This window comes from Dryas octopetala, chromosome 2 (genome assembly GCF_963921425.1).
Source record: "Dryas octopetala chromosome 2, drDryOcto1.1, whole genome shotgun sequence".
NCBI classification, from domain to species: Eukaryota; Viridiplantae; Streptophyta; class Magnoliopsida; order Rosales; family Rosaceae; genus Dryas; species Dryas octopetala.
Genome location: NC_141367.1, coordinates 2,836,326 through 2,980,504, shown reverse-complemented (window position 1 = coordinate 2,980,504; position 144,179 = coordinate 2,836,326). Strand labels below are relative to the sequence as shown.

General features: G+C 36.0%; 8 protein-coding genes, 2 long non-coding RNA genes and 4 pseudogenes across 13 annotated transcripts in view; 7 read left to right on the top strand and 7 right to left on the bottom strand.

Moving 5' to 3' along the window:
• LOC147292511 (uncharacterized) overlaps positions 1-643 on the top strand; it is a 2,658-nt pseudogene extending 2,015 nt beyond the window's left edge.
• Positions 644-14,709: 14,066 nt separating this feature from the next.
• Positions 14,710-16,509, top strand: LOC147292510 (uncharacterized). Its single transcript, XM_086230871.1, has 2 exons — positions 14,710-15,685; positions 15,791-16,509. The coding sequence occupies exons 1-2, from the start codon at positions 14,710-14,712 to the stop codon at positions 16,507-16,509; spliced, it is 1,695 nt and encodes a 564-aa protein (XP_086086997.1).
• An 8,451-nt stretch (positions 16,510-24,960) lies between these two features.
• Positions 24,961-27,200, top strand: LOC147292509 (uncharacterized; annotated as a pseudogene).
• A 4,667-nt stretch (positions 27,201-31,867) lies between these two features.
• LOC147292508 (uncharacterized) lies at positions 31,868-33,643 on the top strand. Its single transcript, XM_086230870.1, has one exon. It carries the CDS (start codon positions 31,868-31,870, stop codon positions 33,641-33,643), a length of 1,776 nt encoding a protein of 591 aa, XP_086086996.1.
• An 18,789-nt stretch (positions 33,644-52,432) lies between these two features.
• On the top strand, positions 52,433-54,919 carry LOC147292507 (uncharacterized). Its single transcript, XM_086232513.1, has one exon. It carries the CDS (start codon positions 52,450-52,452, stop codon positions 54,562-54,564), a length of 2,115 nt encoding a protein of 704 aa, XP_086088639.1. The 5' UTR covers positions 52,433-52,449; the 3' UTR covers positions 54,565-54,919.
• Positions 54,920-58,265: 3,346 nt separating this feature from the next.
• Positions 58,266-60,913, bottom strand: LOC147292506 (uncharacterized). Of its 2 annotated transcripts, XR_015120724.1 has the most exons (6): positions 60,543-60,913; positions 60,241-60,360; positions 60,016-60,103; positions 59,852-59,913; positions 59,515-59,617; positions 58,266-58,392 (listed from the first exon to the last, which is right to left on the bottom strand). It is a non-coding gene; the product is annotated as an uncharacterized LOC147292506 (long non-coding RNA). The 2 variants fall into 2 exon arrangements; XR_015120725.1 differs by lacking the exon at positions 59,852-59,913.
• Positions 60,914-63,242: 2,329 nt separating this feature from the next.
• LOC147292505 (uncharacterized) lies at positions 63,243-65,945 on the bottom strand. Its single transcript, XR_015120737.1, has 6 exons — positions 65,520-65,945; positions 65,218-65,337; positions 64,993-65,080; positions 64,829-64,890; positions 64,492-64,594; positions 63,243-63,369 (listed from the first exon to the last, which is right to left on the bottom strand). It is a non-coding gene; the product is annotated as an uncharacterized LOC147292505 (long non-coding RNA).
• A 14,787-nt stretch (positions 65,946-80,732) lies between these two features.
• LOC147292504 (uncharacterized) lies at positions 80,733-84,500 on the top strand. Of its 2 annotated transcripts, none has more exons than XM_086232054.1 (4): positions 80,733-81,032; positions 81,235-81,376; positions 81,483-81,659; positions 83,307-84,500. In XM_086232054.1, the coding sequence occupies exons 1-4, from the start codon at positions 80,845-80,847 to the stop codon at positions 84,324-84,326; spliced, it is 1,527 nt and encodes a 508-aa protein (XP_086088180.1). In that variant the 5' UTR covers positions 80,733-80,844; the 3' UTR covers positions 84,327-84,500. The 2 variants fall into 2 exon arrangements, with proteins under 2 accessions (XP_086088180.1, XP_086088179.1); XM_086232053.1 differs by having other exon boundaries at positions 81,480-81,659.
• Positions 84,501-95,160: 10,660 nt separating this feature from the next.
• LOC147292503 (reverse transcriptase-like protein) lies at positions 95,161-102,000 on the bottom strand. Of its 2 annotated transcripts, none has more exons than XM_086232792.1 (12): positions 101,868-102,000; positions 101,669-101,780; positions 101,522-101,585; positions 101,156-101,257; positions 100,987-101,051; positions 99,369-99,464; positions 98,950-99,029; positions 98,570-98,786; positions 97,338-97,393; positions 96,980-97,072; positions 96,414-96,597; positions 95,161-95,543 (listed from the first exon to the last, which is right to left on the bottom strand). In XM_086232792.1, the coding sequence occupies exons 1-12, from the start codon at positions 101,921-101,923 to the stop codon at positions 95,421-95,423; spliced, it is 1,248 nt and encodes a 415-aa protein (XP_086088918.1). In that variant the 5' UTR covers positions 101,924-102,000; the 3' UTR covers positions 95,161-95,420. The 2 variants fall into 2 exon arrangements, with proteins under 2 accessions (XP_086088918.1, XP_086088919.1); XM_086232793.1 differs by having other exon boundaries at positions 99,390-99,464.
• A 5,686-nt stretch (positions 102,001-107,686) lies between these two features.
• On the top strand, positions 107,687-108,278 carry LOC147292502 (uncharacterized). Its single transcript, XM_086230869.1, has 2 exons — positions 107,687-108,032; positions 108,142-108,278. Exons 1-2 carry the CDS (start codon positions 107,687-107,689, stop codon positions 108,276-108,278), a joined length of 483 nt encoding a protein of 160 aa, XP_086086995.1.
• Positions 108,279-111,785: 3,507 nt separating this feature from the next.
• Positions 111,786-114,862, bottom strand: LOC147292501 (uncharacterized). Its single transcript, XM_086234377.1, has 4 exons — positions 114,644-114,862; positions 114,496-114,562; positions 113,879-113,970; positions 111,786-112,019 (listed from the first exon to the last, which is right to left on the bottom strand). The coding sequence occupies exons 1-4, from the start codon at positions 114,842-114,844 to the stop codon at positions 111,786-111,788; spliced, it is 594 nt and encodes a 197-aa protein (XP_086090503.1). The 5' UTR covers positions 114,845-114,862.
• Positions 114,863-130,791: 15,929 nt separating this feature from the next.
• On the bottom strand, positions 130,792-134,454 carry LOC147292500 (argininosuccinate lyase, chloroplastic-like; annotated as a pseudogene).
• Positions 134,455-140,222: 5,768 nt separating this feature from the next.
• LOC147292499 (uncharacterized) lies at positions 140,223-141,275 on the bottom strand (annotated as a pseudogene).
• Positions 141,276-143,488: 2,213 nt separating this feature from the next.
• The window catches only part of LOC147292498 (uncharacterized), a 5,106-nt gene continuing 4,415 nt past the window's right edge, over positions 143,489-144,179 (bottom strand). The window contains exon 6 of the mRNA XM_086234320.1: positions 143,489-143,932. The gene's annotated coding sequence lies outside the window, so the exon portion shown is untranslated. The remainder of the gene's footprint in view (positions 143,933-144,179) is intronic.

Genomic DNA, 144,179 nt, shown 5'->3' with positions numbered 1-144,179 from the left:
GGAGAAGCCACAAGGTTGTTTGATAGAATGGTGGATGAAGGAATCCCTCCAGATGTTGTGACCTTTAACACTCTAATAGATGCTCTTTGCAAGGAGAGTAGGACCAAGCAAGCCCTGGCCACGTTTGAGCTAATGGCTCAAAGAGGTCTAAGACCTGATGTTGTCACTTACAATCGTTTAATCTATGCCATGTGCCATACAGCTCAATGGGGAGAAGCCACGAGATTGTTTGATGAGATGGTAGGTCAGGGAACATTTCCTGATACCATAACTCTGACAATACTTTTGGATGCTGTCTGCAAAGAAGCAATGCCAAATGAGGCTCACAAAGTATTTGAGGCAAAGATTGAATACGGTATGGAGCTTAGCACGATAACTTATAGTATGCTGATTAATAGATATTGTTTGCATGGAAAAATAGATAAGGCAAAGAAGGTCTTTAATTTAATGGAGGCTAAGGGACACGTGCCTGATATTTCTTCCTATAGAACCTTGGTCAATGGATATGTAAAAGACTAGAGGAATCATTAAAACTTGTTAAGGAAATGATCCACAATGGATTGATGCCTGATCTGGAAATGAGAGAAACTTTGTGAGGTTTCCGTCCTAAAAGGCATGTTGCATCTACAGGATAAATCTCTAAGAGAGTGGGTGATGAACTAATGTAAAATTAAGTCTCCTTTAAGGTTTTGAAATGTTAGTTTCTGATGCTGTGGATCAATGTTATCAATGATTTATAATAAATGTATGCTGTTGTCATGGTACTCACTTTTGCATGGAATACAATAATTGTGAAGATTATTATTTCACCGTAGTTTCTGTAAGAAAGTGGCCGGGTGATGAACTAATGTAAAATTAAGTCATGGTTCAATGTTATCAATGATTATAATAAATGTGTGCTGTTGTCATGGTAATCTCTTTGCATTTGACAGTGAAATCCTCAAGGATTCCAAAAGTCTTAAGAATTTAGTGGTACAGGTGGCTATTTTCATGGCAATCTCCTTGCCTTTGACAGTGAAATCCTCAAGGATTCCAAAAATCTTATTGTTCCCATTTGCCTTCTAAAAATTCTGTTGTTTCGTTCAGTCTGAACTATGCGAAAAATTGACCCCAACACATAAATAGGCGCATCAACCTTCCATGGCAATTCAGAGGGCTCAAAAGTGGGATTGGATTGATGAATCCTGGAATGTAAAAAGGATTTGCAGGTGAAAGCCTAGAAGTGCATGAATACATCCACGGCTTTCCACCTCACCTACTAAAAACGTGGCACTGATCACATAATTATTACATTTATTATCCCTAAAATTATAGTTGTTAGTACTTTGTTTTATTTAATTTGAATTATTAGGAGGTTTTTCTCTGACTACGCATGCCAATTTGAAATGGTTCTCCTGGATCAACTTCAACAACATTTGGCAGAGGCGAAAACCAACTATCAACACAAGAAAGGAGGCTGTCACACCATTCACACCATTGGTGGAAAGTCTTACTGCTGCAGAGACGAAAAGCATGCTTTTGAGGGAGCAGGTTGCAAAGCTTCAAGCAGAATTGACCATCGCCCAAGCCAACCTTGTTGCTGCTGATGAGAAGGTTGCCCAACTGGTCGTGAAGGTGCATGCCAACACACAGTCTTTGCAGGCTGATGTTCAAGCCATATCGTGCCCACGGTCTTTGGAGGCTGATGTTCAAGCCATCAAAGATATAAAACTTGAGAACAAAGCTGCACCTCAGAAAAAGAGAAAATGTGAGAGGATTCGCCAGGAGTGCCTTCAGTGCCGTTCTTGAATTTTTGGAGGCTTGGGGCGAAAATATGAAATGGGCCTCTTTGTACACAATTTTAGTTTTACAAAAAAAATATTATAAATTTCTGTAGAGATGTTTTTCATTTACATATTCTTGAAAAATAATAATTTCATACAAAATGAAATAATATCGCAGTTTGTACAAACTTTGAACAATTAATAGTTAAAGTTGCAAGGCCTTTGGTCATACAAGTTTTAAACAAAACTAATTAAAGTTGCAAGGTCCTTGGCCAAAAAAAAAAAAAAAGGTTGCAGGGCCTTTGGAGTCTGGACATACAAGCTTTAAAGAGGGAATGAACACTAAAAAAGACAAACCCCAAACTAATTAAACTAATTACAGTAAACTCTAATTTTTTTGGAGAAGGAATGAGGACTAAAGAAGAGAACCCCAAATTGAAATAGAATCAAAGAAGAGCTCTCGGGCTGAAGCTTATAGAATTTAAGATCCGATCCGTTGCAAGGAATGGAGGAAGAGAAAGTGAGAGAGAGAGAGAGAGAGAGAGAGAGAGAGAGAGAGAGAGAGAGAGAGAGAACTCGTTTTTTAACAAAAAGAAACTTTAATGTTTAAATTTTCCAATAAAGAATTAAAAGTTTAAAACATAAATTGATTTACTAGTTAGTTATAAAAAAATCAGTTTGTGCTTTTTACAAATTTGGGCCTTTTAGAAATAAGGTATTATACACTTTTATAGGAATTGTACAAATCACATATTTTTAATTATAGTTTATATTTTTATTGTATAGTGTGTATATATATATATACATAAATTTGGGGCCCCCCTTGAAGATGGGCCTTGGGCGGTCGCCCCTTCAGCCCATGCTCAGGGACGGCTCTGAGTGCCTTGACAAGTGGGATATTTTCGTGGCTTCTTTGAAACCCTTCTTTAGAAATTAGGTTTTATTTCTTTTGTATTTTCTTTCGCCCATATGCTTCATATTGTAAATATTCCCAACTTTTGGTACGAATAGAAAATAGACGAAATTTTTTATTTATTTGCTGAGAACAACTTTTGATTTGTATTTTTGTCACAATGTTTGGTGGCTGCCATAAAGCTTCATAATATTTCACTACAAATTGCGTACGGGTCTCAATCATAAACTAAAAATAAACTAAACAAGCAAGAAATGACGTAACACGAAACAAAACTACAAAATCGCACAAAGGAGAAAAGGAAAACAAAATAAAAGCAAATCAACACTTAGATACTAAAAATCTTTTAGCACGAGTCCGACCGGGCGTGCCAATTTATGTTATGGTCAAAAATGTCTCGGCTATATGTAAGGCTGAGATTTGATCCATATCATTGATTGATCTGAGTGAAAGGCGTGCCACCAAGTAAAGGTCGTACTAGGACGACTGCAAAGCAACTAAAAGAGTAAAAATAAAATAAAATAAAATAAAGATGAAAGGAATCAGATGTTTGTGCTTGATTCTTTTCTATGCATGGGCACTCCAGGACTTAAATGCTAAAAGTTCTAAAGTACATGCTAAGCTTATCTGTTTTAGGATGTGTTCATGTTGTTCTTGGCAAGTAATCAAACAAGATAAATAAGAAAACAAATCAAAAGTATAGAAATTAACTATCTCAGGATCCAGATCTGACAAAAATGCCCATTGGAATCGCATGTCACAGATAGAGAATGTAAAGTTCAAGAAAAGAAATGAAAGGGACTAGTAATAGACACTCAATGATTGAGAAAGTAAATGCTTCTTTGATTAATTCTCACTGAGGAAATACATTAAATTTCAGAAATAAATATAAAGAGAGGAAGTAGTAAATAAGGCTATTAAATATGCAAGAACAAACAAAGTTTCAATAAATGAAATGAGATCAACGCATTAACACAAGCGTAAAGAGTAGACAAAATGAATGATCAAGTCATTTGGCAGAGAATTTTCATAAACAAATTTGAGTATTTGTGTGATCAAGTTGTTTGGAGAGAGTTCAATTTTCTTCTAAAATTGTATTTATAGTGAGACAAGGCTCCAAAAACCTAGCTGATCCTCCTTTGGATTCCTGGCACGTGTACGACTCAGGAATCTTGAAATCAGTGACTTGATAGCTGCAGCCAGCTTTTGGGCAGCTTTTCGTCAACGCTCACTGTCCTAACGGCCCCATCTCCTTATAATTTTCTCGGCTTAGTATAGTCGAGCGTTTCTTTTGCCAAGGCATTTCTATTGGCCAGAGTCATCCTGCATGGGCCTTGAACTTGGGCTGGCATCACCTTTGGGCTAATTTTATGCCACCTGAAAATCATGGTACAAACATTAACTGAGACTGCTGAGTCACATGGTACTAGTGATTAAGTTAAGGGGGCGGCTATTCCAACCACCCTATTGTGCTTAGTTGACCACCCTAGATTTAATTTAGTAAAAGACATATATACCCTATAGCAAATTGACCATAAAGGACATCTAATATTTGGGATAAATCTCTAAGAGAGTGGGTGATGAACTAATGTAAAATTTATATACTTATAATGTTCTAATCAGTACTCTTTGCAAGGAAGAAAGAATTCAAGAAGCACTTGCTCTGTTCGAAAATATGATTACAAAAGGCATAAATCCTAATGTTTTCACTTTTAATTCCTTAATTTCTGCTTTGTGCAAGTCTGGTAGGTGGGAAGAAGCTGTGCAGTTATTTCAAAACATGATTGCTGGTGGAGCCTTGCCCAATATTGTGACATTCAATGCTATAGTGGATGCTTTATGCAAAGAAGGGAAGACATCAGAGGCACTTAATCTTGTGGAAGAAATGATCCATGGTGGTCTAAGGCCAAATCTTTTCGCCTACAACTCCTTAATTGATGGTTTGTGCCATTCCCGCCAATGGGGAGAAGCCACAAGGTTGTTTGATAGAATGTTGGATGAAGGAATCGCTACAAATAACGTGACCTTTAACACGCTAATAGATGCTCTTTGCAAGGAGAGAAGGACCAAGCAAGCCCTTGCCGCATTTGAGCTAATGGCTCAAAGAGGTCTAAGTCCTGATGTTGTCACTTACAGTTGTTTAATCTATGGCATGTGCCATACAGCTCAATGGGGAGAAGCCACGAGGTTGTTTGATAGAATGTTGGATGAAGGAATCGCTCCAAATAACATGACCTTTAACACTCTAATAGATGCTCTTTGCAAGGAAAGAAGGACCAATCAAAGCCCTCGCCGAGTTTGAGCTAATGGATCAAAGAGCACATGGCTTTGATTCAAAAGATGGGATCTCCTTCAAACAATTAATATAAATAAGAGGAAATTACAGATTTAGTCAAGTTAATTTATATCTAGTTCAATTTTGGTTCACAATTTTTTTTAAGTTCTGTTTTGGTCCATTAATTGTTCCACTTGTTCAATAAAGGTCCAGATTTGTTTTTTCAAATTTGGTCTGCCTTTTACCCTATGAAATCTCATCCAAATTCAGCAAACATATACTTGTTTTAAGGCTATGCATTTCTTCTTTACAACCATATAAAGATCGTTCAAATTAGAGTTCTAAAACTCAAGATAATTGACCCCAAAGTAGTGTACAGAGAAGGTTTAGGTTTAGGGTTACAATATAATTTCTGCTTAATTCATTAAGACCACAAAGTGTGGTTTATATACATGGGCCTATAACTAAAATACAGGAATTAATAAAACACCTAATTACTTATAATAATTACACAATAATCACATGGGCTGACTCACGCCAACACTTCCCCTCAAGTTGGTGCATATATATCGCACATGCCCAACTTGTCTAGTGAGTCCAAAAACACCCTATTTGCTACGGCCTTGGTCAACACATCTGCAAGCTGATCTTCTGACTTCACAAATGGGAAGTTAATAATCTTAGCTTCAAGTTTCTCTTTAATGAAGTGTCGATCAATCTCAATGTGTTTTGTTCTATCATGCTGGACAGGATTATGTACTATATCAATAGCAGATTTGTTATCACAAAACAAGTTCATAGGTTTGGTAGGTGGACACCCTAAATCAGTCAACAAATGTCTCAACCACAAAAGTTCGACTACTCCAAGTGCCATACCTCTGTATTCAGCCTCTGCACTCGACCTAGATACAACTGATTGCTTCTTACTTCTCCAGGTCACCAAATTTCCTCCTACAAAGGTAAAGTAGCCTGAGGTAGACCTTCTATCATCTGCTGAACCACCCCAGTCTGCATCAGAAAAACCCTCAACATTCACATGACCATGCTTAGCAAACAACAATCCTTTACCAGGAGCAGATTTTAAATACTGCAAAATTCGCTCCACAGCATCCATATGGGGTTTACACGGGGCATGCATAAACTGACTTACTACACTAACCGCATAAGCAATGTCAGGTCTAGTGTGAGACAAATATATCAATCTTCCAACAAGTCTCTGATATCGCCCCTTATCTGCAGGCAAAGCCCCCAAACACTCGAAAAGTCTATGGTTTTGTTCCATAGGAGTGACAGCTGGCTTACACCCAAGCATACCAGTTTCAGACAACAAATCTAAAACATATTTCCTTTGAGATAGGAAAATGCCATGTTTAGACCGAGCAACTTCTATCCCAAGAAAGAACTTCAAGTCTCCCAGCTTTTTCATTTCAAACTCTCTAGACAAATACCTCTGCAAATTAGAGATTTCCTCATAATCATCTCCAGTCAGAACCATATCATCAACGTAAATGATAAGAGCAGTAATCTTCTTCCCTCTTTTCTTTAGGAACAAAGTATGATCAAAATTACTCTGCCGATAACCATAGTTCTTCATTGCACGGGTGAATCTCCCAAACCAGGCTCTCGGAGATTGTTTAAGACCATATAAAGACTTTCTCAGTCTACACACTAATCTTGTATTATCAAACTCTGGTATACCCGGAGGGGGATCCATGTATACTTCTTCAGTCAAATCACCATGAAGAAAGGCATTCTTTACATCAAACTGAAGGAGTGGCCAATCTTTGTTAGCAGCCAAAGACAACAGAACCCGTACTGTGTTTAACTTGGCCACTGGAGCAAACGTCTCTAAGTAGTTTATGCCATAGGACTGTGTATAACCCTTTGCTACCAACCTTGCCTTATACCTTTCAACTGATCCATCAGCTTTGTGTTTGACTGCAAACACCCATCTGCATCCAACTGTCTTCTTCCCCTTAGGTAAAGAAACCAACTCCCAGGTTGAATTCTTCTGTAATGCCGCCATTTCTTCAGCCATAGCTTTGGTCCATCTAGAATCTGTAAGAGCATCCTGCAATCTACTAGGAATAGAAACAGAAGATAATTGCAGAACATACGATTCATATGACTTTGAAAGCCTCACAGACGACACATGATTATTAATTGAGTACCTAACTTTGGCATTTGGATCTGGCTCATATTTAGCTGGTGGTTGTCCTCGGTTAGACCGAGGAGGAAGTGTAAATTTTGAAGCATTAGAAACAAGATCTGAACCAAAATGTGAATCAAGAGTATTGTTTGTTACCTCAATGGACGAAGAAGATTGATTCAATGGAGTAGGAGAGATGGCGGTACTATCATGGAGTGGTGATTCCTCAGGCTCAGAATTCGTGGGTTCAGTATTATCCTCAGTAATGTCCCTAGTCTCAGTCTCATCCGCAGTCCCAGTCTCATCGGGTTCAGTATCATCCTCAGTAATGGCCCTAGTCTCAGTCTCAGACACTGGGTGATCAGTAGTCTGTGCTGACCTTTCCTCACTTCCACTATCATAACCCAAGTGATCAAAGAACAACATATCATCTCGATTCTGCACTTCACTAGAAACCTCCCCCTGAAGGGTAGAATGCGGACGTGGAGAATAAAATAGTTGATGTTCATGAAAAGTGACATCCATAGAAACATAGAAGCGCTGAGTAGAAGGATGATAACACCGATACCCCTTCTGAGCCGGACCATAACCAACAAATACACACTCCAATGCCCGAGATGCGAGCTTAGATCGCTGATGAGAATGTAAATGCACAAACGCAACACACCCAAAAACCCGGGGTTCCAAATGAAGGATACCTGGTAAAGTGACAAAATCTGAGAGAACATCCAAAGGTCGCCGAAAGTCAAGGACACTAGATGGAGTCCGATTAATCAGATAGACGGCAGAACTCAAGGCATCACCCCAGAACGAGGATGACACGTGACCACCCAGAAGAAGGGACCGAGTGACCTCCAGTAAATGTCGATTTTTGCGTTCAGCAACCCCATTCTGTTGTGGAGAATGAGCGCAAGAAGTCTGATGAAGGATCCCCGCAGAAGCAAAATACTGAGTCAACTCTGTATTAACAAACTCACCGCCATTATCAGAGCGCAACACTTTAATAGGACATGCAAATTGCGTGAGAACCATTGTATGAAAAAGGCGAAAAACAGCACACACATCACTTTTATGCTTCAGGAGATAAACCCAAGTCATTCGAGTACAATCATCAATAAATGTCACAAACCATTTCATTCCTTTATGTGTAACACACGGGGCAGGACCCCAAACATCCGAGTGTACCAAAGCAAAAGGAACATCCATACGTTTATCACAAGAAGGAAATACGGAACGATGGCTTTTGGCCAACACACAAACTTCACAATTAAAATGAGAAATGTTTAAACCAAGAAATAACGAGGGAAATAAACGCCGAAGATAACTAAAGGAAGAATGACCAAGTCGGCGATGCCACAACCAGATCTTCTTCTTATTTTCTGAGGAACCATCACGAACTAGACGCACAATGCCACTACTGTCTGAAGCGGAAACTCCACTATCCAGATAGTACAAACCACCACTCTTCCTACCACTGCCAATCTTCTCCTTGGTATGAATGTCCTGGAAAACACAATGAGTAGGAAAGAATGTGGCCACACAATTATGAGTTTTGGTTAGTTGACTAACAGAAATAAGGTTACAATTTAAGGAAGGAACAAACAGCACATTATGCAAAGACAAATCTGAGGAGAAAGACACCGTGCCGCCTCCTAAAACAGGAGATGACACACCATTGGCATTGACAATAAATGGCTTAGGACAGATAGATGAAAGATGACTAAAAACATAACGATCAGAAGTCATATGATCCGTAGCACCTGTATCAATTATCCATGCACCATTACTAGTACAAGCAGAAGTACGCAAAACAGAGTTAGAGATACCTGACTTGGCAACAAAGCTGGATGAACTAACAGAGTTCACCCTGGAACCTGAGTTATCAACCTTCGGAGAAGAAGAAGAAGGAGCCTTCACACCCTTTGGATGCCACTCTGGATAGCCATGAGCTTAAAGCATTTTTCGACCATATGTGTCGTACCCCCACAGTGAGTACACTTCCGGTCAGTTTTCTTAGCATCTTTAAGTGAGAATTTGCGGGATGCCATAGCTATTGCCCCATCAGCACCCCCCATCATAGCTTCCTGCCGATTAGCCTCGGAGCACACAATGGCATAGGCCGCCTGTAATTTAGGCAAAGGAGACATGGCAAGAATACGGCCTCTAACGCCATCTAGATGAGAATCCAAACCAGCTAGAAACATGTATAATCTCTGAGAGTTAATCAGAGTGGTATATTTTTCAACATCACTCGCATAATCCATAATGCAAGGTTCAATTGCATCAATATCCTGCCAAAGTTTTTGTAGCTTACCAAAATAAGAAATAATAGATCCACCATTTTGACGGACAGAGATTACCTCGCAATGGAGTTGATATGCCTTGGAAGCATCTTGGCTCACTGTATAAGTTTGTTTGGCTGCATCCCAGATGTCCTTCGCTGTCGGTAATCAAATAAAGAGAGATCGGACTTCTTTAGTCATAGCATCAAGAAGCCAAGACTTGACCATGCAATTCTCATCCTCCCATGTTTCAAACTCATCAGAATTCACATCTTCTGGAGCTGCCCTTGCTCCGGTGATAAAACCCCACCGTTTGCGACCTCTAATTTTATTCTGCACGATGAGAGCCCAATCAATATAATTCGAGCCATCAAGTTTCTCGAGTGAGATTAGTGATGACACATCCTGGGAACTTAACGGAGGGAGAGCAGGCAGCGGTGGTTTTGGGTTAACAACATCTTTGTTCGTGTTCCTGTTCGAGCCTCCAGGACTAGAGGGAGGTGTCTGAGACATGACGATTGACAAAACAGAGAGAACACAACACTTAGACTAGCACGCAGCCAATCAATCACGAAGAGGGATGGGTCGGCTTCACTGCTACAGCAAATGGAGAATTGGTGCAACAGTGATCGGTGTACCAGCAAACCACTGCAAACGGTGTTACGGCATGCGCACGAAGGTGGAAGACAGTGCACTCAGGCAGGCTGACGATGTGCGGACGAGCAGCGGTCGCTGGGATGGATCAGCGTCGCTGGCGGACGAGCAGCGGTCGTCGGCGCACAAGGAAGGTGGGAACGGAGGCACCCACAGGAGAAGCGGTCGACGGCGCACGGAGAAGGCAGACACGGTCAGAGCAGACGGTGCCGTTGTCGATCCCACAGGCTGGCAGAGACGGCGCACAGGCTGGCAGTGATGGCGTCGGCGTCACTGGCGCACAGACAGTCGACGTGAAACGGAGGCGCGCAGCAGAGGTGGAGGCGAGCACAGTCGCCGGCGTACGAGGGAGACAGCGGCGAAGTCGGCGTCGCTGGTGGTGGACGCGAGCGACGGGGCCAGGCCGCTGGTCAACGGTGGCCGGTGTCCGGCGTCGGTGCTGGTGGGTGGCTGGTGTTTCAGCAAGTGAAGGTGAAGCAGTGGAAAAAAAAAAAAAATCCTAAGGTGAAGATGAACAGTAAGAGTTCTGACCAATAGAATTTTTCTGGAAAAAATTCTTCAAAAACCAGTAGGATAGGAAAAAACCATGCTCTGATACCATGTACAGAGAAGGTTTAGGTTTAGGGTTACAATATAATTTCTGCTTAATTCATTAAGACCACAAAGTGTAGTTTATATACATGGGCCTATAACTAAAATACAGGAATTAATAAAACACCTAATTACTTCTAATAATTACACAATAATCACATGGGCTGACTCACGCCAACAAGTAGGGTACCCGAAACTACCAATTTTTCAAACTTCACCCAATCTCAATTCTTTTAGATTTTAATACTCCAAATTTGTTTTTATGACTAAGAAATAATGAAAGATAACTTATACTTCAATTATAATTGAAAAAAACACAACCCAAAAGATTTAAAGTCACAAATCTGAACCTTTATTGAACAAATGAAACAATTAATGGATCAAAACAAAACTTAAAAAAGATCGTAGACCAAAATTGAACTTGGTATAAAATAAGTGGACCAAATCTGTAATTTTCTCATTAATATAAATACTAGTAAACTTGAGAATGCAAGTCATTTCGAAGATGATTGCATCAGATAGTTGCGGCTTAATGTATAAAATTCATCAAGTTTACCTATTGTGAAGGTTAATAAGAATACCAAGTTTACAAATATATATAAAATTCACTAAAAATAAAAATATTATATTATTGCAAGAATATACATAATTGATTCTTTGTTAAGTGTGTTTTTAATTAAGATTATTTTATGAGGCAAAATTAATATATCTCAGTTGTCATACTTACTGGGTAAGTGTAACTCATAATACCACACATTTGTTATTTTCAAGTAATAAGTAGATTCATGGGGAATGAGATGAACGTTGTCTTTGTATACAACAAAGCATGTCTGAATATTTTATTTTTATTTCTTTAAAAATGTAAGTGTACTTTTATTTTCATTATGAAAATCTTACACTTGTGTTTAAATAAACATCTCTTGATGAATAAAATTTTGTATTTTAAAAATACTATTATATTTATTTGATTTTAAAGGGAAAATTTAATTTCTCGAACTTGCACCGCAAATTCACGTGCTATATTTTAGTATAATATTGACACTGAATTTGGGGGCGTGACATCGGTGGTCGTCCCACGTATCGAGGATATCTGTCTACTCACTCGATGGTCGCCATGTATCTAGGATGTTAGATATGCTCGGTGGTTGTCTCACGTATTGAGACATATCCGTATCTAGAGCAGCTCGATCGATAGTCTTCCCATGTATTGAGAATGAATAAAAGTTTTTTTCTCCCCTTAATAATGTTTTGGCACTATGAGTGTGAGATCAGATCTTTCTTGAGTGTATATTAAGGTTTAGGTTTTTGATATGGTACTGTAATTTCTACCTTTCATATGAAGTTCTTTTTGGCTGGGCGTATTTGATCTATTTCTATTTAAAGAAGAAATTATCTTAGCTCTCACGCTCCTTTATGCTATATTAGTTTTCGTACAAGTATGTAAGTCCAAAGGCATTAGTCAACAGAGACTGCTCCAATTTGAATTTTTCGTAGATGCCATGTGGGCATGTTTTCTTAATTTCAGTAGAATACTTTGATGTAGTAATCCTTGCATTTCCCCTGGCTTTAGTGTGATTGTGTGTGCTTGCTTGTGAATGTCCATGCATGGACACTCATGTTTGTCTTTTCTCATGTGAGAAAAGTGGAGATTAGCATTACTATAATATGCTTGGCACCCTTCTTGTTTCAGGTATTCAACCAACAGATAGAGTCATTATGGTTCATAGTATGTAAGAAGAAAATTTATTTCATAAATCTTTTTGGTTTCTTTGTGTAGGACAGGCATCCTGGCTTACTTCGAATGTAGAGATATTGATGGGGCAAAACGGTTGTGTCTATGCAGTTAATGTCAAAAAATAATATGATGGATTTAGTTTGTGTTTGGCTTCTCGAAATTGAGATAAAATTTTGATAATTCCAAATGAGGTAGCATCCCAACTGAGCCTTAGCCCCAAAAAATAGGTTGGCTACATGACTACTTGGTTTCTTCCACATGAATGCCACTAGTCCTGTTGAAATATATCTTTGATAATTGTATCTTTTCTTGCTACTTATCATGTGAGGTACTGTCCTTCGAATCACATTAATGTAGTTTTATTCTTGTTCTGGGGGTGTCAAATTATTCTTTGCATTTAAGGTAATCAGCAATGAAGCTAAGCAACTAAGAGATAAGGGATTTCAGTAGTGCTCTCAGGAAAATAGACAGTCATATGTGATATTGTATATCCATGAAAAAATTAAACTCAAGTCATATACAGGTTCTTTGTTGCACAAACTTGTCTTTTGACTATTGTAAACCAATATGATTAATAGCAACAGTGTGCTACTTTTTTTTTTTGTAACTATTAAGGTATGGAAATTTGTTTTTTCTTATGCTCACCAACTAAGCAAAGTATTTATCAATATTTGTTGTTTCATCTTTGGTTGAAAAATAAATTTCTATAAGAAGCCTGCAAGAATATACATTAATATATAACATATACACTCATAGTATACCTATGTCCATATCTGTATCTTTTTTCAGATTGCATTGCAGGAACTGTGCTTTTGGATATATGCATCTAATTTTTATCTGCAAATCAGGTTGTTTTTACGGGGGTGAGTTGTAGTTGTAGATCTATCAGATAGGATTGCTGCTTTAGGTGTAGGATATTTGAGTGTACTTTTTTCCCAGTTTGTCTATAGCAGAGTAGGTCTCCAACAACTGATACATTCTGAAATCTGGACTACTATTTCAATTTCAGATGAATGAAGATAAAAGCAAAACTAAATACTTTTGGGGTATTATTTCACGATTTGTTGTTAATTGTAGTGGTGTATGACAGCCGAAAAGAAAGAAATATAATTTTTACAAGTTTAGAATCAAATTTTCGTTTGTGCTAATTCACTTGGGCAATGCTATACAAATTTACTTGGACAATGTTATTCCCACTCATTTGTTAGTTTTTGACGTTCTCTCTTGAGTTGTGTGTGCTTTAAAAATAATAAAAGATTAAATTTACAAGAGGAGGAGGGGGAGAGTGAACCAGAGAAACAGTCCAGTTCCTGCTCATAAACTCACTGAATAGGAACTACTCCATTTTGATTATGGTTTTTGTTCGACATGCAATCCAGATCAATAGTTGGCTTGACTTGTTTCTAAAATATATGTTTTCCTTTCTATAAAAAATAAAATTATCTAGCAGGTGATTATACATTTTTTAACTTTGGAGCTTATGCTCATAGGAAATTTTTCTGTCATTAATTCATTGGTTGCGTTGGACTGGGCCGGACTTTAATGAATGGGATTAATACCATTATGCTCCCCCGACTATTACACTTGTATCAGTTTGCTCCCCAGATTTCTAATTTGGAAAATTAAGGACTCTGACTTTTTCAATTTGGCCAATTGAGGTTCTTTTGTCAATTTACACATTTTTTATCCAAATCTTTGAGGGCAAAATGGTCCCTTCCAATTAGATTTTATCATTTTTTTCTCATGCATCATTTTTTCTTTTTTATTTCTTGCTAAATTTTGCTTGATCATCTCGACATTTTAGATGAAAAATGTATAAATTGACGGAATAACCTTAATTGGCAAAATTGAAAAAGTCAGGGTCTTTAATTTTCCAAATTAGAAGTTTGGGGAGCAAACTGATACATGTGTAATAGTCTGGGGAGCAAAATGACATTAATCCCTTAATGAATTGTACTTTACGTTTTTAAAGGACTTGCGTATCATTTAACATCTTTTGATCTAAAGGCTAGAAATAATTGCGTGAAACACTAACCAATTTATGACACGTGTCCAACTATTTCAATAAAGCAATCAAATCTCTCTAGTCTCTAATTCTCTATCCATTCCTTCTCCCTTCTACCCGAAACCCCAAAGTCAAAGTCAGACAACTGACAACTCTCTCTCCTTTCTCAATCAATACGACGCCGTATTCTGAGTTGTTGGGCCAGTTGCTGACTGTGGGGCGAGAAGGGTGGGCCCGAAACCATTGTGGCGTTTGTAAGTGTCCATTATCACTAGAGGCTAGACTGCTAGAGCTTCTGCTACCGCTTCTTTCTTCTTTATTGGAGTGAAGATGAAGCTGAGGATGAAGATGTTAACCCCAAGAGCTCCTTCTGGTAATTCTTCTAATTTTACTTCCTTTCTAAAGCAAATAAGTGGATTCCATTCTTTTCCTGTTGTTAAGCATGCTAGCGATACTGAATTCGGTAAAGGTAAACCCACCTATTTGGAAAATCTGATCCGAACACGATGCAAATCTGGAACTCTTGGGTTGGATGAAGCTTTGGGTTTCTTTAATTCCATGATTCAAATGAAACCCATTCCCTCTATTTGGGATTTTAATCGTTTATTTGGCGCACTCTCCAAGATGAAGCAATATGCCACTGTTGTTTCGATGTTTAAACAGTTGATGTTGATGGGTTGTGTTCATTTCCAACCTGATGTCTGTACAATGAATACTGTTATGAATTGCTTGTGCCGTCTGAATCGGGTGGATTTGGGTTTTTCTGTTTTAGCATTTACCCTTAAAAATGGTCTTCAACCTGATGCTTATTTCTTAAATACTTTGCTTCATGGGCTTTGCAACTCCAGCTCCCTGGATGAGGCAATGGACTTGTTCTGGAAAGTACAGGAGAAGGGATACGCATGTGATGAACTCACTTATGCTACTATGATTAATGGGTTATGCAGAGCGCAGAAAACTTGTAAGGCACTTGAGATGCTCAAGGAGATGTCTGAAAATGGAAGGTTTAAGCCCAACCCAGATTGCTACAATCCAATCATTGACAGCCTTTGCAAGGAAAAAAAAATTCAAGAAGCACTTGCTCTGTTCGAAAATATGACTACAAAAGACATAAAACCTGATGTTTTTACTTTTACATCCTTAATTTCTGCTTTGTGCAAGTCTGGTAAGTGGGAAGAAGCTGTGCGGTTATTTCAAAACATGATTGCTGGTGGAGCCTTGCCTAATGTTGTTACATTCAATGTTGTATTGGATGCTTTATGCAAAGAAGGGAAGACAGCAGAGGCACTTAATCTTGTGGAAGAAATGATCCATAGTGGTCTAAGGCCAAATCTTGTCACCTACAACTCCTTAATTAATGGTTTGTGCCATTCCCGCCAATGGGGAGAAGCCACAAGGTTGTTTGATAGAATGGTGGATGAAGGAATCCCTCCAGATGTTGTGACCTTTAACACACTAATAGATGCTCTTTGCAAGGAGAGTAGGACCAAGCAAGCCCTGGCCACGTTTGAGCTAATGGCTCAAAGAGGTCTAAGACCTGATGTTGTCACTTTTACATCCTTAATTTCTGCTTTGTGCAAGTCTGGTAAGTGGGAAGAAGCTGTGCAGTTATTTCAAAACATGATTGCTGGTGGAGCCTTGCCTGATATTGTTACATTCAGTGTTGTATTGGATGCTTTATGCAAAGAAGGGAAGACAGCAGAGGCACTTAATCTTGTGGAAGAAATGATCCATAGTGGTCTAAGGCCAAATCTTGTCACCTACAACTCCTTAATTAATGGTTTGTGCCATTCCCGCCAATGGGGAGAAGCCACAAGGTTGTTTGATAGAATGGTGGATGAAGGAATCCCTCCAGATGTTGTGACCTTTAACACACTAATAGATGCTCTTTGCAAGGAGAGAAGGACCAAGCAAGCCCTTGCCGCATTTGAGCTAATGGCTCAAAGAGGTCTAAGTCCTGATGTTGTCACTTACAGTTGTTTAATCTATGGCATGTGCCATACAGCTCAATGGGGAGAAGCCACGAGGTTGTTTGATAGAATGTTGGATGAAGGAATCGCTCCAAATAACATGACCTTTAACACTCTAATAGATGCTCTTTGCAAGGAAAGAAGGACCAATCAAAGCCCTCGCCGAGTTTGAGCTAATGGCTCAAAGAGCACATGGCTTTGATTCAAAAGATGGGATCTCCTTCAAACAATTAATATAAATAAGAGGAAATTACAGATTTAGTCAAGTTAATTTATATCTAGTTCAATTTTGGTTCACAATTTTTTTTAAGTTATGTTTTGGTCCATTAATTGTTCCACTTGTTCAATAAAGATCCAGATTTGTTTTTTCAAATTTGGTCTGCCTTTTACCCTATGAAATCTCATCCAAATTCAGCAAACATATACTTGTTTTAAGGCTATGCATTTCTTCTTTACAACCATATAAAGATCGTTCAAATTAGAGTTCTAAAACTCAAGATAATTGACCCCAAAGTAGGGTACCCGAAACTACCAATTTTTCAAACTTCACCCAATCTCAATTCTTTTAGATTTTAATATTCCAAATTTGTTTTTATGACTAAGAAATAATAAAAGATAACTTATACTTCAATTATAATTGAAGAAAACACAACCCAAAAGATTTAAAGTCACAAATCTGAACCTTTATTGAACAAATGAAACAATTAATGGATCAAAACAAAACTTAAAAAAGATCGTGGACCAAAATTGAACTTGGTATAAAATAAGTGGACCAAATCTGTAATTTTCTCATTAATATAAATACTAGTAAACTTGAGAATGCAAGTCATTTCGAAGATGATTGCATCAAATAGTTGCGGCTTAATGTATAAAATTCATCAAGTTTACCTATTGTGAAGGTTAATAAGAATACCAAGATTACAAATATATATAAAATTCACTAAAAATAAAAATATTATATTATTGCAAGAATATACATAATTGATTCTTTGTTAAGTGTGTTTTTAATTAAGATTATTTTTTGAGGCATACTTACTGGGTAAGTGTAACTCATAATACCACACATTTGTTATTTTCAAGTAATAAGTAGATTCATGGGGAATGAGATGAACGTTGTCTTTGTATACAACAAAGCATGTCTGAATATTTTATTTTTATTTCTTTCAAAATGTAAGTGTACTTTTATTTTCATTATGAAAATCTTACACTTGTGTTTAAATAAACATCTCTTGATGAATAAAATTTTGTATTTTAAAAATACTATTATATTTATTTGATTTTAAAGGGAGAATTTAATTTCTCGAACTTGCACCGCAAATTCACGTGCTATATTTTAGTATAATATTGACACTGAATTTGGGGGCGTGACATCGGTGGTCGTCCCCCATATCGAGGATATCTGTCTACTCACTCGATGGTCGCCATGTATCTAGGATGTTAGATATGCTCGGTGGTTGTCTCACGTATTGAGACATATCTGTATCTAGAGCAGCTCGATCGATAGTCTTCCCATGTATTAAGGCTGTCTGTCTACTCAGTGGTCGCCACGTATCGAGGATTTTAGATATGCTCAGTGGTCGTCCCATGTATCGAGGCATATCTATATCTAGAGCAGCTCGGGTCAATACTCAGAGTAAGCCAGGTTATGAGTCAAATTGTGTGTCGAGCCGTGAGTTTGGTCGTCAGTTGGGTCGTGAGTTCGATCGTGAGTCGAGTCGTGAGTTCGGTAGTGAGTTGGGTCGTGAATTTAGCCGTGATCTTCACGTTCGAGGTCATGGGGATTTGAATTCACGAGTAGACTGTACAGCTTGTACTTTAGTCTTTTTGCACCTTTTGCATGATTGGCCTTCGGTATAGGCGTTGTTTAAAGTTCCTAATAAAAAAGGATCTAATTCATATGGATCACTTATTTAATCAAATTTATGTAGGCAAATAAGGTGTTGCAACTTCCAATAATCAGTAAGATAATTAAAAGTATGGCAGCATGCTTTAAACAATTTGAATTCATTTCAATAGTAGATCACGAGGAAGCGACTTTTACAGTGGGCAACCAATTAATATTGTTTGAGCAAATTAATTTGTAATATTTCAAATATCTTTTTTTTTTTTTTGATGAAATTGCTAGACTTACTATTAAGGCTCTAGGCCAAGCTCACTGCTCTTCTCAATAAGAGCAGCTAGCAACCAAGAAGGGGAGTTCTCCTTCCAGAATACAATGTCATCACAAACAAGAGATAGAGTGCTGGGTAATAAGATGTGCCAAACAATACATTTCTCATACATGTGGATTGGGTATGCAATGATATCTCTTCACCAAGTGATGCAATTGGCATCTTTTAGGTATGTTATTCAAAAGAAACATACCCTTTCCTTTGAAATGAGATCATTGCAATTTTCTTATTCATATTAAATTTCATATATTAATATAAAATTTCCAACAATCCCCCACATGAATGGAAAATTGAAAAAAAATACACAAAGACAGAAACGTAAACACATGAGAGAGTTCAATTAAGGAAAGATACCGCGTCAGGATAGGTAGCTTTTGGCCTTGAACCTTCCATAGTGAAGTACAATCGGATTTACTTGGCTAATCAGTGAATGTAACTTCTTGAACTGTTCAGCCGTTGGTGTAAATCAAGACAATAATACTCACACAATACCCTTCCAAACACATCTGGTTCTAACAGTTGTGTTCATTTCGGCCCTGAACAAATCCTGGTTTCATGAGTGCTCTAGAGAATCAGCCCTTCAATAAAATTCTCATAGAAACGGCCACATTTCACACTCATATAGGTGACTGCCTATAAGGAGTATGATGTCATACCCCACTTAGATAATCCAAGATATAGGATCATTAAAAGCATAGCTTAGCCTAATCACATTTCAGGAAACACTGCTTCTTTTTACCATAAGAATGGGAAGGAGATTTTATCTCCGCAGTGCTAGCATAGAGTATACCATAATTTAGTTTTCCTTTTTGAACCTAGATCTTGGGATCTCCAGTCAACTAGGTTGGGTTTCCACTATGGCTCCTCTTTTCATAAGGGCTTTAACCCATTCCTCTCGATAATCAACTTACTCTCTAATCAAACCTTTCATTGTTGGATCCACACTAGGTTGACTATACACGCGCGCACAAGTATACAATTCACTTATGGAAATAAATTCCATTCGAGAGTAGTTGTTCTCCAATAAGTCCTTGACGTCACATATATGTTTAAAGATTTATCAATTGTGTCCACTTTGCTAGACACCCACACATTTTGAGATATTTGTAAGAAGGCTAAGAATTTCCCTATCTTCTTAAGAATGTTATAAACTGAGCCACCCCACAATATATTTTCCAACAGTGGGTGCTAAAACATTCTTCATAAAGAAGTAGGAATTGAAACTTCCATTCTTAGTCACCTCTTAGGCTTTGAGAAGCATTTCTTGGCATTGCCTTCGAACTTTCAGAGTTATTATGGTTGGCGCTATCCTCACTCAAAATGCTTTCTCTTTAAAAATTTATTATGCCTGTGATGACCTTCTATAATATATCAATTACATAACCTTGTAAATCATAGGCGAGATCGCTCATCAACAATGGCTAACACGACGTACCCTTTGTTTCCATAATTCGCTACAATGGCCAATATAAGTTCATTGAACTTTTTGGACTTCAATTCTTACAACGACTAACATGAATGGAGGCAAGACTCTTTATGGTTAATTGACAGTTCTACTCGCTCTCTTGTTGTGAAATAAGGCATTTCCGTCATATATGAGTGTATGACCAAAATCCATTAGTAAATACAATACAGATCTAATCATGCGGAATGTCTTCCATAACTTAGTATTAAACTCAACCCAAGAAAATGTTGGTTTTATATCTCATACATATTCCACAACATGTGAATATATATATCTTATTATATAAATTAAGAAATAAACATGTATATGAAATGCATCATTTACATGTTTCCACTTTCAAACATGATGATGTACACTTTGCATGTACATGAAGATCATGCCGTTTAAAGGACCTCGAAATTAGCCCTTTTTTTTTCCGTCAACTTGCAGAACTGCATGCATGCATTCAAATGGGCAGCAAACCATAAGTTTAATTAAAGGAAATTCAATCAATTTAATTAAATTGGTTAACCCTTTATTACACTGCAAGTGGTAAATCAAATTAATGGCCTCCTCAATCAATCCCACCAACATCGCCCAAGGGAACAACAACTAATTGTGTAATGTCTGAAACTATCAGACCCCAGTAGATACAAGATGTCCCATGGCCATATAGAGGGCGCGCAAATTGTACAAATAATTTCGGACAGAAACATAAATTTAAAAAATATTTGTAAACATGCAGTGCCCAAATTCAATTGGTTGTGCAAGCTAGAACATTAATAATTTGGTGTATGTGTTCATCATATGCAGTTATTCATGAAAACTGAAAAGTTACAATTAACCATGTGACCATTGTGAAACAAGAAACCAGCCAGAATTCACATATATATATATATATATATATAAGACTAAAGAAGATAATCCACAATCGCACTAGGCTTCATCATATATATGTATGAAAAAGGCATTGCAGAACACCAATACATACATATACATATATAAACATTACCCTCTTACTCAAATATAAAACAATGCCCATGTACCATGAAGCATATATAGCAAACATGAACTAATTAATATATCAATAAATCATCATCGCTAGGCAAGATGGAAAGAAATATATTACTACCACAAGAGCATCATTGTAGAATGTAAAATAGCTAGGCAAATAAAGAATAACAGTAAAACCTTCAAAAATTCAATTGCCAACAATGATTAAACTAACTTGCAGTTATATTTCTATACACAGATGCAGACAATGCCTCATTTGAAAATTAAAACAATCAAAACAGAAGTTTGGCTTGCTCACCTGGTTCCCAAATTCAAAAGATGAATGCAACGCACACTAGCCCATGAATTTGGTTCTTATATATAGACAAAGCAGTCCGCCACAAATACTAATAACCACATAAGAAATCAAACTTTCATAAAACATTATAACATAGTAAAGCAATTAAACCAGATAATTCGTCTTAGATTGTTGGAAAAATTGGGTTTGATTGCTATATTTATTTAATAATAAAATAGTACACATTAAATATAAAATTTAATGCAACTTAAGACCATAATCAAAAAAAATAAAAGAAGAAAAAGGTTAGAAGAACCTCCAAATTTGGTCGAGGCTAGTAGACACTATGTCCTCAAGACGAATTACGCCCGCCCACTAATGCTACGGTCAATCGGCGCTCGTCTCCCAGGATACAACGATCACGTTCTTGTGATAGTAGCACTTCAAATCACAAGACTCCAGCGAACCAAGATAGTGTTTGAACTCTCACTATAAATTGACTCTATAAAAAAAAAACATGGAAAGTGTACTAGAAACACTCTTAGATATAATGACGTACAATGACCTTGTGGCCTTTATATATAGAAGACAAAGTGCCACTTAAGAAAAGTTACACCTGTTAAATTATACTTTTTAAATTCAACATACACAACATTTACAAACAATGCATTTCTCATACATGTGGATTTGGTATGCAATGATATCTCTTCATCAAGTGATGCAATTGGCATCTTTTAGGTATGTTATTCAAAAGAAACATACCCTTTCCTTTGAAATGAGATCATTGCAATTTTCTTATTCATATTAAATTTCATATATTCATATAAAATTTCCAACAAGTCCCACAAGGAATGAACAACTGTCTCCAGCTCCTTATTGTACTCAATACACCCAAATACCTGTCAAATTGTGTGTCGAGCCGTGAGTTTGGTCGTCAGTTGGGTCGTGAGTTCGAACGTGAGTCGAGTCGTGAGTTCGGTAGTGAGTCGGGTCGTGAATTTAGCCGTGATCTTCACGTGACCTCGGGGATTTGAATTCACGAGTGACCGAGCACATTGATTGTCCTAGCTCAACGATTGTTTGAACTCAACGGATGTCCGAGCACACAAGGAGACTGTACAGCTTGTACTTTAGTCTTTTTGCACCTTTTGCATGATTGGCCTTCGGTATAGGCGTTGTTTAAAGTTCCTGATAAAAAAGGATCTAATTCATATGGATCACTTATTTAATCAAATTTATGTAGGCAAATAAGGTGTTGCAACTTCCAATAATCAGTAAGATAATTAAAAGTATGGCAGCATGCTTTAAACAATTTGAATTCATTTCAATAGTATATCACGAGGAAGCAAATTTTACAGTGGGCAACCAATTAATATTGTTTGAGCAAATTAATTTGTCATATTTCAAATATCTTTTTTTTTTTTTTTGATGAAATTGCTAGACTTACTATTAAGGCTCTAGGCCAAGCTCACTGCTCTTCTCAATAAGAGCAGCTAGCAACCAAGAAGGGGAGTTCTCCTTCCAGAATACAATGTCATCACAAGCAAGAGTGCTGAAGATGTGCCAGCTTATTAGCAGAACGAATACGAAATTGAAAAGAAATATCAGAAAAGAAATCTAAGAGAGACCGAGCCTCCTCAATGAAGGCCCATGCAGTAGGCAGTCCTTCTAAGCAAAAGAAACATCGCCACGTTTCAGTTGTACTGAAACGACACCGCAAGCGCTGCCAATAAAGACCCAATATGGTCACGTACAACCACCCCAGGTCCCCATCACCACTGACCTCACGGCTACTACATTGATTTTCACCATGTTCGAAGGGGGAGCTTCCCAAAGAGCAGCAGGCTTCATCTGCTTTGGTTCGCTGTCGTTAGTTGCACAGCGGGGAGTACGGGCAGGCCATGCAATGTGCAGTTTCGGTTATGCCAAATCAACCAAGCGCGCTCCCACACAAAACCATGCATGCTCTTGGTTCACTGCTGTATTGCAAACTGCAACGAACAAATCTGCAAAAGATTTTGGTTGCCATAAATAGATTATTGCACTGAGAAAAGAATTCGCCCAAACATCTTTTGCCTTACCACAGTCCCACAAGGAATGAACCCCTGTCTCCAGCTCCTTATTGCACTGAATACACCCAAATACCTGCCCAATTGGCGTTTACCTAATGAACTCCTGCAAGGGCGGATTTCATGCATAGTATTGAGAAAAAAAATCTCATATTGAAAATGTGAGACCTTGCATAGTAACTTATGACAACTAAGATATAGGAGTGAGAATGGGTCGGGTCGGTTGCATATCGGCCAAACAACCGACCCAACCCGACAAGGCAATTTTGACAACCAACAACCGATCCACCCATTGTGGGTCGGTTGCGAGTCGGTTGCTGATAAGCACGATAATGACCGATAAAGCTGATATGGGTGGATCGGTTGAAATTATTAGACCAACATTTAATTAATTTCAAAACCAACATCCGAACCAATTTTGATGGGTCGGTTGGTATTACCGGCTCGACTTGGTGGGTCGGTTGTTGGTAGAATTATCGACTGGCCGATAATGGATCGGTTGACCAATAATAGCCGGTAAAAACGACCCATTCTCACCCTACTAAGATATATTAATAATAAATGTGTACCTTCATGAGTTACACTAACCCATTAAGTATGATAACTGAGATATATTATTTTTGCCTCATAAAATGATTGCCCAATCATAATTAACTTCTCAATCATAATTAACTTTACAATTTAAATCTTTTATACAAACATTATATGAATTATAAATTTACATAATCATTATAAATATGTAAATATATATATATATATAATTTGCGCAAAACGTGTTGGAGTTTGTCCCAGTTTCAAAGAAATGGACTAACATCGCATTGTAAATTTGAGTCAAAATTTTTAAAAGGGGACCCCAAAGTTGAGGGGCAAAAGTGAACATTTCCCTTATTGCAAATATTAGTTTACAACTTTAAGAAAGGAACCACCACTTTCTCGCAGTTCACAATTCTCTTTCCATAGTTCAAGTGAAGCCACATACTACCAAACTTTTGGGGTTGGACTATGAGATTCAATATAAAAAAGGTCGTGACTTGTGATAACCAGAGAAACAGTCCAGTTCCTGCTCATAAACTCCCTGAATAGAAGTACTCCATTTTGATAATGGTTTTTGTTCCACATGCAATCCAGATCAATAGTTGGCTTGACTAGTTTCTAAAATATATGTTTTCCTTTCTTTAAAAAATAAAATTATCTAGCAGGTGATTATACATTTTTTAACTTTGGAGCTTATGCTAATAGGAAATTTTTCTGTCATTAATTCATTGGTTGCGTTGGACTGGGCCGGACTTTAATGAATTGTACTTTACGTTTTAAAGGACTTGCGTATCATTTAACATCTTTTGATCTAAAGGCTGGAAATAATTGCGTGAAACACTAACCAATTTATGACACGTGTCCAACTATTTCATTAAAGCAATCAAATCTCTCTAATCTCTATCCATTCCTTATCTCTTCTACCCGAAACCCCAAAGTCAAAGTCAGACAACTGACAACTCTCTCTCCTTTCTCAATTAATACGACGCCGTATTCTGAATTGTTGGGCCAGTTGCTGACTGTGGGGCGAGAAGGGTGGGCCCGAAACCATTGGGGCGTTTGTAAGTGTCCATTATCACTAGAGGCTAGATTGCTACAGCTCCTGCTGCCGCTTCTTTCTTCTTTATTGGAGTGAAGATGAAGCTGAGGATGAAGATGTTAACCCCAAGAGCTCCTTCTGGTAATTCTTCTAATTTTACTTCCTTTCTAAAGCAAATAAGTGGATTCCATTCTTTTCCTGTTGTTAATCATGCTAGCGATACTGAATGCGGTAAAGGTAAACCCACCCATTTGGAAAATCTGATCCGAACACGATGCAAATCTGGAACTCTTGGGTTGGATGAAGCGTTGGGTTTCTTTAATTCCATGATTCAAATGAAACCCATTCCCTCTATTTGGGATTTTAATCGTTTGTTTGGCGCACTCTCCAAGATGAAGCAATATGCCACTGTTGTTTCGATGTTTAAACAGTTGATGTTGATGGGTTGTGTTCATTTCCAACCTGATATTTCTACAATGAATACTGTTATGAATTGCTTGTGCCGTCTGAATCGGGTGGACTTGGGTTTTTCTGTTTTAGCATTTACCCTTAAAAATGGTCTTCAACCTGATGCTTATATCTTAAATACTTTGCTTCATGGGCTTTGCAACTCCAGCTCCCTGGATGAGACAATGGACTTGTTCTGGAAAATACAGGAGAAGGGATATGCATGTAATGAACTCACTTATGCTACTATGATTAATGGGTTATGCAGAGCGCAGAAAACTTGTAAGGCACTTGAGATGCTCAAGGAGATGTCTGAAAATGGAAGGTTTAAGCCCAACCCAGATTGCTGCAATCCAATCATTGACAGCCTTTGTAAAGCAAGACGAATGAATGACGCATTGACCATATTTCGAGATATGATAAAAGAAAGTGTTGTACCAGATATCTTCACCTACAATTCATTGATTCATGGATTATGCAACTTGGGTCGTTGGGAAGAAGCCAAAAGATTCTTGTTTTGTATGGTTGATAGTGGAATCTCGCCAGATGTATATACTTATAATGTTCTAATCAGCACTCTTTGAAAGGAAGAAAGAATTCAAGAAGCACTTGCTCTGTTCAAAAATATGACTACAAAAGGCATAAATCCTAATGTTTTCACTTTTACATCCTTAATTTCTGCTTTGTGCAAGTCTGGTAGGTGGGAAGAAGCTGTGCAGTTATTTCAAAACATGATTGCTGGTGGAGCCTTGCCTAATATTGTTACATTCAATGCTGTAGTGAATGCTTTATGCAAAGAAGGGAAGACATCAGAGGCACTTAATCTTGTGGAAGAAATGATCCATGGTGGTCTAAGGCCAAATCTTTTCACCTACAACTCCTTAATTGATGGTTTGTGCCATTCCCGCCAATGGGGAGAAGCCACAAGGTTGTTTGATAGAATGTTGGATGAAGGAATTGCTCCGAATAACGTGACCTTTAACACTCTAATAGATGCTCTTTGCAAGGAGAGAAGGACCAAACAAGCCCTTGCCGCATTTGAGCTAATGGCTCAAAGAGGTCTAAGTCCTGATGTTGTCACTTACAGTTGTTTAATCTATGGCATGTGCCATACAGCTCAATGGGGAGAAGCCACAAGGTTGTTTGATAGAATGTTGGATGAAGGAATCGCTCCGAATAACATGACCTTTAACACTCTAATAGATGCTCTTTGCAAGGAAAGAAGGACCAATCAAGCCCTCGCCGAGTTTGAGCTAATGGCTCAAAGAGGTCTAAGACCTGATGTTGTCACTTACAGCTCTTTAATTTATGGCATGTGCCGTACGGGTCAATGGGGAGAAGCCACAAGATTGTTTGATAAAATGGTAGGTCAGGGAATCTTACCTAATACCATAAATTTGAGAATGCTTTTGGATGCTCTCTGCAAAGAAGGGATGACAGAAGAGGCTCACAAAGTATTTGAGGCAGCAATTCAATACGGTGTGGAGCTTAGCACGATAACTTACGGTATGCTGATTAATAGATATTGTTTTCATGGAAAAATAGACATCGCAAAAGAGGTCGTTAATTTAATGGTGCTGAAGGGTCATGTGCCTGATATTGCTTGCTATAAAACATTGATCACTGGCTATGTAAAAGTTAAAAGAATAGATGAAGCATTGAGGCTTGTTAAGGAAATGATCCAAAATGGATTGATGCCTGATATGGAAGTACGAAAAGCTTTGAGTGGCTTCCGTCCTAAAAGGCATGTTGCTTCTGCAGAATGACTATGAGATTGGGTGAAAACATAGTTTCAGTTCTGACATCTTTAAATTAAGTCTCCTTACAAGGTTTTGGTATTTTATAATGATGAGGACCAGCCAGGTGTCATAAATTTCACAATTTTTTTTAAGTTATGTTTTGGTCCATTAATTGTTCCACTTGTTCAATAAAGATCCAGATTTGTTTTTTCAAATTTGGTCTGCCTTTTACCCTATGAAATCTCATCTAAATTCAACAAACATATACTTGTTTTAAGGCTATGCATTTCTTCTTTACAACCATATAAAAATCGTTCAAATTATAGTTCTAAAACTCAAGATAATTGACCCCAAAGTAGGGTACCCGAAATTGCCAATTTTTCAAACTTCACCCAATCTCAATTCTTTTAGATTTTAATACTCCAAATTTGTTTTTATGACTAAGAAATAATGAAAGAGAACTTATACTTCAATTATAATTGAAGAAAACACAACCCAAAAGATTTAAAGTCACAAATCTGGACATTTATTGAACAAATGAAACAATTAGTGGATCAAAACAAAACTTAAAAAAGATCGTGGACCAAAATTGAATTTGGTATAAAATAAGTGGACCAAATCTGTAATTTTCTCATTAATATAAATACTAGTAAACTTGAGAATGCAAGTCATTTCGAAGATGATTGCATCAGATAGTTGCGGCTTAATGTATAAAATTCATCAAGTTTACCTATTGTGAAGGTTAATAAGAATACCAAGTTTACAAATATATATAAAATTCACTAAAAATAAAAATATTATATTATTGCAAGAATATACATGATTGATTCTTTGTTAAGTGTGTTTTTGATTAAGATTATTTTATGAGGCAAAATTAATAAATCTCAGTTGTCATACTTACTTACTGGGTTAGTGTAACTCATAATACCACACATTTGTTATTTTCAGGTAATAAGTAGACTCATGGGGAATGAGATGAACGTTGTCTTTATATACAACAAACCATGTCTAAATATTTTATTTTGATTTCTTTAAAAATGTAAGTGTACTTTTTATTTTCATTATGAATAAAATTTTGTATTTTAAAAATACTATTATATTTATTTGATTTTAAAGGGAGAATTTAATTTCTCAACTCACACCGCAAATTCACGTGCTATATTTTAGTATAATATTGACACTGGATTTGGAGGCGTGACATCGGTGGTCGTCCCACGTATCGAGGATGTCTATCTACTCACTCGATGGTTGCCATGTATCTAGGATGTTAGATATGCTCGGTGGTTGTCTCATGTATCGAGACATATCCGTATCTAGAGCAGCTCGATCGGTAGTCTTTCCCATGTATTGAGGCTGTCAGTCTACTCAGTGGTTTCCACGTATCGAGGATTTTAGATATGCTCAGTGATCGTCCCACGTATCGAGGCATATCTATATCTAGAGCAGCTCGAGTCAATACTCAGAGTAAGCCAGGTTATGAGTCAAATTGTGTGTCGAGCCGTGAGTTTGGTCGTCAGTTGGGTCGTGAGTTCGAACGTGAGTCGAGTCGTGAGTTCAGTAGTGAGTCGGGTCGTGAATTTAGCCGTGATCTTCACGTTTGAGGTCACGGGGATTTGAATTCAGGAGTGACCGAGCACATTGATTGTCCTAGCTCAACGATTGTTTGAACTCATCGGATGTCCGAGCACACAAGGAGACTGTACAGCTTGTACTTTAGTCTTTTTGCACCTTTTGCATGATTGGCCTTCGGAATAGGCGTTGTTTAAAGTTCCTGATAAAAAAGGATCTAATTCATATGGATCACTTATTTAATCAAATTTATGTAGGCAAATAAGGTGTTGCAACTTCCAATAATCAGTAAGATAATTAAAAGTATGGCAGCATGCTTTAAACAATTTGAATTCATTTCAATAGTATATCACGAGGAAGCCAATTTTATAGTGGGCAAACCAATTAATATTGTTTGAGCAAATTAATTTGTAATATTTCAAATATCTTTTTTTTTTTTTTGATGAAATTGCTAGACTTACTATTAAGGCTCTAGGCCAAGCTCACTGCTCTTCTCAATAAGAGCAGCTAGCAACCAAGAAGGGGAGTTCTCCTTCCAGAATACAATGTCATCACAAGCAAGAGTGCTGAAGATGTGCCAGCTTATTAGCAGAACGAATACGAAATTGAAAAGAAATATCAGAAAAGAAATCTAAGAGAGACCGAGCCTCCTCAATGAAGGCCCATGCAGTAGGCAGTCCTTCTAAGCAAAAGAAACATCGCCACGTTTCAATTGTACTGAAACGGCACCGCAAGCGCTGCCAATAAAGACCCAATATGGTCACGTACAACCACCCCAGGTCCCCATCACCACGGACCTCACGGCTACTACATTGATTTTCACCATGTTCGAAGGGGGAGCTTCCCAAAGAGCAGCAGGCTTCATCTGCTTTGGTTCGCTGTCGTTAGTTGCACAGCGGGGAGTACGGGCAGGCCATGCAATGTACAGTTTCGATTATGCCAAATCAACCAAGCGCACTCCCACACAAAACCATGCATGCTCTTGGTTCACTGCTGTATTGCAAACTGCAACGAACAAATCTGCAAAAGATTTTGGTTGCCATAAATAGATTATTGCACTGAGAAAAGAATTCGCCCAAACATCTTTTGCCTTACCACAGTCCCACAAGGAATGAACCCCTGTCTCCAGCTCCTTATTGCACTGAATACACCCAAATACCTGCCCAATTGGCGTTTACCTAATGAACTCCTGCAAGGGCGGATTTCATGCATAGTATTGAGAAAAAAAATCTAATATTGAAAATGTGAGGCCTTGCATAGTACTTATGACAACTAAGATGTAGGAGTGAGAATGGGTCGGGTCGGTTGCATATCGGCCAAACAACCGACCCAACCCGACAAGGCCGATAAGGCAATTTTGACAATCAACAACCGATCCACCCATTGTGGGTTGGTTGCGAGTCGGTTGCTGATAAGGACGATAATGACTGATAAAGCTGATATGGGTGGATCGGTTGAAATTATTAGACCAACATTTGATTAATTTCAAAACCAACATCCGAACCAACTTTGATGGGTCGGTTGGTATTACCGGCTCGACTTGGTGGGTCGGTTGTTGGTAGAATTATCGACTGGTCAATAATGGGTCGGTTGACCAATAATGGCCGGTAAAAATGACCCATTCCCACCCCTACTAAGATATATTAATAATAAATGTGTACCTTCATGAGTTACACTAACTCATTAAGTATGATAACTGAGATATATTAATTTTGCCTCATAAAATGATCTTAATCAAGAACACACTTAACAAATAATCAATCATGTATATTCTTGCAATAACATAATATTTTTCTTTTTAGTCAATTTTATATATATTCGGTAGTAAATTGTAAATTTTGTACTTTTCACAAAATAATTTCCACAACAAACTGTGGTCCATAATACCAAAGTTGTTCTAGTAATCAATCAAGTTATGTTCTCTTCACAAAATAACGGTCACTGCATGTCAAGATTCATAATACCAAAGCATGTATACTTAAAGGTCCATAATACCAATTAAGTATAATAGTACACTATATATAGGGACTTGAGCCCAAAGCCAACTTCTCAAATGTATATATATGTATATCAAAATTTTACTTAAGCATGGGGCAGTACTACACCCGACTTTTTAACTTCTCAATCATAATTAACTTTACAATTTAAATCTTTTATACAAACATTATACGAATTATAAATTTACATAATCATTATAAATATGTAAATATATATATATATAATTTGTGCAAAAAGTTTTGGAGTTTGTCCCAGTTTCAAAGAAATAGACTAACATTGCATTGTAAATTTGAGTCAATATTTTTAAAAGGGGACCCCAAAGTTGAGGGGCAAAAGTGTACATTTCCCTTATTGCTAATATTAGTTTACAACTTTAAGAAAGGAACCACCACTTCTCGCAGTTCACAATTCTCTTTCTATAGTTCAAGTGAAGCCACATACTACCAAACTTTTGGGGTTGGACTATGAGTTTCAATATAAAAAAGGTCGTGACTTGTGAGAACAAGAGAAACAGTCCAGTTCCTGCTCATAAACTCACTGAATAGGAACTACTCCATTTTTATTATGGTTTTTGTTCGACATGCAATCCAGATCAATAGTTGGCTTGACTTGTTTCTAAAATATATGTTTTCCTTTCTATAAAAAATAAAATTATCTAGCAGGTGATTATACATTTTTATACAGAAAATTTTTCTGTCATTAATTCATTGGTTGCGTTGGACTGGGCCGGACTTTAATGAATTGTACTTTACGTTTTTAAAGGACTTGCGTATCATTTAACATCTTTTGATCTAAAGGCTAGAAATAATTGCGTGAAACACTAACCAATTTATGACACGTGTCCAACTATTTCAATAAAGCAATCAAATCTCTCTAGTCTCTATCCATTCCTTCTCCCTTCTACCCGAAACCCCAAAGTCAAAGTCAGACAACTGACAACTCTCTCTCCTTTCTCAATCAATACGACGCCGTATTCTGAGTTGTTGGGCCAGTTGCTGACTGTGGGGCGAGAAGGGTGGGCCCGAAACCATTGTGGCGTTTGTAAGTGTCCATTATCACTAGAGGCTAGACTGCTAGAGCTTCTGCTACCGCTTCTTTCTTCTTTATTGGAGTGAAGATGAAGCTGAGGATGAAGATGTTAACCCCAAGAGCTCCTTCTGGTAATTCTTCTAATTTTACTTCCTTTCTAAAGCAAATAAGTGGATTCCATTCTTTTCCTGTTGTTAATCATGCTAGCGATACTGAATTCGGTAAAGGAAAATCTGATCCGAACACGATGCAAATCTGGAACTCTTGGGTTGGATGAAGCGTTGGGTTTCTTTAATTCCATGATTCAAATGAAACCCATTCCCTCTATTTGGGATTTTAATCGTTTGTTTGGCGCACTCTCCAAGATGAAGCAATATGCCACTGTTGTTTCGATGTTTAAACAGTTGATGTTGATGGGTTGTGTTCATTTCCAACCTGATGTCTGTACAATGAATACTGTTATGAATTGCTTGTGCCGTCTGAATCGGGTGGATTTGGGTTTTTCTGTTTTAGCATTTACCCTTAAAAATGGTCTTCAACCTGATGCTTATTTCTTAAATACTTTGCTTCATGGGCTTTGCAACTCCAGCTCCCTGGATGAGGCAATGGACTTGTTCTGGAAAGTACAGGAGAAGGGATACGCATGTGATGAACTCACTTATGCTACTATGATTAATGGGTTATGCAGAGCGCAGAAAACTTGTAAGGCACTTGAGATGCTCAAGGAGATGTCTGAAAATGGAAGGTTTAAGCCCAACCCAGATTGCTACAATCCAATCATTGACAGCCTTTGTAAAGCAAGACGAATGAATGAGGCATTGACCATATTTCGAGATATGATAAAAAAAAGTGTTGTACCAGATATCTTCACCTACAATTCATTGATTCATGGATTATGCAACTTGGGTCGTTGGGAAGAAGCCAAAAGATTCTTGTTTTGTATGGTTGATAGTGGAATCTCGCCAGATGTATATACTTATACTGTTCTAATCAGCACTCTTTGCAAGGAAGAAAGAATTGAAGAAGCACTTGCTCTGTTCGAAAATATGACTACAAAAGGCATAAATCCTAATGTTTTCACTTTTAATTCCTTAATTTCTGCTCTGTGCAAGTCTGGTAGGTGGGAAGAAGCTGTGCAGTTATTTCAAAACATGATTGCTGGTGGAGCCTTGCCTAATATTGTTACATTCAGTGCTGTAGTGGATGCTTTATGCAAAGAAGGGAAGACATCAGAGGCACTTAATCTTGTGGAAGAAATGATCCATGGTGGTCTAAGGCCAAATCTTTTCACCTACAACTCCTTAATTAATGGTTTGTGCCATTCCTGCCAATGGGGAGAAGCCACAAGGTTGTTTGATAGAATGTTGGATGAAGGAATCGCTCCAAATAACGTGACCTTTAACACTCTAATAGATGCTCTTTGCAAGGAGAGAAGGACCAAGCAAGCCCTTGCCGCGTTTGAGCTAATGGTTCAAAGAGGTCTAAGTCCTGATGTTGTCACTTACAGTTGTTTAATCTATGGCATGTGCCGTACGGGTCAATGGGGAGAAGCCACAAGATTGTTTGATAAAATGGTAGGTCAGGGAATCTTAGCTAATACCATAACTTTGAGAATGCTTTTGGATGCTCTCTGCAAAGAAGGGATGACAGAAGAGGCTCACAAAGTATTTGAGGCAGCAATTCAATACGGTGTGGAGCTTAGCACGATAACTTACGGTATGCTGATTAATAGATATTGTTTTCATGGAAAAATAGACATCGCAAAAGAGGTCGTTAATTTAATGGTGCTGAAGGGTCATGTGCCTGATATTGCTTGCTATAAAACATTGATCACTGGCTATGTAAAAGTTAAAAGAATAGATGAAGCATTGAGGCTTGTGAAGGAAATGATCCAAAATGGATTGATGCCTGATATGGAAGTACGAAAAGCTTTGAGTGGCTTCCATCCTAAAAGGCATGTTGCTTCTGCAGAATGACTATGAGATTGGGTGAAAACATAGTTTCAGTTCTGACATCTTTAAATTAAGTCTCCTTACAAGGTTTTGGTATTTTATAATGATGAGGACCAGCCAGGTGTCATAAATTTCTAAACTAATTTCTAAACTTCTAATCAGCCACTCCTAACCAAGTTGTTAAGTGAAAGGATAATGCATAAACACAGGCTTTGATTCAAAAGATGGGATCTCCTTCAAACAATTAATATAAATAAGAGGAAATTACAGATTTAGTCAAATTAATTTATATCTAGTTCAATTTTGGTTCATAATTTTTTTTAAGTTATGTTTTGGTCCATTAATTGTTCCACTTGTTCAATAAAGGTTCAGATTTGTTTTTTTAAATTTGGTCTGCCTTTTACCCTATGAAATCTCATCCAAATTCAACAAACATATACTTGTTTTAAGGCTATGCATTTCTTCTTTACAACCATATAAAAATCGTTCAAATTAGAGTTCTAAAACTCAAGATAATTGACCTCAAAGTAGGGTACCCGAAATTGCCAATTTTTCAAACTTCACCCAATCTCAATTCTTTTAGATTTTAATACTCCAAATTTGTTTTTATGACTAAGAAATAATGAAAGAGAACTTATACTTCAATTATAATTGAAGAAAACACAACCCAAAAGATTTAAAGTCACAAATCTGGACATTTATTGAACAAATGAAACAATTAGTGGATCGAAACAAAACTTAAAAAAGATCGTGGACCAAAATTGAATTTGGTATAAAATAAGTGGACCAAATCTGTAATTTTCTCATTAATATAAATACTAGTAAACTTGAGAATGCAAGTCATTTCGAAGATGATTGCATTAGATAGTTGCGGCTTAATGTATAAAATTCATCAAGTTTACCTATTGTGAAGGTTAATAAGAATACCAAGTTTACAAATATATATAAAATTCACTAAAAATAAAAATATTATATTATTGCAAGAATATACATAATTGATTCTTTGTTAAGTGTGTTTTTAATTAAGATTATTTTATGAGGCAAAATTAATATATCTCAGTTGTCATACTTACTCATAATACCACACATTTGTTATTTTCAAGTAATAAGTAGATTCATGGGGAATGAGATGAACGTTGTCTTTATATACAACAAAGCATGTCTGAATATTTTATTTTTATTTCTTTAAAAATGTAAGTGTACTTTTATTTTCATTATGAAAATCTTACACTTGTGTTTAAATAAACATCTCTTCATGAATAAAATTTTGTATTTTAAAAATACTATTATATTTATTTGATTTTAAAGGGAGAATTTAATTTCTCAAACTTGCACCGCAAATTCACGTGCTATATTTTAGTATAATATTGACACTGAATTTGGGGGCGTGACATCGGTGGTCGTCCCACGTATCGAGGATATCTGTCTACTCACTCGATGGTCGCCATGTATCTAGGATGTTAGATATGCTCGGTAGTTGTCTCACGTATTGAGACATATCCGTATCTAGAGCAGCTCGATCGATAGTCTTCCCATGTATTGAGGCTGTCTGTCTACTCAGTGGTCGCCACGTATCGAGGATTTTAGATATGCTCAGTGGTCGTCCCATGTATCGAGGCATATCTATATCTAGAGCAGCTCGGGTCAATACTCAGAGTAAGCCAGGTTATGAGTCAAATTGTGTGTCGAGCCGTGAGGTTGGTCGTCAGTTCGATCGTGAGTGGAGTCGTGAGTTCGGTAGTGAGTTGGGTCGTGAATTTAGCCGTGATCTTCACGTTCGAGGTCATGGGGATTTGAATTCACGAGTAGACTGTACAGCTTGTACTTTAGTCTTTTTGCACCTTTTGCATGATTGGCCTTCGGTATAGGCGTTGTTTAAAGTTCCTGATAAAAAAGGATTTAATACATATGGATCACTTATTTAATCAAATTTATGTAGGCAAATAAGGTGTTGCAACTTCCAATAATCAGTAAGATAATTAAAAGTATGGTAGCATGCTTTAAACAATTTGAATTCATTTCAATAGTAGATCACGAGGAAGCGACTTTTACAGTGGGCAACCAATTAATATTGTTTGAGCAAATTAATTTGTAATATTTCAAATATCTTTTTTTTTTTTTTGATGAAATTGCTAGACTTACTATTAAGGCTCTAGGCCAAGCTCACTGCTCTTCTCAATAAGAGCAGCTAGCAACCAAGAAGGGAAGTTCTCCTTCCAGAATACAATGTCATCACAAGCAAGAGATAGAGTGCTGGGTAATAAGATATGCCAAACAATACATTTCTCATACATGTGGATTGGGTATGCAATGATATCTATTCACCAAGTGATGCAATTGGCATCTTTTAGGTATGTTATTCAAAAGAAACATACCCTTTCCTTTGAAATGAGATCATTGCAATTTTCTTATTCATATTAAATTTCATATATTAATATAAAATTTCCAACAATCCCCCAGATGAATGGAAAATTAAAAAAAAATACACAAAGACAGAAACGTAAACACATGAGAGAGTTCAATTAAGGAAAGATACCGCGTCAGGATAGGTAGCTTTTGGCCTTGAACCTTCCATAGTGAAGTACAATCAGATTTACTTGGCTAATCAGTGAATGTAACTTCTTGAACTGTTCAGCCGTTGGTGTAAATCAAGACAATAATACTCACACAATATCCTTCCAAACACATCTGGTTCTAACAGTTGTGTTCATTTCGGCCCTGAACAAATCCTGGTTTCATGAGTGCTCTAGAGAATCAGCCCTTCAATAAAATTCTCATAGAAACGGCCACATTTCACACTCATATAGGTGACTACCTATAAGGAGTATGATGTCATACCCCACTTAGATAATCCAAGATATAGGATCATTAAAAGCATAGCTTAGCCTAATCACATTTCAGGTAACACTGCTTCTTTTTACCATAAGAATGGGAAGGAGATTTTATCTCCGCAGTGCTAGCACAGAGTATACCATAATTTAGTTTTCCCTTTTGAACCTAGATCTTGGGATCTCCAGTCAACTAGGTTGGGTTTCCACTATGGCTCCTCTTTTCATAAGGGCTTTAACCCATTCCTCTCGATAATCAACTTACTCTCTAATCAAACCTTTCATTGTTGGATCCACCACTAGGTTGACTATACACGCGCGCACAAGTATACAATTCATTTATGGAAATAAATTCCATTCGAGAGTAGTTGTTCTCCAATAAGTCCATGACGTCACATATATGTTTAAAGATTTATCAATTGTGTCCACTTTGCTAGACACCCCCACATTTTGAGATATTTGTGAGAAGGCTAAGAATTTCCCTATCTTCTTAAGAATGTTATAAACTGAGCCACCCCACAATATATTTTCTCACAGTGGGTGCTAAAACATTCTTCATAAAGAAGTAGGAATTGAAACTTCCATTCTTATCCACCTCTTAGGCTTTGAGAAGTATTTCTTGGCATTGCCTTCGAACTTCCAGAGTTATTATGGTTGGCGCTATCCTCACTCAAAATGCTTTCTCTTTAAAAATTTATTATGCCTGTGATGACCTTCTGTAATATATCAATTACATAACCTTGTAAATCATAGGCGAGATCGCTCATCAACAATGGCTAACACGACGTACCCTTTGTTTCCATAATTCGCTACCAATATAAGTTCATTGAACTTTTTGGACTTCAATTCTTACAACGACTAACATGAATGGAGGCAAGACTCTTTATGGTTAATTGACATAGTTCTACTCGCTCTCTTGTTGTGAAATAAGGCATTTCCGTCATATGAGTGTATGACCAAAATCCATTAGTAAATACAATACAGATCTAATCATGCGGAATGTCTTCCATAACTTAGTATTAAACTCAACCCAAGAAAATGTTGGTTTTATATCTCATACATTTTCCACAACATGTGAATATATATATCTTATTATATAAATTAAGAAATAAACATGTATATGAAATGCATCATTTACATGTTTCCACTTTCAAACATGATGATGTACACTTTGCATGTACATGAAGATCATGCCGTTCAAAGGACCTCGAAATTAGCCCTTTTTTTTTTTTCCGTCAACTTGCAGAACTGCATGCATGCATTCAAATGGGCAGCAAACCATAAGTTTAATTAAAGGAAATTCAATCAATTTAATTAAATTGGTTAACCCTTTATTACACTGCAAGTGGTAAATCAAATTAATGGCCTCCTCAATCAATCCCACCAACATCGCCCAAGGGAACAACAACTAATTGTGTAATGTCTGAAACTATCAGACCCCAGTAGATACAAGATGTCCCATGGCCATATAGAGGGCGCGCAAATTGTACAAATAATTTCGGACAGAAACATAAATTTAAAAAATATTTGTAAACATGCAGTGCCCAAATTCAATTGGTTGTGCAAGCTAGAACATTAATAATTTGGTGTATGTGTTCATCATATGCAGTTATTCATGAAAACTGAAAAGTTACAATTAACCATGTGACCATTGTGAAACAAGAAACCAGCCAGAATTCACATATATATATATATAAGACTAAAGAAGATAATCCACAATCGCACTAGGCTTCATCATATATATGTATGAAAAAGGCATTGCAGAACACCAATACATACATATACATATATAAACATTACCCTCTTACTCAAATATAAAACAATGCCCATGTACCATGAAGCATATATAGCAAACATGAACTAATTAATATATCAATAAATCATCATTGCTAGGCAAGATGGAAAGAAATATATTACTACCACAAGAGCATATATCATTGTAGAATGTAAAATAGGCAAATAAAGAATAACAGTAAAACCTTCAAAAATTCAATTGCCAACAATGATTAAACTAACTTGCAGTTATATTTCTATACACAGATGCAGACAATGCCTCATTTGAAAATTAAAACAATCAAAACAGAAGTTTGACTTACTCACCTGGTTCCCAAATTCAAAAGATGAATGCAACGCACACTAGCCCATGCATTTGGTTCTTATATATAGACAAAGCAGTCCGCCACAAATACTAATAACCACATAAGAAATCAAACTTTCATAAAACATTATAACATAGTAAAGCAATTAAACCAGATAATTCGTCTTAGATTGTTGGAAAAATTGGGTTTGATTGCTATATTTATTTAATAATAAAATAGTACACATTAAATATAAAATTTAATGCAACTTAAGACCACAATCAAAAAAAAATAAAAGAAGAAAAAGGTTAGAAGAACCTCCAAATTTGGTCGAGGCTAGTAGACACTATGTCCTCAAGACGAATTACGCCCGCCCACTAATGCTACGGTCAATCGGCGCTCGTCTCCCAGGATACAACGATCACGTTCTTGTGATAGTAGCACTTCAAATCACAAGACTCCAGCGAACCAAGATAGTGTTTGAACTCTCACTATAAATTGACTCTATAAAAAAAAAACATGGAAAGTGTATTAGAAACACTCTTAGATATAATGACAATGACCTTGTGGCCTTTATATATAGAAGACAAAGTGCCACTTAAGAAAAGTTACACCTGTTAAATTATACCTTTTAAATTCAACATACACAACATTTACAAACAATGCATTTCTCATACATGTGGATTTGGTATGCAATGATATCTCTTCACCAAGAGATGCAATTGGCATCTTTTAGGTATGTTATCAAAAGAAACATACCCTTTCCTTTGAAATGAGATCATTGCAATTTTCTTATTCATATTAAATTTCATATATTAATATAAAATTTCCAACAAATCCCACAAGGAATGAACAACTGTCTCCAGCTTCTTATTGCACTCAATACACCCAAATACCTGCCCCATATGGCGTTTACCTAATGAACTCCTGCAAGGGCGGATTTCATGTACAGTGTTGAGAAAAAGATCCCACATTGAAAATTTGAGGCCTGCATAGTAGCTATGACAACTAAGATAAATTAATAATAAATGTGTACCTTCATGAGTTACACTAACCCATTAAGTATGATAACGAGATATATTAATTTTGCCTCATAAAATAACGGCGCATGTTAAGATTCATAATACCAAAGCATGTATACTTAAAGGTCCATAATACCACCTAAGTATAATAGTACACTATATGTAGGGACTTGAGCCCAAAGCCAACTTCTCAAATGTATATATATGTATATCAAAATTTTACTTAAGCATGGGGCAGTACTACACTCGACTTTTTAACTTCTCAATCATAATTAACTTTACTATTTAAGTTTTTTATACAGACATTATATGAATTATAAATTTACATAATCATTATAAATATGTATATATATATTTGCGCAAAAAGTTTTGGAGTATGTCCTAGTTTCAAAGAAATGGACTAAGGCCCCGTTTGGAATTGCGATGGACGACCTATAGCAGTTTTGGTGTTTGGTAAAAAAATTAAAAATTGTTTTTTCTCACAATTCTCAACTCCCCACAGCAAAAACAGAAAGCAAGTTTCTAGGTGCTTTTGAAAGCTGCAGTGAATCACAACAACAATGAATATTTTATTTTACCCATAATACCCTCATTGATTTCTATAATTTTTGTTGTTAATTTTAAATTAAAAAATATTTTCATTTTTAGTTATATTTTATATTGTGATAATTAATTATGATATTTTTTTTGTATGATTAAAAATATAATATACCTAAAAAAATAATAGGCATACTTATTTAATAATGTTGTTCTTAGAAAAATTAATGCTAATAAAAATTTGTAGCAAAAAATTTCAAAAACAAGTAAAAAAAACATTTAATTTTTACCAAACAAATAAGTGAAAGACACTTTTAGCATCATGTCTATTTTAGTAATTATACACAGTCACGTACAACACTTTTACATTAACATTTATCAAACACTATGCTATTGTTTCTTGCACTCACAACATTTTTGAAAACATAGTTTACCAAACACTTAATTGTTTTACTTTACAGCTGACTTTATTTCACAGCTGTTTTTCCTCATAACAATATCATACTGGCCCTAAGAAGCATATGCTCTTTTACCAGCATGTTTTCAAGAGGTACATGATTCTTATGTCCACTCTCATTTCTCAATTGATGGTGTCCTCATCTTAGCACTCATCCCATAGAAAATGTTGATTTATTTGTTGATGAAAAACAATTGAAGCAACCCACAATTTATGTTCTACGTTCACTCTAAAAAGCCTGAAAGAAACAAAGAAAACAAATTGCAGCAAGAAGCCCTTGACTTAATTAGAAAGTGGTGAGGGATGGTGAGCTAATGATTTAGGATTAGAATAGGGTTGGAAACATTACTGTTTTCAATTGATAGCAACTGGGTAAGAATAAGCAACCAGAAAACAAAAAACAAATCAGAAAAACAAAAAAGGAATTTTCGGTCCTCCTCTTTCCTCTCTCTGCTTTTATTATGTTTGCACTTTACTCTTATAAAAAAATAATTTTTTTATATTGCCCCCTAGAATTGGTTTGTATATTAGGGTGCTTAGAGGATCCGAATCCTCTCTTAAGCACTATAATCTCCTAACCTTACTAACATTTTAATTATAGTATTACGTGTCTTTTATAACATTCTATGGTGTACACTCAAGCTATAATTATCAAATAATAAAAAATAAATTCAACCACATAAACCTTAAAAACTTTTAAAAAAATAGAAAAACAAGAAAACCATAAACCTAGCCCACCTTCCCTCCCCAACCTCCGACCCCTTTCTTTCTCGATCTCTACTCTCCCTCTCTTCTTGCGATATGAGTCCCTCTACAAATAGCAATAATACATCAAATGCATGCATTTGATCTATCTGGAGGTTTTGAATCAAGACTCCAAAAAACTGCAGATCAAAATAACAAAAAACTGCAATAGAAAAATGTCTCCATCATATCCCAAATGAGTTCAATCAAACATTACTGAGTTTGTCATACGACTCATACCCCAAATCCCAAATGTCCTATATCGAAAAAATAGAATTATGAATACTAATATTAGCTATATCATGAGCTCCACCAATCTAATTTTTGCAAGCACAAGTTTTATTTTTGGACCATTACATTACTGTTTTCATCATGGGCCAAAAAACTGCAGATTTTAATCTATTGCAGTTTCCTACTTTTTGTGGAGGGACTCCGATCGCAAGAAGAGAGGGAGAGTAGAGAGAGAGAAAGAAAGGGGTCAAAGGTTGGGGACGGACTAGGGAGGGTGGCCTAGGCTTATGGTTTTCTTGTTTTTGTATTTTTTATAAGTTATTTACGTTTATGTGGTTAGATTACACATGTTTCTTATTTTTAATTATTTTGATTTAATAATTATAGCTCTAAATGAGTGTGCACCATAAGATTTTATAAAAGACACGTGACACTATAATTAAAAGGTTAGCAAGGTTAGGAGAAATGAGTACTTAGAAGAGAATTCGGATCCTGTATATTAATGTTATTGTTGTAAACACTATTAACTATGTGGATGTCCATTATTCTATATAATATTTATCTTCTATATTTATATAGAGTAAATTATATAGATAATTGAGTGAAATCAAATTTGATGTAAAATAGAAGACTTTAGAGGCTCATACCTACTCATCTAAGAGCCTATAATATAGGTCTTATGTGAATGAATAATATGTTTCTAATTCTCCATACTTACAGTGTTCTTCTATCCATCTTTTCTTTCAGTTAATCAGAAGTAGGTCTAATTTTGGAGGGTCATTCGGACTAAAACCATATAGGAATTTAGATTTATACTTAAATCCAATTTTTTAGGCTAAGGTCCAAAAAATAGACTTTTTAAAAATTTTGACTCATATTATTTCTTAAAATTAAGATAATTAATATGAATTAATTTTAAAAATTATGAAAGATAATATTCGTTATGACATTTTTTATTTTTACATTTGTTAATTAAAACATTCAAGATTATCTAGTTTTTATGTTTTATAATTTAAAATAATAAAAGATAATATCCGTTTAAATTATACAAATATAAAAAAAAAAATGCATTAACCCACAAAATCGAAAATAATCAAACAAGTAAAAAAAAAAGTATGTATCGGTATATTTCAATTGTACTAATACCTAGGTTTATATTATCTATATAGGTACATTTCAATTGTACCAATACCTGAGTTGTTATATATACATATTCAATTAGGTGCGCACCAACGAACATGCGCACCTGATCTGAACGCTCTGTTTCAGTCGCCGATCGCTCGGCCGTACTACTTCCTTCCCCGAGTTTTAAGGGTAAATCCTCATCTTTTCACCTCATCCCATCCTTGGGTATAGAATGAACTTGGTGAGCTAAACCATAATATAAATACTGACAAACCATCGATCAATTGGTATAATTGAAATGTACCCATAAAGAATTTTTTTTCCTTCTTTGATTATTTTCTATTTTTTTGGCCGATGCATTTTTATTAGATTAATATAATTTAAAGGGAGACTTAGAGTACAGTCCATTTTATGAGCCTTTCTTACACTAAAACCGGTAGTGATTTAGGGTTTTTAATTAAGTCCTTTTATTTTTCATCTTTGACGGCTTTATGTTAGGTTTTAACTCCAAGATTTTAGGCTCCGCCCAAAATCTCGAAGTTAAAACCTAACATGCAGCCTCTACAAAGCCCACTCTACACCCTAGGAGGGGAAATACCCTTCAAATCGGGGAATGACTTTATTATGAATTAAAAGGATTTTATTATAAATTAAAAGAACTTTATTATGAATTAAAAGGATTTTCTTATAAATTATTATGAATTAAAATGATTTTCTTACAAATTTTAAAATACCCCCGATCTCCATCTAAAAACTGTTTTTCTAAAGGACCTAAGCATAATTATCTTTAATTTAAATCCCACAATTATTTTAAGATAATATGATAATATTAGAATATTTTAATATGATAATATTAGAATATTAGAATATTTTAATATGACAATATGCTAATATTTTAATATTAATATTAAAACTAGGATAATATTATGATAATACTAGGATAATATTAAGATTTAAATATTATTAATTTTAGGATAATATTAGACATTTTTTAAATTAAAAACATTTGGACAATATTTTTGGATCTTAGTCAAAAATTAAAAAGCATTAAGGTATTAATTTAAGAGAGGAGAGAAAATTGGACTGGCCTGTAAATGGCTCCTTTTTATTTAGGTCCTTTAATTAGAAGCCCAAAATGAGAAAGAAAGTTAAGTCAAACCAAGTAGAAATTCCCAAACTGTCCACCAAGAGCTCGGTGAAGCATCTGCTGAGCGCTCAGCAGCTTGCAGATGTGGATGCATCTGCTTGTGCATCTGCAAGAAAAGTTTTGCATCTGCTGTTAAGCATACCAATATATTAGGTTATTACAAGGTTGTACACGCGTCAATAGTTTAGTGGTTATGTTGTTAATTCATTTAGTTTGATTGTAGCCTATGATAAGCTGACATGTGGCTTAATTGTTTGAAGTTTGTTAGAGAAATGATTATCATCATTTCATAGTTAGCTGGGTTGCTTCTCTATGTGCTGTGTATAAAAGGATTTCTAATCCCTGTGTAATCATTAATACAAACAATTGCTTCTTCTTCTTCAATACTCTTTCTTTTCTTTCTTTCTCTTCAATCTATTAACATCCGCAAGCAAAAAGATGAATCTGCAAGCAACTGCATTTACAAGCACCGAGTAAGTTTTCCTATCCGCGTCCTCATATACAGATAGATTGGGCTGTAACTTAACTTTTTATTTGGCTGAGTTTCCAATTAAAAATCTTTCAAAAACTGGGTTTATGAATAATTTATTACTTTTCTTTTTGTATTGCTTTATTTATTTATTATTTTTCCGCTTCTTGTATTGCTTTATTTAATATCAAGTTATCAGCACAATAGTCTCACTACGATGATATACACAATTTGGATGATGTAATAGCATCATAAATGAACATGTGTTTATTACGGCCCTTACCAATCTCTAGAAGACTCCATTCTGCTTTTGTGTTTCTATATAAACAATATTATTTTTTATGCTTCTTAGTTCTTACGAATTCTTTTTTGCCCCAATTTATTTGTATTTTGCCTTAATATGGTTATTATAAATCTTATGGGATCGAAAAATTTTAGGTTCAAAGTTTGATTTAAAATTATGAATTTATATTATTTATTATTTAATTTAATGAGAACCTGAATTTCTCAATTTTTATAAATTCATATGAGGACTCGAAGAATCTTTTATCTTCGACCCTGATAAAATCAATTAAGGGCTCATAGTTCTTTGATATAGTTGGAACCTATAGTTCCTTTAGAAGTTAGAACCCGGCAAAATTACGATTTTCTTTTATATATAATAACTATTTATGATCCCTACAATTTACTTATTTTTATTAGCTGCTACAATTTCCTTCAATTATGTATTTCTTGCTCACAATTGGACTAACTTTTAAGCTATATCTATTTAGTTTTCAGTTATACTACTTCCATGAAGCTCTTCTAGTACACATTTTGAAATTGTAATGTTCTATAGCATGTATATGTTTGACCATTTATTTCTCTAAAAATCTTACGAGTATTTAATAGAGATAATTAGATATACACCCAAGAGGTATACATGCGGTAAAACCCAAGGGTTTTTCATTTTCAATAAAAACTCATTTTAATGATGTCACGTCAGATTACTTTCCTTTTATACTTTCTCCTGAGTCAACCTTATTACTTAGCATTCCTATATTACCTTTGTGTATTCAAATGGTAACTTTTCATGTGAAATTAATAAATGGGAAAATTTTAGGTAAAGTTTCAATTATACCCCATGTCACTATTTAGAATATGAATTTTAATTTGTGTCAACTGAAGACTACACTTCCATTTTGTGTCAAGTGTTAAGTAAGGACCTTTTGCCAACAGTGTTACATTTTTGTCGTCTAAAAATGATCACGTGCATGTCACGTGACCACTTTTCAAGGAAAAATCGTCACTTCACCCCATCTACCCTCCACCTAAAAAATATATATTCAAAAAAACCCCTCCCCCTCTTCGGCCACCGATCTCGTCCCTCCCCGCACCAACAACCCCTTCTCTCTCTCTCTCTCTCTCTCTCTCTCTCTCTCTCTCTCTCTCTCTCTCTCTCTCTCTCTCTCTCTCCCTTCTCTATCTCCCTCTTTTTCTCTATCACTCTCTTTCTCTCCTGAAGGTCTATTTTTATCTCTATTGGCGCGGTACCTCCGGACCCAAGGGGTGTCGACTACCACAAAATCAGAGGCCAGCGAAGCAGCCAGCGCCCCTTGGGTCTGGCGGTACTGCACCAATAAAGAGAGAAGAGAGTCACAGTGAGAGAAAGATAGGGAGAAAGGGAAAGAGAAGTAGAGATTTTTTTTTGGGGGGGGGGGGGGGGGCATCGCCCTGTGGCCAGAGATGGGGAGGGAGGTGGGTTGAGGGTGGGTGGGGAAGGTCTAGGGTGAGGCATGATCCTTACTTTTTGTTTGTTTCTCTATTTCTTCTTTTATTAATTTTTTTTTCCATTTAGCTTCATTCTTTATAATTTTTTGTTTTGTTTGTTATAATTTAAGTTCCTTATAATTATTTCTTTTATATGCATGGCATGTGACCAATTTTTAACAAAATTTGTAACATAACTGACGAAGAATCCTTACTTGACACAAAATCAAAGTTGGAGTCCTTAGTTGACAAAGTGAAATTCATATCCCTGAATAGAGACATAGGGTATAATTAGAGTTCTCTAGCTAAATGTTTTCCATAATAAATAGGGTACTTTAAGTAGAAACCCAAAATGAGAATGAAATTTAACCCACAGTCCAATTAACAATTATGATTATGACAATTAATTTATTTTTATTTCAGTTTTAATTTTAAATTTTAAATGTTTTGACATTTATGTTCATGTGTCGTCATTTTTGTTTGGATATGATTTTGCTTGGGTTGTGAATTAATTTTGGTAATCTGTTCTTATGTAACTTATGGAGTCAAGGTAAATAATTTCTTTTCTTCTTCGATCTTATGCTAATAGGAAATTTTTCTGTCATTAATTCATTGGTTGCATTGGACTGGGCTGGACTTTAATGAATTGTACTTTACATTTTTAAAGGACTGGCGTATCATTTAACATCTTGATACAACCCTGTGGTAAAAAACAGAAAAAAAAAGAAAACAAATAGGACAAGAAAGGATAGTTGAACTGCTACTTCGAGGGTAGCAACCTCCAGTAGACGTTAGTCTATTTGTGTTGAATTTTCCTTGAGTCTTATTATTCTCAGCAAACCTTTAAATACAAGGAAAGATAGAGTTTGTTGCTAAACAAACTCCTATCTTCAAGGAAACATACTCCACGTTAAAACTCAGTCAAAGATAGTTGGAAACTTATCCAAACTTATTCAGCAGAAAAAATAAATAATAAAAAACAACTAAATTGGTGGAGCCAACCCAAGAATCTCTCGCCCACATCAATGCCTCCCCGTCAAAAATTAACCTTGTCCCCAAGGTTAAGCTCTGGAAAACGACGCTTCATGTCCAACAAACGTTCCCAGGTAGCATGGTCTTTGGCTGCCCCCTCCCACTGCACCAAAATTTCAGTGATATTGCGCCTGCCTCGACGCACAACACGCTTCTCCAGAATTAGAGCTGGGTGTGGCTCGAGTACTCCATCTTCAGAGACGTCCGGAAGGCCAACCTGGGGTACTGCATGATCGCCCAATTTCTGTTTAAGCTGGGAGACATGGAACACATTGTGTATCCGTGCTGTAGGTGGCAAGTCCAGCTTGTAAGCCACTGCTCCAACCCGTTCCAAAACTTGAAATGGTCCATAATACCGAGGAGATAGCTTGAGAGATCGACGAACAGCAACAGAACATTGGCGATAAGGCTGGAGGCGCAAATAAACAAAGTCTCCGACCTCAAAAACACGATCTGTGCGCTTTTTATCAGCAAAACATTTCATACGGTTTTGAGCCTCCTGCAAATTTTGGCGCAGCAACTGTAAAATGGAATCACGATCTCGGAGACTATGGTCAAGCTCGGGTAAAAAACTAGACCCAGGAAGATAAGAAATAAGCCTTGGTGGCTTATACCCGTAAACTGCTTCAAAAGGAGAAAATCCAGTAGAAGAATTAACATTAGTGTTATGCCAGTATTCAGCCAAGGTAAGAAACTTGAACCAATCCTTTGGGCGAAGACTAGTGAAACAACGAAGATAAGTCTCTAAGCATCGATTGACCACTTCAGTTTGACCATCAGTCTGTGGATGGTAGGCAGAACTAAAGTGGAGGCTGGTCCCTTGGAGCTTAAAAAATTGCTTCCAAAAGTCACTGAGAAAAACGCGATCTCGGTCGCTGACAATTGTCTTGGGCACGCCATGAAACTTGAAAACATTGTCAAAGAAAGCTTGGGCAACAGAGGAAGCTGTATAGGGATGAGATAAAGCTATGAAGTGTGCATACTTGGACAGCCTGTCCACAACCACCATAATAACATCTTTGCCTCCTGACTTTGGTAGTCCGTCGATAAAATCCATTGAAATATCAGTCCAATTCTGATGTGGAATGGGCAGGGGTTGAAGAAGACCTGCAGGCAGAGAATTCTCAGTTTTGTTTCGTTGGCAAACTTCACATTCTTGAATGTATTTCCGAATGAAAGAACGCATGTGTGGCCAATAAAAATTTTGCCGAATACGATGTAATGTTTGATGGAAGCCAGAATGTCCACCAGTTGTGCTAGAGTGAAATTCCTGCAAAACAATATCTCTAAAAGTGGAGTTAGCACCAATATAAAGCCTGCCTCTGTACAAGAGTCGCCCATTTTGCAACGAATATTTAGAAACGTCAAGTTTGCCATCTTGATAAGATTGGAGCTTGGAAAGGACATCTGGATCAGTTTGACAAACACGCTCAAATTCTTGTGCCCAAGTGGGAACCACCTGAGAAAGAGAATGCAAACAAATCTCTTGTGAACGTCTAGACAAGGCATCAGCAACTGTGTTCAAGGATCCTCGTCTGAATTCGACCGTATAATCATAGCCCAACAATTTGGAGAGCCAACGTTGCTGAGATGGAGTGCCCACTCGTTGTTCCAATAAATATTTCAGGCTGTGATGATCCGTACGAACAACAAAGCGAGTGCCTAGTAAGTAAGGTCGCCATTTTTGGACTGCCAAGGTGAGTGCGAGTAGTTCTTTCTCATAAGTGGAAAGGTGGAGATGCTTTCCATGGAGAGCTTGACTAAAGAAAGCAAGCGGCTGACCAGATTGCATTAAGACAGCCCCAATACCCGTTCCAGAGGCATCACACTCTATCACAAAAGGCTTGGTGAAGTCGGGAAGAGCGAGTACCGGCGGGTGAGTCAAAGCATGTTTTAGCATCTCAAATGCCACCTTGGATTCTGTAGTCCAATGAAAAGCTCCCTTTTTGAGCATGTTCGTGAGCGGCGCTGCAATTTTTCCATAACCTTGGATGAATTTTCTGTAGTAGCCAGTGAGGCCAAGGAATCCACGAAGTGACTTTAATGTTGTAGGCAAAGGCCACTGGAGAACTACTTCAATCTTCTTTTGATCCACAGCAACACCATTAGAAGAGATAACATGCCCCAAGTAATCAACTTCCGGCACTCCAAAACAACATTTGGATAATTTTGCATGCAATTGGTGTTGACAAAGGAGCTCCAAGGTCTGCCTAAGATGTGTGACATGCAGTGCCTCGGAAGAGCTATAAACCAATATATCGTCAAAAAAGACTAAAATAAATTTTCTGAGAAATGGACGAAATACCTCATTCATAAGGCTTTGGAAAGTCGAAGGGGCATTTGTAAGACCGAATGGCATTACAAGGAACTCATAATGGCCGTCATGAGTCCAAAAGGCAGTCTTAGGAATGTCTTCTTCGGCTACTCGGATTTGATGGAACCCAGACCGGAGGTCCAATTTGGAAAATATGACTGCACCATGAAGCTCATCAAGGAGTTCGTCAACTACTGGAATTGGATAGCGATCTTTAACAGTGGTACTATTTAAAGCACGATAGTCAACACATAATCTCCAGCTACCATCATGCTTGCGAACTAGCAAAACAGGGGATGAGAATGGACTGCGACTTGGCCTGATTATTCCATCATGGAGCATTTCTTTAACTATGCGTTCAATTTCTGCTTTTTGGAGCAACGGATATCTGTAGGGGCAAACATTTGATGGTGAGGATCCAGGGTGAAGGGCGATGTGGTGGTCATGAGATCGAAGTGGTGGTAAGCCGGATGGAGGAGAGAAGACATCAGGAAAGTCTGCAAGGACAGCTTGAATGCTTGGTGGAGGTTTATGGACAACGCCTGAGTCACAAGCCTGTGAAATATGCAAAAAAAGTCCAGAGGGTGCAGATCTCAAAATATTCTCAATTTTATGACAAGAGATAAAAGAAAGTTCTTTGTTGGGCACACCAACAAGTTTAAAGGTATCTCCCTGAAAATTAAACTGCATGCTCATTTTGGAGAAGTCCCACAGAATAGGTCCCAACGTCTGAAGCCAATGTGCCCCGAGAACAGCATCATATCCTCCAAGAGACAAGAGGTAAAAATCTGTTGGTGATTGGAACTCCTTGTATATTAAGAGGAATATCAAGACACTTCCCTTCACTAGACAATCGATCACCATTAGCTACGGTAACATCGAATCTTGAATTGGAGCATATAGGGATATCAAGTGTTTGTGCAATGGATGGGTCCAAAAAGTTGTGAGTAGATCCAGAGTCAATGAGAATAAAAATAGGCCTCTTGCCAAGAATTCCAGTAACACGCATAGTCTGTGGAGTTTGAGTACCTGCAATGGCATGGAGAGAGATTGCTGGTTGAGTAGCTTCAGCATCATCAGTCGAACAATCCATGTCTTCATCATCAGGATGATTCCCATCAATAAGAAATAAAGTAAGAGACTTGCAGTTATGGCCGGGCTTGAACTTTTCATCGCAGTAATAGCAAAGCCCTTTCTCTCGCCGAGCTTTCATCTCTTCATATGAAATCTTTTTCACTTGAGGCTTCAGAGTTGTTGGAGTCGAGGTGGCAAGCTTGTTGGAGGGAAAATTTTTGCAATCTCTGGAAAAATTCTTCTCCTGGAGGCGCGCAAGCCCAATAGCATCTTTCAAGGAGGTGGGACGAAAAGATTTTACCATTGTCTTAATGTCCTCCCTAAGACCACTAACAAAGGTGCGACAAAGAAATTTATCAGGAAGTCCATCAACTCTTTGGGCTAAGTTCTCGAACTGGGCTTGGTAAGCTGTAACACTGGATGTTTGACGTAGCTTGGACAACTCGCCCTCTGGATCCTCATATTCCGTAGGACCAAACCTTTTCTCGAGAGCTTGGACAAAGGACTGCCAAGTTGAAAGCTCTCCTGCATGTTGAAGATACTTGAAATACTGGAGAGCAGCCCCTTTCAAGTGGAATGATGCATATAACAAGCGTTGATGATCTGGGATTTGGTGGAGTAGGAAGAACTGATCTGCTAGTAGAATCCAACCAGAGGGGTCTTCTAATCCGTCGTATTTGAAAAGATCGATCTTCGGTCCTTTGGTATGGATATCGCTGGTATCTCTTTGGAAAGAAGTAAATGATGGTTCTGCCTTCTCTTTTCCTTTTCCTGAATCCTTTGAGAGAGTCTCAACAGACATGGCAATAGATGCTAGCCTTTCTCGAACAGTCTCCATGAAAGCCGATGTGTTCTCTTCAAGCCGCTGTAACGTGGAACCTTGTTTTGCCACAGTTTCAGCCAAGTCTTTGAAATGTGTTTTTGCTCCGTCTGGGTCCGCCATAGGTCACAAGATCGTGGCTCTGATACCACTGATACAACCCTGTGGTAAAAAACAGAAAAAAAAAGAAAACAAATAGGACAAGAAAGGATAGTTGAAGTGCTGCTTCGAGGGTAGCAACCTCCAGTAGACGTTAGTCTATTTGTGTTGAATTTTCCTTGAGTCTTATTATTCTCAGCAAACCTTTAAATACAAGGAAAGATAGAGTTTGTTGCTAAACAAACTCCTATCTTCAAGGAAACATACTCCACGTTAAAACTCAGTCAAAGATAGTTGGAAACTTATCTAAACTTATTCAGCAGAAAAAATAAATAATAAAAAACAACTAAATTGGTGGAGCCAACCCAAGAATCTCTCGCCCACATCACATCTTTTGATCTAAAGGCTGGAAATAATTGCGTGAAACACTAACCAATTTATGACACGTGTCCAACTATTTCAATAAAGCAATCAAATCGAGTTAATTACAATTACACCCCTTAAGGTTTATCATCCTTTCACATACACTCTTTGAGGTTTCAATAATTACACATACATCCCCTGAGGTTTCAAAACTGTTGCATATAACCCCCTATAGTGAGATGAAAAATTATGCAAAATTATGCGAAAAGGCATGCTAAAGGGTGAAATTGCCTAATAAAATTACTTATGGTGTAAGGTCCAACCTCAATACAAATATTTTCTTTTTTGTTTATTTATTTATTTCTCTTGTAGAGGGTTATATGCAATAGTTTTGAAATCTCATGAAGTATATGTGTAAGTTTTGAAATCCCAAAGAGTTACGTGAAAAGACGATAAATTTCAGGAGGTGTAAGTATAATTAACTCCAATCAAATCTCTTTAGTCTCTATCCATTCCTTCTCTCTTCTAGCCGGACCCCAAAGTCAAAGTCAGACAACTGACAACTCTCTCTCCTTTCTCAATCAATACGACGCCGTATTCTGAGTTGTTGGGCCAGTTGCTGACTGTGGGGCGAGAAGGGTGGGCCCGAAACCATTGTGGCGTTTGTAAGTGTCCATTATCACTAGAGGCTAGACTGCTAGAGCTTCTGCTACCGCTTCTTTCTTCTTTATTGGAGTGAAGATGAAGCTGAGGATGAAGATGTTAACCCCAAGAGCTCCTTCTGGTAATTCTTCTAATTTTACTTCCTTTCTAAAGCAAATAAGTGGATTCCATTCTTTTCCTGTTGTTAATCATGCTAGCGATACTGAATTCGGTAAAGGAAAACCTACCCATTTGGAAAATCTGATCCGAACACGATGCAAATCTGGAACTCTTGGGTTGGATGAAGCTTTGGGTTTCTTTAATTCCATGATTCAAATGAAACCCATTCCCTCTATTTGGGATTTTAATCGTTTGTTTGGCGCACTCTCCAAGATGAAGCAATATGCCACTGTTGTTTCGATGTTTAAACAGTTGATGTTGATGGGTTGTGTTCATTTCCAACCTGATGTCTGTACAATGAATACTGTTATGAATTGCTTGTGCCGTCTGAATCGGGTGGACTTGGGTTTTTCTGTTTTAGCATTTACCCTTAAAAATGGTCTTCAACCTGATGCTTATTTCTTAAATACTTTGCTTCATGGGCTTTGCAACTCCAGCTCCCTGGATGAGGCAATGGACTTGTTCTGGAAAATACAGGAGAAGGGATACGCATGTAATGAACTCACTTATGCTACTATGATTAATGGGTTATGCAGAGCGCAGAAAACTTGTAAGGCACTTGAGATGCTCAAGGAGATGTCTGAAAATGGAAGGTTTAAGCCCAACCCAGATTGCTACAATCCAATCATTGACAGCCTTTGTAAAGCAAGACGAATGAATGAGGCATTGACCATATTTCGAGATATGATAAAAAAAAGTGTTGTACCAAATATCTTCACCTACAATTCATTGATTCATGGATTATGCAACTTGGGTCGTTGGGAAGAAGCCAAAAGATTCTTGTTTTGTATGGTTGATAGTGGAATCTCGCCAGATGTATATACTTATACTGTTCTAATCAGTACTCTTTGCAAGGAAGAAAGAATTGAAGAAGCACTTGCTCTGTTCGAAAATATGACTACAAAAGGCATAAATCCTAATGTTTTCACTTTTAATTCCTTAATTTCTGCTTTGTGCAAGTCTGGTAGGTGGGAAGAAGCTGTGCAGTTATTTCAAAACATGATTGCTGGTGGAGCCTTGCCTAATATTGTTACATTCAGTGCTGTAGTGGATGCTTTATGCAAAGAAGGGAAGACATCAGAGGCACTTAATCTTGTGGAAGAAATGATCCATGGTGGTCTAAGGCCAAATCTTTTCACCTACAACTCCTTAATTAATGGTTTGTGCCATTCCTGCCAATGGGGAGAAGCCACAAGGTTGTTTGATAGAATGTTGGATGAAGGAATCGCTCCAAATAACGTGACCTTTAACACTCTAATAGATGCTCTTTGCAAGGAGAGAAGGACCAAGCAAGCCCTTGCCGCGTTTGAGCTAATGGTTCAAAGAGGTCTAAGACCTGATGTTGTCACTTACAGTTGTTTAATCTATGGCATGTGCCATACAGCTCAATGGGGAGAAGCCATGAGGTTGTTTGATAGAATGTTGGATGAAGGAATCGCTCCGAATAACATGACCTTTAACACTCTAATAGATGCTCTTTGCAAGGAAAGAAGGACCAATCAAGCCCTCGCCGAGTTTGAGCTAATGGCTCAAAGAGGTCTAAGACCTGATGTTGTCACTTACAGCTCTTTAATTTATGGCATGTGCCGTACGGGTCAATGGGGAGAAGCCACAAGATTGTTTGATAAAATGGTAGGTCAGGGAATCTTACCTAATACCATCACTTTGAGAATGCTTTTGGATGCTCTCTGCAAAGAAGGGATGACAGAAGAGGCTCACAAAGTATTTGAGGCAGCAATTCAATACGGTGTGGAGCTTAGCACGATAACTTACGGTATGCTGATTAATAGATATTGTTTTCATGGAAAAATAGACATCGCAAAAGAGGTCGTTAATTTAATGGTGCTGAAGGGTCATGTGCCTGATATTGCTTGCTATAAAACATTGATCACTGGCTATGTAAAAGTTAAAAGAATAGATGAAGCATTGAGGCTTGTTAAGGAAATGATCCAAAATGGATTGATGCCTGATATGGAAGTACGAAAAGCTTTGAGTGGCTTCCGTCCTAAAAGGCATGTTGCTTCTGCAGAATGACTATGAGATTGGGTGAAAACATAGTTTCAGTTCTGACATCTTTAAATTAAGTCTCCTTACAAGGTTTTGGTATTTTATAATGATGAGGACCAGCCAGGTGTCATAAATTTCTAAACTAATTTCTAAACTTCTAATCAGCCACTCCTAACCAAGTTGTGAAGTGAAAGGATAATGCAGAAACACAGGACCAATACCCTCTGCCTCACTTTTGTGCACTTTAAGAAAACAGAGAAAGTGAAACTGCGGTGAAGAGAGTTGTGCAGTTGTGCTTGGGAATGGTTTTCTTTGACGGAAATCTTAAACCTCCAGTACACAGCACATGGCTTTGATTCAAAAGATGGGATCTCCTTCAAACAATTAATATAAATAAGAGGAAATTACAGATTTAGTCAAGTTAATTTATATCTAGTTCAATTTTGGTTCATAATTTTTTTTAAGTTATATTTTGGTCCATTAATTTTTCCACTTATTCAATAAAGATCCAGATTTGTTTTTTCAAATTTGGTCTGTCTTTTACCCTATGAAATCTCATCCAAATTCAACAAACATATACTTGTTTTAAGGCTATGCTTTTCTTCTTTACAACCATATAAAAATTGTTCAAATTAGAGTTCTAAAAGTCAAGATAATTGACCCCAAAGTAGGGTACCCGAAATTGCCAATTTTTCAAACTTCACCCAATCTCAATTCTTTTAGATTTTAATACTCCAAATTTGTTTTTATGACTAAGAAATAATGAAAGAGAACTTATACTTCAATTATAATTGAAGAAAACACAACCCAAAAGATTTAAAGTCACAAATCTGGACATTTATTGAACAAATGAAACAATTAGTGAATCAAAACAAAACTTAAAAAAGATCGTGGACCAAAATTGAATTTGGTATAAAATAAGTGGACCAAATCTGTAATTTTCTCATTAATATAAATACTAGTAAACTTGAGAATGCAAGTCATTTCGAAGATGATTGCATCAGATAGTTGCGGCTTAATGTATAAAATTCATCAAGTTTACCTATTGTGAAGGTTAATAAGAATACCAAGTTTACAAATATATATAAAATTCACTAAAAATAAAAATATTATATTATTGCAAGAATATACATAATTGATTCTTTGTTAAGTGTGTTTTTAATTAAGATTATTTTATGAGGCAAAATTAATATATCTCAGTTGTCATACTTACTGGGTAAGTGTAACTCATAATACCACACATTTGTTATTTTCAAGTAATAAGTAGATTCATGGGGAATGAGATGAACGTTGTCTTTGTATACAACAAAGCATGTCTGAATATTTTATTTTTATTTCTTTAAAAATGTAAGTGTACTTTTATTTTCATTATGAAAATCTTACACTTGTGTTTAAATAAACATCTCTTGATGAATAAAATTTTGTATTTTAAAAATACTATTATATTTATTTGATTTTAAAGGGAGAATTTAATTTCTCGAACTTGCACCGCAAATTCACGTGCTATATTTTAGTATAATATTGACACTGAATTTGGGGGCGTGACATCGGTGGTCGCCCCACGTATCGAGGATATCTGTCTACTCACTCGATGGTCGCCATGTATCTAGGATGTTAGATATGCTCGGTAGTTGTCTCACGTATTGAGACATATCCGTATCTAGAGCAGCTCGATCGATAGTCTTCCCATGTATTGAGGCTGTCTGTCTACTCAGTGGTCGCCACGTATCGAGGATTTTAGATATGCTCAGTGGTCGTCCCATGTATCGAGGCATATCTATATCTAGAGCAGCTCGGGTCAATACTCAGAGTAAGCCAGGTTATGAGTCAAATTGTGTGTCGAGCCGTGAGTTTGGTCGTGAGTTCGATCGTGAGTGGAGTCGTGAGTTCGGTAGTGAGTTGGGTCGTGAATTTAGCCGTGATCTTCACGTTCGAGGTCATGGGGATTTGAATTCACGAGTAGACTGTACAGCTTGTACTTTAGTCTTTTTGCACCTTTTGCATGATTGGCCTTCGGTATAGGCATTGTTTAAAGTTCCTGATAAAAAAGGATCTAATTCATATGGATCACTTATTTAATCAAATTTATGTAGGCAAATAAGGTGTTGCAACTTCCAATAATCAGTAAGATAATTAAAAGTATGGCAGCATGCTTTAAACAATTTGAATTCATTTCAATAGTAGATCACGAGGAAGCGACTTTTACAGTGGGCAACCAATTAATATTGTTTGAGCAAATTAATTTGTAATATCTCAAATATCTTTTTTTTTTTTTTGATGAAATTGCTAGACTTACTATTAAGGCTCTAGGCCAAGCTCACTGCTCTTCTCAATAAGAGCAGCTAGCAACCAAGAAGGGGAGTTCTCCTTCCAGAATACAATGTCATCACAAGCAAGAGATAGAGTGCTGGGTAATAAGATGTGCCAAACAATACATTTCTCATACATGTGGATTGGGTATGCAATGATATCTCTTCACCAAGTGATGCAATTGGCATCTTTTAGGTATGTTATTCAAAAGAAACATACCCTTTCCTTTGAAATGAGATCATTGCAATTTTCTTATTCATATTAAATTTCATATATTAATATAAAATTTCCAACAATCCCCCACATGAATGGAAAATTGAAAAAAAATACACAAAGACAGAAACGTAAACACATGAGAGAGTTCAATTAAGGAAAGATACCGCGTCAGGATAGGTAGCTTTTGGCCTTGAACCTTCCATAGTGAAGTACAATCAGATTTACTTGGCTAATCAGTGAATGTAACTTCTTGAACTGTTCAGCCGTTGGTGTAAATCAAGACAATAATACTCACACAATATCCTTCCAAACACATCTGGTTCTAACAGTTGTGTTCATTTCGGCCCTGAACAAATCCTGGTTTCATGAGTGCTCTAGAGAATCAGCCCTTCAATAAAATTCTCATAGAAACGGCCACATTTCACACTCATATAGGTGACTGCCTATAAGGAGTATGATGTCATACCCCACTTAGATAATCCAAGATATAGGATCATTAAAAGCATAGCTTAGCCTAATCACATTTCAGGTAACACTGCTTCTTTTTACCATAAGAATGGGAAGGAGATTTTATCTCCGCAGTGCTAGCACAGAGTATACCATAATTTAGTTTTCCCTTTTGAACCTAGATCTTGGGATCTCCAGTCAACTAGGTTGGGTTTCCACTATGGCTCCTCTTTTCATAAGGGCTTTAACCCATTCCTCTCGATAATCAACTTACTCTCTAATCAAACCTTTCATTGTTGGATCCACACTAGGTTGACTATACACGCGCACACAACTATACAATTCATTTATGGAAATAAATTCCATTCGAGAGTAGTTGTTCTCCAATAAGTCCTTGACGTCACATATATGTTTAAACATTTATCAATTGTGTCCACTTTGCTAGACACCCCCACGTTTTGAGATATTTGTGAGAAGGCTAAGAATTTCCCTATCTTCTTAAGAATGTTATAAGCTGAGCCACCCCACAATATATTTTCTCACAGTGGGTGTGACAGGACCGCCCCCGGATTCCACCCTGAAAACCCGGAGAGGTCCTGCGGGAATCCAAAATCAAGGAAAATCCTACCGAAAATTCGGCAGAACCTCCCCTGAAAATGGACTAACCCAGAAATTTCAAAACCTGTTAAAAGCACTTCTAAATCAGCAACCACCTCTACCACAACCAAAAAGTTCTTATTCACCAAGGCACATGATAATCAGAGCAAAACTAAACTTCCATTGCAAAATAAAAGTTATCTCCACAACTTAAGGGAAATGACGCCGAAGAACTGAAAGTCCTGCCTCGACGTGGTACGGCCCAACGTCAGCGATCTATAACACCTGGGGGGAAAAATGTTATAAACAAAATAAAGAAAACGTGAGATAACTCTCAGTGAGTGGACAGTTTAAATAAACGAAAACATAAGTAAAATTGCTGTTTCATAAAATCCTTCAAAAAAAACACGTTTAGCTTTAAAACCTCACTTCACTCTTTGAAATCCCCCAGTTTTAAAACCATTTCCAAGCTTTAAGAATGTTATAAAACTCATGGAACTCAAGGAAAAGATAACTCAAAACACATTTCTCAATAACCAGCCATCTAAATTAACAAAGTCGTAAAAATAATAATAAAATCGAAATCATTATAAAACTCGAAAGATATTTCTCACTTAAAATCCATACTTAAACTCTGAAGATACCAATTCCATTTTCCACCATGCTATATACCCTGAATAATCCTGGCCATACACCTGTGTGGAATTACAGGCAGGCAATATCCTGGCCATACACACGCGTGGAGTAAAATCCAACACGTGCAGGCAATATCCTGGCCATACACACGTGTGAATAAAATCAGCACGTGCAGGCAAACCTGGTCATACGTGCACGCAGAGCGGCCCCCAAAGGGCGAAGCATCCCGACACACGGCCCAAAGCCTATATGTGCATCGTGATGGGTCCCAAAGACCTATGTATCTGAAAATCTGAAGGGTACTGCAAAGGGTGGTTTGAAAACCATTTTTCCATAATCAACTCATAAAAACATTTTCTCACGGATAGAAAATATCTTTATCGTTCCCAGAAACTTTAAATCCTCAATCCACAAATGCATAAGCAAAACTAGTAAAATAGTCCTTAATAAATCTTATTCAAAACACATAAAACCAATCAAATATTTGACCATAAGCTAAAATATGAAATAGTCCATATGTATAAAAATAAGAAACTAATTTCCTTTCAAACTTCCAACAACAAAACTTATTTGAAATCCAACATTTAATGCCAATGATCAAATCCCAAGATAAAATTCCCAAAGTATTTAGTGTGAAATGATTGATGAAATTTTCATGAATTCTTTAAAAAATCAAAAGCCTATTCAAACTTCTATTTCACAATTAAAATTTATATTATAGAATAAATCACGAATTTCGTAAATCATTTAAAGAGACAAGAGTCCACTCACAGTTTAACCGATCAATGTCTAATCCTTTCCGGAAATACGTTCCCATTTCACGATCCCTTCTTGTTCGTCACTAGAAATAGCCAAAAGACGAGGCTCCATCCACCTAACACAAAAGTACCACTAACTTAAATAGTCAAGAATATGAGTGTCGATTGAAATCGAATGAAGAAAAATCTAAGTGCCCCCTATGACTTATCCGAAAGTCTAGAGTTTGTCCCGAGTTAACTAAATTTTATACCAAACAAACGCGATTACTAAGTCGCCCAATTATCAATACAACTCCAAGATCAACGTAAACGATATAAATAAATCATCACCAAGTAATTATCTAAACCACCTTGTTAATTCGATTCCAAGTTCGGCAACTGACCAATCACATAATCGAGCTTCCCAAACATCCTGAATTCACAAATAACCACCAATAGCAAACCATCAACCTAACTCCAATTCAATACACACCCAAAACGAAAACATTGCAAAATACTCATATACCAATTATACCTTTCTCACGTCTGATAACCACCATGACACGGCTTAAGGTTTCCTTAATAGATCGGCCACGGATTATTGTCCTTAGGATATGCATACTCTGTCCATAAAAACAATGCATTACAATCTAATTCCAGAGTTCACAAAGAATATTAATTTGGCCGTTGATCAATCGATTTGGGTGATAACCACCATGCACGGTGGCTGCCCGACTCCAACTAACACATCAAAACTCACCCAAAACACAACGGAGCCTGGATTTTGTCTCTAAGAGTCCCGGGGAGGCTGAATAGCAAGAGGAACCACCCAACCCGCCGCCACAAGTGGCGGTTTCGACGGGGGCAGCGGCGGCACAACCTAGAAAACACCCCAAAACAACTCCAATTAGTCCTAATTGCACGGTAGGACGTTCAATTGCACCAAAAACAACTCGATTTCATCTCCAATTTAAGAATTCGAAAAATAACAAAAACTCTTAAATCAAAATTTCAATTTCTCAAAATTGGGCGTGCCCACCTTAGGGGAAAGATTACCCATACCTCGAGGATCGTTTTTGACAACTGGACCGACGGCCAAAAGTCGCCGGAAATGGCCGAAATCGGTGGTGTGGCCGACGGTGGAGATTTGGTTTCCCAAGCTCATTGCTCCGTCGTGGAGCATCGTATGAACGAGTGGAGACCATGGCTAGACTCACCATGACGAGGGGAACAAAGCCCAGTAGGTCCGGCCATCCAATTTCTACCGGAACAGTGAAATCGCGGTGGTGCAGCCGCAACTTTGCTGGCTTGCTGTGCTGTCGTGAGTGGTCGGATGGTTGATCCGAGACAACCAATAGAAAGGTATCGTCGATAGCTTTCCAACGCCACCAAGAACGCCTGAATCGGAGGTCGGGAGCGAGAGTTATGGCCGGTCAAAGTTTGGTCAAAAGGAAAGGATGAGAGAGGAGAATTCGGGAAGAGAGAGAGAGAATGCACGGGAGGGGGAGAGAAATGAGGAGAGAGATGGGTTTCTGACTTTTTGGGTTTAAAAAACTCACTTTTGTATAAATTACAAGTTTGCCACTCACTTCAAAAGCCCGTATCTTTCAAACCGTAGCTCCGATTGACGCGTGCCGCGTGTCTACGAACTCGTGGACTCGAGACCTTTCCAACAGACCCAAAGTCAAAATTGAGAACCCACTAATTTTAAAAGTCAACTTTCGGGTCAAGCCCAGTTTAAAATAAAAATTAAAAATTAAACCAAAACCCTTTTTATTTTCCAAATAAATCCCAAAATCCTTAAAGTAAGTTATCGTTATATTTAAAATAAATCTTTGAAAAAAACATTTCCAAAGTCTTTCACATTTCGTTTCCTTATAAAATCTCTTAAAATGAACCAAGTAGAATAAAAATTTTAAATTCCCGAGAAATTTGGGTCGGGTTGTTACAACCTTCCCCCCTTACAAAAATTTCGTCCTCGAAATTTAGTATAAACATAAAAGATAGGTGACTCTCAAATTCAAAATCTTCTATCAAGTTTTGAAGCCGATTCCTCCAATGTATGATCCAACCAAGAGACTTGACCAAAGTTAATCTCTCCTTATATGTAGTATCTTGCTTCTCTGATCCAAACAAATTCGAGGTGGATTGTCGCTATGTCGATATCCAGAGGTGAGCCACAAGCTCCTGTCTTAAAATTATGGTGATGACGTGCCCTGAAATTCTTTAGGTGATCCATAAAAATTTCATCATTGTACCGCGGAAGTATACGTCACGAATAGGTAACGAGAGAGCGTCTTCTTGTCCATAAAGAAAATCAAGATGAGACGTCAAGATCGTTATCAGTGCATGATCGTGTATTATGCTGTCTGACCACAACAATATACAATCGAAGTGTTTGCTAACTTACTTGAGTTGACCCGCGAGTCCTCAACTTGCATGACTCATAGCTGTAGTCCATAATTCTGTTTTCATATCCGAAGAAAACTCGAGATCTTGCCCAAACTATCTCAATTCATATCGATCTCGCTAATCTCCTTGCTAACAACATGTCAGGGTGATCAGTCTAAGTCTCACCATGCTTCTGTTGCGCTACTCTAATTAACTTTGTAAGCTCTAACAATATCCAATACTATTAGAGATAAATCCAATGACAACCTCGAGCATCATTATTGTCATTTCGTCTATCGAGTAATCATTAACCTCCAGTCGTGAAAGTTTAGTGAGTTACTAAAATTTTCGGGTTCACCCCTAACTTAATTCACCACTTCACATGCTACTGACAAACAATGTACTTCTTCTCTCTTTTTCTTTTATCAATACCACTAGCATCCATTACCTTAGGGCTGTCACTTTCAAGATGCTTACTATCACCTAATTTTTATTATCGTTCCTCACCTACGGTCGTGTCACCTTACTCAGTTTCCTTAATTTCCTTCCATGAACTTCCGAAACAAAATCAATCCATAAAACCTTTAATCATACTTATGGTATACTTATTCCAATCCATACACATGAAATAAAGTCAATCAGGTGCCACCATATATCGTAACTTTTCCTCCACATAGACAATCCAATATGTCGACGTCTATCCTTGTTTATCTTTACTATAATCCTTCAATTCTCAACTCCAAATTATAAGTTCCATTCAATAACGAGACCTGACATCAATCCAACATAACTTATACATTTATCAATTCTTTGGACATTTATCCTCAGCACAAGACACCAAGCTTTACTTCCATCACATGATACTTAAGTCTCCAAAATAGTAAAACTCTTCCTTACTATCCATCAAGTCATTTTCTACCGTCTCAATTCCCCCTTTATTGATTATCTAAAAGTCCTCGAGTGTAAGAATCAAGACTACCGCTAATCACGTTAACGTCACGTCAATAAATAAACTATATCCCCCAAAACTTACTACAACTTCTATGAGGTCGGCCACGTCGAGGAGGCATATCCATACAAGCTGACGAGAACCTTTCCATAGACCGAAGGATGCACACAAGGTGCCGAGTCTACAGGAATTTTAAAACCTAATGCTCTGATACCAAGTTGACAGGACCGCCCCCGGATTCCACCCTGAAAACCCGGAGAGGTCCTGCGGGAATCCAAAATCAAGGAAAATCCTACCGAAAATTCGGCAAACCTCCCCTGAAAATGGACTAACCCAGAAATTTCAAAACCTGTTAAAAGCACTTCTAAATCAGCAACCACCTCTACCACAACCAAAAAGTTCTTATTCACCAAGGCACATGATAATCAGAGCAAAACTAAACTTCCATTGCAAAATAAAAGTTATCTCCACAACTTAAGGGAAATGACGCCGAAGAACTGAAAGTCCTGCCTCGACGTGGTACGGCCCAACGTCAGCGATCTATAACACCTGGGGGGAAAAATGTTATAAACAAAATAAAGAAAACGTGAGATAACTCTCAGTGAGTGGACAGTTTAAATAAACGAAAACATAAGTAAAATTGCTGTTTCATAAAATCCTTCAAAAAAAACACGTTTAGCTTTAAAACCTCACTTCACTCTTTGAAATCCCCCAGTTTTAAAACCATTTCCAAGCTTTAAGAATGTTATAAAACTCATGGAACTCAAGGAAAAGATAACTCAAAACACATTTCTCAATAACCAGCCATCTAAATTAACAAAGTCGTAAAAATAATAATAAAATCGAAATCATTATAAAACTCGAAAGATATTTCTCACTTAAAATCCATACTTAAACTCTGAAGATACCAATTCCATTTTCCACCATGCTATATACCCTGAATAATCCTGGCCATACACCTGTGTGGAATTACAGGCAGGCAATATCCTGGCCATACACACGCGTGGAGTAAAATCCAACACGTGCAGGCAATATCCTGGCCATACACACGTGTGAATAAAATCAGCACGTGCAGGCAAACCTGGTCATACGTGCACGCAGAGCGGCCCCCAAAGGGCGAAGCATCCCGACACACGGCCCAAAGCCTATATGTGCATCGTGATGGGTCCCAAAGACCTATGTATCTGAAAATCTGAAGGGTACTGCAAAGGGTGGTTTGAAAACCATTTTTCCATAATCAACTCATAAAAACATTTTCTCACGGATAGAAAATATCTTTATCGTTCCCAGAAACTTTAAATCCTCAATCCACAAATGCATAAGCAAAACTAGTAAAATAGTCCTTAATAAATCTTATTCAAAACACATAAAACCAATCAAATATTTGACCATAAGCTAAAATATGAAATAGTCCATATGTATAAAAATAAGAAACTAATTTCCTTTCAAACTTCCAACAACAAAACTTATTTGAAATCCAACATTTAATGCCAATGATCAAATCCCAAGATAAAATTCCCAAAGTATTTAGTGTGAAATGATTGATGAAATTTTCATGAATTCTTTAAAAAATCAAAAGCCTATTCAAACTTCTATTTCACAATTAAAATTTATATTATAGAATAAATCACGAATTTCGTAAATCATTTAAAGAGACAAGAGTCCACTCACAGTTTAACCGATCAATGTCTAATCCTTTCCGGAAATACGTTCCCATTTCACGATCCCTTCTTGTTCGTCACTAGAAATAGCCAAAAGACGAGGCTCCATCCACCTAACACAAAAGTACCACTAACTTAAATAGTCAAGAATATGAGTGTCGATTGAAATCGAATGAAGAAAAATCTAAGTGCCCCCTATGACTTATCCGAAAGTCTAGAGTTTGTCCCGAGTTAACTAAATTTTATACCAAACAAACGCGATTACTAAGTCGCCCAATTATCAATACAACTCCAAGATCAACGTAAACGATATAAATAAATCATCACCAAGTAATTATCTAAACCACCTTGTTAATTCGATTCCAAGTTCGGCAACTGACCAATCACATAATCGAGCTTCCCAAACATCCTGAATTCACAAATAACCACCAATAGCAAACCATCAACCTAACTCCAATTCAATACACACCCAAAACGAAAACATTGCAAAATACTCATATACCAATTATACCTTTCTCACGTCTGATAACCACCATGACACGGCTTAAGGTTTCCTTAATAGATCGGCCACGGATTATTGTCCTTAGGATATGCATACTCTGTCCATAAAAACAATGCATTACAATCTAATTCCAGAGTTCACAAAGAATATTAATTTGGCCGTTGATCAATCGATTTGGGTGATAACCACCATGCACGGTGGCTGCCCGACTCCAACTAACACATCAAAACTCACCCAAAACACAACGGAGCCTGGATTTTGTCTCTAAGAGTCCCGGGGAGGCTGAATAGCAAGAGGAACCACCCAACCCGCCGCCACAAGTGGCGGTTTCGACGGGGGCAGCGGCGGCACAACCTAGAAAACACCCCAAAACAACTCCAATTAGTCCTAATTGCACGGTAGGACGTTCAATTGCACCAAAAACAACTCGATTTCATCTCCAATTTAAGAATTCGAAAAATAACAAAAACTCTTAAATCAAAATTTCAATTTCTCAAAATTGGGCGTGCCCACCTTAGGGGAAAGATTACCCATACCTCGAGGATCGTTTTTGACAACTGGACCGACGGCCAAAAGTCGCCGGAAATGGCCGAAATCGGTGGTGTGGCCGACGGTGGAGATTTGGTTTCCCAAGCTCATTGCTCCGTCGTGGAGCATCGTATGAACGACTGGAGACCATGGCTAGACTCACCATGACGAGGGGAACAAAGCCCAGTAGGTCCGGCCATCCAATTTCTACCGGAACAGTGAAATCGCGGTGGTGCAGCCGCAACTTTGCTGGCTTGCTGTGCTGTCGTGAGTGGTCGGATGGTTGATCCGAGACAACCAATAGAAAGGTATCGTCGATAGCTTTCCAACGCCACCAAGAACGCCTGAATCGGAGGTCGGGAGCGAGAGTTATGGCCGGTCAAAGTTTGGTCAAGAGGAAAGGATGAGAGAGGAGAATTCGGGAAGAGAGAGAGAGAATGCACGGGAGGGGGAGAGAAATGAGGAGAGAGATGGGTTTCTGACTTTTTGGGTTTAAAAAACTCACTTTTGTATAAATTACAAGTTTGCCACTCACTTCAAAAGCCCGTATCTTTCAAACCGTAGCTCCGATTGACGCGTGCCGCGTGTCTACGAACTCGTGGACTCGAGACCTTTCCAACAGACCCAAAGTCAAAATTGAGAACCCACTAATTTTAAAAGTCAACTTTCGGGTCAAGCCCAGTTTAAAATAAAAATTAAAAATTAAACCAAAACCCTTTTTATTTTCCAAATAAATCCCAAGCTCATTGCTCCGTCGTGGAGCATCGTATGAACGAGTGGAGACCATGGCTAGACTCACCATGACGAGGGGAACAAAGCCCAGTAGGTCCGGCCATCCAATTTCTACCGGAACAGTGAAATCGCGGTGGTGCAGCCGCAACTTTGCTGGCTTGCTGTGCTGTCGTGAGTGGTCGGATGGTTGATCCGAGACAACCAATAGAAAGGTATCGTCGATAGCTTTCCAACGCCACCAAGAACGCCTGAATCGGAGGTCGGGAGCGAGAGTTATGGCCGGTCAAAGTTTGGTCAAGAGGAAAGGATGAGAGAGGAGAATTCGGGAAGAGAGAGAGAGAATGCACGGGAGGGGGAGAGAAATGAGGAGAGAGATGGGTTTCTGACTTTTTGGGTTTAAAAAACTCACTTTTGTATAAATTACAAGTTTGCCACTCACTTCAAAAGCCCGTATCTTTCAAACCGTAGCTCCGATTGACGCGTGCCGCGTGTCTACGAACTCGTGGACTCGAGACCTTTCCAACAGACCCAAAGTCAAAATTGAGAACCCACTAATTTTAAAAGTCAACTTTCGGGTCAAGCCCAGTTTAAAATAAAAATTAAAAATTAAACCAAAACCCTTTTTATTTTCCAAATAAATCCCAAAATCCTTAAAGTAAGTTATCGTTATATTTAAAATAAATCTTTGAAAAAAACATTTCCAAAATCTTTCACATTTCGTTTCCTTATAAAATCTCTTAAAATGAACCAAGTAGAATAAAAATTTTAAATTCCCGAGAAATTTGGGTCGGGTTGTTACAGGGTGCTAAAACATTCTTCATAAAGAAGTAGGAATTGAAACTTCCATTCTTAGTCACCTCTTAGGCTTTGAGAAGCATTTCTTGGCATTGCCTTCGAACTTTCAGAGTTATTATGGTTGGCGCTATCCTCACTCAAAATGCTTTCTCTTTAAAAATTTATTATGCCTGTGATGACCTTCTGTAATATATCAATTACATAACCTTGTAAATCATAGGCGAGATCACTCATCAACAATGGCTAACACGACGTACCCTTTGTTTCCATAATTCGCTACCAATATAAGTTCATTGAACTTTTTGGACTTCAATTCTTACAACGACTAACATGAATGGAGGCAAGACTCTTTATGGTTAATTGACATAGTTCTACTCGCTCTCTTGTTGTGAAATAAGGCATTTCCGTCATATGAGTGTATGACCAAAATCCATTAGTAAATACAATACAGATCTAATCATGCGGAATGTCTTCCATAACTTAGTATTAAACTCAACCCAAGAAAATGTTGGTTTTATATCTCATACATATTCCACAACATGTGAATATATATATCTTATTATATAAATTAAGAAATAAACATGTATATGAAATGCATCATTTACATGTTTCCACTTTCAAACATGATGATGTACACTTTGCATGTACATGAAGATCATGCCGTTCAAAGGACCTCGAAATTAGCCCTTTTTTTTTTTCCGTCAACTTGCAGAACTGCATGCATGCATTCAAATGTGCAGCAAACCATAAGTTTAATTAAAGGAAATTCAATCAATTTAATTAAATTGGTTAACCCTTTATTACACTGCAAGTGGTAAATCAAATTAATGGCCTCCTCAATCAATCCCACCAACATCGCCCAAGGGAACAACAACTAATTGTGTAATGTCTGAAACTATCAGACCCCAGTAGATACAAGATGTCCCATGGCCATATAGAGGGCGCGCAAATTGTACAAATAATTTCGGACAGAAACATAAATTTAAAAAATATTTGTAAACATGCAGTGCCCAAATTCAATTGGTTGTGCAAGCTAGAACATTAATAATTTGGTGTATGTGTTCATCATATGCAGTTATTCATGAAAACTGAAAAGTTACAATTAACCATGTGACCATTGTGAAACAAGAAACCAGCCAGAATTCACATATATATATATATATAAGACTAAAGAAGATAATCCACAATCGCACTAGGCTTCATCATATATATGTATGAAAAAGGCATTGCAGAACACCAATACATACATATACATATATAAACATTACCCTCTTACTCAAATATAAAACAATGCCCATGTACCATGAAGCATATATAGCAAACATGAACTAATTAATATATCAATAAATCATCATTGCTAGGCAAGATGGAAAGAAATATATTACTACCACAAGAGCATATATCATTGTAGAATGTAAAATAGGCAAATAAAGAATAACAGTAAAACCTTCAAAAATTCAATTGCCAACAATGATTAAACTAACTTGCAGTTATATTTCTATACACAGATGCAGACAATGCCTCATTTGAAAATTAAAACAATCAAAACAGAAGTTTGACTTACTCACCTGGTTCCCAAATTCAAAAGATGAATGCAACGCACACTAGCCCATGAATTTGGTTCTTATATATAGACAAAGCAGTCCGCCACAAATACTAATAACCACATAAGAAATCAAACTTTCATAAAACATTATAACATAGTAAAGCAATTAAACCAGATAATTCGTCTTAGATTGTTGGAAAAATTGGGTTTGATTGCTATATTTATTTAATAATAAAATAGTACACATTAAATATAAAATTTAATGCAACTTAAGACCACAATAAAAAAAAATAAAAGAAGAAAAAGGTTAGAAGAACCTCCAAATTTGGTCGAGGCTAGTAGACACTATGTCCTCAAGACGAATTACGCCCGCCCACTAATGCTACGGTCAATCGGCGCTCGTCTCCCAGGATACAACGATCACGTTCTTGTGATAGTAGCACTTCAAATCACAAGACTCCAGCGAACCAAGATAGTGTTTGAACTCTCACTATAAATTGACTCTATAAAAAAAAAACATGGAAAATGTACTAGAAACACTCTTAGATATAATGACAATGACCTTGTGGCCTTTATATATAGAAGACAAAGTGCCACTTAAGAAAAGTTACACCTGTTAAATTATACCTTTTAAATTCAACATACACAACATTTACAGACAATGCATTTCTCATACATGTGGATTTGGTATGCAATGATATCTCTTCACCAAGTGATGCAATTGGCATCTTTTAGGTATGTTATTCAAAAGAAACATACCCTTTCCTTTGGAATGAGATCATTGCAATTTTCTTATTCATATTAAATTTCATATATTAATATAAAATTTCCAACAAATCCTACAAGGAATGAACAACTGTCTCCAGCTCCTTATTGCACTCAATACACCCAAATACCTGCCCCATATGGCGTTTACCTAATGAACTCCTGCAAGGGCGGATTTCATGTACAGTGTTGAGAAAAAGATCCCACATTGAAAATCTGAGGCCTGCATAGTAGCTATGACAACTAAGATAAATTAATAATAAATGTGTACCTTCGTGAGTTACACTAACCCATTAAGTATGATAACGACATATATTAATTTTGCCTCATAAAATAACGGCGCATGTTAAGATTCATAATACCAAAGCATGTATACTTAAAGGTCCATAATACCACCTAAGTATAATAGTACACTATATGTAGGGACTTGAGCCCAAAGCCAACTTCTCAAATGTATATATATATGTATATCAAAATTTTACTTAAGCATGGGGCAGTACTACACTCGACTTTTTAACTTCTCAATAATAATTAACTTTACTATTTAAGTTTTTTATACAGACATTATATGAATTATAAATTTACATAATCATTATAAATATGTATATATATATATTTGCGCAAAAAGTTTTGGAGTATGTCCTAGTTTCAAAGAAATGGACTAAGGCCTCGTTTGGAATTGCGATGGACGACCTATAGCAGTTTTGGTGTTTGGTAAAAAAATTAAAAATTGTTTTTTCTCACAATTCTCAACTCCCCACAGCAAAAACAGAAAGCAAGTTTCTAGGTGCTTTTGAAAGCTGCAGTGAATCACAACAACAATGAATATTTTATTTTACCCATAATACCCTCATTGATTTCTATAATTTTTTTTGTTTATTTTAAATTAAAAAATATGTTCATTTTTAGTTATATTTTATATTGTGATAATTAATTATGATATTTTATTTGTATGATTAAAAATATAATATACCTAAAAAAATAATAGGCATACTTATTTAATAATGTTGTTCTTAGAAAAATTAATGCTAAGAAAAATTAATGCTAATAAAAATTTGTAGCAAAAAATTTCAAAAACAAGTAAAAAAAACATTTAATTTTTACCAAACAAATAAGTGAAAGACACTTTTAGCATCATGTCTATTTTAGTAATTATACACAGTCACGTACAACACTTTTACATTAACATTTATCAAACACTTTGATATTGTTTCTTGCACTCACAACATTTTTGAAAACATAGTTTACCAAACACTTAATTGTTTTACTTTACAGCTGACTTTACTTCACAGTTGTTTTTCCTCATAACAATATCATACTGGCCCTAAGAAGCAGATGCTCTTTTACCAGCATGTTTTCAAGAGGTACATGATTCTTATGTCCACTCTCATTTCTCAATTGATGGTGTCCTCATCTTAGCACTCATCCCATAGAAAATGTTGATTTATTTGTTGATGAAAAACAATTGAAGCAACCCACAATTTATGTTCTACGTTCACTCTAAAAAGCCTGAAAGAAACAAAGAAAACAAATTGCAGCAAGAAGCCCTTGACTTAATTAGAAAGTGGTGAGGGATGGTGAGCTAATGATTTAGGATTAGAATAGGGTTGGAAACATTACTGTTTTCAATTGATAGCAACTGGGTAAGAATAAGCAACCAGAAAACAAAAAACAAATCAGAAAAACAAAAAAGGAATTTTCGGTCCTCCTCTTTCCTCTCTCTGCTTTTATTATGTTTGCACTTTACTCTTATAAAAAAATAATTTTTTTATATTGCCCCCTAGAATTGGTTTGTATATTAGGGTGCTTAGAGGATCCGAATCCTCTCTTAAGCACTATAATCTCCTAACCTTACTAACATTTTAATTATAGTATCACGTGTCTTTTATAACATTCTATGGTGTACACTCAAGCTATAATTATCAAATAATAAAAAATAAATTCAACCACATAAACCTTAAAAACTTAAAAAAAAAATAGAAAAACAAGAAAACCATAAACCTAGCCCACCTTCCCTCCCCAACCTCCGACCCCTTTCTTTCTCTCTCTCTACTCTCCCTCTCTTCTTGCGATAAGAGTCCCTCTACAAATAGCAATAATACATCAAATGCATGCATTTGATCTATCTGGAGGTTTTGAATCAAGACTCCAAAAAACTGCAGATCAAAATAACAAAAAACTGCAATAGAAAAATGTCTCCATCATATCCCAAATGAGTCCAATCAAACATTACTGAGTTTGTCATACGACTCATACCCCAAATCCCAAAATGTCCTATATCGAAAAAATAGAATTATGAATACTAATATTAGCTATATCATGAGCTCCACCAATCTAATTTTTGCAAGCACAAGTTTTATTTTTGGACCATTACATTACTGTTTTCATCATGGGCCAAAAAACTGCAGATTTTAATCTATTGCAGTTTCCTACTTTTTGTGGAGGGACTCCGATCGCAAGAAGAGAGGGAGAGTAGAGAGAGAGAAAGAAAGGGGTCAAAGGTTGGGGACGGACTAGGGAGGGTGGCCTAGGCTTATGGTTTTCTTGTTTTTGTATTTTTTATAAGTTATTTACGTTTATGTGGTTAGATTACACATGTTTTTTATTTTTAATTATTTTGATTTAATAATTATAGCTCTAAATGAGTGTGCACCATAAGATTTTATAAAAGACACGTGACACTATAATTAAAAGGTTAGCAAGGTTAGGAGATTAGAGTACTTAGAAGAGAATTCGGATCCTGTATATTAATGTTATTGTTGTAAACACTATTAACTATGTGGATGTCCATTATTCTATATAATATTTATCTTCTATATTTATATAGAGTAAATTATATAGATAATTGAGTGAAATCAAATTTGATGTAAAATAGAAGACTTTAGAGGCTCATACCTACTCATCTAAGAGCCTATAAATATAGGTCTTATGTGAATGAATAATATGTTTCTAATTCTCCATACTTACAGTGTTCTTCTATCCATCTTTTCTTTCAGTTAATCAGAAGTAGGTCTAATTTTGGAGGGTCATTCGGACTAAAACCATATAGGAATTTAGATTTATATTTAAATCCAATTTTTTAGGCTAAGGTCCAAAAAATAGACTTTTTAAAAATTTTGACTCATATTATTTCTTAAAATTAAGATAATTAATATGAATTAATTTTAAAAATTATGAAAGATAATATTCGTTAGGACATTTTTTATTTTTACATTTGTTAATTAAAACATTCAAGATTATCTAGTTTTTATGTTTTATAATTTAAAATAATAAAAGATAATATCCGTTTAAATTATACAAATATAAAAAAAAAAAATGCATTAACCCACAAAATCGAAAATAATCAAACAAGTAAAAAAAAAAGTATGTATGGGTATATTTCAATTGTACTAATACCTAGGTTTATATTATCTATATAGGTACATTTCAATTGTACCAATACCTGAGTTGTTATATATACATATTCAATTAGGTGTGCACCAACGAACATGCGCACCTGATCTGAACGCTCTGTTTCAGTCGCCGATCGCTCGGCCATACTACTTCCTTCCCCGAGTTTTAAGGATAAATCCTCATCTTTTCACCTCATCCCATTCTTGGGTATAGAATGAACTTGGTGAGCTAAACCATAATATAAATACTGACAAACCATTGATCAATTGGTATAATTGAAATGTACCCATAAAGAATTTTTTTTCCTTCTTTGATTATTTTTTATTTTTTTGGCCGATGCATTTTTATTAGATTAATATAATTTAAAGGGAGACTTAGAGTACAGTCCATTTTATGAGCCTTTCTTAGACTAAAACCGGTAGTGATCGATTTAGGGTTTTAAATTAAGTCCTTTTATTTTTCATCTTTGACGGCTTTATGTTAGGTTTTAACTCCAAGATTTTAGGCTCCGCCCAAAATCTCGAAGTTAAAACCTAACATGCAGCCTCTACAAAGCCCACACTACACCCTGGGAGGGGAAATACCCTTCAAATCGGGGAATGACTTTATTATGAATTAAAAGGATTTTATTATAAAAAAAAAAAATTAAAAGAACTTTATTATGAATTAAAAGGATTTTCTTATAAATTATTATGAATTAAAATGATTTTCTTACAAATTTTAAAATACCCCCGATCTCCATCTAAAAACTGTTTTTCTAAAGGACCTAAGCATAATTATCTTTAATTTAAATCCCACAATTAATTTTAAGATAATATGATAATATTAGAATATTTTAATATGATAATATTAGAATATTAGAATATTTTAATATGATAATATGCTAATATTATAATATTAATATTAAAACTAGGATAATATTATGATAATACTAGGATAATATTAAGATTTAAATATTATTAATTTAAGGATAATATTAGACATTTTTTAAATTAAAAACATTTGGACAATATTTTTGGATCTTAGTGAAAAATTAAAAAGCATTAAGGTATTAATTTAAGAGAGGAGAGAAAATTGGACTGGCCTGTAAATGGCTCCTTTTTATTTAGGTCCTTTAATTAGAAGCCCAAAATGAGAAAGAAAGTTAAGTCAAACCAAGTATAAATTCTCAAACTGTCCACCAAGAGCTCAGTGAAGCATCTGCTGAGCGCTCGGCAGCTTGCAGATGTGGATGCATCTGCTTGTGCATCTGCAAGAAAAGCTTTGCATCTGCTGTTAAGCATACCAATATATTAGGTTATTACAAGGTTGTACACGTGTCAATAGTTTAGTGGTTATGTTGTTGATTCATTTAGTTTGATTGTAGCCTATGATAAGCTGACATGTGGCTTAATTGTTTGAAGTTTGTTAGAGAAATGATTATCATCATTTCATAGTTAGCTGGGTTGCTTCTCTATGTGCTGTGTATAAAAGGATTTCTAATCCCTGTGTAATCACAACTTGATCATTAATACAAACAATAGCTTCTTCTTCTTCAATACTCTTTCTTTTCTTTCTTTCTCTTCAATCTATTAACATCTGCAAGCAAAAAGATGCATCTGCAAGCAACTGCATTTACAAGCACCGAGTAAGTTTTCCTCTTCGCGTCCGCATATACGGATAGATTGGGCTGTAACTTAATTTTTTATTTGGTTAAGTTTCCAATTAAAAATCTTTCAAAAACTGGGTTTATGAATAATTTATTACTTTTCTTTTTGTATTGCTTTATTTATTTATTATTTTTCCACTTCTTGTATTGCTTTATTTAATATCAAGTTATCAGCACAATAGTCTCACTACGATGATATACACAATTTGGATGATGTAATAGCATCATAAATGAACATGTGTTTATTACGGCCCTTACTAATCTCTAGAAGATTCCATTCTGCTTTTGTGTTTCTATATAAACAATATTATTTTTTATGCTTCTTAGTTCTTACAAATTCTTTTTTGCCCCAATTTATTTGTATTTTGCCTTAATATGGTTATTATAAACCTTATGGGATCGAAAAATTTTAGGTTCAAAGTTTGATTTAAAATTATGAATTTATATTATTTATTATTTAATTTAATGAGAACTTGAATTTCTCAATTTTTATAAATTCATATGAGGACTCGAAGATTCTTTTATCTTCGACCCTGATAAAATCAATTAAGGGCTCGTAGTTCTTTGATATAGTTGGAACCTGTAGTTCCTTTAGAAGTTAGAACCCAGCAAAATTACGATTTTCTTTTATATATAATAACTATTTATGATCCCTACAATTTACTTATTTTTATTAGCTGCTACAATTTCCTTCAATTATGTATTTCTTGCTCACAATTGGACTAACTTTTAAGCTATATCTATTTAGTTTTTAGTTATACTACTTCCATGAAGATCTTCTAGTACACATTTTGAAATTGTAATGTTCTATAGCATGCATATGTTTGACCATTTATTTCTCTAAAAATCTTACGAGTATTTAATAGAGATAATTAGATATACACCCAAGAGGTATACATGCGGTAAAACCCAAGGGTTTTTCATTTTCAATAAAAACTCATTTTAATAATGTCACGTCAGATTACTTTCCTTTTATACGTTCTCCTGAGTCAACCTTATTACTTAGCATCCCTATATTACCTTTGTGTATTCAAATGATAACTTTTCATGTGAAATTAATAAATGGGAAAATTTTAGATAAAGTTTCAATTATACCCCATGTTGCTATTTAAAATATAAATTTTAATTTGTGTCAACTGAAGACTACAATTTCCATTTTGTGTCAAGTGTTAAGTAAGGACCTTTTGCCAACAGTGTTACATTTTTCGTCTAAAAATGATCACGTGCATGTCACGTGACCACTTTTCAAGGAAAAATCATCACTTCACCCCATCTACCCTCCACCTAAAAAAAATATATTCAAAAACACCCCTCCCCACACCCACCCAACTCCTCCCCCTCTTCGGCCACCGATCTCGTCCCTCCCCGCACCAACAACCCCTTCTCTCTCTCTCTCTCTCTCTCTCTCTCTCTCTCTCTCTCTCCCTCTTTTTCTCTATCACTCTCTTTCTCTCCTGAAGGTCTCTTTTTCTCTCTATTGGCGCGGTACCTCCGAACCCAAGGGGTGTCGACGACCACAAAATCAGAGGCCAGCGAAGCAGCCAGCGCCCCTTGGGTCTGGCGGTACTGCACCAATAAAGAGAGAAAGAGAGTCACAGAAAGGGAAAGAGAAGTAGAGATTTTTTGCGGGGGGCATCGCCCGGTGGCCAGAGATGGGGAGGGAGGTGGGTTGAGGGTGGCTGGGGAGGGTCAAGGGTGAGGCATGATCCTTACTTTTTGTTTGTTTCTCTATTTCTTCTTTTATTAATTTTTTTTTTCCATTTAGCTTCATTCTTTATAATTTTTTGTTTTGTTTGTTATAATTTAAGTTCCTTATAATTATTTCCTTTATATGCATGGCACGTGACCAATTTTTAACAAAATTTGTAACATAACTGACGAAGAATCCTTACTTGATACAAAATCAAAGTTGGAGTCCTTAGTTGACAAAGTGAAATTCATATCCCTGAATAGAGACATGGGGTATAATTAGAGTTCTCTAGCTAAATGTTTTCCATAATAAATAGGGTACTTTAAGTAGAAACCCAAAATGAGAATGGAATTTAACCCACAGTTCAATTAACAATTATGATTATGACAATTAATTTATTTTTATTTCAGTTTTAATTTTGAATTTTAATTGTTTTGACGTTTATGTTCATGTGTCGTCATTTTTGTTTGGATATGATTTTGCTTGGGTTGTGAATTAATTTTGGTAGTCTGTTCTTATGTAACTTATGGAGTCAAGATAAATAATTTCTTTTCTTCTTCGATCTTGATCTTTTTCTTCTTTGTTTTTTTTTTTTTCAATTTTCTTCTTCTACGATCCTCACTTACGTTCTTCTTCTTCTTCATTTTTTTTTCTTGTTATGCTCACTGCTCTAGTTTGTTTTTTTTAGCAAATTACACGTAAGTACCTTAAGTTTACCCTATATTTCAACTTAGTTCTTCAAGTTTAAAAAGTTGTAAGTTCGTATCTCAACTTTCATTTCGTTATAACTTCATACCTCCGTTAGCTTTTCCCTCTGAGAGACCGTTAATTGCCTACGTGGCACACTGGCATTGCTTTTAAAAAATGCCACATAAACAAAAATAATAATAAAAAAATAAGAACAAATTACACGTAGGTACCTCAAGTTTATCTAATATTTCAACTTAGTACCTCAAGTTTAAGAAGTTGCAATTTGGTACCTCAACTTTCATTTCGTTACAACTTTATACCTCCGTTAGCTTTTCCGTCTGAAAGGCCGTTAATTGCCTACGTGATACACTGACATGGCTTTAAAAAATGCCACATAGACAAAAATAATAATAATAAAATAATAAAATTTTTAAAATTAAATAAATAATTATAAATAATTAAATAATTAAAAACCTTAATAATTAAATTATAAAAAACAAAAAAACCATTTATTCTCTCTTCTCTGCCTCTCTCAGCCGCCCCCCGATTCTCTCTTTTCTTCCTCTCTCAGCCGCCCCCCCTGATTCTCTCTTCTTTCCCTTTCTCAGCCGCCCCCCCCCCCCCCCCCGATTTTCTCTTCTTTCCCTCTCTCAGCTGCCCCCCCGCCCCAATTCTCTCTTTTTTCCCTCTCTCAGCCGCCCCCTGCCCCAATTCTCTCTTCTCTCCCTCTCTCAGCCGCCCCCCATTCTCTCTTCTCTCTTCTCTCTTATCTCCCTCTACTTGCACTTGCCTGGAAAATCGCCCGAAAGTAAACCCAAGGGCCGACGGCACCTCCAGCGAATCTCTCTTCTCGCTTCCTCTCTTTCTCGGGTGGTTGTTGTGGGTTGTGGTTCGGCAGCGGGGTCTGGGAGGGAGGATGTTTGCTCGGGTTTTGGGATTTCGAGGGGGAGGGTGTTGATTTGTGTGGCTGGGAGGAAGAAGGGTTGGCGTGGGTCTCGGGTGGTGGTTGTGGATTGGAGTGGTTTGGGTTTTTGGAGAGAAGGCTGGGTTTTGGGAGAAAAAAGATGGTTTTGGGAGAAAAATGGGGCGGTGGCAGGGGGAGATCGAGGGAGAAAGAGGAGGGGGCGGCGACAGGGGGAGATGAGGGAGAAAGTGGTGAGGGTGAGGGTGGGCTCGTGATGGATTGGGGAGAGAGAGAGAGAGAGAGAGAGAGAGAGAGAGAGAGAGAGAGAGAGAGAGGATGAAGAAGAAAAACAGTGGAGGCGTGCTAGAGACTCGGGGGGAAAAGAAAGGAAAGGGAAGGAAGGGAAAGAAAAAGAAGAAGAAAAAAAAAAAGAAAGGAAAAAAAGAAAAAGAAGGAAAGAAAAAGAAGAAGAAAAAAAAGATAAAAAAAAGATAAAAAGAAAAAGAAGAAAAAAAGAAAAAAAATTAAAAGTAAAAAAGAGAAAAAAAATTTAAAAGGTTTAGGGTTGATTGGGGTTTGGGGCCTTTGGGCAATTGTAAAGAAAAAAAATAGTTTGGGTTTTCGTTTGGCCTTTTTGGAGTTTCGTTTAGTTATTTTTAAACCTTAAATTTGTAAACTCTAATATATTTCTATATAAAAAATAATTTAAAATACTCTAAAGGGCCTAAACCCTAATATCATATACAATATCCTAGTTTGTGGTTTTTGGGCAATTGAAAAAAAAAATGATTTGAGATTTCGTTTGCCCGTTTTGAGGTTTCGTTTAATTGTTTTTAAACCCTAAACCAATAAATTCTAATACATTTTTATATAAAAAATAATTAAAAATATCTTAAAGGGCCTAAACCCTAATATCATATACGATATCTTAAACAATATAGAGTATAGATTATAAAGTATATAGAATTTAGTGTATATATTATAGAGTATAAAGAATATATTAATTTTATTTATTCATTATACTAATTTTATTTCACAGTATTTACCTTCAGCGCGCATTATACTCATCTTATATCACATGAAACTTACTATATAATTTGGTTTCTTCAATGTTTTTTTATCAATGTAGTAGATAATATGTTAAATAAACATATATTAAAGTTTCATTTAAAATTTTCGTATTTTGATAGTAATTTCCATCGTTTCTATCTAATTTCTGTCGAAATTTAAAAATCTTCGAAATTTCTGTCGAAATTTTCTCGAAACCTGAAATTTTATTTCTTGTTTTTAATTGAATTATTGATTTTTTTTATAATTATTTTATTTTTAAAAGTTTATTTCATTTTTTTATTATTATTTTTGTTTATGTGACATTTTTTAAAGTCACGTCAGTGTGCCACATAGGCAATTAACGGCCTCTCAGATGGAAAAGCTAACGGAGGTATGAAGTTGTAACGAAATGAAAGTTGAGGTACCAACTTGCAACTTTTTAAACTTGAAGTACTAAGTTGAAATATAGGGTAAACTTGAGATACCTACGTGTAATTTGCTTTTTTTTTTTTTTTCTTGTTCTTTTATATTCTTCAATTTTTTTCTACTTCATATTTTCTTTTTTCCAGCCTAAGCCGGAGATATATTCTTCTCGTTCCATCTTTTTTTCATCCTATGTCAAAGGTATATTCTCATTCTTTTTCTTATGCGTCATCATTGATTTATTCTTTTTCTTCTTCATTTTTTTTTCAACCTAAGTTAGAGATACATTTTTTTTTCTATTTCATTTTTTAACCTAAGTCAAAAGATATATCCTTTCTTCAATCTTTTTCAACCTGAGTTAGAGATATCTTTTTCTTCATATTATTTCTTTCATCTCTTCTTTTCACCTTATTCTTCTCTTTTTAGACATGCATTACAAGTATGTACATAGTTTTGCTATGCCGTATGCAAATTTAGTTTTGCTATGTCGCATATTTGCTATCGTGGTGTTAACTAAACAAATCAAATATGAATTCCTAATTTGATTTGGAAACCGATCGGACATTGTTAATATTTAATATATTTTTTCTATAAAAAATAAGGATTAAATATCAAATATTAAAGTTGAGAAAATTATGCATTTGGTCCACTTATTATTCCATAAATTTCGTTTTGGTTTATATTTTTTTTTAAGTTCCATATTAGTTCACGAATTGTTTGATGTGTTCCATTTTGGTACAAAATAGACAATTTTGTCCCTCAAAATCAACTCATTGGTACAAAACTGAGGGACAAAATTGTCTGGTTTGGACAAAAATGGAACACTTTAGACAATTTGTGGACCAGTATGGAACTTAAAAAAATTTGTGGACCAAAATGAGATTTATGGAATAATAAGTGGACCAAATGCATAATTTACTCTTAATAGTTTTTCAATAAAATAGTAAGACACTAATTTTTTTTAGTTTAGGTACTAACCTATAGCAAGACATTTTTTATTAGGTCACAAATATGTACGAAACATGAATTTTTTCAAATATGTATGAAACATGAATTTTTTTACACTGATTTTTTGTTGTTTTTTTTTTTGTTTGCAATATAGCTATGACTGTTCGACAATTACAGTGTGACTGTTTGTTGTGACGGTATGAATATCATAAAAATTTAATGTTTATAAGGATTCAATGCTTTTGATTTAAACATGAGGGATAAAATCCTATAGTTGAAAGACTAAATATTAAAGTTTAAGCTTCACAAACGCTAAAAAAGAACAAATCAATAAAAAAGTTATGATCGTTGAACAGTCATAGTTCAATTTGTAAGAAAAAAAAAATCTCTATATCGTGAAGAATACCGAGTGCTCCATATAACCATTTTTTTAAAGTTGATACTTAAATTAAAATTTAATATTTAAAATAAAATAACAAAATTATTTTGATAGTTAAAATAAAAAAATATTAAAATTGGTATATAAATTGAAATATTAATATATTATTTAAAATAAAATGACCATTAGGTAATTAAAATGAAAAAAAAAAACTTAGGACGATTTTTTTTCTAACGCCCGCCACGCTTAAAGTTCACAAGTTAGAGCTTTCTCTCTCTTACAAGACATATCGATCTCTCTCTCTGTTTGCGACTCTGCTGCAAGTTTCTTATATATTCGATATTGAATAGTGTGAACAACAAGAACAACAATGGCGTTGAAGTTTCTGAACAAGAAGGGATGGCACACGGGGAGCCTGAGGAACATAGAGAACGTGTGGAAGGCGGAGCAGAAGCACGAGGCCGAGCAGAAGAAGTTGGACGAGCTCCGCAAACAGATTCTCGAAGAGAGGGAGCGCTCCGAGTTCCGTCTTCTCCAGGAGCAAGCCGGCCTCGTCCCGTAAGTACCACAATCCATTTCATTCTCTTCTATTCTTTGATTACGGACGGTTACAATTAGGTTTATTAGGGTTAGGGATTACAATAAGAATTGGGAATTTAGGGTTAGAATTACGATTTTAGGGTTAGGGTTTGTCTTTTCAAGATTTCTCAGTTAATTATTAACCCTCTATTTAACTGAAATTGATTGATTGCGATTGCAGGAGGCAAGAGAGATTGGAGTTCTTGTACGATTCGGGATTGGCTGTAGGGCGCCCTGGCGGTTCCGATGGCTTCAAGGCCCTTGAAGCCTTACCCAAGACCGAAGAACCTTCTTCCTCCTCAGCAGCCTCTGCGGCGGCCAAGGTATTTTTTCTGGTTTTGATTTCCTAACCGACTGCAACTGTCATTTGAAATATAGTGTGAGTAAAGAGTCATGTTTTTTGAACGTTTGTCATGTGTGACTCTGCAGCAGCAGCAGGCATCATCGTCCATGCCGGGAGCTCTATTCGAGGAAAAGCCTCAGTCTGCCAATGATGCTTGGAGGAAACTCCACTCAGATCCTTTGCTTATGATCCGGCAGCGCGAGCAGGAAGCCCTTTCTCGGATTAAAAACAATCCTGTCCAGATGGCCATGATCCGCAAATCCGTGAGTTTTTAATTCTTCTTTTCTTCTCTATTTTCTTTAAGCTTGGCATCAAATTAATCTATGACACTATATTGTAATATCAATTTTGACACGTGCTTTTCCGAAAACATGCTTTCAAATTTTTTAGCTCCTGTGAGGGTTAGGGTGATGAACTAGCTATCAACGGAAAATTAGTTATGTTGGAGTAAGTAGTTACACATCACTTGATGATCAAAAACTCTATAAATTACATAAAATTATGCCTCTCTTGGGTTTACTTTTCCAAGAGACAAAAACACCTGTAGATATACAAATTTGGTCATCAGCACTAGATTGTGCTGTTGCAGAGTTCTTTGGGCCTAAAAGAGAGGATTTCGGAATCCTGATGTCTATTATATGGAAGAAAGAGGACTTTGATGGGAAAGTTTACAAGTTGGACTTGGAGGAACTGTGTATAGAGAGTAATTGGCTCAAAGAGGATGAAAGTTTGAAGTTAAAAACTGGAAGAAGAATAAATAATTTTTACAGGTGAGGAGTAAGGCTTGGACAAGATCTTGTCAGTTTTAACTAATATGCTAGTACCACCCCTCCAATATTAATTCCCCACCCACCTGCTTTTCCACCCCCATAGAAATTTTAAAAACAAAAACCCTATTCATCCACCCACCAATATTCCCAAACTAACCCCTATCCATTCTTCTCCTTACCTTTTCTATAATCCTAACCCTAATTATAATTTCTTTTCTTTACTAAGTAGGGATGATGCTGCCATGAAGCATCACATACAAGGAAAACACCGGAGTTAACACACTACTAAATTTATATTGCTTCCTTGTATAAGCACCAACCCTTTTGGAATAGCAGATTCGACAAGACTTGTTTCAGCACATTCAATATATGTCTCAAGGTAATGCACAAGAATTTCTAGGATTCTAATATGCATAAGATGTCTGCGGTTCCACAAACCCTTGAAAACAATCATGATGAGTGATATCATGTAAGGTTGTAAAAGTGATAAACTCCAGTTCATCTCATAACATCGAAGTATATGTGAAGTTTAAAGAGTACAAATGACCAACATCAGGAGATTTTGGGGGTTGGCAATAGCACCACTCTTTTTTTTATAAGAGGAGGTGATGTGGAAGTTAAGAAGGCTGTTAATGGAATTAAAGTAACTTGATGGAAGTAACGGGGTATGCAGTAGCTTTAGCTTGAAGCGTTTTATTCCTAGGAAGACCTTTTGGTCCCTCTGATCATGCCCTTGGTAGATTCATCAAGTGTTTGCTCTGCTGTTTATGTTTTTTACTTGAGAAAAAAAGTAGAGTTCCGTACACATGACATGTTTTGCACCCATGGTTTACAGCACAATAGCACTCTATTCTTAATGGTATTTGGGTCTTTTGCTTTGTTTAATTTTTTTGGTCGAAAGTCTTTTGCTTTGTTTATCAGGGTTTTAGTGGATGGTAATGATTAGTTTATTATTTATAATTTTCCAAAAACATTCTTCAGATTCATGGAAATAATAACTGAAATTATAGGGAAGTTCGAGCTGCAATAATCTAAATTTATGTTGAAGCAATGGAGTTGAAGAAAATTGTCATGGATTTTTTAACACCACTTGGGTTAGAGCTGATGTGTATATATGCTGACCTTGTTTTTTTTTTTAAGGTTGAAGCCAAGAAGCCCACAGAGAAGGCACATGACAAGAAAGATCGTCGGAAGAAGCACCATCATGATGCTTCAAAGCATCGGAAACAGTCATCATCCATGCAAGCATCAGATTCAGAAAATGACACTGCGGAAGTCGAAAGGAGGAAGAGTTGTCATCGTAAGATATCAAAGTACATTAAACATTCAGATTCAGAAGATGAAATGGAAAAAAGATCCCATCGAAGTGAGAAGAGCCATGTTAGGCATTCAGATTCAGAAGATGAATCATGCAGAAGGTCACATCGAATTAACAAGACCCATGTTAGGCATTCAGATTCAGAAGATGAGTCACGTAGAAGATCACATCGAAGTGACAAGAAACATGCTAGGCATTCAGATTCAGAAGATGAATCACGTAACAGAGCTCGTCTAACTGAGAAGAACCATGTTAGGCATGATGAATCACGTAACAGGGCGCGTGGAAGTGAGAAGAACCATGTTAAGCATTCGGATGCAGAAGAGGAATCACGTAACGGAGCACGTCGAAGTGAGAAGAACCATGTTAAGCATTCAGATGCAGAAAATGAATCACGTAACAGAGCACAGCGAAGTGAGAAGTATCACTCTATAAAAATTGCAAAAGATGAAGGTCAAGGTGTTGCCAAGGGAAAACAAGAAAATTCAGAACAGGAAAGATATTCCATGAAAGCTCGAAATGAATCACAATTTAAGCGTCGCAATGTTGCTCCTAAGCTTTCAGAAGAAGAAAGAGCTTCCAGGCTAAGGGAGATGCAAATGGATGCTGAGTTGCATGAAGAGCAGAGATGGAAACGTTTGAAGAAGGCTGAAGAGAATGATGCACTGGAAGCTTCCCAGGCTGCCAGATCCAGTGGTAGGAATTTCTTGGATGCTGTTCAAACTAGTGTTTATGGTGCTGAGAAGGGGGGAAGCTCAACAATAGAGGAGAGTGTCCGTCGCCGGACGCATTATTTGCAGGGTAGGTCTGAAGCAGGGGAACGCAATGCTTTTCGACGGTAGTGCTGTTGTACTCTCCAGCTGCTCTTTGCTTTCAACCCGTGTTCTTGGTATATTTCATGGATCAATAGTTGATTCCTCTCCATGTGTAATGATAGTTGATGAATGCCAAGCTGCATGACATGTTTGTTATTTCATTTGATTTTCTGTTGAATCCTACCGTGAAAGTGAATATCATCATATATATAATGTAGAATGTGGTAGGTTCTCTCAATATTTTATCCCCCCAAAAAGTTTACTAAATTTTCTTCTATCGGCATTTTGCTTACATGATCAAAGGTTATGTTGTAATAACTGTTCAGTAGTGGGATTCCTATTGCTTGCAATCCTGCATAAAATTATTTATATTTTGCTAGTTTATGGTTGAGTTTGGATGTGGGTGGATTGGTTGGATCTTGTTGAATCCATTGGTGGAAGTGGAACTAGGGCATTCCTTGACGAACATAAATGTTCATGCCAAACTTGTGTTGGACTAAAATTACTTTTCTTTCCTAGAAATATCCAATAAAGGTATAAAATGCAGAAAACAAAAAAAACAAGAAGAAAACATACCAAACGAGTTTGTAACAAAGAACAAGGCCTTAAACAATAATAAAAGCCAAACCCAAACCCAAAAACTTATTTTCGCCATATCCAAAATTTGGGTTTGGATATCAGCAACACCAATGGTGCTGATATCGAAAATGGGTTTCATTCTCTCACGCTTTTCTCTCATTTCTCTCTCCTACTTTCCATCACGTGGGCCATGTCAATTTTTGGCTTCGGGTATCAGGGGTGCCCAAATATGGGTTACCATTTTGGGTTTCTTCCATTTTGGGTGCCCTCTTTTCGGCCCATTGGTGTTCAACAAAAGCCAAATTATACCCATAATGGCTTATGGGTTACCTTTTCAGCTACCATTACTGAACGCCTAAACCCTAATATTTTAGAGTACTGCTATTTGCACACCTCATTTCCTCTCACTACATCCCCCACCCCCCAACCACAACCTTTGAGGCACACCCCCTTCTCTCATAATCTCATTTCTTCATCTTTCATCCACTAAACTCTAAGCCTTCTTTCTTTGTTCTATATAGAGAATAATCTTGCAGAAAAACATATTAGTTTTCATGAGTAGAGCCTCCACTCATCCCTTATTCGTATTCAAATGAGGTATGATAGTAAATTTTTGTGTGTTTTATTTTTTCACTTTTTTTTCGTGTTCATTTTCTGATCGTGATTCGTTCGATGGACCAGTGCAAAACTGTTCTCAAATGTTTGACAGGTGCCAACCGAACATAAGTAAAATATTCAATGGATAATTATCAAATGAAAATTACAAATAAATATTAAAAGAAAAACCATTCAGCGGCTCCCTGCTGAATAACGTTCATAACGTTCGGCAAGCATCTGCTGAATATTTTACTTATGTTCAAAGGACATCTGCCGAATGAAATTTTGGTATTTATGTAAAAGTGATCTCATTCGGCAAGCATCTATTGAATGATGTGTATTTGTTCAGCAACTTCCTGCCGAACAGAGACATTTCGTTCGGCAGCCTTATGTCGAACACAGCGTTATAACTACATTTTCATGTTTATGTGTAAGGTGAGCAGTATTTTGATGCTTCTACTTGAAACAGCGAGGTTGAGGCCTACATTGGGGCCGAGACTGAGGTTTTGACCAAATACTCACTTGATTATACTAATGAATTCACAACGAAAAAGATATTCATTTGTTATTTTGAAAATGATGTTGTATATAGTGGTAGTTGATATGTGAATAATGTCAATTATATGTGTAGATATTTCATTCGAAGGAAGCATTGGTTAACTGGGCATGTGCACAAGGAAGGAGGAACAACATAGTCATTGTCATTATGAGACTAATGCAGCAGAGGTAGGAAAGAAGAAAGCTAGAGTGTTCTTTTGTTGTAAACGAAGTGGTCGCCATAGTCCAGCCAAGTTTGATGCAGATGGATCAAAGTTTGATGCTGATAGTCGTATGGTAAAACGTCTTAGGGATGCTAGGGACTCTATTATGAAAAGATTTGGATGCCCCTTCTCATTAAGGGGTGTGCACACTGGTAATGAGGATGAATGGACACTAGCTAATTGTGGTATGTGAAGTGCATAACCATAGGATTTTTATTATGTTGAAGGACATTCATTTGCGGGAGATTATCCGAAGGAGAGAGTTCTTTATTGATGGATATGTCCAAGAGTTTAATGAAAGTGAAGTAGATTGTGACCATGTTAAATGAAATAGATGATTCGAATGCAACAATAATCAAAACAATATACAATGTCAGAAACCGCCAGAGGGTGAAAGAGAAGGCTGGAAGAACGACATAAATGCAATGTTTTCTAAGTAAGTTAGCTGAACACAAATACTTTGAGTGACATACATGTTTTGGTGGTGATGATGACCCACCCTACGTGTGTTGATCTCTTACGTGCATTTCCACATGTATTGATCATGGGTTGCACGTATAAGACTAATAGATAATGTTTGCCACTTTTTGAGATTGTTGGGGTCACATCCATAAACATGACTTTCTCTATTGCATTTGCTTACATTAGTTATGAGAATTAGGAAGACAATTACATTTGAGCTTTGACTAGATTGAGGTTGTTAATCAGCGATGATTGTCTTCCTAATGTGATTGTCACACACCAATATCTAGCACTCATGAATGCAATCTATGTTGTTTTTTCTTGTGCTAGACATTTATTGTGTAGGTGCAAGGATTTAAATTTCAAAATTTTCGGCGAAATTTCGGCGAAAATTTCGATTTGAGGGGGTCCAAAATTTTAACACTGATTCGACAATATTTCGGCGAAATATTCGAAATTTCGCCGACATTTTAGGCGAAATTTCGAACACCCACAGCCAAATTTTACCCAGAAACCCAGCCGCCCAGCGAACCCTCACGCAGTCACTTACCTAGAAAGCGAGCCGCCGTCGCCTTTGTTCAGCTTCACCACTCAGAAATGCTCGTCTTTCGTGGACCGCATGTTGAGGACCAGCCCCCGATCCGCCATCGCCTGGACGTTGATCGAGTGGCCGTTGCCGTGCGCCGCCACAGTCAGATTCGACGGTGCGTTTCGGAGTTCGAGATGGCCTCAAGGTCCTGGACCGATTACCTCAGCTTGACCGTGGGCGGGACACTTTCGAACGCTGGCGTGAGCGATCAGGCTTTCCGTTACGGTCTGAAAACTCAGAGCTCTTCTTTGCTGTGCTGGGCGGACTCGACCATTTCGGCAATCGGCATCATTACCCGAGCTAGGGTTTTGCTCCAACCAGCCCCTGACACGTCGAAGCCTCCGGCCACCTCTCAGCCTTCGGCCTCTCTCTCTCTTAAGTCTTAAGACTCTTTTAACAGACTATTAACAATTGTAAGTTTGTAAACAGACTATTAACAATTGTAAGTTTGTAAACATAATGTATATTTTTTCAACAAACCATCGAAATTGTTAACATGGATGACTCATTCAAACAATAATTCCAATTGACAGTATAAGAGTATAAGACCAAGTTCTTTTTTATCCAAAGACATAAAGACCATAAGTTGAGGCCTAAAGTCAATAAAAAAGTAACTGTGATGTAAATAATTTTTCATTTTTTGATAAGAAATAGTATTTACGTAAATGGGGAGAGGAAACATAAAAAAGGAAAATAATTAAGTAGAAATTTGTAAGTATACAGTATACTGTATATTATCAATTTATCACGGCTAAAGCAATAAAGCCTAAATGGCTAAATCTGCCTAAATCTAATAGATTTACAATTTATTAGATTAAATTGGGTTACAAATTTACAATTTATTAGACTCTCGGTTCTAAATCTAATAGATTAGATATTTAGATTTACAATTTTACAGTTATAATTTTTTAAGATAAATTATTATCACCTATTAATATATTATCTAAGATCAATAACATATTTTGGATTTACTTGTTAATTATATTGATCTTGGGTTGATTTATATAGATTTGGTTGATTTTGATTTGTATAATTTGTATGATTTTAGGTTAATTTTGATTTGTATGATATATAAATATTGATATGGAAGTTAAAATTGGTAATATGATATGGAATTGAAATTGTATGATTTGTTAATAATTAATATTGAATTTGTATGATTTGTTAATAGTATCTAATATGTGTCATGTATGGAATTGTCAAATTGGTAATTTAGAATTAGTGAAATTAATATGGAGTTGGTAATAAATTAATAATTAATATGAAATTAGTAATATGGAAATGGAATTGGTGATATGATATGAAATTACAAATTAGTAATATATAATTGTCAATTGGTAATATCAATATGATATGAAATTACTAATTAGTAATAACTAATATGATATTAATTTCTTGGTGATATACTGAAGACAACGAAAATTTTGAATCTCCTAGAAACTCTATGTGGTATTGTTTACTTTTGTAATTCATGTGGCAATATTGTAGTAAAAATAAAATTGAGGTGTTATTGAAGTAATTATTAATTAGTGAAACATTTTTTTAACAGTATTTGCCTCCAGCGCACATTATATTCATCACATATCACATGAAACCTACTATATAATTTGGTTTTTTCAATGTTTTTTATCAATGTAGTAGATAATATGTTAAATAAACATATGGTAAAGTTTCATTCAAAATTTCCGTATTTTGATAGTAATTTCCGTCGTTTCCGTCGAATTTTTGTCGAAATTTAAAAATCTTCGAAATTTCCGTCGAAATTTCCTCAAAACCCGAAATTTTATTCCTTGTGTAGGTGGCACATTGACAAAAATGTTATGTCAAATTGCAAGAAAACGTTTGGAACCAATGATGATTGGTATAAGTTTTATAGTGTGTGGTATAACTTGGTAAATTCAACGTCAGAAGATGTTTATTTTAGAGATTTGCATGAGAGTGAATCTAAGTTAATTTTATTGGGTTCCTGGGGAGGCAAATTCTAACTGCCTCTAAAAGTGTCATATAACTGCCAATTTGCCTAACACTAGCTTAGGAAGCAAATCATAACTGCCTAAATAACCATGTTAAGCCTCCAGTGCCCCATGCATAATGGCTAACAATATCAAGATTGGTAAAAAGCTTGAGATATTGAACTTGTACCGTTGTGCCAGCCTTATCAACAAAAAGGGTACAACCTAATAAATACAACAAATAGGCTCGAGCTGCACATTGGATATCACATTGGATATCACATACATCCTTTGTTTCTCTCTGGTCGGTTGCAAGGACTGGCGACCTTGTCGGCCTCCAGATTGGCAGACGCCGACCACCTATCTTAAGGCCGGCTAACCAACGAGAGAGAGAGAGAGACAAAGAGGATAGAATCTAGAGAGACAAAGGGAGAGAGAGAGAGAGAGAGAGAGAGGGAAGGAGAGAGACATCAAGGACGGTGGGTTGAACCGCCAACGATAGTCGCCGGGGTCGGCGTCGGGGGTGGGGGTAGGCTGGCTGGGTTTTTATTTTTTTGTTTTTTGTTTTTGTGTGTAAATTAGGGTGTTTTAAATATTTTGGGGGTGTGTTTTGAGAAATTAGAAAACTCAAAAAGAAAAAGGGGTGTGTAGTGAGAGGAAAATGAGTGTGCGAATAGCAGCCCCCTTTTTTTTTAGTGCTTATATTTCCACCCATTGTCCTATTTTCTCACCCACCTTATTTTTACACACACCATTGAATTTGAAAAAATTATAAAAACATTCTTCTCACCTCTCATTATTCCTATAATACCCTTTAATCCACCTATTAAACATTATTCTCACCCCCCTTAACTATCATTTCACTGACCCATCTTTTTTCAAATAGAAGAAAAAGAATCTTATACGTATCCTATAATTCATTCCTAAATTCTAAATTAAATCTCTAAGATTAATATTATTTCTAAATCAAAAGAAACATTAAAAAATAATTAATTTTTTATTTAAAACTATACATAAATAAATTAATCATCAAAAGGATTTAGGGTATAGAATAATAATATATTTTAATAGATGTATGAGCATCAACCAAATACTATCATTAATTTTAAGTTTTGGTGACATAGTAAAGTAGAATTAGGGTTTATGGAAGAAAAAAAAAAATTATAGAAAAAGATGAGTGGGTGGGATGATAGTTAAAGGGTATGGGAAAAGTGTTTAGTAGATAGGTGTTTGAGTTGGTATATCTGTATTATAGGAATAATGGGAGGTATGAAGAGTGTTTTATATATAAGGTTCATTGATTTTAACTACTAAATTTCAATAACTTTTTAGTTTAGGTACCAAAATTAAATAGCATTTTAGATTAGGTACTAGTTGAAAAGTCAAACAAACTAATAAAGTAAAAGATATTAGAATTTACAAATATTACATCACATGCCACTACAATAAAAAATAAAAATAAAATTACATCATAAATATTACATTAATTTATACTATATTGTATTTTAAAAAAATCAATTCAGTCATAATTTAATTGTGACTATCTTGGTAAATTGAAAGGGATAACTCACACCACTATATTATGTATTATTTTGAGTAAAAGTATTGTTTTGACCTCTATTTATACTATATTGTAGTATAATTTTTCTAAAATAAATTCAATTAAGTCACAACTTAATTGTGACTGTCTCACAACTTAGATGTGACTGTCGTTTAATCACAACTAAATTTGAAGTTGTGAATGTCGTACAGTCACAACTAAATATGAAGTTGAGATTACATTAGCAAATTTTCAAGATAATTTAAAAGCCTCAAGGACAATTTTGTCAAAACCTTATAAATTTTAACTAACACCCATCATATGTGGGCCAAATGACAAAAATGTCAAATAGAAAAGGCTCAAATCAAAGAGGTCAACATATTTGTGACCTAATCTAAAAAACTACATTTAAATTTAGTAGTTCAATTGAAATATTATATAGTCTTCATGTTATACCGAAAAATTATTGAGATCTAGTATTTAATCTTAATTTTCTATTATATATATTATATATTTTTTTTTTCAAATTTAATGGTGAGTATAAAAATAAAGCGGATGAAAAATAAGACACGGGGTGAGCATATAAGAGCTTTTTTTTTTTTTAATTAATCAACTCATAACTTCTTCTCACAGTGGATTTGGATGCGTCAATAACCATTTAATATAGTGGATGACATTTATCTGCCCTTTGTGAGAGAAGGTCTTCAGTTTAAATCTTATAGACAACCAAATGGTCATTGGAGGGGAAAAAAAAAACAAAATTACTAGTTTGTCTTTTGTTTTTCATTAAAGATAGAGACCGGATGCAACCATAAATACAAGGTGCGGGAATTTATCTATTTACAGGCGATGAGGAAACTAGGAAAGGTCAATGAAGGTATCCAATTATGAAATTTTAATAATCTGTTCATTTAAAAATAATTATATCCTCTCGAATTGTTTGTTAGAGCAAATGATAATAATGGTTCTTGAACTTTACCCTTATTATTAGGGTTGGGTCAGTTCTTCCGAAAAACTGAAGAATCGACCGAAACCGACATCCCCAAACTAGGAAAAACCGAAGTGGCGGGTAACCGAACCGATTGGCGCAGTTCTCTACCGAACCAACGATTGTCAGAGGCGGTGACGATTTAGGAAATCCCAAACCGGTAGTTACCAATACCAAATCAACACTTCATTTTTTCTCTTTTTTTTTTATTTTTTTTTTTATTTTTTTATTTTTTTTTTCTTCTTCTCTTCTCTGGTTTCTGGTTGCAGAGCCTTCCTCCTCGTGAGGAAGATGAAGCCGCGGGGTCTTTGATAAATGGTCTTTTGCCTCTTTTCTAATTTTTTTTTTTTTGGTCATGAGCTTCTTTTCTAATTTTTGTCATGCCGAGCCAATAGGCTTTGGGCACTTTAGCTTTTGTTTGTTTTTAGTTGGCATCTTTGGGATGCTTTTTTGTGGGGCAGTGCACATCTTCGCATGCACGAGTCATTAATAATGTGAATGGACATGCAGCATGACATTTTGCTTTTTAAAATTTTGCATGAAAAGCTTTTGCCAAAAGTTTTAATTATCAATGTGAAAGTTTTTAGATTAAATACATTTTTTGTCTACGAACTTTGGGCGGTTTCTCAATTTGATCCACCAATTTTTAAACATGACAAAAATAACCTTGAATTATCCAATTTGTGTCAATCCAGGATCTTCCGTCCAAAAATCTAACGGAAGCTGACGTGGCCGTTAAACGCTGACGTGGCACACTAAATGTGCGCCACGTGTCACCTCTTTTATTTTTTTTTCAAATTTTTTCTATTTTTCTATTTTTATAAACTTTAAAAATTAATTAAAAATAGCTTCGGACTCATAAAAATACACGAAAAATTCCTACAACCTCGTCTTAACTAGTAATAATTTATTATAGGGCTAAATTACCAATTTGCCCTTTAAGAGTTTCTATAAAATTTGGGAAGTCCAAATTTATTTTATAGAGGAAAATTTATTTTCTTCTAAGACCGAGAGGTCTTTTGGGTAGCAAGTGTTCACGAGAAAGGTAGTGTTAGTTTTTACAAGACCAACGGTGCAAACTTCATATTTTTTGGAGCTTGGGAGATTATTCTATGAATTTCCAAAGAGTCTAGAGTATTTTAACTTTTTAGAAATAAATTTGGACTTCCCAAATTTTCTGGAAACTCTCAGAGGGAAAATTGGTAATTTGGCCCCATAATAAATTAGTACTATTCAAGACGAGATCGTAGAAATTTTTCGTGTATTTTTATGAGTCCGAAGCTATTTTTAATTAATTTTTAAAGTTTATAAAAATAGAAAAATAGAAAAAATCTGAAAATAAAATAAAAGAGGTGACACGTGGCGCACATTCAGTGCGCCACGTCAGCGTTTAACGGCCATGTCTGCCTCCATTAAATATTTGGACGGAAGATCCTGAATTGACACAAATTGGATAATTCGAAGTTATTTTTGTCACGTTTTAAAATTGGTGAACCAAATTGAGAAACCGTCCAAAGTTCGTGGACCAAAAATGTATTTAACCCAAAGTTTTTTATCATCAATAGTCCCTTTATTTTCACTTAAATATTAAATTGGTCTCTAAAGTGCATTTCTAATCAATTTTATCCTAAATCTTTGTCATCAAACATCAATTTAATCCCTACATATATATTGAAAATTCACCAAAAATAGCTCGAAATACGAAAAAAAATCCTAAAAATTCTTGAAAATTCCTACGGACTCATCTTGACTACTACTATTTTTATATGGGGTTAAATTATCAAATTAATTTTCTGAAAAATTTGAAATTCTCAAACTAGTTCCCCAAATTTTCTGAAAAATACTAAACGTCCATTTGATAATTTGACCTCATATAAAAATAGTAGTAGTCAAGGAGAGTCCATAGGAATTTTTCTAGAATTTTTTTATATCCTGAGCTATATTTTCATATTTTGAGAATTTTCAAAGTATGTCTAGAGACCAAATTAATGTTCGGTGACAAAGATAAGAGATAACATTGAGTGAAAATGCACTTTAGAGACCAAATTGATATTTTGATAAAAATTGAGAAACTATTTATGATAAAAAGCCTAACATGAATGGACATGCAACAATCATGACAAACCCAAGAGAAACCTATATTGCATGCCCAACATCCCAACAGCAAATTCAAAAAATGGAGTCAAAGAAACATTAAAAAATAAAGTGAGGTTGGTTTAGTTTCCAACGCTTCTTCTCTTTTTTTCTGGATTCTTCTTCTTCTTTAATGGTTTCTCTTTTCTTCTTCTCTTCTCAGGAAATCTCAAACTTTGGATAACCAAGCAAAATCGACCGACAAATACCGAAACCAAAGTTGTTGGCAACCGACCTTGTCGGTAACGGTGGCAGTAGGAGTTGGCCAATTCCGATCATGATCGGTCGATAATCGGTTTGGGGCTGGCAGTTCGGTAATCGAATCCAGCCTTACTTATTATTATTTTGGTCTATGAACTTATTTTTTGAATTCTATAGTCTGCGAACTTTCACTCGTGTATTACTTAAGTCAATTCCGTTTATTTAATCAACTTTTTCTATCAATTTTAGTCACGTGTCAAGCATGTGAGTCATTTTTGAAAGGTAAAAATGATAATTTATCCCCTCTTTCTTTCCCAACGTGATATACATGACTAAAATTGACGAAAAAATATAGATAAAATTGACGAAATGGACTAAAGTGATACAAATGTGAAAATTCGTGAACTATATAATTCAAAAAACAAGTTTGTAGACTAAAATAATACTTGAGGTAAAGTTCAATGACTATTGCTATAATTCTTTCTTATTTGTTATATCTCCTATCAAAAAAAGGAAATTGTTATATACATTCCGTCTTGCCGCGAAAGAAAAATGGGAGTCTTCCTCACAAAAAACAATTAAAATAAGAACAAGGAGGCAAAACATATTAAAATGGGATAATAATTTGGTATTGACTTTTCTGTAATTTTGAAATGCTTTTTTGACTTATTTGTAATTATTTAAACATTATTTTTCTCTATCAATTATTTAAATGAAAAACCCAAGTCAATCAAAAACAAAAGAAAATGTGAAATTGCTGGTTTACATGCCACCTACCAAAGCAAGTCCTGCAATTTTTACCGTGACTTCAATTTGCAGTAATTAGTTAACACTCTTATTCACTTAAGAGTAAATGGATAGTCGAATTAAAAATTGTATTGACGCATCTACTTTCTCTTTAAAAATAGAAGAAAAGCCCTCAAAACTCAAATTTAGCTCAAGGGTACTTCAAATGATTTCGAATACACTCGAAACTTTACAACCCTTTTTGTACACATTGTACCATTTATAATCAAATTATTAATGTACACGATGTACACGACCAACTGTGCTTTATGTGATCAAGCCTATTTATCAGGCCAAAAATAAAAATATAAAATAAAAGAATCATTCAAGTTACTGATATAGGTCAAAGACTCAAAGCATCACGATTCATATGGCAGAGGGAGACTGTCTAACCTACCAGAGGATCTCATTTCAGCAATATCTTTACAATAAATCCGACTAATTTGAGTACATGATCATTTTTAACATACAGACAACACTGAAACATGGAAGGTATTTGCCATGACTGCTTAGTATCACAAGCGTTTTACGTGTCATTTTTCAGAAGCATCAGCGTGAAGTTCCAAGCGCATCTGCTCTACAAGTATTTTTTCAAGAGCATCCACAAAGCTTGATAGACTCTGCCGAATTTGTACAGCCAAGGCATTTGCCAATTCCTAAGGAATCAAAATTGTGTAGCCAAAAGAAGGGAAAAGTCAGCAAAAGAACCAGACAATAATGTGGAATTTACCATTGTTTAGTTAGCCAGAAACAATTTGTAGATGTAACAGAGACATGACACTAAAAACCAAAAGAGCACTAGAAAACATAATGCATAATTTGAGAAAAATGCGAAGATAAGAAGAAACTAGTATAGTAGAGTCAATACATGAATGTGGGCACGAATAACTACATGTGTAGAGGAAGTGAATTTGTATCTTTCATATACTGAAAGATATACTAAACTTGTATGACATCTATTATTTATTTATTTATTTATTTTTTGTATCAACAGCTCATACTTTTGTATACTTTTTTATGATAAGCTCAACTGTTAATTTCAAACAAACCAAAATCATTTAAATTTAAGTTCACTAAGCATGCTTGCAATTGCCCCCAATTTGATGAAACAGAATGTAAACAATGATTTGTCAGTTTCTCACCCTAAAAATTCAAAATTTCTACCTATTCTATCCTTAACATAAACTGCTTGTATGCTCTAGTTATGCTCTGCTAACATTGTCGAAAATAGTTAAATTATTTTTCTGTCCAATAAAATCTATAAAAAAAAAATCCACAATTAAATTGCACTGTTTTAATTACTTTTCCATCGGGAACCAGACCACATTAATACACCAAAGTGGGCATGCATGCTCACACACAAACACAGAGCATACTAAAACCAAATTACCTGTCAATAACACAAAATCCATGGGCAAAATGATGCATTCGAAATGAGACTTTCAAGAGAAGAGAATTTAAACTAGGTACTTAATCCATGCAGAAGCAAACAGAAACCAATAAGAGATAAGGAGGGGTACACTGACCTCAACGTTGCACAGAAAACATAAAGAAATTCCCTTTGAATGGTGATCAGAGCTCTTAAGATATATCAGCTTCAATGGAGAACTTAACAATGGCCAACCTTGAGAGACCCTAATGTATGCATCAACTCCTCCAACCACATGAGCTACTATTGTCTCATCTCTATCCAAGTACTCCAAGGAGTGTCTGCATGGAATTTTGTTTGTGTGAACATTTGAAGATTTATTACTCTTTTGGTAAACTTTTTGTCTTAATTAAGAAAGAGAAACGAGAGATGAGAGGTGTGAAAAGTGGGGGAAAAAGAAGGAAGAATAGGTATAATGCTTTCTAAAACAAAAAAAAAAAAAAAATGAAATACCATTTAAAATTGTTCTTAGTAACCATTCTATTTTACTCCCTCTCGCCTCTCTCTTCAACTTTGAAAAAAAAAAAACTAAAAACATTAGTCAATGAGCTCTTATATAATCTACTCTCAAAATTTATTAACAAAATGGAATTCATTTATCTGGGACAATGTTTTAGAGCATCAGAAATACATAGACCTAAATTGTTAAGGAAAAAGTCTCACCTAGATTTATTTGCACACTTCACAACTAGTCGCCTCATGGTGCATAGAACAATTCTGTCTTGCACTTTTGTTACAAACCACTGCAATGAAGATCTACAGCAAAGTGGATTCATGAATTGAATCAGATAATATGCTGATTAATTTTGTTGCATAAAACAGGCACCTTGTATTTATACTTATTAATAATATTTAAATAGACCCTACACTTTCATTTCCATATACAGCAGATAAAATACATGAGAGCCCAATGAGCAATTATAGCATGAAAGAAAAGCTAGCAACTTTGCAGCATCATTCTTTAATAACAATTAAAGAATCAAATATTAGAAATCCTAAGACATGTACCAGAAAAACAAACCTCAAAGACTTGGCAGCATCAAGAATATCATTTATATATACATCATTTGGAAAAATCTGGACACAATGAGAGAGCATTAGAAATTCATTTGAAAGATCCATAGAGTGCGGAGCATACATTAAATTAGAGAGCATTAGAGTGTAGAGCTTATATTAAATGTATGTATACCAACAATAAAAAGTGTAGAACAGATATTACATGATGAACCAACGGCATGTTTTTTGTACACAAACGAGGGAAAAACTCCTAATTAACAAAACTATCATACAATGTGAGAGCAACGCATCTAACAAGAGATAAAGTACTGGAAATTATTATAAACCCTATATCTGCTGACTGAGATTCTTTATTGCATGTTCATGATTTCTCCCTCTCCCCTCTACCCCCCCACAAATAAACTCCCATTTAGAACATATAAAACTAAAGTTTCAATGTTGGAAGTACAAGTCTTTAATGCATCCCACAAATATAATCGAGTGAAAGTTAAGCAAAAAATGAAAATAGAAAACACACACAATAATTTCACATAACTAATTTTTTTAAGGGTATGCAACCTGGGAGGAAGCAAAGAGACAGTGGCGTTGAAGTCGGTCAGATTACCAGTAGTCACTACCACTAGACCTATATTCCAAACTAGGGTACCACTAAACTCATCAATGAAGACACCTTGTGGTTGCCTGGACTACGTTGAACCTTAAAAAATGGCCCTGAAACCGATGACCTACCCAGATCAGTAGCTAGAGACTTACTTGAACTGCGTACAAGCAAGTTATCACCAAAATTTCATTAAAACACATAAACCTAGTTGCACATTGAACGAACCTTCAACGAGGCATGAAACCAATGATTAGTAGAACCACCGGTGACTTAATGAAAATTTGTACAAGCAAGTGGTCAGCAAAATGTCATAAAAACACATATAATAACCTTGTTGACAACATAGACATCCACAGAACTTGATTTATTGTAACACTACAAGAGCAAAAAGGTTGACTTTTAACAGTTTAAAAATTCAAGTAATCTTTCATGCTTACACTGGTCCTCATAAACGATCGAGAACAATTAGCTTTATCAAAGATTTGACATATTTAAAAGCTCATCACAAATAAATTTATTCCTTGTTAGAGTGGCTATTATGTCTTGGATGTTAAAGTAATACCTCCAGTTCATAACTCTATTGAACAAAGGGTACTCATGAAGATAACAAGTCTTGAGATAATCTCATATGATACCTCAACATTCCTTAAATCCATAGTCCCCTCCAGAAGTTCAATTAGTAGCTCATGATTCAATTCAAATGGCTCAGTGGCATCTCCAATTTTTTGTTGGGACAAATGGTCTTCTAAATTTGGAATGTATGTCGTAAGTGACAACCTAATGCAGTTTTCCTCAAAAGCAATGACCTTAAGACCTGTAAATGCATCCTCAAACTGTTCTGTGGCATCAAGCCTACACCAATGAAATAAAAGAACCAAACGTTAAAAATAATAATAATAATAACAATAATAATGATAAATTATTATTATTATAACAATAAAACAAAACACCACATATGTACCATGGTAATCGAAATAGACACACCAAAAGAAGAATGGACAAATGGCATAGTTACCTTTTAAATTTACATTCTAAATCTTGTAAAGACTTCAAAATGATATTGTTCTTCTCAATCTGATTTTCAAGTCCCAGTAGCTGCAAGGTAAACATAAGATATATTAAAATTATAAAACATAACGGAAATTTTCTTAATGAATCAACTCCTTACATAAGAAAATTAGTGAAATAGACCACATAAGAAAATATAGTGCTCTATAGACTACAGGTAGAATAGCATACTTCAGTTATATTGTAATGCAAAATTTTACAATAAACATGTGAATTTGAGCACGATCAGACATAGTTAAAAGAATTCGAAGTCAAAATCTGTGAGTAAGATGCCACCTGAAAATGCCTGTATGTATTGCTTAAGTCTTGACTACTATAATACCCTAGAAGCAAACAAATATTGTATGATATGATTTTAAATAATACCTTGAATTTGTCTGCATTTACATTCACCGGATCCGACTGATCTTTTCCATATGTAGGGTAATCAACATCGGTATCCAGCTTTGCTTTCTCCAGATCCTACAAATGGCACACAAATATGACCTTGAAAGATTTCATATGTGATCTCGAAATAAAATTTGAATTTTCACAACTTATAGAGATATCATATATAAAAGCTGGATTAGTAAAGGAAAAGGGAGGGGAGAAAAAGGAAAAACGAAACAACCACAAGAGAGATCAAAGAAAGATAGACTACTAATACGATGGCGAGTTGGGAACTTTGAACAATTGGAATACGGAAATTACAATTGACTACAGATAGTATTTCAAGAAAGGGATAGGTTACAACATGTGTATACACCATGATAACTGTAACTAAATTCAACCTCTATTCACAGACTCATGGGGAAGAGCAGATTATAGGTCTCCAATCAAACCTAGTACAGCAGTAATGAGTGTAAAATGATCATATGCAGAGAGATTTGGTTGTAAGTTAAGCTTGACTTGGAAAACAGGCATTATTTGAATCCAGAATCTTTGGTTGCAAAAGAGCAGTCAAGCTTTTGATGGGTTTAAAGGTATCGCCATTGTTAAAGTCCCTAAAATGCCAAGCTCCCATCAAGGGAACTCTAAGAATTTATTATTACAGGAAAGTCAAAGACAGTTCATGTAAACAGCCATTTGCTAGAGAAATAAAATAAAATCAATGAATCTGTTTTCTGATTCCTCAACTTTCAGCAATTCTTTGGATTAATGAAGGATAATATAGCATATTTTTGTGTTAGAACCTCATTTCGTCAGTTAAGTGATTCTACCCTGCAAATCCAAGATGTCCTCATGAATGAACTTTGAGCTGATATTCTGATTTGAAACAAAAGCAATATGTACAACTTAAATATTACAGAAGCCATAAAACCAACCCTCAACATGATGTAAATAGAAATTTTCTTTTTGTCTTTTTGTTGCAATGTAAATAGCATTTATGTCAGCAAAATTTATATATTAAAAGGTTAAGAGTAAAATTAAATAATATAAATAATAAGATTTAAGGAAAAGCGGATAAGCACCAACGTACCATGAGTTGGTCGGAATGTGTATTTTGACCTAACTATTGATTTTATTTTTCTTCAGCATATCAATACTGTTGCATTGATCGCAATTTTTGCATTCAAAGTTTCACACATGAGCATTGGTCTCACTCCTTTACATCATAGGTGTGTATATACAACCAAATCAGTAACTGAAATCACATTGCTTTCAATCTTTCAAGAAAGAAGGAGCAAAAATAGCCATAAAAAATTAATAAAAACAACTTATGCAGCAGTAATTACTGAGCATTTCTACTCAAGTACATAGAAACAAACACGGAATATCAGGACAAAACCACTCATCATTAAGATTATGCTTGAGCCGGAAATCCTATCAAAGTCATGTGCATTCAACTAAACAGAATTGGTTCTAAGTTCTAACCATTGAAGTTAGCTCTACTCATTCTAGGACTACAGCTTTTTTATATAAACAAATGGGCTGGCATGACTTATCTTAACCCCAAAGAGTCTGATTCAAAAATTCAATAATGTTTCATCAGCAGAAAGCCAACCTGCGATGCAACAAAATCTAATGAACATTTCAACTGCGCAAGGTCAATATCAAGTTGATTAAAATCTGCAAATACAACAGAACAGAGTAAGCAAAAAAAATATAACATTATAAGTTAAATGTCAATGCACTGTGGCTTGCAACTTGCAAGACTAAAACTGAATCCTCACCTTCCTCATGGGTTCGAATGAGAAACTCAATTTCATTGGAGACCTTGGTGCTCTCCGCCTCCACCGAGTTGAGCTCCTGCTCAAAACGTCCCAAGTATGCTTCTAATAAAAATTGGACAAATCACATTGACATTGTGCAGTAAGTGCTAGTACCAAATGTCACAAACCCACTAGTAAAAATTAAGACACACAAACCCACTTGTAAAAATTAACACACACAATGTTACAAAACCCCTGAAAAAATTAACACACACAAACCCAGTTGTAAAAATTAAAACGCACTACCCACTTGTAAAACTTAACACAAACCCACTTGTAAACCCACTTGTAAAAATTAACACATAGAGAGAGAGAGAGAGAGATTACCAAAATCTTGATCCTCTAAGAGAGCAACATCAGAGCATTCCGATACTATCTTTTCAACTCTGCTCTGCAGATATTTATATGGAGAGTGAGGGGAATGTAAGGAACGGCAGAAATTGGACGAAAAAGTGGAAGTAATTTCAAGAAAACCTGAAGAAGGAGACCGCAGTCGCTGAGTAAATCCTGAGAATCTGAAGGGGATAACTCTGAGGCATCGTCTTGGTGACATTGCTCAAGAATCTCTTCCAGCTCTCTCAGTCGTCTTCAAATTTGAACCAAAAAACAATAAATACTTCAGAAAATAAACAAAAATGTAGAAACACAGAGAGAGAGAGAGAGAGAGAGAGACCTCTCAATGGTGTTATTAAGGTCGAGCGATTCTGAAGAAGGAATTGGGTCTTCCATTTTCTTCTCTCGCTCTCTCTCTCTCTCTATGCTCCCGCCCTATGTACGCAGCCAGAAAAGCAGCAGCGAAAATCTTTTTGAAAAATTGGTGTATAGTTTGGACTTTGGCCCATTAATTCATGACCGGTAAACTATATAAACGCAACTAAGAAGTTAAAAACGTTGTCATTGCACAATTATACTTCAGCCCCACATAAGGAATGGGTTGGGTCGCGTTTTGAATCTTTTGATAGTAATAAATTGAGTTAATTTCAGTTCAGTAGTTCAATTTTTCTTTAAATTTTAATTTAGTAGCTCATGTTTAAAATCTTGCAATGTCATACCTCCGTCAGTATGACTGTTAAGAGATCTGTTAAATGCTGATATGGCACTCTCACAATGCTGACTAGATGTCACGTGGTCTGACAACATGACACATCATGCCAAGTGGTATAAAAAATAATTTAAAATCTAAAAATTTAAAAAAAATTATGTTGTATGATGTGTCATATTTCTAGATTTTTAATTATTGTTATGTCATGTGGCATGAAATAGCCTATTATCAGATCACGTGGCATCTAGTCATCATTGTGGGAGTGTCATGTAAGTGACACATCAGCTTTTAACAGATTTCTTAACAATCATACTGACGGAGGTATGACATTGCAAGATTTTAAACATGAAGTACTAAATTGAAATTTGAAGCAAACTTGAGGTACTGAACTGAAAGTAACCCTAATAAATTAATAATAAAGACTCTTATAAAAGCTCACGTTAGACTTGTCAATGGATTGGATATGGAGCGAATTAGCCTAAATCTGATCCAATCCGATAAGAGAATTAAGTTGATCCAATTCGATCTAATATTCCGACGAATTCTTAATAACTAAATTCATATCTGATATCTTAGATTATTAGATATTCGATATTCGACATGAAGATATTTTATTTATATTAAGTAGTTTAATGTATACAAATTAAATTACTATTACATCGGCTTAATTATGTGTTTACCACCCATAATTTTAGTTGATTCACACTTTACCACCCATATATTTATTTGTCTCACTTTACCATCTACAACTATTATTCGTGTCCCATTTTACTTTTTTTCGTCTATTCCATTAGCTAATTCGTCAATATTGGTGACAAAAATACCTCTGCTACATCATCATTTTTTATTGATTAGGTGACGAAATAGATGAAAAAAGGTAAAGTGGGACATCAAAATAGTTATAAGTGATAAAGTAAAACAAATTAACATTTGCGTGGTAAAGTGAGAATCAGCTGAAACTATGGGTGGTAAAAACATAATTAAGCCTTACATATATATATATATGTAAAAGATTGTAATAAATATGAAAAATAAATTATATATTATATTAAATCGGATTGAATTTACTAAAATCCATATTTGTTTCGTTAACATAACGGGTTATCAAACTCGGATTATCAGATTGAATCACCGAAACCATCTCCTATTAATCACATCAAAAGTTGGTCATCACTTGTAATCAGTGTGCCCAATTCATATTGAATTGAACACATCTTAGTGAAGAAAGTATTGGCAGTCACACAATTGGAACCACTAAATTTCAAAGTACAATCATAGAAATTCTTTGAAAACTTCACAAAAATACCTGCATTATCCCAATCTGCCCCTTGTGGTGGCCTTACCTTTTTTTCTCTCATCCGAAACAGGAGTCTAAAGAGAATTTCGGACCAAGTAATGGGCCAGTGCCTAGGATTGTATCATAACTAGGGCTGCCCATCGGTCGGTTCGGATTGGTATTGGGGCTTACCAAACCAAAACCAAAAAATTCGGTATTTTTCGGTTCGGTAATTTTTGGTAAATTTCAGTTTCGGTTCGATATCAGTAATTTTGGTATCGGATACTTTCGGTTCATTTTCGATTTACTTCGGTATATCTTCGGTTCATTTTCGATTAACTTTGGTATATCTTCGGTTTATTTTTAGTTTAATTATAATAATATTATTTATTATATACCAATATAAATTAAAATTTAATCAAATATGATGCATAAAATATAATGTTTGATGAATATATATTTGCACGAGTAATATTGGTAGTTTAGTATAGTACTAATATTTTACCCTAGTAATAATATATACTAGTATAATTAGTTTAATAATATGTATTAGTACATATCCTATTAATTTAGTATGTATATATACCGATAAATATGAGTATATATATATATGCATTACTTACCTAAAGATGAAATTTTTATTTTCCTAAAAATAATAACATTTACTTTATTAGAGAATGACTCTATATCTTAACTTACACTTTTGATAATATTAATATGATAACATTATACAATTATATTTTTTTTATAGTTGTTTAAGATATTAGTAGTTTAATATTTATTGTATCACTAATATAAAAGTATTATATAAGCATATATAACTAAATTTCAGTAATTGTTTCAGTTTTTTCGGTATATATTTTGGGTAATAATCGATTCGGTTTCTTTCGATAATAATTTTCGATAATCGGTCGGTTTATCAACTTTTTTCGATTTTTATCAAAACCAAACTAACTTTTTTCGGATTTTTTGGTTTCGGATTTCCGATTTTCGAATTATGAAAATCGGTATACCAAACCAAAAAAATTCGGTCAGTAGTCGATTGATTCGGTAAAAACCAAACCAAAAGGCAGCCCTAATCATAACCCTTATAAATAGATGCATTTGAGAGAGAAGTACACACACTCAGACGCTCAACATCACACAAACGCTCAGACACCATGTCTACCTATCTTATTTTTTCATAGTGTTATAGCTCAAAATGTTTTGGCAAACAATGGGTCAACTGAAGACTATATCTTGGACCTTTTGGTTTAGGCTTTTGTATTTACGAGGGCGTGCCACTAGCTTGGGCCTTTAGCTAGAAAAGATTAGAGGGTGGTCCAAGCCACTTCTTCTCAAGCGAGTTGTGCAGCTGAGTAGGAACCAAACTCAGTTAGGCCTTCCACAATGGTGAGCTTGAGCTTGAAAGTGAGAGTGTGAGGAAACCCTCATTTTGTCTACAGTAGGCCGGATGTTTGAGAGTGAGGGTGAGTGAGAGTTGAGAGCTAGGAGAGGGTCCGGCTGAGAGTGAGAGTGTGTGAGTTTTTTATTTAAGTGGGCCCCACCGAATTTGAAAAGACCATGAAGGGCTTCAGCACAAATCAAAAAGCGCTGGGCTGAGTCCGGAATTATGAAAGAAGGCAGGGGCAATTTGGTACATGCGGAGGGAGAGAATAAAGTGGCCGACAAGCCACTGTTCACCGCAGCAGCTGTCTGCCACTCGCCGGGACGCGCACCTGCTTCACACGGTCGCCTAGGATCTTCCGCCCGTTGCAGATCAACGGCCATTATCAAACCCCGGCTTCAATTTTTTTTTATAAAAAAAAAAAAAAAACTCTAAGCCAGCAACACGTGGCAGCGTCTGGAGGCTCAAATTATAAAGCCGTTGGAGATCAACGGCTACAATTAATTGCCCGTTGTAATGCAATTAAAAATACAAAAAAATTACAAAAAAAATTCGAAAAAATATTTAAAAATTCTGAAAAATTTATAACGGCTATTTCATCATTTTTCCTATAAATTGAGCATTCACACCTCATTTTTTCACACATCTATCTATCCAATTCATTCATTTTATCAATCTATTTAAATCACCTCACTTTTCCTAGAAAATTCTTTTTTTCCAATCATGGAAAATGCAAAGAGAAAGAATTGGTCCAATGAAGAAGAGGTAGCGCTTGTTGAAGCTTGGATGAAAAATTCGGAAGATTATGAAATCGGATCCAATCAAAGAAACATGGAATTTTGGAATAAAGTGTACGATCAATTTATTCAGAGATATCATCTCGCCGTGATGAATGGGCGACAAATTGGGGCGGTCATGGCTCACTTCAAGAAAATAGGGCAAGCCACCTCGAAATATCATAAATGTATCTTGGCTGCCGAACGATCACGCACTAGCGGGCAAAATCAAATTGATACGGTGAGTTTTGTTGATTAAACTCAACATAAATGCCCTATTTACTTAATTTTTGCTTGTTAAACTTAAATATTTTTGTTAATTAAATTCACATATTTATGTTTGATCAATATGTGTGTACTATATTTCAAATCGTGTATACTTAATTTTTGCTAGTTAAACTCAAATATTTTTGTTAATTAAATTCACATATTTATGTTTGATCAATAGATGTGTACTCTATTTCAAATTGTGTATACTTTATTTTTGATCGTTAAACTCAAATATTTTTGTTAATTAAATTCACATATTTATGTTTGATCAATATGTGTGTACTTTATTTAAAATTGTGTATAATTTATTTTTGCTAGTTAAACTCAAATATTTTTGTTAATTAAATTCACATATTTATGTTTGATTAATATGTGTGTACTTTATTTTTGCTAGTTAAACTCAAATATTTGTAATAATTAAATTCAAATATTTGAGTACCATTTATAATACATTAATTTGTTTTCATATTACTAGGTGAGCTTTGCCAACGCACGATACCAAGCAACAAACTCGAGAAACCGTCCTTTTGCTTGACACCATTATTTTGCTAAGATGCAACACTTTGTTAAGTGGCAACATGCACAAACCGACACCCCTACTGATGCCGATACTGAAGCTGAAGCGGTTCAATTGAGCGCGGATGAGGATGCCCCGACCTTTCAACCACTTACTGGTAGTCGCCCGAGGCCACCTGGAAGAAACAACTCCAAGAGGGCCAAACAAGATGATACTAATGATGATGACCTTGTCGATAGTATCAGGTCTCTTTGCCAAGGGCAAAAGGACATAGTTGCTTCACGTGACCGATTGATCAAAGAGCACACCGATTTCAAACAAAAGCAATAAGATTATGAGGTCATGGGCAAGGACCTCACCACCATGCACGAAGAACAACGAGCGTTTTGGGAGGCACGACATCGTGAAATTTTGGCGAGGTGGAATGCAAGTGCTGCTAACGAGGCCAATCAGGGCACGTCAAGCTCGGGAGGGTACTTCCCCAACACTGACTTTTCACAATATGACTTATGTGTCATTGTTTTTCCAACTATTTCTGTTGTGTACTTTATGTATGCATTTTATTATGAATTAAAATAAAATACCCTATTATTAAATATGTCTCGGATTCCTTTACTTTTCCAGGATGATAAGATAGCCTATTATGACTGATGATAAGATTCTGATTCGTTTAACTGTCCAAGATGATAAGATTCTGATTCGTTTAACTTTCTAAGATGATAAGATAGCCTATTATGACTGATGACAAGATTCTGATTTGTTTAACTTTCCAAGATGATAAGATTCTGATTCGTTTAATTTTCCAAGATGATAAGATTTTGATTCGTTTACATTATCACACCTAGTCTATAAATTTCACCATATCCTGCATTCACCAATTCACCCTGCTTAGTAATCGCAAAAAATTCGTTTACACTCTGCTTCAGGATGTCTACCCCCCACGATTATGATTCAGATGAAGAGATGTTTCAGGCACAACTAGACATGTACGATGACTAGCTCGCAAATATCACGGCGTGTGCCATGGCTGCTTACCGACGACAAACACAACGAAGTCAAAGAAGGCCAATACATGGAGGCACATCCCAACCACGACGATATATCCCTCGAGACCGACAACTAGGCCATGGTCTTATTATGAGCAATTATTTCGACCCTGGAGCAAGATATACTGAAGAGATGTTCTGACGACGCTATCCAATGAAGAAATCATTGTTCCTAAAGATGATGCAAGATGTGTGCAACAAAGATGTCTACTTCCAACAAAGACAAGACGCTGCTGGAAGATGGGGTTGCACGCCAGAGCAAAAGCTGACTTCGGTCATGAGAATGCTCTCCACTGGGTACTCGGCTGATGCCCCAGACGAGGGCTTCCAAATTGCCCAAACCACAGTGCTGGAGTCATTCAAGAAGTTCATAAGAGTTATTCCGGAGGTGTACGGAGCGGAATACCTCCGCACACCAACAGTGGCTGATCTCCAACGGCTATTGCGTAAGGTTAAAAAAAAGAGGATTCCCAGGTATGCTAGGGAGTCTAGATTGCATGCATTGGGAATGGAAAAATTGCCCAGTAGGACAACAAGGGGCATATCAAGGCCATTATCACACCCCAACTGTGATATTAGAGGCAGTTGCCGGATACGACACGTGGATTTGACATGCCAATTTTGGTTTTCCAGGGAGCAACAATGACATCAATGTATTGGATGGCTCACACCTTTTTGATGATGAGGAGCAGATGCGAAACCATCAGATTAAGTATAAGGTTAATGGGAATGACTACACAATGAGGTATTATCTAGTGGACCGGATCTAACCCAAATGGGCCACGCTTATACAAACAATAACAAATCTGGTAGAAGAGGCAAGTCAGCTATTTGCAAGATATCAAAAGTCCTACCAGAAAGATGTTGAGGGGGCGTTCAGGATTCTGAGGGTTAGATGAGAGATTCTTAAAAAGCCTGCCAAAGGATGGAAAGCCAATGATCTGGGCTATAATATGAAGACATGCATAATTTTGCACAACATGATCATTGAGGACGAGCGTCCAGAGAACGAGGACGATGAATCGGACGATGACATTGACCACGTTCAGGAAAAGATCTCCCGGGCTGTGGCACGGTATGACACTGAACCATATGATGGAGGCCAAAGTTATCAGCTAATTCTTTTAGAGCAACGGCTGTTCCGGGTTAGGTTGATACGGTCAACAGCACTCCACCAACAACTGAAGAATGATTTGGTCCAGCACCTTTGGACGCGAGAAGGAAGTCGTGGCCAAGCACGACGCCGACGCCGGCGATGAACGCCGAAATGTTGAAGATGTCTCCAATATCATTATGCGTTTGTGTTTGTGGCTGTCGTTTTGTGTTTGTTTGTGTTTGTTTTTTGTTTTATTTGTTTATGTTTATTTGTGTTTGTTTGTGTTTGTCTTAAATTTTCTTGTTTTATGTTGGTGAAATGAAATAAAGGTATTGGTGGAGACAAAATATAGAATTTATATTTTAGGTAATAAAATTATAAATTCAAATATAGTCAATATTGACCTTATATTAAAAATTTCTTTAAAATAAAACTAATGATATAATTTTTATAAATATTTAAGCTATAAATTATAATTTAACTATAACTTAATATAACTTAAGCATAATTTGTTTATATACAATTACATTACTCTCAGCTTTTACTCTCAGTACCACTGTAGCTTCAGCACATATCACTCTAACTCTCAGGACAAAAAATCACTTTTCAGGCCATGTCTTACTCTCACTCTCACCGCTGTGGATGGCCTTAGGATTCTTTTTATGCCTAAATGTTCTTAGGACTTCACTGATCTGGGTGGACTATGATTGTGTGGTGAAAATCAAATGTGAGTGATGTTGGATTCAAGTGAACGGGACTCAAATAAAAGCAAAAACACAACGAACTTAAATGTAAGTTGAATGCTATGTGGCTCAGATCTATAGGAAATAGTTGTTCTCACTGCAAATCGGGCCATAATAACAACTTCATTCAAGAAATCAAAATCATCTCATAAAAGGAGACTACAAACATGACTACTTTCATTAAACTACTAAGATCGATACCAAGAAGATAAAGACTTAACTTCTGGCAGAGCTTACAAACGAAAAGGCAACAAAAAGGACAGTAAAATCCGCAAATCAATACTGATATGACTGATATGATTCTAAATCTGTAGCAATGGCAGTGAATAGCTTGGCTATTTGAGGTATATCTGGTATTTTTTTGCGAATAGTCTGGAGAGAGTTTTCTTCTTCTGGATTTTGCTTTTATAGGCAGACAGATGAGGTTTACTATTTTCTCCTTGTTTTGATTCCTAACGCGTGTACAATGACATCAGCTTCGAGACATCACTACATCATTTGCCAGCTACGTTGAGGCGATTTCCTTTCTTCGGCTGGGCATCGGCCGAAGATGGCAATGTGGAGACTTTGTCTCGATTGGGCATCGTCCGAAGACATGCACTTAGCTCAAGTTGTTTTTGATCCCTTCCCTTGGGTTTGGGCTTTTACTCCATGGGCCTTTTGCTTTTGATTTTGGTCCAAACACAGTTTTAGTTTTAGTTTTTGCTCTGCTGGGCCTTTGCAAGTCGTATCGATTTAGTTTTCTTGTCCTTTTACTTTTCAAGTACTCTACTTTTTGTTTTTATTTTTTAATTCAATTTCAATACATGTTAGCTTTATATTTTCCGCACTTCATTTTAAGTTCCTTTACTTTGGTTCTTGTTCTTCAATTCTCTTAAATTTATATATTTTACTTACAATTTTGCACTTGCTTTCAATTTGATCCATATTTCTTAATTGTTCGTCAAAAGTCTTGTTCTCGAGACTTGAAAAGAATCTAGGTCAAGAGTAATTCCTAACTTGGTCGCACAATCGTTTGATAAAATCAGTTTAGGCACAATCACTGAAATAACCACAATTTTATTGACGATGAGGCATATTTCACTTTTGGCCAACTTTGGCCGAAAACAAGCAAACAATAAGATTTAATTTGATATAAAGATCATAAAAAACAGTTGAGAAATGAGTAAGCTACAAACATTTAAAGTTATGAATTTTTTTTTAGCTTTTCAGTGAGTTCATTGGAAAAGATTTGAGTTAATCGACTTCTAAAACATTTTACTTTTTGAAAACACATTAAAAAAGGAAATACAAAACCAAATAATCATGTTAGTCGCCCCTAAAAATATATGGTTGCAGTACCAGATTCCGTCAACATTGATTTCAAGTTTTGAACCATACCATCAAGTGGAGCAGACCATGTAGCCTCATCAAGTGGGAGCAATCGCAGACTTGAGCTGAGCTCAGTTGGACATCCCGTTTAATGTATCAACTAATGAAGTTCTTTCATATATTATAATATATCTTTACCACTTCTTTCATATATGATAGCCTCTCTTACATCTTTCTATTTTGTGGAGTTCATCCCCAGATGCATTCTTTGCAAAACCAAATGAATGCTTTCTTTTCTTTTTTCTATATCTCTAGAAAAAATACATTCTCAATATGCTCAGCATTCCAATATGAAAGGTGGTAAATCCTCTTCCATTATACTGATCCCGCCAATTACATTGTCTAAAAAATGGTGGACAACCACAATTGACAAGTTTCATTGAAGAAACCAGGACTCCAGTTGATGCGCCTTCTCAATTGATCTATCTGTAACTCGAAAATCAGCGATGAAGCCGGTGATACTCAAAGTCAAATCTTAAACACTGTCTAGTTATTCTCAAAAGTCAAATCTGAAAACAAAAATATCTATGCCATGAACAACAACACAATTAATCCATACAATCAATAACAGTGACTGTAGGACCCGAGAAACCAAGATGTTTTTTACTAGACGCCTAGACTCGCAACTGTTGAACAGCCACAAAGGGGAGCTGAATCAATGTTTGACCCATTAGCAATATCTAAAAATTCTAGACCTTCCCTCAGACATTAATGTCCTGCTCCTGTTCCTGCATGAAGATAAAGCGACAGTTACATGAATTAGACTAAACTAGGATTCATATCTAGCACTTGAATCAAAAGAATGAACAGATATCCACACACACACAAATTTTAGTTTCATGCATTCAAAATCTTCTTTAATTGGATTTTCTACCCAATAAGAAAAAGAGCAGTTAAGAAAAACTCAAGAGACTATCGAAAAAATTGAGCTTCTCTAGTTTACTGCAAAATAAAAGACAAACAATCATCATGATCAATTAAACTTTTTACCAAATAAGAAAACTGAGAAAAACAAGAACACAATTACAACACCTATAAAATTTGTTGTTAAGAGGTATAAGTTCCATTTAGCTGGTGGGTGGGAGGAACACCCTAATGGTGTCTCGCTTTCGAAGTTTATGCCTGCAGGTAGGACATTTGTGTTGAGTGGCTATTGCTGTCTCAATGCACTTCTTGCAGAAGATGTGACCACACTTCGTTGAAGTTTCTTCAATCAACTGGCCCATGCAGATTGCACAAGTGAAAGTAGGTGTCTCAGGCTCACTCTCGGGCTCTATTGGAGGCACGGGGACATTAGTAGCCTGCCATCAGAAACTACCAAGCTTAGTCCAAAAACTTTGGCCTATCTACTGGCTAGAGATGCATAATTAATAGTTTCAGGCATGCTGGAACATATAACTTGAACATAAGCTGTACAAACAAGTGATGAATATGTTACTCACAATAATTTGAAAGAGTCAAGTTAATACTTCCCTGTCATTTAAGGTAATGTTAAATGATTAAAGACAAGTCACCTAAAAACAAATCTAGAGGAAATTACAGATTTGGTCCACTTATTTTATACCTAGTTCAATTTTGGTCCACGATCTTTTTTAAGTTCTATTTTGGTCCACTAATTGTTTCATTTGTTCAATAAAGGTCCAGATTTGTGACTTTAAATCTTTTGGGTTGTGTTTTCTTCAATTATAATTGAAGTATAAGTTATATTTCATCATTTTTTAGTCATAAAAACAAATTTGGAGTATTATAATCTAAGAGAATTCAGATTTGGTGAAATTTGAAAAATTGGCAGTTTTGGGTACCCTACTTTAGGGTCAATTATCTTGAGTTTTAGAACTCCAATTTGAATGATCTTTATATGGTTGTAAAGAAGAAATGCATAGCTTTAAAACAAGTATATATTTGCTAAATTTGGGTGAGATTTGATAGGGTAAAAAGCAGGCCAAATTTGAGAAAACAAATCTGGACCTTTATTGAACAAGTGAAACAATTAGTGGACCAAAACAGAACTTAAAAAAGATTGTGGACCAAAATTGAACTAGGTATAAAATAACTGGACTAAATTTGTAATTTCCTCAACAAATCTAGGATCCAGAAACTAAATGACATATCAGAGATCTATGACTATGTGACATTACTATACAAAGGTGAAAAAGAGAATACAGATGAGAAGAAATTAACGTTTAAGTAATTTCAACTTAAAAGCAGCTGTGAATTTCAACCTAAAAGCAGGTGACATATCAGAGACCACTGAAGTTTGACAGATAGTTTAGAATAAAGGATGGTCAAGTTCAAAATTGAGTTAACATGAATAGTGAATTTAAAGAGATGTGAAATGGATACAGACTGGCTTATAGGCCAAAGGTAAAAGCCAAAAGGTAACTCAAAGAGAAAAACAATCAGGTTACAAACAGTAAAAGGAAGAGGAAAGTTACCAAGTAGATTAAGATACTATATACAATCAAGAATAAAACAATAATAATCTACGAACACTCAAAACTTCTGTTCAGGGCATCACAAACCTCAGTGCAGGGACTGGATTGGTGTGTTATGTTAAAGAACAAAGTAAGATGAACACCCAAGAAAATACAAAAAGATTTCAAGGACAATGAGGACAAGGGTGCTGTTACTGGACTGAGAGAGGTAGGCATGAGTGCCTGGAATTTCACCAGAAAGATTATCAAAAAATTTCTAAAATTTATGCAGTATCTAAGATAAGCATGTTAATAAGGAACAAAACGTAAACATGTTGAAAACAAAAGTGAAGGATTTCATATCTGACATCTTAACTCAAACAATGAGAGAAATGTGCTCATTCAAATGCTATCTTACAAAGTATGAATATAGATGATGGAATAAGGAAAATTTCAAGAAAAATCGGTAATTAATAATTGTTTTGTTGGTCATAACTAAGACATGGAATGAAGGAAAAGTGACATAGGAAATGTATATAGCTTTTTTCCTTCCTATTTCATAAATAATATATATTTCTATAATTATTTACTTGGTAATTGTAATATGTTATAATTATTTACTTAGTCATTGAATCTTATTACATGCAACTGAAGTGTCAATGTGCTACTCTATCTAAAGATAACAACAGAAGTGAATATACTAAAGCAAGAAAGGAGCATCATAATAACGAAGGGAAGCTTCTTACAGTATCCTTGGTTTTGTTACACACTCCGACATTCAAGGAAAACTCCCAATTGAAAGCTCCAAGTTGGCTGAAGGCACGCCAGCTTGTCAGTTCTGTTGATGACAGAATTGTAGAAGGGTCAACCGAATATTAGAGAAATTGAGTGGGAAAAAATACTCTCCAAATCATTTGATTAAAACTATAAGAAAATTTAGACAATAACAGAATATCAGAAGAAACACAGAACACAGGATTTGGATAAACACAAGAAAATCAGAAACAACAGTTAACAACTACCAACATGAATTGTGATTTTGAACATAATATAAATACTATTTTAATCTACACTAATTTTAAAACAGTCGAAAAGAGTGCAACACTAAATGAAAATGCAGTAAATATCAAAAGTAAGATTCAAAATGAGGGTGTTTACTCGAGGCATAAATTGAAAAACATTTTTCTGCAGCTACTCATAATTACCTACAAAACTATGGTCTCTTGCAAGCAACAAAACGGTGAGAATGTAGAGAAACAATGGTGGGTAAATGTCTTAATTTGATGCTTGAATAATATAAGAAGTGCATGCAGAAGGAAAAAAAGAAACGATAAACATGGAAGCCTAGAATACAATTTTGTACCATCAGAAAGACCATCTATGACTCTACGGCTCCTCCGATAATGATTTCGTCCAGAATTATTCCTGGCCTGAAAAGAGTTGACACCCGATGAAAAAAATAAACATAAGAACTCTCATATAAGATTTAATATTGATGACAGATATCATACTTCTGCAAATTTCCTTGGTGAGATTATAGCAACTTCATCATCAATAAACTCAGCAACATCTTGAGCCTGTACTCCCAAAGCACCAGCTAGAGCCATATTCTCACTAGGAGGTGGATAATTAAGATCCAAGTCTAGTATTCTTCCCCTTTCAGCGTCTCTCGCATTGACTTGTTGATATTCACTTGATCCTTCCACGCTCATGCTAACAAGCTGATTTATTAGTCTTCAAATCCAACCCTGAACATCCAGAAACCAATATTAGTTTAACAGCAAAGAAGGTATATAGTTACTGAGAAAATATTTGAAAAAAAAAAAAAATTATATTCACTTTCTTTTCATTTCATTATTATTTTCTTCCATTTACTGCTCAACTGCCCTTAAGGTGGGGAAGGAAAAGGGGTCTCAAACAATGGTCTTAATCCGACCCAACAAAAAAATAAAAAAAAACTCGTCGTAGCAATTGCGAGAAATATCACTTTCAAAAATCTTAAAAACAATTTTTTTTTAAATGAGAAGGAAAATAAACGAAAATGCACTCAAAAATGGTAAAAACAGCATATTCCCAGAAGATTTGGCTTTTCCCCTCCTCTTTTTCTAAACGTAAATATTCACAGTTCCTTTTTTTTTCCTGGTCGGAACATATTCACCATTTCAAAAACACTTTCATCCATATTAAATATTAAAACAAACAAAACAAAAACACTTTTAAAAACCTAAACTAACTGAACCGCAAAATAAATATTCTTAACAAAAATAAATAAATAAATATTCATAAAAACCCATTTCTTGAACCCAAACTAAACAGGCTTCAAGGTTCGATTTTGCTTTAACAGACAAATATTAAATAAGAAAACAAAACCAATAGAGACCAAACACCCAATAAATCAAAACCCATGGCCATAATCCAAAACCCTCCAAAGAAAAAAATAAATAAAAAAATGAAAAAAAAAAAAAAAAACCCAAAAACATTACATATAAGAAAAAGAAGCCATACCTCCGGTGTCTAGAGAGAGAAAACCAATACGAAAGAGAGCCGGAGAGGGAGAGAGAGAGAGAGAGAGATAGAGAGGGGCAAGGGAGGGCTGAATTTATTAAGCAAGCAAGCAAGGTGTTGGTCTCTCTTTCTTTCTTGGTATTCCAAAAACGAAATGCTTTTTTGGAAACAAAATCAATGTTTACAGCTTACTCTTATTCTCTCCTCTTTTTAATTAATTGAATCCATTCAGCAGTTTTTGGAATTTTTTTGGGTTTCCGTTTCAGTCTCTCTCTCTCTCATTGTCTTCTCGGTTTACATTGTCCCTTTTCCGCTCCTTCCCGCTCTTTGGCCCGCCGCATAGAAACGCTGCATCAGTTTTGAAAATGGATTGTCAAGCTATTGGGCTTGGGCTGGGTTTATTAATGGGCCGACCTGGCCTGCAAACATACCAAAACAGTTTTTTTTTTTGGTCGAAATACCAAAACAGTTATGGTGTTTTTGGTGGAACAATCTATTCCGATCACCTCCATTGCTGAGTTGACCACCCTAACATATTTTGGACAAATTTTTCTTATTTAACCTTTTCGTGCAAAAAATTATAAAATTACCTAAACTCATTCCAGAGCATGCCACCGAAATATATTAAGGAGTTCGACCGCTTACGGCCGAATATAATGACAATGTTCGGCATAATATTGTTAAATGTCTTTTTCATTTTCATTCAGTGGTTACTTACAAAAAACTTCTCTAATGTTCGGCATAGGAGCCGAATAGCCACAAACATTTTGACAGACAAGTATCGAATGACCCGATGAATAAAATTGAAATTTTTTCTTTTAAGGGTAGAATTGGAATTTAAAAATATGGTAGTCAACTCAACAATTTAGGTGGTCGAAATAGCTTGAGCCAAAATTAAATTATGGATTTCATCGAAAGTCAAAATTTGATAAATGACAATGATTCAATTCCTTTCTTTGGTATCATTAATAAATACATTTTTATTGACATAAAAAAAAAAAAAAAACAAGGAAATCTTAAAATTCATAAATTAATTCTATTTAAATACATGTCATTTTTCAAAAGAGCGTTGTAATTCTAAATTTCTAACCATCCTTTTCCTACTTTGTTAACCTCTCTACTTTTTTTCCTAAACTTTCTACCTTACCCTTAATGAAAAAAATTGAACACCCTACCCCACCCCCACCGCCATGGTCGACAACCTATGATCTGGAAGTTGACAGAGTTGCCGGCCACCCATGATGGTCCGATGAGGGAGGGGGAATAGAGGAAAAGGGATGAAAAAACAAAAAGAAAAAGGAAGAGAGGGAGATATTGCTAGCAATGGGAGGGGATGTTGTCAATGGCTGTGGGAGCTGGGTCTGCTTGAGTTAGGGGTGGTTTTTTTTTTTTTTTTTTTAATATCATTAAAATACTTAATATATTTAAGGGTAGACTTGAAATTTTTAAAAATGTGGATAACAAAGCAGGAAAAGGTGGTCACAATAGCAACATATTTTCAAAATTCTAAGATAAAACACACCTACCACTACCACTACCATCACCACCACCAACACCCTCATTGCCAACTCCATTGCCACTACCTTCACACATCAACATTGTCGCCACAACTACTACCACCACCATCGCTTCCACCATCACCACCACCACTTGACCCCTTCCTCCACAGATATTTCCGCTACCATCACCACTGACACCACCATCGCACCATTGTCACCATTATCATCATCTCCACTTCCATTGTTGCTATCACTACCACCACCACCCGCATCATTTTTTTTAGGTTAGTCAAACAATAAACATTACAAATTCTAATGTAAATTTCATTTTTTAAAATTCGACATTTTAAAATTGTTTAGCAGTTAGCACTTCCGAACTTCCTCATTCAAATGCACCATTAATGATTGAAACACTCACCACACATTTCTCAGTTATATTAAAAGAAATCGAATCCTAGATCTATTACAAGCTTAACGCATAACTCCATCCTCGATCCCTTACCACTTGGGCTAACTCCAATGACTTCCTCACTACACACTTTTCAACAATAATAAACTCATCACATGGGTATGAACATTTTTACAAGTAACATGACAAAAAAATTAAATAACTATTTTTTATTCCTAACAAGGGGTTATAATTGATAACTAGTTACAAGTTGAATGTTCGAACTTTAGCATCAAACGAAAGGGGTTTTTAAACTCAAGAGGATTTTTAAAGAGAATGGTTTCAATATTATTGGAGAGAGAGAGAGAGAGAGAGAGAGAGAGAGAGAGAGAGAGAGAGAGAGAGAGAGAGAGAGAGAGAGAGAGAGAGAGAGAGAGAGAGAGAGAGAGAGAGAGAGAGAGAACTAATTACATTTAGGCATTTTTTCCATGTACCTAAAAAAAAAATGCAAATGGGGGAACCAGTAACAGAACGGATTACTAGTTACTAGGGTCTTAAGTCTGAACATGCAACAATAAATTGCTAGTCTAAAAGTTGAAGAAACTAAACGCAGATACACAGTTGATTTTTTTATCTGAAATGTAACAAAAGGAGCAGGAACATGTTGATGAAAACATTTCCTTACAATTTTTGATTCAGTACAGTGCTGCATGTTGTGTACTACCCCAAAACAAATAAAAAAGCACATTATCCAATTAGAACCTAATTAATGTTCCTTAACCTCCAGAAGAAGAAAAGAATCCCACTAACATCAACACAGGGAAACATCAAAATGCCACAATAAAGGTCATAAAAAAACCATTTTGACAAAGCCCACTGTTTGAATATTAGCTAGCAAACGTACCCATAAGTTCTTGAACGTGGATCACCAAGGAGAACCAATTTTCGTCGTAACATGCCACAACGCTGCCTGTAGTTTTCAGTATGGTACAATAATACACGTACGTGAATAGGGAGTTCATGTTGACTGCTATTTGACACAATTCTGAGAATGGCAAATTTTATAGGATTGGATATTTGTTTTGTATTTTGCTTAACATGTTTGTTTTTTTTTTTGGCCACTACTTAACATGTTTGTTCTTATTGCTGGTGCTACAAATATTGGTCTGACTCACGTCGATCTTAGGAGAAGAGGCTCAAGCCATTAGGGGTGACCTTCTTTTTTCTAAAATTTTGGTAGAAGGTAACTCTAAAATCTTTATTGACTATTTTAAAAGTGAGCTATTTATTGTCAAATTCGATTTATATATATATATATATATATCTTTCGATATATTCAAGTCATTACTACTCGCTCAAGGAGATTCACTATTTTCATGTTTCTAAATAAGCAAATTTTATTGTTGATGTATTAGCGTCGATTAGTTATACAATGTGACATTATAACAATTTTATATAATAATTTCTCCAAAATTTAGAGTGATTGTCTTCCTCCTTCAGTTGTTTTTGGCTTTTAGCTGTAAATTTTGATAGGTGGGTTGGAGTTTAAATATGATTATTTAAGTATATCAGATTACGAATTAGGACTTTTCTAATTTTCTTTGTTGCATTCAAAAGAGATCCGGTAGTTCTTAAACTTACTTTAATTGTAACTCATTTCCCAGTTGACGTGTACACAAACCAAATAGTCACCCTTACGTTGGACAATTGGCAGACATTAATTACTCATCTCCAGGTCAAACCTAACAACTTTTTTGTTTTGTTTTGTTTTTGGTTAATTTTCTTCATTTGTATATTAGCTTTTGTTTGAAAAGTTAAGAATAGCATCAACATTATTAATTATGTTGGCAATTTCACATCACTACTGTTGCCACAACCAAAAAGAAAAGGAGAAAACAAATGAATTCATCCAAATAGAAGCACTTCATACAACAAAAATCTGATCCTTGGATTCTTATCTAAAAAATAGTGTACACTTTTCTATACATGTTTGCATTTTTCTTACTCTCAGGCCTTGTTTGTTTGGCTGGAATGTTAGAATTGGAATAGAAATTGTAATCTATTTCATGCCTAATCCACAATGTAATTAATGGTTTTAATATTTTCATTTCAATGTTTAGAACAATCTAGAAATCAAGATCGGAGAATGATTTATAATTCTCATTCTAGCGTTTGGTAAAGATTTCCAATAATTTTTTTTGTATTTACGATCTAAAATATATTTTAGCATTAAAATTATAATTTATGCTTTTATTAAAGATATCATTCAATTTTTAATATAGTATAAACTATACAATATGAAGAGCTAAATTTTTTCAAAACAAACATAACAACAATCCATATATTTCAATCAATTTTACGACGCATTTCTTATAGTGTAACGCCATGAACCTTGGGCCCATAAAAATACTGAACATCAAACTTTTAAACCTGATTCCTCTTTCTTTTGAGCCATGCACAACAACATAAATAAATACAATTTTACCAAAAACATTTAAACGAAAACATTGTGTAAAAACAATTAAATAAAACTCCTGAGTCCCACTGCCTCGTCTTCTCCCCACTGCTTCCTCAGCCTGCTTAACTTGCAAAACAACTACAACCACACTGCACCATGTCCATGGTACACCGGGTCATTCAAACAAACAACCCGGTAAGCTCACTAAAGCTCGTATGAGTGAAATGACGAAACAATTATCCTTAATAAAATCCTCAATTTCCATACTTAATAATAATCCTCAATTATATCCATAAATATTCAATCACATAATAATTTCATCACCAATCATCCACAACCATCAAGATAAAACATAATTCCTCAAATTCACATCAAATCCCACCAATAATAAAAATAATCATTCCATCAATCTGGCCAATCAATTTCCTAATCGTTAACTATTAACCTCAACCTCAATCATTCACATCGTAAATAATAACCTCAATGCATAATCACTAACAATTTCATCCTCAAGATTCAAGCCTAGACCTACCAAGTCCTAGCCAAACCAAATCCTAGCAAACAAATGCACACAAGCACACAAAGCAACGAAATAGACTATCTAATTTCACTCACTGTTTAACCGCGTGAAAAGAATACAATGTCCTTGGACAGCAACACGCTCGGATAACAAATCCGGCAGCATGACGGCATCTGGAATGCGATTTTCCCGAGTCCGTGTACCTGTTAAGACCAGACAATCAATAATTTAATAACCAGATATCACATTCCGGCCATTTAACAGCCAAAATATTACCTTGCGTGAACTCTGAATAGTGTTTGAAGGTACATCGTTGTTGTGGGCAGGTTGCAGTGACTCAGAAATTATTGCCCGGAAATCGATCGAGAGTCAAACTTCAATTTCAATGCAAAAACCGACCCCGTATCATTTGTCGAATGAACTCTCACAAGAGGTATAAGTTGGTTTTGTACGTTTGATTTGAGTTGAGTTGATAACATGGGATAAATCATAGAAATTTAGTATGGGACTTCACTTACACCACGATGGTCGTTTGGTCGTTTTAGTTTCTCAATTGAAATTCATATATACTTAATCCCCGATTATTAAAGTGAGCGATTACTTTTGTATTAGGTCGATGAAGCTTCATCTCTTGAATTACTGTTAGTGACGAACAAATGAGGGTTTGTGATTTAGAAACGTGTTCCGAAAAAGGGGTTGAGCGTAGCTCGGCAAATACGGTGAGTGGACATTTATTTTTATAAGCATTTCCTAAACTTTATGAATTTATTTATTTTATTATCTTGAGTTTTAGTTGAGAAATAGTAAACTTGGGTAGACTTTTGATTTCCTTAAGAATCTAAGAAAATTTCACAAATTTTCTATTATGCTGAATATCTTACAATTGATTTTGGATTTGATAAATGGCGATCGATTTTAGTTTACAAATGCTTTCATAAATAAGTTTAAAACATGGATTTAAAGGTTGGTTCTGAAAAATGGTTTTCAAACCACCCGTTGCAGTACCCTCTAGGTTATCAGATTAGATAGGTCTTTGGGATCCATCACGGCACACATATAGGCTTTGGGCCGTGTGTCAGGATGCTTCGCCCTTTGGGGGCTGCTCTGCGTGCACGTGCGACCAAGATTGCCTGCACGTGTTGGATTTTACTCCACGCGTGTGTATGGTCAGGATATTGCTTGCCTGTGCGATGCAGGAATTCCGCACAAGTGTATGGCCAGGTTATTTAGGGTATAAGCATGGTGGAATTTAATTGTTATTTTCAGAAGTTATTACATATGAGTTTGATTGAGAATTTTCTTTTTGAATTTTATCAAGATTGCGGTTACGATGCTTTTATAGTTCTTTTATTTTAGAAAGTTGTTATCTTGAGAAATTATATATATATTGTTTTACTGAATTTCTTAAGTTTAAATAAACATTGTGGTTTTAAAACTGGGGGATTTCAAAGAGTGACGCGAGGTCTTAGAGAAGATTTGATTTTAAAGGAATTTAAAAGGAGGAATAACTTAATGTTTTGTTTTTATATTTTGTCCACTCACTGAGAGTTATCTCACATTTTCTTTATTGTGTTTATAACCTTTCCCCCCAGGTATTATAGATTGCTGAGGTTGGGCAGTACCACGTCGAGGCAGGACTTTCAGCTCTTCGGTGTCATTTCCCTTAAGTTGTGAAATTAACTTTTATATTGTAAATGAAGTTTAGTTATGCTCTGATTATCATGTGCTTTGGTGAATAAGAACTTTTTGGTTTTGGCATTGTGAGTGAGTCTGAGACCTTTTTTTTACTTTGTGGTAGAGGTGGTTGAAAGACATAGAAGTGCTTTTACAGGTTTATAATTTTTGGGTTAGTCCATTTTCAAGAGAGGTTCTGCCGAATTTTTGGTAGGATTTTTCCTTGATTTTGGATCCCACAGGACCTCTCTGGGTTTTAGGGTGGAATCCGGGGGCGGTCCTGTCATATAGGGCCATTGTTAATTATTTCTTTTTTTCTTTCTTTTCGCTATTAATTCTACATTACAACTGAGGAGCCCTACATATATGGTGCTCGAGTTCAGATTCTGTTACGCCCCAAAACCCGGGTATGCAATAGAGGCACCTATCTTGAGAATATCTGAGACTACAACAACCAATCCCCCGGTGTTATAATCCCAAATATTCACAAAATAGGTTAAGCCTTTTGGTTTAGTAAAATGGGTTGGATCAGAGTGCTTGAGTTTGCAGCGGAAAATTAATTCAGAAATAATTAATTCATAATTAAATTAACACTCGGAGCTACTATTGTTTAGAGTAACCTCAAAGAAACTGTTTATATAGACTCGATAATTCAAAAGTAGACAATCCAAGGTCTCAGTGTATATACAGGATATGACCAAGGGAATATAAAAATAGTAAAAGGTCACCAAAGAGTTGCTTAAGGAAATATACTGACTAAATAGGAACACAGGAGTTGACAAGCTTGAGACCGCACCACCACCCTCTCAATCGAGGCCGTCAAAGTCCACACGCGCAACACCTAAGAGGGAGAAAAACAACAATGTAGGGGTGAGCATCACATACGTTCATTGCTCTCCCTTAGGGAACTCCCTGCTAGGTTTGAAAAATAGGGGTGAGATAATGTAAAATCAAATGCACAACACAAACCAGTTGTCAAGCTTTGTGAAACTAGTAGCATGCTCATACAGGTTTCAAAATACAGTTTTCCGAGCCCAAGTTCAGAATCATACCTGTTGACCAGCCGTTAGAGCTAACTACCCTCTCACAAAAATATAACAAAGTTCTGCAGTCATTTGACTGGGACAGGGTAGCGAAAGTGGTCATTTCATGGTTATACCGCCTAGACTGGCCTCCCAAGAAGGACAATCGACCAGTCCGTCCGTACAACCCCTCATGAGGTTTTGGGGATCGAAACCCAGGGTCTACCGTAAGGGACCTTTCACTTTCAAGCCAAACACAATAACAATCTCACAAGAATATGCATAACAGTCATCATTCCCATCATCATAAAACCAAGCAGATATGCCAATCAAAAACATGCATCTTTACCACACAGTATTTATTATATAGTACATGCAGGAAATGCACTAGTTAGAGTGTGTTGTCCCCCTACCTAGCGTCCAAAGCTTTTGCCTGTTCTCGAGTACAAATCACAATTTGCCACGTCACAACGATCTTTTTTAGGTAACTGGAGTTCCTAATTTGACAACAACTGGTGTTAAAAACGGTCTTCACGTAAATCGATGACCTTGTCTGTTAAGACTAGGTATAATTCAGAGATTTGACACTAGCGTAATTGCTAGGCTTCTCTGAATTCTTAATTTGACATGACCTTGCACCCCGAGGCAAACTGTCATGTCAGACCGTGTGATTTTTATATCTATTTTAATTTATTGTCGAGGAGGTTGATCAGATATGAACCTACAACGTGACCAGGTCAGTGCATGGGGAAACTGAGGGAGCTCTGGCTCAGTACCCAACGCCTGTATGCTCATGGACTGACCTAAGTCATCACGTTTTTTGGTTACCACTGATATGGCCTTAATATTTATTAAATTCATTTGATAACAACAGTTTAAACGGCGTTCCGTCTATAACCATAACTTAAATAACAGCAGATTAAATAAGCTGAGTTGAGGGTATACCTGTTGAAGACTTCCCACGGGCAGAGTCTCGGTACTACTAGACTTGCTAAGTAACAAGATTAAAAGAGCCTAATTAACAAGAGATTAATTTAACAAAATTTTGGTAGAAGTTCGACAGGGATTAAGAAATTACCTATGGAGCTCAGAAATGATTTTTTTTTTAACTTCACCAAAACCTAGCCTTCACACTACTAGAATCGAAGATCTTGTCGCGCGCCACGATCGCGTAGGTGAAATCGGATCGTCGATCGGAGCTCAGAACTCAAGATAAACTCAAAACAAGATTGAAGAAGAGAGAGAAAGGAGGAGAGATGAGAGAGGAGAGAGGAGAGAGGAGAGAGAAGCTCTCTCTTGGGAAGCGTGCGGCTGAATTTGTGAGGGATCAACTGAAGGTGCGGCACTATTTGTAGGGGAGAAAAAGTGAGTCAACTTGGTTGACTCAAGTCAACTGTCACAATTTGGACTAATGAGGAAGTGACACGTGGCGCATGCCCTGACACTTGGCTGCACATGCAGCCATCAGATCTTGCTGCCATGCAGCGATGGACGCTCCAGATCGTGCCACGTGGCGCGATTTGGTGATTTCCTATTTTATTTTATTTTTATTATTTCTCTCAACTTCAAAAATTAATTAAAAATAGCTCGGGACTCAGAAAAATACCCCAAAAAATACTACGGACTCGTATTGACTAGTACTAATTAACTATGAGGTCAAATTACCAATTTGCCCTTAGAAAAATTTCAGAAATTTCAAACTCCACAAACTAAGATAAAATGCTTTAAAAAAAAATAAAATTTGGAAAATTCATAAAATAATTTCCCGGACTCGGAATAATACGAGACTTACACCGTTGGATTTGTGAGTAAAAGTACTACCTTTTAAAGGTCTAACTTGGGTCAAAACCCTAGTCAAAGTTAGTCAAACAATTAAAGCTCAAGGTGGAAAAATTAGATTTTTCGACAAATAAATTCTATAAAATTTTTTAGAAAATAAAGAAAAATCCCAAAATAAATTTGAAAATTTTGCGGGTCTCACAGATTCAATGTCAATTTGTTTAATTAACTAGTTCAAATGGTAGACTCCTTCCTACATAACACAAAAACCAAAATATCTCACTGTGGTTTTAGCACAAAAGTGCATGTGGACCGAGATTGGTTGCACATTTTTTGATTCTTTTAATACGCGTGGGTGTGCCACCGACCGTAAGTATTCATAGGCCGGAAAATAGAGAGAATCGGCCTTTTGGCCTGAATTTGACTTCTTTCAAACAATTGTCCGACCGAGAGAAAACCAAACTCGGCCTAGGTTATTTTCTTTGCCTAAAGAATCTTAGGACTTCATTGTGTGTGTGTAGTGAGAATTGAAGTTAAAAGTATTTTGTAAACAGAAAATGAACTAAAGATAACTAGGAAACCAGATCTGGAATAAAGGAGAAAAGAAATAACTAAGAATTGTAGATTTATGCATGATAAATGATGGAAATAAACTTAATTTTGAAGAAGACGACGTAACCTGAGACATAAAGACTTAATAGGATAGAATAATCGCATAAATAAGAAATAAATGCTCAATAATGGAAATATAGGGATTTGAGCCCATAAACCATGATAAACAAAGCACTTTTGATGAAATCGATAGTCAAAACAAAAAAGGAATTCAAAATGCATTAAATAAAGCTAGAAGATCCATATTGATGGAGAAATGACATGGAAATACAATAATGACATGGAAATACAATAAATAAAGTTGAAAAAAGTACCAAAGCACAAAAGAGTACCTGATGACTTTCTAAAAGGACAATTTCTAGTCTAGAATGAAAATTGAAAGTTCAGAAACAATACAGATCAATGACAATACATGAATTGTGAATATGAAATTGGAATAAAACTCTGGTTTTGTGTTGAGGTGAAGGCCCTTTGTACTGTAGCCTTGTTTGCTTTATATAATCCTCAAAGCTGAGCTAGGGTTTTGATCTTTGACATCCACGTATAAGGCCTAGATATGTGATGCCAGGATATTTTTCTCATGCTGACGCAAGCCCTGGGTTAGGTAATGAGTTGTCCTTATCTCCAGATGTTGCCTATTCTTATCCGTTTGACATGCTGGCAAATATAAGAATGAATTTGGTTGATTTGTTCTGGCCAGTCATTCCCCTTATTCTCGGAAAACATGTGGAAAATTTTACCTTCTGGCGGGTATTTTCCTTTTGGCCTGAGAGTATGTTGGGCCAAAAGAAAGAAATAAATTTGACTTGTGTTGACTTGGCATAGTATGTGGCAACTTATGTCTTTCAATCTGTTCAACACGTGGAATTTTAGAAGGGTACTAACATTGCCCCCCCCCCCCAAGTCGTAATGTTGCGGCCAAACATTGGCTGGAAACATGATGACTTGAAATATTTTTTGTCTAGAACTTCAATACTTGGTAAATTTTGCAAAATTAAAGTTCAAGAATATAAGTACAACTGAAACGGTGAAGAAGTGGGTATGTGTTACAGCTGTCATTTATAATGGCAAAATAAAATGGTAAGAGGTGAGGGCACGTGTCAGACCGGGGTAGGTTATGAAGTTATGATGAGACGGCGTGTATAAAGAAATCATTATTTGCCTTGGTTTATGTTTTCGAGACATTAATGATCCTAATAAAAACACGCAACCCGTCTTTTCATTTAATAAAATAATCATTCTCCTTTTTGAAATTCGAAAACCCAAACCATCCTTCTTCAACTCTTCTGTAAATACCTCCTGGAACCATCACCATTACGACACTTTCGAAGAATTTTTAGCGAAACTCTGCTAAAATCTTTGCAGAAAACATATTTGCTCTTTCTTCTATGATTTTCATGTCCCCTGTTGTTCTTGTTCTAATGGCTTCTCAAACTGAAAACACTCAAAACCAAGATGCCCATATCCAAAACTCCACCGCCACTGTTACTGCAAACCTTCTGCAATTTCCACCATCATTTTTCGGAGACTTGGATAAGGACGCGAATCTGCTTATCCAAGGGTTGAATGCTCTTGGACCCCGTCGAGAGAAACAATTCTCAAAGACTTCCTCATCCCCTTCACCCAAGATGTGAGTACTACTGCTCTCGGCCCATGTTACGTGGCCGAGATGCCTGAAGCCGATGAAGGTTTATTTTTTCGCTACAAACTAAGTGTAGACAGGTCAACGCATTTTTTGACCGAAGGAGCATGGAAGCATTGGCCGTAAAATCTCCCCAACAGGTTTGGTTGAAAGTTTTAGACTAATGGTTTGAGTGAGTCTATCGTCTTGAACCTCATTTTAGGGCAATCTGACATCATTTTGGAATATATGATTCTATTATGGCTTGCCACCAACACCTTCAATCTAAAGCCAAGAGCCCTTACTCCTTCCGTTCTTGATATGACGACAATCTTTGACCTCCCTACTTTCGGCAAAGATATCTCTCCTCTACTTGGTGATATAGATGACCCAAACCAAGTTAAAGTGATTGATGAAAGTGTTAAAGTTGAATGGTGTGCAACCTTTTGGCGAGATAGCTGGGCCGATAAAAATGTAGGAAATTACAAAACCTATACCGGCCAAACGACCAAGATTCTGAGCTAATGGAGGCAGCAACTGTTACTACCGAAGAACACGCAACATTCCTAAGATTTTGGATCGGCAAGTTCTTAGTTTGCCTAAAAGGAGCAAAACTTACCCAAGAATATGCCTTGCTAGGAGATATGCTGGCTTCTAGCAACAGCTTGCCCTCGGCCTATGGGTTTTAGCTCATCTCTATCGTGGACTTCATGAGGCCACAACTTGGAAGATGCAAGTGGGATAAGGCCCCTTGTGGATGTTTCAGGTATGGCTTCAGGCCTATTTTCCTAAGTTTAGGACTGCACCCTCACCCTTCTCGCCGAAAAAATTATTTCGGCCTACCTGTGTACATACCCCCTAGTTGAACATACTGTCAAGGCCATCTTTGACCATCTTTTTGGCACCAAAGAAATTATTTTAGAGCAATGGTAAGCCAGTATGTTTCGCCAACACCCCTCATTCATAGGCCAAAACCTAGTTAACGCCTTTCCGGCCACTAAGTCTGAGATTTTTCACAACAAATGCTTTTGGCAAAGTGTTTTGGTTAGTCGAGACCTAATTTTCGTCAGTGCTGGGTTTGGGAATAAGGGAGGGGTTGAGGCCTATAATCCTCATTTATGTGCTCGCCAGTTTGGCTATATTCAAACCGTCCTAGTTGTAATTTGGAATTAGGTGACACAACAACCGAATTAACTTAGTTAAAACCACTCTAAGTTACAGGACCCCAATTTTTGCTTACGTGTTGAGTCAGAAACTAATCAACCAAAGATAATTCTGAACCTCAAATTGACTCTGCAAATAATCACACCAATGTCTCAATCAACTCATAGCAAATGTGTTCAATACGCAAGTGACAATCTAGGCACTCAAAGGATCCATCACAGTAGGTATCTCAGCGCTATCAACAACTAGAGTGGTGTGTGAATTGTTAATAGGTTTAACTTATTATTCACGGATTCAAGTTATCATGCTCATGAGTGAAGTGTGTGTTCTTGTGTTTATATTTCCAGTTTAACAATAAGCAACAAAAGAGAAACAATCAAGGAGGAAAACACAATATTGTTCACCCAGAAAAACCACTAAAGGGTTAAAAAACTATGGGTCATTTTGGGCTGACCAAACAATCCACTATCAAAAGTTTCAATACAAAGAATCACACAAACAAGCTCAATCACTTAAGTCTTATCTTTAAGTGGCAGCTTCTTACCCTTATGCATCTTTTTGCAAACACCTTGAGTCAAGCAGTCAGTCAATCATGCCATTGACAGCTCACTCCTTGAGCTCTTCAATGTACGGCACTAACATCAACCAAGCAGAATAGATATAAAAACATATGCGATGAATGCAACTGAGGATTTTTAAAAAATTAACTTATTCAAACTATTAAGTCTTGAAGAAGCTGATGGAGAATCCAAGCCTAAAATCTATATGAGTATTTGATGAATTTGATAAGCACAAAAAACAACTCGGATTTTAGGAAACCATAAATTTGGATTGAAAAGTCATTTTCATTTAAAAAGAATTTTTCTCTCCAAAAACTCTCTCCATAAAAACCAAAGCGAGAAGAACAAAATGAAAGAGCTGAAAAAAAAAAATGTAAACTGTACCCATCTTTTGATCAAATCCATTCTCACCTAATTTGGACACTTTGAGGCTTCTTACTTGGTTTAGCTAGAAGACAAAGTTAGCAAAAGGAACATCCAAGTATCATGCCATGAAAGGATTAGGATGAGAATAATGATGTGGCTGTAAGAAAGAATTTGAACAAACGGAATTTCAGCCAAGAAATGCATCACTGTGCGTGTGTGAGAGGAGGAAGAAGATCTACAGTGTATGTGTGTGTGCGTGTAAATTAAGGGCTGAGAAAACAAATGTCCTTATGTGGATAGCAAAATTCTTTCTATAAATGAATAAAAGACAAACGCATTTAAAAGTTATTTAAACCAACTCAAGGTGCACGTGTGTGTGTAATGAAAGCTGAGGAAGACAGCCTCATGTGCACAACACATGTCATTTTAAATGATGAAAACAAAACTTGAAGGCATTTTAAAGACTCATCAAAAATGCAAAAATATGATGCATGAAATGCATTTTACCTTGGTCCACATGCTATGAGACTTTCAACTTGATTTCTTAATTCCATAAATAAACCCTATGAAACTAGAATTTTAATTCTATTCTAAAACTTGTTGAATGTGGCAAATGTACAATTATTTCAATAATTTTGGCAAGAAAGAGCCAATATACAAAATCCTAGAACTAACACTAGTGCCTCCCTTCAGCTCGTTGAACCGGTGGTCATTCTTTCGGCTGAACTTGAGCAGTAATAAATTCTGGTCAACTTATTCTGACAAAGTGTTAGCGACCCAATGTCTAGCCTTTGACCGTTTTGAGCTTGCCAAATTTCGGCCTTCAACATTTGCTTCGGCTGTATACATATCGTGGTAAGGACGTTGGACCCAAAATATTTTTGGCCGAGAATGGGCCAAAGTGAAAGCGCTAGCGGTTGACAGTCCACCTTTTGATAGAAATGAAATTGGGAAGAAGAAGAAGAGTAGTATTGAAGTTCGGACGGTACCAATTAGTCCTCAGCCAAAAATTGAAGCCAAAAGTAAGTCTTACACAACTTGTTTTGTTTATCAATTTCATACTTAATAAAAATTCTAACTTTGAAAATTTGTTATTCCCAGTTCGAAAGAAAGTTAAGGGAGTGGCGGCGTCCTAACAAAAAGGCCTCACTGAATCCACCTATTCCAAGACTATTTGATCCTCAGAAAAGCACTAATTCAAATTTTTCAGTGATAGTTTCCTAATTGTTGTTAGCACTCCACATTATATATCTCTAGCATCATTCGTTGGTTAGGCCCCTTTGGGGATTTCAAGTTTAGTAACCCAGTGTTCAAGTTGACTGGCAATGCATGATGACCCTGTGGAACCATATGAGCAAAATTTCTTAACTGCATTCTCTACACCAAGAAACTCGTATACATCCTTGTCAAACACTGGAAGTCTTATCTCATCAAGACTTAACTCTTGAAGCTGGCAGTTTTTTGAGACGCACAAGGCTACCGCCCTTCCAACTATGTCATGACAAGTTCAGAAAGGTACTCCCTGCATAAAACCAAAAACGCAATTTCAATAGAAATTATGAAAAGAATTTCCTGCATAAAACCAGAAACGCAACTTCAATAGAAATTATGAAAAGAATTTTGGACTTTTTATTTATAACATCATGGGAAGGGTAAAATATTTTAGTACAAACTATAGACCACCATGATTTAGGCACAAGACTACAGACACTAATTAAGAACATAATGCATACAGTAATTATACTCCTCAACTGATTAAGAGCATAATGCAGGCAGTAATATACTCCTCAACTGATCAAGAACAGAATGCATGCACCTATTTATAGATTAGTATTGCGATATATACCCCACCATATCTTATCTCCCTTATCTCAGACAGTGGATGCACTAGCTACCACCTTTCTCTTCCAATTTTTTGAGTCATTTCTCTCCCCACATAACAGTTATATGGATAACTTCAAGTCATTTTTCTTTTCCAGCTTTAGTAAACAAGGGAATGCAATAATTGAAAATTATAGCAAATACAAAGAAACCCTAACTTCAATAAATCTAGACAAGTCATTTTCAGATGCATAAAATGGGTCATTGAGATCATTGATCTAAAGAGTTTGAATAGTTACATGGATAGCTGCAATTATAGAACTAAATTTCTAAGTATGAAGGATAATTTGAAAAGGTCTAAGCTTGTCTAATTGGTGAAAAAGAAGGTTGATCAATAAAACTTGCCTTCTTCACGAGATAATCAGCAAGCGTTGTGGCATCAAGATGACCAACAGGTAAAACCTTTTGTATTCTCTCATTATTAAAAGTAATGTTCAGTGCAAACTCTGCAGACACTTCAAGCATCCCCAAAATTGTCTTCACGCTGTCAAAGATAGGTTTTTTCTTAGAGTTCCTTACAATTTGTTCATTAGAATGACAAACAATGGAAACCATTCAACGTTTATTGTGTGTGTTGATATGCCTCACATGCATTGGGAGGGAAATATGGAAAAAGAAATGGTACAAGGAATATTTCAAAGCAATTGACTGATCAGTTAATTAATTGGCCAGCTTACAGCATCTTTTGCAAAATGCCAATGAAACATGGAGGGATTATGAAGCTCCATGCTGCAAACGCACAAAAAGAGATCAACTTTGATTTAAACCAAAGATTCGTACGAAGAGACATACCTGTTACTCATAGGAGCAGTGAAGCCTAAAGCATCGGAGGTCATAAATCGATCATTTGGAAGTCCAGTGCCAGCCAATGCACAAGTACCTAAAGGGCAAAAATTCAACCTCATTCTACAATCTAGTAAACGACTAGCATCCCATTCAAGCTACACAAGTACACAACAAAAAGATGCCTAGCTAGATTTTACTCTTCTAAAGAGCAAGCATATAATAGAGGTCACGCAAACAACTTCATAAACACCCAGCATGCCAATTTACACAGTAATAACACCTAACCACTATGAAGCCACTAGAAACATTACAAATAATGAATGATTATAAAACATATACCATAGCACAATAAATGTATATATATATATAAATAGATTAAGCAAACACTCAGTTTCTATTTTTTTACCTAAAAGATTAATTTTTAAGTATCACAAAAAATTTATAGAAATAATAAAAATGACATATAATTAATAATATGAAGAAAAAAAATTATTTAATGGTCATTCTATGTTAAATTTAAAAGAAAAAAGTTCTTTAATCGACCAATAAAAAAAAATTAAAACAATAATAAAAGATGAAGGAGTAATATCATTAAAAAAGTAGGAGCTAACTGAGCAAATATTTTTTTAGTTCAATCGTCCTTTTTCACTTTCAAGCTGTGTTTAGGGTTTAGGGTTTAGGGTTTTAGGGACCTCTCACTCTTAATAGTTTTTTCTAGGGTAAATTACAATTTCATACCTCAACTTTACCTCGGATTTCAAGTTAGTACCTCAAGTTCAAAAAGTTGCAATTTCATGCCTCAATTTTCATTTTGTTTCAAGTTAATACCTCCGTTAGTCTTGTCGTCAAAAATGTCGTTATCTGATAACGTGACACACCACTAAAAGGCTTTATTTCAATTTAGTACCTCAACTTTATCATATTTTTCAAGTTCATATCTCAAGTTCAAAAACTTGCAAATAAAGAAATGTATTCCAGTTTTTATCTCAACTTCACCCCAGTTTTTTACCCATCAAATCTCTACCAAAATTATCAATCTTATACTCATTTTGAAGCTATGAATCTTCTCTTTACAACCATATAAAAATCATGCAAAAAGGAGTTATGAAACCCAAGATAATTGGTCACAAAGTAGGCTACCCGAAAGTGCCAAACTTTCCAAACAAATTGACAATTTCGGGTAGCCTAATTTGTGACTACTTATTTCACGTTTCATATCTCTTTTTTGAATTATTTCTATATGGTTATAAAGAGGAGATTCATAACTTCAAAATGAGTATAAAATTGTTGATTTTGGTGAAGATTTGATGGGTCACAAGTTGGGATGAAGTTGAGATAAAAACTGAAAAACATTTATTTATTTGCAAGTTTTTAAACTTGAGGTATGAACTTGAAAAACATGGTAAAGTTGAGGTACTAAATTGAAATGAAGCCTTTAGTGGTGTGCCACGTCATCAGATAACGACTTTTTTGACGGCAAGACTAACAGAGGTATTAACTTGAAACAAAATGAAAGTTGAGGCATGAAATTGCAACTTTTTTGAACTTGAGGTACTAACTTGAAATCTGAGGTAAAGTTGAGGTATTAAATTGTAATTTACCTTTTTTTCTACAATGCATGTTGATTTCAAACACAAGCACACAACTTTGACAGAGCCAAACCTGCTCCACAAATGCCAAGAGCAAATGCTGAAGCAACACAGGTTGCGCCCTCGGCAAATGCATGTAGCCAGGCACAATCACACCCTCATTCTTCATCGCCAAGCAGACCAACGACACCTGAAGGTGCTTAATCCTTGCACTAATCGCTTCCATCGCGTCACGGCACCACAATCAGAAATCGGTTAGGATCTGATCGTTTCGGCTCCGAGCCGGGTGGAGCTTCTTCGCCGGCTGGCCAATCAAATCGATCAGCGTAGCCTCAATGTTCATGTGCAAGTCTTCTCTGTCAGTCAGCCTTTCGAACTCGCTACTCTCAATTCGCTTCTCGATCTCGTCGAGTCCTTCGAATATGCTATCCCGGTCGGGAATAGTGATCAACCCCTACACAAACAGAACAACAATTTCCGTAACCAAGACCCCAAAAAAATCAAATTTTTGAGAGAATTAAAAAAAAAAAAAAACAAGAAAAAGAGAAAGTAAAACCTGTTTGGCAAGCAAGGAAGCGTGAGCTTTACTGCCCATGATTTCATGCTTGTAGAGGGCTTTGTCGAAGGAGATGGACTCCGTAAACCTCTCGACAATGTCGGTGATGCCTTCCTCAAAGCGGCCGACCCAGAGCTTAGCCTTCTAAGGCTTTGCCGATTGGGCCTGGGCTTGGGCGGCAGAGCAACGAATCTTGAGCTTGGGCATGGTGGGCTTGCGGTGAACGAATGATGACGTAAGCGAGGGCCGTCGAGGTTTTGGAACAACGCTCTCATCTGAGTGAGAGCAGTCTGAGCAAAGTGAGAGTGAGGTGGTGGTTGAGAAGGCTGATAAGGATTGCATTTTCGAGAGAGAGGCAATGTCAGTCATTGGAGAGAGTGAGAGTGAGTAGGGTTTTGATTTATTTTATTTAAATTTTATGAAATTATTATTTTATTGTTTTATTCTTATTATTAAATTATTTTACTGTAGCATTTTCTAGTAAAGCAAACTCCCCTGAAAATAATTTTTATAATTTTAGAAAAGAATAATAGTGTGTTTAAAATTAAGCATAAGTTTAATAAATACACTTAACTTACTTAACTATATGAAAGTTGGTACTTAAAAAAAAAACCCTAGCCGTCACCCCCAAATGCTCTGTTCTCTCTCCTTACTCCTATCTCTCTCAGCCAAGTATTTTCAAGGGTGGTGGCTCCTGTGTTCCTCACAGGCCCACCGCTCCTACCCCCGCCTCTTCCGTCTCCTTTTCTTCTTCACTTTTGAGATATTCTCTTCCCTCTTTGTGAGAGTTTTTTCATCTCTCCATGTGAGAGCTTTTTCATCTTAATAAAAGAGAGCTTTTTTATGATCGCTCTAGTTTGGTTTGTCTATGGTGTTGTGAGCTATCTGCACGTTGCGCAGCGTCGAATCCTGCTTTAGTGACGCTTAGTTGCTCTTTGGAGCTTTTTCTTCCAGTTTTGCTTTGATTCTCATCACACGGTGTAGGGAGGTTACTATGCTTGCCGGTACCAGTCCTGCCAGTTACAATTGCCCGATTTGCTACCTTGGGCTACTGTCAGACTCGATTTAGAGATGTTGGTTGGATTGTGGATCCAAACGCGCCTAGTTCGCTAAGCGTTTAGCGTCTGCTCGATGCCGACGTTACGAGGTCAGGCTCTTATTTTGTTGTAAGCGTTTATCTTTTTGGCTCTATTGTTGTACGGCTTCTTGCCATAACCTTGTATTAATTCTCTTTGCCTTTTGGCTGTGTTAATGCAATGTTATTGTTAAAAAAAAAAAAAAAAACTTAATTATGTGCCATTTTAACTGAGTCCCTGAATAAATTATTTTTTCAAAAGTGTACCTGAATTAAGATCTAACTTGAAAAATAAACGTCCGTCAGTTAAGTACTTGCGTGGCTTTTGCTGACTGGACTTTTTTAATGATGTGGATGCCACATTTTTACCATGTGGATTAATAGTGCCACGTAGATAACAAAATCATTCAAAAAATCATCAAAATATTTATAAATATTAAAACATAAATAAATATAAAATATAAAACACTAAAAAATTTCCAGCAACCCCCAATCCGACCCCCTCCTCCTTCTTCTTCCTCCCCTCCTCCTTCACCCACCCATGCCTTTACCCTTAAAAAAAAAATCAATAGATTAAAGAAAAATTGGAGATGAAACAGATCCATCTATCTCTAACCAGTTGACAGAACGCGGGGAAGGGGGGTGGGTCTGATAAGGGAAGGGAAGCTACCATCAAAGAAATCAAAGGATGCGACGCCATAGTTGAATGTGTTGCAGTCGGTGTTGAGGTCGACCATGTCAGCGCCCACTCCTTCACCCATCTAGACTCATATCTAAATATGTGCAGACCCACTCCCGTCCCACCCACTCTCAAGCAAAAGATTAGCTAAACCCGATTGGATGAGATTTGGGTAAGAATCTCCACTCCATTGTAATCAAGTACAAGACTTTTGGGTATGAGTTGTGATTTTGGATAAGAATCCCATTTTATCTTTTTTCCAGATCGAGATGATTTTTTGTTGTGTTGGATGTTTGTTCTAATGGGGGTTCAGTGCTAACTGCAACGGCGTGGGTGTGGTTGTGGTTTTAGATCCGAATTGAGGGGAAGAAGTGGTTGTGGATATGTGTGAGTGGGTGGTCGCGCGAAAGCCGCAATTGTGGGCGAGTGGGCAGCCATGGAAATCAATTTGTGGGTTTTAAAATTCTTGTTTTTCTTGAATTTGTGAGTTTATTTATTTTTTATTTATGGAATTCATAACTGGATTTCTTCAATTTTCAGTGGGGTGGGTGATGAAGAGGTGATGAGTTTAAATGGGGTGGATTTCTTCCATTTTCTTTTGCTTATGGCTAAAGGGGAAGACAAAGAAGAAGAAGGGGAGGTGATGGAGGAGGTGGTCCGCACAAGGAAGATGAAGGAGAGTAAGAAGAGAAAGAAAGTAGGTGTGGGTGGATGTGGGCGGGTGAGGGAGGAGGAGGAAGAAGAAGAGGAAGAAAGGGATGGTGGGGCTATTGGGTATCTGCTGGAAGAAGAAGATGAAGGAGAGTTGTGATATTTTTTTTGTTTTTTTTAAGAGCAAATTATACGCAAATACCTCAAGCTTACACCGACATACCTCCGTCAAGTTTTCTGTCTAGGAGGCCATTATTTGTCGACGTGGCACACTGACATGGCTTTAAAAAAATGCCACATAGACAAAAAATAATAAAAAAATAATACATTTAAAAAATAATAATTGAATAAACAAAAAAGAAAAAAAAGAAATAAGCAATCATACCAAGAAAAAAAAAAAGCAATTTAATTAAATAGCCCTATTTAATACAACTTAAGCTTTTTGAACCCCCTTCCCAAAAACTTTACTAGCTCTTTTGCATTTTCTGTGACCAAAATACCTCTCTATATATATACTTTATAACCTGAATTCCACCAGTAGACGAGAAAGTCCACCATCATTTGATCTCTCTCCTTCGCTCTCTCCCCCGTTGGCCCCATCCTCAAATATCAAACCCCTCATCCCACCTCCAAATCTTGTTCTGCTATCCTCCCACAATTTTATTTTCTTTTTTATTATCCAAAACTAAAAGAAAATTCAAGTAGGAAAAAACCAATCTAATGGAGTCAAACCCAAGATCTCAGAAGAAAAGGCAGATGTGGGTTTTGTTGCTTTTAAAGTCAAATGGGAGCAAGTACGTATAAGCCTGGAGAAGATAACTCAGCAATTTTACAGTCAGATGGGTTTTGTGCAGGGCTGCAAAAGAACCCATTGATTCATGGAGGAGATAACTGCAAAAGAACCCATTCAAAATCAACACATAACAGATTCAAACCCATTGATTTCAACACATTCAAACTCACTGATTTCCTTAACAACCTAAAACCCATCGCCGGTGGCGGCATGCCTCTCTCCCTCACACCACCAGCTGTGCTGCGCCCACCAGCCTCGTACCTCTAACCAGCCTCGAAGTGGAATAAAAGGCTCAAAATTAAATTATCAGATCTGGAAATGAGAGAGAGATAGAGAGATGGATCAAAGGCATAAATAGAGTAATTTAATTGAATATACCATAATTTTGACATGGAAAATTTAAGAAACAAAGGCACACAAAAAATGAGAGAGAGAGAGAGAGAGAGAGAGAGAGAGAGAGAGAGAGATGGATCTCAAAACCAAATCTTAAGTATGCAAACAACATCCATAAGTTGCATGTCGAGTTTTTCTGAAACTACCAGACTTATCAAATATCTGAATGTAATTGCATCCATAACGGGAGAATATGTTTCATCATAGTTAATTTCAGGCCTTTGAGAAAAACCTTATGCAATAAGTCGTGCTTTATATCTTGCAATCTCATTTTTCTCATTATGCTTTCTCGTAAACACTCACTTGTAACTTACAGGGTTCAAATTGTGTAGTGTTTAGACTACAGGTCTGAATACGCCACGTTTTTCTAAAGAGTTCAACTCAGCCTAAATTGCATCTTTCCATTTAGGCCAATCATGCCTATGTCTGCAATCATCAATAGATCTAGGTTCAAGATTATCATCAGCTTTAATGATCTCAGTAGCTACTATGAATGAAAATATATCATCAATGATCATTTCATCACGATCCCACAATTCATCATTGCATCCAAAATTTATAGAAATCTCTTTATTGTTAGGTAAATGTGCCTTTTCTGGGGCTTGGGCCTCATCATAGACTTTTTCTTGTTCTAAAACTGAACAATTATTAAGTGTGGGTTCGCCATTCTCACTGGAATCTACTTTTGATTTCCTCTTCCGGGGAACTGCTTTTTTGAACCTATTGGTCTACTGCGCTTTAGGCGTGCAACAGAGAATCATTTGCTGGCACATTTAATTGTCCAATTGGGATATCAATTCTTGCAGGTGTATTCACAGCTGGTATATGTGATTTTGTCACTTTTGCTATATATGTAAATGCATCTGACATTTAATTAGCAAGCTTTTGAAGATCAACTATCCGTTGTGCTTCATTTTCACATTGTGTAGTACGAGGATCAAGATGATACATAGTGGATCTAGTCCACGATAATTCACGTCATTCTTCAGGAACGGTCTTCTCTCCCTTTAACAGCGAGAAGACTGTCTCATCAAAGTGATAATATGCAAAACGTGCGGTAAAAATATCACCCATTAAGAGTTCGAGATATCTAATGATAGAGAATAAATCAAAACTAATATATATCCCCAGCCTCTGTTGAGGACCCATTTTAATGCGTTGTGAAGGTGCAATGGGCACATATACGGCACACCCAAAAGTCCGTAAATGTGAAATATTTGGCTTTCTCCCAAGTGCTAATTATAAAGGGGAGTATTGATAATCATTCACCGGTCTCAGTCGAACTAATGACGCATCATGTAAAATAGCATGTCCCCATGCATAAACTGGCAACTTTGATTGCATAAGCAAAGTTAGAGCAATCAATTGAAGGCGCTTGATAAAAGCTTCCGCTAAACCATTTTGGGTATGGACATGAGGAACAGAATGTTCAACATCAATTCCAACCGACATGCAATAGTCATTAAAGACTTCAGAAGTATATTCACCAGCATTGTTAAGTCGAATCGACTTGATAGGATTATCTGGAAACTAGGCTCGTAATTTAATTATCTGAGCCAATAGCCTAGCAAATGCAACAGTACGAGTTTACAAGAGGCAAACATGTGACCATCTACTGGATGCGTCAACTAGAACCATAAAATAACGAAATGGACCACATAATGGTTGAATGGGCTCACAAATGTCTCCTTGAATTCTTTGCAGAAAGGATGAGGATTCTATATCAAGCTTTAAGGGAGATGGTCTGATAATCAACTTTCCTTGTGAACAAGCTGTGCAAGGATTGTTGTTAGACCCAATCAGATGTTGAGTCGTTAATGGTTGCCCACAGGAATTTGAAATAATCCTACGCATCATAGTGGATCCAGGGTGACCCAACTGATCATGCCAAAGCATGAAAATATTTGGGTCAATGAACTTCGGGTTCATGACAGCATGAGCCTTAATAAATTTTATAGTTGTATAATACAACCTAGATGAGAAAACGAGGAGTTTCTCCAATATACGCTTCTGGCTGTAGATATTGAATGTAATGCAAAGATAGTTGTAGTTTCAATGTGATATCCATTCAAGCGAATATCTTTAAAACTAAGCAGATTTCTTCTGGATCTGCTTGAGTATAGTGCATTGTTAATGGACAGTTGAGTTCCATTGGGTAACGTAATGTGGGCTCTTCCGGAGCCTTCTATTAGGTTTGCAGAACCTTATATAGTGGTTACTTTAGCTTTTGTTAATGCGATATTGGAAAAATATTTTCTATCTCGGAGGACAGTGTGCGTAGTCGCACTGTTGACAAGACAAATATCTTCGCTATGATTTTGATCACTGTAGTCCATATTTAATGTCTTCCAATAAAATAAATGAAAAATAATTACTTTCAAATTAAAGAAAGAAATATGACAATTTATATGATAATAAAAAATTATTCATACATGTGCAAACCTTAAAACAACTAAACAAAGTAACATATGCAAATCTGAAACTAATCATAAGAATAAATTGATTAAATAAACAATAAACTAATTGGGATGGACAACCCCACCACCAATCATAGCATCAAATGACTTTGCGTCGGTGTCAGCGAAGAAATCAGAGACATCAAGATGGCTTATGTCTATTAGGTCTGAAGTGTCCATTGGGTCATGAACTTGGTCAACATAATTGACTTCAACATTTTTGTATTTCCCCTTTAAAGAGGCTTGGTAAAGGTCCACCAAGTGCTTAGGTGTGCGACAGGCACGCGACCAATGTCCAGTCCCACAACACCTGTGACAGGCACCCTCTGGGGCTTTGTCCATTTGACCCTTCTCTTTGTCTTGCTTGTTCCACTTATGGTGGGTATGTGATGCTTGAGTATATTTCAGACCCAAGCTATTATTGTGACCAACTTGACCATTATGGCGCCCATTACCACTTCCATGTCCTTGACCACGACCATGGCCACGACCACGACCACGGCTACGAGATGAAGTAACATTCACTTTAGGGAGTGTTGCTGCCCCAGTTGGACGAGATTAGTGATTCCTCATTAGGAGCTCATTGTTTTGCTCAGTAAGAAGAAGACATGAGATTAGTTCAGAGTACTTCTTGAACTCACGCTCACGGTATTGCTGCTGCATGAGCACATTTGAAGTATGGAAAGTGGTGACAGTTTTCTCTAATAGTTCTGCATCAGTCATTTTCTCACCCCATAATTTGAGTTGAGAACTTATTCGGAAGACTGCATAATTGTACTCATAAACTGTCTTGAAATCTTGTAGACACAAATGCATCCAATCATGGCGTGCCTTAGGGAGGATTACAGTTTTCTGGTGATCATATCTCTCTTTCAAATCATCCCAGAGAGTCAGTGGATCTTTGACAGTGAGATACTCACTCTTCAGCCCTTCATGGATATAATGGCGAAAAAAGATCAAGGCTTTGGCACGGTCCTGTTGGGACGCTTTATTGCCTTCTTGGATAGTGATTCCAAGATTCATGGACTCGAGGTGGATCTCAGCATCTAGGACCCATGACCAATAGTTCTTTCTAGAGACAAGTTCAACAAATTCTCGTTTGGTCAAGTTTGTCATTTTCTACATAATTAGGTGCGATAAGAATCAGAATCAAACAATCAGCTAATTAATACTCATACAAGAACATGAGATATATATATATATATATGTTGCATGAATAACCAAAAGATGATTTGACTTAAACAATAATATAAAATCAACCAAAACTTTCGGTGAGAGAAAATCCTCAAGTTAAGTTGCAATACACACATATTCCAAAATATTATTTTGCAATTAAAAAATACTATATTTTAGCTTTGCTTCCTTTAACAAAACAACAAGCAAGTCAGAAACATCCAATCAACATGGTTTGTTTAACAAAAACAGTAATAAAAGAAAGAAACTGTAAAACTGTAATACAATCTTCACATCAGTAACAAGATAAGAGCGTGTAAAACAAATAATGAGGAAACCAAACAGTATATATGTGCCGACATATATATTATATCCAAACCATATAGAATAATTGCAGTAGCATAAATGGAATAACAACATCAAAGTTGAGCACAAAGGCAATGTCATCGGCTTGATGTATGAAAATAGATTGCTACATAAATTAGAAGCAAAATAAAATAACAAAAGAATATGAACTATACCAAGACTATTGTGTTGCTAACGTATTGTAAATAAAGAATTTAGAGAGAAAAGATGGGAGAACTGTGTATGTATTTTCCATTCCATAGAATCTCGATTTGTAGGCTTCAAGTGATAAATATTTACATCAGATATAACTCTTATGATAAAAACATTATTCACTAAGATAAATACAGAAAAATATGATGTGTATTTATCTAGCTAATATCATATGATTATCTATGGAGATAAATACATGAAATGTGGTATATAATTATCTTATGAGGACATTCACATTATCTGCAACACAAGAGAATTTGTAAAGAGAATAGTTTCAATATTATTGTGTGAAAGAGAGAGAACTAATTAGATTTGGGGTTTTTTTTTTTTTTTTCATGTACCCAAACAAAGGGTTATACTACGGTCCCCTAATATCTTTTGGAGAAATTATTCTATAGTGCGGATATATGGGCTGACGTGGTGTATCGGGGTGTATTGTCCAATTTAATTGCGACACGTGTGGCATATTAATTACTGAGAATTAATAGCATGGAATTCCATTATGCCGTTAACTCTGTTCATCGTTCCAAACATAACCCTTAGTCACCCGCCATGGTTTATCATCTCTAACAAAATCAGAGATTTCATAGTCAATGAACTAGATCTTGATGGAGTCAGGCCTCCAACCTTTTGTGCAAGCAATTTCTAGTTCTATATATTATTCAAAATGATATAGATGATGAATGACAAGATTGACTTTATTCCTTGCAAATTACAAATTTTGAGAATTTCTAACAGTTGCCTGATCTTGAAATGAAACAGACGAAAACTCAGTCACTTCAAAGACCCAGGCAGCCTATTGGTTAGACATTAAGAGCCCATGAAAAATCCATCATGGTTAACCCACCCATGAACCACCACTTGAGGTGTGAAGAAGATGCCTGACATCTTCTTCCTTTGCCTGTATTTCCATTTCATAACAGTTGGATCTAGAACTAAGGAGTTTTATGTTTCTCGTTCTCCAGCTTCTCGAATGCCTCCATCTCCGACACTGTTTTCCTTGCCTTTCATCTCTCTCCCTCTCACTAGCTTCTCTCTTTTTCTTGGAACTAAACGGCGTTTTGACGATTTTTTCCTTAGCGTTAATTCTTAGAACCTCTGCCAGGTGTCACAATTTAATTGGACTTATACACCCTGATATACCACGTCAGCCGTATATCCGTACTATGGAATAATTTCTGCTTTGTGCCCTAATTCCATGTCAATTAAACTATTTGGCAATTAAAATTAAATTAAAAGGGCAAAACAGTTCTGAATGAAGCGGGGACGGCCGAGTCTTTTGACTTGAAAAGGTTGAGATTTGAGAAGAAAGCAGGCGTTCTCACGTATTGGACTTGCAGATATGTACGTTTGCAGGAAGAGTTACAATCATGATTTGATGGATAAATAGTGATGTGGAAAATAATTTTGCCACATGCACATAGCTCGTGCCTTATTAGCGCACAAAATCCTTTTCCAAAAATGATATGCAAATAGAGGGAGAGCAGTGACAGAACGGATTACTAGAAACTACGGTCATAAGTCTGAATAATGAACAGTAAACTGCCAGTCTGAAGGTTCAACTAAACATAGATACACAGTTGATTTTTCTATCCGTAATGTAACAAGGAGCAGTAACAACTAACATGTTGATGAAAACATTTCCTTACAATTTTTGGTTCAGTAATCAGTACAGGGCTGCCTGTTGTGTACTAGAACAAAACAAATAAAAAAACACATTATCCAATTAGAATCTGATATTCCTTAACCTCCAAAATAAGAAAAGAATCCTACTAGTACCAACATAAGGAAACATCAAAATGCCACAATAAAGGTCATAAAGAAACCATTTTCACAAAGCCCACTGTTTGAATATTTGAGGAACTGAGGTATTCTGAACTTTACAAGTGCCTGAGCTAGCTAACCTATAAGTTCTTGAACTAGCAGCCCCAATAACAGCAAGAAGCCCCATAGGAAATTATAGATCTAATAAAGTAAATCAAAACATCTTGTGAAAGCTTCACCAAAAGTTGTATCTTTCCCCCTGATGATTACTTAACCACCTGCATGAAAAATGAGGCATCAATTAGCCCTATTCTATGAATACATAAGATCAATGATCAAGTATCTTCCCACAAATATGCAAGCAAGCAGGTTCATGCGTGCACACACACACACTAGTTTTCTTAACTAAATCAAATACGAATAAAGAACCCTAAGTTAGTCTTGAGTATGTGTCTTTGAAATATAAAGGTTCCCAGTATTTCACAAAAAAAATCATATATTTGAATTAAAAGAAAAAACATAATC

What these genes read in the sequence shown, in the direction of transcription:
- LOC147292510 (XM_086230871.1), top strand. Translation starts at nt 14,710, where the DNA reads ATGAAGATGTTAACCCCAAGAGCTCCTTCTGGTAATTCTTCTAATTTT. An exon ending in GGAAGAAATGATCCATAGTG is followed by an intron (nt 15,686 to 15,790) that starts GTCTAAGGCCAA and finishes TGGTGGATGAAG; the next exon opens with GAATCCCTCCAGATGTTGTG.
- LOC147292508 (XM_086230870.1), top strand. Translation starts at nt 31,868, where the DNA reads ATGCTAGCGATACTGAATTCGGTAAAGGAAAATCTGATCCGAACACGA.
- LOC147292507 (XM_086232513.1), top strand. Translation starts at nt 52,450, where the DNA reads ATGAAGCTGAGGATGAAGATGTTAACCCCAAGAGCTCCTTCTGGTAAT.
- LOC147292504 (XM_086232053.1), top strand. Translation starts at nt 80,845, where the DNA reads ATGGCGTTGAAGTTTCTGAACAAGAAGGGATGGCACACGGGGAGCCTG. An exon ending in GAGCAAGCCGGCCTCGTCCC is followed by an intron (nt 81,033 to 81,234) that starts GTAAGTACCACA and finishes TTGCGATTGCAG; the next exon opens with GAGGCAAGAGAGATTGGAGT. An exon ending in CAGCCTCTGCGGCGGCCAAG is followed by an intron (nt 81,377 to 81,479) that starts GTATTTTTTCTG and finishes TGTGTGACTCTG; the next exon opens with CAGCAGCAGCAGGCATCATC.
- LOC147292503 (XM_086232792.1), bottom strand. Translation starts at nt 101,923, where the DNA reads ATGGAAGACCCAATTCCTTCTTCAGAATCGCTCGACCTTAATAACACC. An exon ending in TGGATTTAAGGAATGTTGAG is followed by an intron (nt 97,394 to 98,569) that starts GTATCATATGAG and finishes CATTGTGTCCAG; the next exon opens with ATTTTTCCAAATGATGTATA. An exon ending in GTTTTCTGTGCAACGTTGAG is followed by an intron (nt 95,544 to 96,413) that starts GTCAGTGTACCC and finishes TTGATTCCTTAG; the next exon opens with GAATTGGCAAATGCCTTGGC.
- LOC147292502 (XM_086230869.1), top strand. Translation starts at nt 107,687, where the DNA reads ATGATGCAAGATGTGTGCAACAAAGATGTCTACTTCCAACAAAGACAA. An exon ending in GGGAATGGAAAAATTGCCCA is followed by an intron (nt 108,033 to 108,141) that starts GTAGGACAACAA and finishes TTGGTTTTCCAG; the next exon opens with GGAGCAACAATGACATCAAT.
- LOC147292501 (XM_086234377.1), bottom strand. Translation starts at nt 114,844, where the DNA reads ATGAGCGTGGAAGGATCAAGTGAATATCAACAAGTCAATGCGAGAGAC. An exon ending in CACCAAGGAAATTTGCAGAA is followed by an intron (nt 114,563 to 114,643) that starts GTATGATATCTG and finishes AACTCTTTTCAG; the next exon opens with GCCAGGAATAATTCTGGACG. An exon ending in GTAACAAAACCAAGGATACT is followed by an intron (nt 112,020 to 113,878) that starts GTAAGAAGCTTC and finishes TTCTGATGGCAG; the next exon opens with GCTACTAATGTCCCCGTGCC.